Genomic DNA, 144179 nt, shown 5'->3' with positions numbered 1-144179 from the left:
AACCAACTAAGGATCTCCTTCAACCTGGCTAACTTTTCCTGGTCAACGCCGGCGATCTACCTGATTTGCTGCTGCATCCTCTCCATAGATGTCCTTCTGAGTGGTCCGGTGCTAGCTTTGGAAGATGGGAGGAGAGACGGTGGTCTTGCAATAGAGAAGAGGGAGAGGTGAGACGGTGGTTTTGGAATGGAGATGATGGAGAGGAGAGGAGGTGGTTTTGCAATGGAGAAGATCAGAAGTGGGAGAGGCGAGACGGTGGTTTTGGAATGGAGATGATGGAGAGGAGAGGAGGTGGTTTTGCAATGGAGAAGATCAGAAGAGGGAGAGGCGAGATGGTGGTTTTGGAATGGAGATGATGGAGAGGAGAGGAGGTGGTTTTGCAATGGAGAGGAGCGTGCGGCAGCGATTTAGGATTGGACGAGAGGGCCGGCGCGCTGTGACTGGATCAAAATCAAAATCAATTTACCCTTCAATTAAGAAAGCGACCCCACATTAACTAGTCTCTCTTTTATTCTGGGTCATAATTGACCATTATTTTCGCACATAAAATATATGTTATACGTTGAAAAAATAATATAATTTGAAAGTACATTCAGATACGAACCAAACGATACAAGTTTTGGTGACATGCATTCACATTTTGCTTGTCAAATACAGTACGTGGTCAAACTTTGACCCAAAATACGCAAAACAACAAAAAAATACTTCCAAGACCAGCGCCGCTCTTCCGCTCTTCTCCTCTTAAACCACCGCCGCTCCTCTCCTGTTCCAATCTAAATGCAGCGCCGCTCCTCTCCTCTTCCATTTCAAAACCACCGCCCTCCTCTCCTGTTCCAGTCCAAAACCAGCGTCGCTCCTCTCCCGTTCTAATCCAAAACCAGCGCTGCTCCTCTCCTCTTCCATTCAAAAACCACCGCCGGCGAGTGAAGGTGCTGTGGAGAAGTAGATCGATGGAGGAGTACAACCGATACGTGAGGATCGCAGACGGCGACCCTGTGAAGCTAGCTAGGATGTTGGAGATACAATATTGGTTTGACAACAAGGACCAACTAGCAGCGACGGCGACATCCATGGCCAAATATCTGCAACAGAGCGAAAAGGCAGCGATACTCCCGAAGGGAGTCGCGCCGGAGTACATAGAGCTGCTCCTCTGGGCCATGGAGCAAACAGATTCACCGAATTCGATTGTGAGGGAGCGGTGGTGGGAGTATCGATGCCAGATGGAGCATCCACTAGAGATTGAAGGATCGAGCATCTACAGGGTGCCGTTTGTGAGGGTGTCCTGCCAGAGCGAGCCGGTGGAGTCTTCGTCGACCGAACCCAACTGCAAGAGGAGAAAAGCAGTTGGCCCGACGACGCTTCCCCGCCATCGTCTCCCTCGCCGTTCACATCGTCTCACGGGGCGGCTGTCTGCCGCCGAGGAATAGGAGGGGGCTGCCCCCCAGCCCAATAGTCGGGCAGGTTGTGAATTGTCAGGAGGAGCTTAGGGTTGTCAGTATTTGCAGGTTGTGAATTGTGTTTTGTGTTGTGTATTTTGAGAGTACTTTCAGATATGAATGTCTTTTGAATTTCAGATTTGCAGTATTGAGCATATGAAGTATTTTATGAATTCTAGAGATCTATTTTTAGCACTTCAAAAAATGTAGTTTCATAGGAGTATAAAAGTGCAGACAATGTGATTCTCAGAGAAGAAACTGCAAGTTTCAGTTTCAGATAAGAAACTGCAAGTTCAGTTTCAGATAAGAAACTGCAACTTTCACAGGCAGAGCATTTATATTAACACGGCCTTTTCAAACAGGGTTAACATCATGTTGGAAGTTTTGTTCATGGTTGAAAATGGAACTACCAGCCAGTTAACATCATGCTGATCAACATTCATGCATAGCACATCTTCATATGATGCACAGTGAAAATGCCCACACAATGTCGAGTGTGCGAAACACAGAGAAAACGAGGGACGAAGTTTTGGCAAGTGTTGGACGTGGTTTTGGGCTGCCCCGTCTAGGCCTGCTCCCTCCTCCCCGCGACCGGCTCTACTGCCGCGCAGGCCTCACCGCCCCACCGTACTCCCATCGCTGGCCTAGCCATCCCTTTACTCACCCACACCTGCTGTTATTCACCGGCGATGGCAGACGAACCAGTAAACCCTCGTACAGTCGTACTCCCCTCCGCGTGGGAAACAACTGCCGAGTCTTCCCTGCCTCCGTGTCATTCCCTTCCTAGGCCTCGCCGTCGTCCATCGCCCTGGTGCTCTCGGCGCGGCCTGGTCAACGTGGTCAACGACCGACATGCATCTGAAGTGGACTGTACGTGGAGAGGCCGACAGCTGGGTCCACGGCCGCACGCAAGGAAATGCCTCCTTATTACGCGCAAAATAATGATTCCTCCACCTGACATCAGGGACCCACCGAAAGGGCCTCTATATTTCACGAAAAAAAGTTACCGCCGCTGACAGCTCGGACCCACCAGCTATATCTTCGCACGCAAGGAAGTGCCTCCTTATTACGCACACAAAAAATGAATACTCCCCCTGCTAGCTGGGACCCACCATGGTGGGAGGCTGACTTGTGGGCCTACTAAGTTGACTGGGACGGGGGCCTTTGTCAACTTTAGTCAATATGAACGATTCTAGCTCCAGTGACCGTATGATGTCCATCCAACGGCCGTAGTGCTTCTTCAACCTCTGGTCTTCTTGCTCCAGCCGCCCAAAGCAGCGCCGGTCGTGCCGCATGCTCCTGCCTCCCGTGGCCAGCTGTGCTGCCGCGGAGGCCTCACCGCCCCCTACTATTCCCACCGCTGGCCAGGCCCTGCGGCGACGGCAGCCTCACACCGCAGCCGAACCAGTGAACCCTCGTACTCCTCTCCGCGTGGGCTTCCACTGCCGCGTCTTCCCCGGCTCCGCGTCGTCCCCTTCCTAGGCCTCGCCGTCGTCCACCGCCGTGGTGCTCTCCGCGCGGCGTGGTCAACGTGGTCAAGGAACGACTTCCATCGGAAGAGTACTGTACGTGAAGAGGCTGACAGCTGGGTCCACGGCCACATCCCAGTTTTTTTGTGATTTGCCAAGTAAGTCGCTTTGTCAGGCCTATTGGGCTGCAAATCTTTCAAGATGAGGAGAGCTTTCATTTGGCTGGCCGAGAAAATGGCCCATCAGTAATGAGAAATGGGTTGTACATTTTTAAAACACATCAAACCGGCAATTAGTTTCAAATATCTTTTTTTTCATTTCAAGATTTTAAATTACATTAATTTTTATGCGTGGAGAATTTGTTGGATTTTATATTGATATACATTTATTTTTAAAATCAGTTTGAATGTGAGTCGAAATTTCGGGATTAAAAACAGTTCGGACCGCACCAAAATATGCAAAATTTCGTATAATTTTTTAACCGTGGCCACAATATGGGCTGTAATGCTAACAAAAAGAATATGGGCTCCAAAAAAAACCTTAATAATTAGCAAATGGGCTGTAAATTATTAGAAATAATGGCAGATGGGCTATATGCTGTTTTCCACAGATTTGAGGCTTTCCTAAAAAAAAGGTTGACGCACAAGCTGTGACTGTTGGATGGCCATCCAACGGCCGTCGTGCTTCTTCAATCTCTGCTCTTCCTACTCCAGCCGCTTAAACAAGCGCCGGCGGGACTACCTGCTCCCTCCTCCCCGCGGCTGGCTCTGCTGCCGCGCATGCCTCACCGCCCCACCGTACTCCCATCACTGTCCTAGCCATCCCTCTACTCACCCACACCTGCTATTATTCTCCGGCGACGGCAGACGAACCAGTAAACCCACATACAGTCGTACTCCCCTCCGCGTGGGAAACAACTTCCGAGTCTTCCCTGCCTCCGAGTCGTTCCCTTCCAAGGCCTCGCCGTCGTCCACCGCCCTGGTGCTCTCGGTGCGGCCTGGTCAACGTGGTCAACGACCGACATGCATCTGAAGTGGACTGTACGTGGAGAGGCCGACAGCTGGGTCCACGGCCGCACGCAAGGAAATGCCTCCTTATTACGCGCAAAATAATGATTCCTCCACCTGACATCAGGGACCCACCGAAAGGGCCTCTGTATTTCACAAAAAAAACGTTACCGCCGCTGACAGCTTGGACCCACCAGCTATATCTTCGCACACAAGGAAGTGCCTCCTTATTACGCACAAAAAAAATGAATACTCCCCCTGCTAGCTGGGACCCACCATGGTGGGAGGCTGACTTGTGGGCCTACAAAGTTGACTAGGACGGGGGACTTTGTCAACTTTAGTCAATATGAACGATTAGCTCCAGTGCCGTACGATGTCCATCCAACGGCCGTAGTGCTTCTTCAACCTCTGGTCTTCTTGCTCCAGCCGCCCAAACCAGCGCCGGTCGTGCCGCATGCTCCTGCCTCCCGTGGCCGGCTGTGCTACCGCGGAGGCCTCACCGCCCTCTACTATTCCCACCGCTGGCCAGGCCCTGCAGCGACGGCAGCCTCACACCGCAGCTGAACCAGTGAACCCTCGTACTCCTCTTCGCGCGGGCTTCCACTGCCACGTCTTCCCCGGCTCCCCGGCATCCCCTTCCTAGGCCTCGCCGTCGTCCACCGCCCTGGTGCTCTCACCGCGGCGTGGTCAACGTGGTCAAGGAACGACTTCCATCGGACGTGGACTGTACGTGGAGAGGCTGACAGCTGGGTCCACGGCCGCAGCAAGGAAGTGCCTCCTTATTACGCGGAAAATAATGATTCCTCCACCTAACAACTGGGACCCACCGGACGGGCCACTGTACTTCGCGAAAAAACGTTTCCCCCTGACTGTTGGGACGCACCAGCTACATCTTCGCATGCAAGGAAGTGCGTCCGGGCAAAAAAATGATTTGCCCCCCTGACTGCTGGGACCCACCAGCTACATCTTCGCAGGCAAGGAAGTGCGTGACAGTCGGGACCCACCTAGTCGAAGCGTACGTAGAATTGTCATTCTTGTCGCCAACGTGTACGTACATACTGGTCGATGTAGAGGCGCGCACGTGTCATAGTAGAGGCGTGCACGTAGCATGTACACATACGTACAGCGGCCAGTGTGCAAGAAAGAAAATACGGCCACGTACGTACATACGGGCAGGGTCTCAAACGCCTACTCGCGCATACGTATGGCCAGGGCTCGTGTACATGGCTGGGTCGGAACAGAGAAATAGCGTCGTCGTGTTCATGGAGAGCCAACCGGCTGGGTCAGAACGGAATGCGTCGTTGTGTTCATCGGGAGGGCTTGGACGGAACAGCCGATGGAAACGAGGCCTGGCGTACCGCAGAACGGAGGAAATGGCCTTGTGTTCGACCGGCCACGTTTGAAACGGGATCCTGTTCATCGGGAGGGGTCTGGCGTACCGCAAAACGGAGGAAACGGACCTCCTACGGTCGAAATGGGGGTCCTGTTGATCGGGAGGGGTGTGGTGTACCGCAAAACGGAGGAAACGGACTTGTGTTGGAGCACTACGGTCGAAACGGGGGTCCTGTTCATCGGGAGGGGTGTGGCGTACCGCAAAACGGGACTCGGCGGGGCACTGTTCATCTCCACCGTCGACCCCCTCCCGCCTCCACGGGCTACTGTTCATCCACCGTCGACATCCTCCAGCCTCCACCTGCGACTGTTCATCCACGGGCTCCTGTTCATCCAGCCTCCACCACGCGCTACTCTACCGGCTACTGTTCAACCAGCCCTCTCCACGGGCTCCTGTTCAACCACCCCTCCACGGGCTACTGTTCATCCAGCCCTCCACCGTCTACTGTTCATTCTGCCCTCCACGGGGTGGTCCTGTTCATCCTGCCCTCCACGGGGTCCTGTTCATCCAGCCCCAACCGGCTCGATCGATCGGGGTCCTGTTCATCCAGCCCCAACCGGCTCGATCGATCGGGGTCCTGTTCATCCAGAGGCAACACCACGGGGTCCTGTTCATCCACCCCCACCGGGAACTATTCATCCAACCCCCCCCAGCAACGCTCACTGTTCATCCAGAGGCAGCATCGATCGGCTTCAGTTAGCAGCAGTAGCGAAGGAATCGCTCGATCTGGTTCAGTTAATAGCCATTGATCGATCGCTCGGGTTCAGTAACGCGTAGCCTGCAGTGCAATCACTCGGGTTCAGTTAGAGCCCAATGCCTCGCTCGGGTTCAGTTAGAGCCAACGCCTCGCACACACACGCGTACATGTACGAGAGAAACGCGCATCGCTCGGCCCCCGACCTCCCACCGTAACCGGGAACTCCCTGAAATTTTCCTCGCCCTCGCTTGTACCACGGTTTTTTCCTTCATGGACGGCCCAAAGAATGTCATGCAGCTGCGTCTCCGGCCCGCCCAGGACGAAAAGCCCATTTTTTGTCATGATTTTTTGTCATAGAAGTAGGAGCCCACCACATCTATGATGATACCGGGTTTTGTCACAATTATCGTCATAGAAGTGTCATATGTATGACAGAAAAAAATTTCGTTCGGCCCAAAATGTCACGGATGTGTCTTTTTTTTGTAGTGTATGTTACTTGCCCGAGATTCGATCAACGATGTCTGAATACCTAGTTCAATCTCGTTACCGGCAAGTCTCTTTACTCGTTCCGTAATGCATCATCCTGTAACTAAATCATTAGTCACATTGCTTGCAAGGCTTATAGTGATGTGCATTACCGAGAGGGCCCAGAGATACCTCTCCGACAATCGGAGTGACAAATCCTAATCTCGATCTATGCCAACTCAACAAACACCATTGGAGACACCTGTAGAGCATCTTTATAATCACCCAGTTACGTTGTGACGTTTGATAGCACACTAAGTGTTCCTCCAGCATTCGGGAGTTGGATAATCTCATAGTCATAGGAACATGTATAAGTTATGAAGAAAGCAATAGGAACAAACTAAACAATAATCATGCTAAGCTAGCGGATGGGTCAAGTCAATCACATCATTCTCTAATGATGTGATCCCGTTAATCAAATGAAAACTCATGTCCATGGCTAGGAAACTTAACCATCTTTGATTAACGAGCTAGTCAAGTAGAGGCATACTAGTGACACTCATTTTGTCTATGTATTCACACATGTACTAAGTTTCCGGTTAATACAATTCTCGCATGAATAATAAACATTTATCATGATAAAAGGAAATATAAATAACAACTTTATTATTGCCTCTAGGGCATATTTCCTTCACTAAGAAGCGCATTCATCCCGGGGTCAAACACGCAGGCCAAGGCTCTGACAAGCGCATTCGCCACGAAAGCGAACACTCCTGCCCCAGTAATGACATGCCCATGGAGGCGATGATGCTCGAGGAGAGCAATGCCTCATTGGAGAAGGCAGTCGTTCTCATAGTGAAACTTATGGATGACTAGGAGAAGGCGACCGCTCTCATTGTTAAACTTACCGATCACAAGGAGAAGCTCTACATCGAGCGAGGCTTTCTGAAGGAGGAGCTCACCGGCTGGGCAAAGCTCGACGAGGAGAGAAAGGCACCACTGGAGGAGGCAGCCGTAGTCATCATCGAACTGATGGATGAGAAGGACAAGCTTGGGATCGAGCGGGACCTGCTGATGGATGAATCCGTGGGTGCTCTCAATAAACATCGTGACGACATGAAAGAGGCCATGGACGCAATGAAGAAGTTAGCGGAGCAGAGGCAAGAGGAGATGAGGTTCGTGGAGGAGATGAAAAAGGACATGGAGGAACTACTCACCGAGATCCCTAGGGCAAACTATGTACATAGCAAAGACCCCCATTGTTGTCCACGTTTACTGAATTTGTCCTAGCGTTAATAGTTAACTAAAAATTTTAGTTAACTGAATTTGTATCAGTGTTCAAATTTGAATGAATCATTCCAATTAAATGGGTTTGTCCACGTGGTAAAATTTAATTGAATCATTCCAGCTAAATGAATTTGTCCTGTTGTCCATAGTTAACTGAAATTTTTAGTTAACTAAATTCGTCTCAGTGTTCAAAGTTATCTCAATCTTTCGAGTCATCTGAATTTGTGATGTTGTCCAAAGTTAATTGAATCATTCGAGCTAACTGGATTTTTCAAGTTGTTATAAGTTAACTTAATCTTTATAGTTAACTGAATTTACCCCGGTGTTCAAAGTTATCTGAATCTTTCGAGTTATCTCAATGTGTCCTGCTGTTAAAAGTTACCTAAATCATTCCAGTTTAACTGAATTTCTCCTGGTGTTAAAAGTTAACTGAATCTTTCCAGTTAACCAGAATTCTACTTGTGTTAAAAGTTAACTAAATCGTTCTAGTTTAACTGTATTTGTAATGGTGTTCAAAGTTAACTAAATTTGTCATTGTGTTCAATTTAACTGAATAGCAATGAAACAAAAGCATGATTGATAACTTGTTCACTGCATATCATAGCATCTCAGACTCATACCAAAGCAACAAAAGCAACGTTGATAAGTTGCTAACTTATATGTTGAAATGTATACCTAATCAACATACCTAACTAAGCTTCACTTGTTCTGCAACTTCTTCAGTTCTTCAGAAGCTCCGAACGCAAGAAGAAAACAATGCCAAACCAATCACGCCAATTAACAGTACCTGCTCCGGACGAACGCCTAAATTAACAGTCATACCAAACCAGCGAAGTCCCTCTGCTTCTCCAGGCGCATGATGGTGGTGATGGAGGGGGCCACCGCCCGCGAAGCCCGCTCCTAGTTGATGGGAGCCAGCTCATCAAAGACAGCGTCCATTGGCACGAATGGATTCCGGTGAAGAAGCCCGGAGAGGATTCCATCGGCAACGGCGACGGCACCCTGAACTCCCTCCTTGTCGAGCGCCTCTCCCACCACCACACGGAGACGGTTCAGCTCCTCGGAGAGATAGGTGAAGAAGGAGACCAGGTCCGTAAGCCGCAGCTCGTAGAAGTCCATGGGGTGATCAAACACGTTTAGCACGATGGCCGGCATGGTGGCGCTGGCACGACGGTAAGCATGGCGAAGCTACAACACATGTGTGGTAACATGATCCAGCAAGCGGTCAAGGCGACCCTAGACCTCCTTGAAGGAAATATGCCTAGACGCAATAATAAAATTGTTATTTTATATTTCCTTATTCATGATAAAGGTTTATTATTCATTCTAGAATTTTATTGATGGAAACCTTAATACATGTGTGAGTACATAAACAAACAATGTGTCCCTAGTGAGCCTCTACTAGACTAGCTCGTTGATCAAAGATGGTTAACGTTTCCTAACCATTGACATGAGTTATCATTTGATAAAGGGATCACATAATTAGGAGAATGATGTGATGGACAAAACCCATCCGTTAGCTTAGCATAATGATCATTCAGTTTTATTGCTATTGCTTTCTTCATGTCAAATACATATTCCTTCGACTATGAGATTATGCAACTCCCGGATACTAGAGGAATGCCTTGTGTGCTATCAAACGTCACAATGTAACTGGGTGATTATATGCTCTACAGGTATCTCCCAAGGTGTTTGTTGAGTTGGCATAGATCGAATTAGGATTTGTCACTCCGAGTATCGGAGAGGTATCTCCGGGCCCTCCCGGTAATACACATCGTAAGCTTGCAAGCAAACGACTAAGGAGTTAGTCACAAGATGATGTATTATGAAACGAGTAAAGAGACTTGCTGGTAACGATATTGAACTATGTATGAAGATACCGACGATCGAATCTCGAGCAAGTAACATACCGATGGATAAAGGGAGTTACGTATGTTCTCATAACAGTTCGACCGATAAAGATGTTCGTAGAATATGTAGGAGCCAATATGGGCATCCAAGTTCCGCTATTGGTTATTGACCGGAGAGGTGTCTTGGTCATGTCTACATAGTTCTCAAACCCGTAGGGTCCGCACGCTTAACGTTCGTTGACGATATAATATTATATGAGTTATGTGATTTGGTGACTGAATGTTGTTCGGAGTCCCGGATGAGATCACGGACATGACGAGGAGTCTTGAAATGGTCGAGAGGTAAAGATTGATATATATAGGATTATGGTATTCGGACACCGGAAGTGTTTCGGATGTACTGGGTACTTATCGGGTCACCGGAAAGGAGTATCGGGCACCCCCGGCAAAGATATGGGCCTTATGGGCCAAGAGAGGGAACACACCAGCCCACAAGGGATTGGTGCACCCCTATAGTGGCTGGCCCTATGAGGAGGAGAAGGAAAGAGGGGAGGGAAAGGAAAGTGTGGAGTATATGACTCCCCCTTCCTTCCCTCTCCCCCCTCTTTCCTTTCCCCTTCTTCTTACAAGGAAAGGTGGGCGCAGGGCAAGGCAGTAGCCCTAGGGCTGCCGCCAGGTCTCTTGGCGCACCCTAGGGGCTGCCTCCTCCCCTCCCACATATATACATGGGTAGGGGGTGCCACACAAGGACACAACATTGTCTTATCCGTGTGCGGTGCCCCATCCATCGTTTACTCCCTCGGTCATATTTTCGTAGTGCTTAGGCGAAGCCCTGCGGAGATCACATCACCATCACTATCACCATGCCATCTTGCTTTTCTTGCTGTCTTGCTGGATCAAGAAGGCGGAGGACATCACCGAGCTGATCGTGTGCAGAACACGGAGGTGCCATAGGTTCGGTACTAGATCGGTTGGAGCCCATAGAAAGTTCGACTACATCAACCGCGTTGTGAAACGCTTCCGCTTACGGTCTACGAGGGTACGTAGACACACTCTCCCCCTTGTTGCCATGCATCTCCATGGATAGATCATTGTGTGTGCATAGAATTTTTTTTGTTTTCCATGCAACGATTCCCAACAGTGGCATCATGAGCCAGGTCTATGCGTAGATGATATGCACGAGTAGAAGACAAAGAGTTGTGGTCGGTGATAGTCATACTTGTTTGGGATCGTAGCATAAATTTAAAATTTTCTACGTATCACCAAGATCAATCTATGGAGTCATCTAGCAACGAGAGAGAGGGGAGTGCATCTACATACCCTTGTAGATCGCGCGCGGAAGCGTTCAAGAGAACGGGGTTGATGGAGTCGTACTCGTCATGATCCAAATCACCGATGATCCTAGCGCCGAACGGACGGCACCTCCGCGTTCAACACACGTACGGAGCGGGTACGTCTCCTCCTTATTGATCCAGCCAGGGGGGGGGAGAAGTTGATGGAGATCCAGCAGCACGACGGCGTGGTGGTGGAAGTAGCGGGATCCCGGCAGGGCTTCGCCAAGCGCAAGCGGGGAGGAAGAGGTGTCACGGGAGGGAGGGAGGCGCCAGGGCTTGGGTGCTGCTCCCATGCGCCTCCCCACTATATATAGGGGTGGAGGGGGCTGGTTCTTGCCCTCCAAGTCCATTGGGGCGTTGGCAAAGGTGGGGGAAAGAAATCCCATCATTTCCCTTCCCCACCGATTGTTATCCCCTTTTTTAGGGATCGTGATCTTATCCCTTCGGGATATGATCTTATTCCTTCTAAGGTGGGATCTTGGTGCGCCTTGACCAGGGGTGTGGGGCCTTGCCCCCACTACCCACGTTCATGTGGGCCCCCCCATGTAGGTGGGCCCCACTTCGGAACCTTCTAGAACCTTCCCGGTACAATACCGAGAAATCCCGAACATTTTCCGGTGGCCAAAATAGGACTTCCCATATATAAATCTTTACCTCCGGACCATTTCGGAACTCCTCGGGACGTCCGGGATCTCATTCGGGACTCCGAACAACTTTCGGTTAACCGCATACTAATATCTCTACAACTCTAGCGTCACCGAACCTTAAGTGTGTAGACCCTACGGGTTCGGGAGACATGCAGACATGACCGAGACGACTCTCCGGTCAATAACCAACAGCGGGATCTGGATACCCATGTTGGCTCCCACATGTTCCACGATGATCTCATCGGATGAACCACGATGTCGAGGATTCAATCAATCCCGTATACAATTCCCTTTGTCAATCGGTACGTTACTTGCGCGAGATTCGATCGTCGGTATCCCAATACCTTGTTCAATCTCGTTACCGGCAAGTCACTTTACTCATACCGTAATGCATGATCCCGTCACCAAACACTTGGTCACATTGCGCTCATTATGATGATGCATTACCGAGTGGGCCCAGAGATACCTCTTCGTCATACGGAGTGACAAATCCCAGTCTCGATTCGTGCCAACCCAACAGACACTTTTGGAGATACCCGTAGTGCACCTTTATAGCCACCCAGTTACGTTGTGACGTTTGGCACACCCAAAGCACTCCTATGGTATCCGAGAGTTGCACAATCTCATGGTCTAAGGAAATGATACTTGACATTTGGAAAAGCTCTAGCAAATGAACTACACGATCTTGTGCTATGCTTAGGATTGGGTCTTGTCCATCACATCATTCTCCTAATGATGTGATCCCGTTATCAATGACATCCAATGTCCATAGTCAGGAAACCATGACTATCTGTTGATCAACGAGCTAGTCAACTAGAGGCTCACTAGGGACATGTTGTGGTCTATGTATTCACACATGTATTACGATTTCCGGATAACACAATTATAGCATGAACAATAGACAATTATCATGAACAAGGAAATATAATAATAACCATTTTATTATTGCCTCTAGGGCATATTTCCAACAGTCTCCCACTTGCACTAGAGTCAATAATCTAGTTACATTGTGATGAATCGAACACCCATAGAGTTATGGTGTTGATCATGTTTTGCTCTAGGGAGAGGTTTAGTCAACGGATCTGCTACATTCAGGTCCGTATGTACTTTACAAATATCTATGTCTCCATTTTGAACATTTTCACGAATGGAGTTGAAGCGACGCTTGATATGCCTGGTCTTCCTGTGAAACCTGGGCTCCTTGGCAAGGGCAATAGCTCCAGTGTTGTCACAGAAGAGAGTCATCGGGCCCGACGCATTGGGAATAACTCCTAGGTCGGTAATGCACTCCTTCACCCAGATTGCTTCTTGTGCTGCCTCTGAGGCCGCCATGTATTCCGCTTCACATGTAGATCCCGCCACAACGCTTTGCTTGCAACTGCACCAGCTTACTGCCCCACCATTCAAAATATACACGTATCCGGTTTGTGACTTAGAGTCATCCAGATCTGTGTCGAAACTAGCATCGACGTAACCCTTTACGACGAGCTCTTCGTCACCTCCATAAACGAGAAACATATCCTTAGTCCTCTTCAGGTACTTCAGGATATTCTTGACCACTGTCTAGTGTTCCATGCCGGGATTACTTTGGTACCTTCCTACCAAACTTACGGCAAGGTTTACATCAGGTCTGGTACATAGCATGGCATACATAATAGACCCTATGGCAGAGGCATAGGGGACGACACTCATCTTTTCTCTATCTTCTGCCGTGGTCGGGCATTGAGCCATGCTCAATTGCACACCTTGCAATACAGGCAAGAACCCCTTCTTAGACTGATCCATATTGAACTTCTTCAATATCTTGTCAAGGTACGTACTTTGTGAAAGACCAATGAGGCGTCTTGATCTATCTCTATAGATCTTGATGCCTAATATATAAGCAGCTTCTCCAAGGTCCTTCATTGAAAAACACTTGTTCAAGTAGGCCTTTATGCTTCCCAAGAATTCTATATCATTTCCCATCAACAGTATGTCATCCACATATAATATGAGAAATGCTACAGAGCTCCCACTCACTTTCTTGTAAACACAGGCTTCTCCATAAGTCTGTGTAAACCCAAACGCTTTGATCATCTCATCAAATCGAATGTTGCAACTCCGAGATGCTTGCACCAGCCCATAGATGGAGCGCTGGAGCTTGCATACCTTGTTAGCATTCTTAGGTTCGACAAAACCTTCCGGCTGCATCATATACAATTCTTCCTTAAGAAAGCCGTTAAGGAATGTCGTTTTGACGTCCATTTGCCATATCTCATAATCATAGTATGCGGCAATTGCTAAAATGATTCGGACGGACTTCAGCTTCGCTACGGGTGAGAAAGTCTCATCGTAGTCAACCCCTTGAACTTGTCGATAACCCTTAGCGACAAGTCGAGCTTTATAGATGGTAACATTACCATCCGCGTCTGTCTTCTTCTTAAAGATCCATTTGTTTTCTATCGCTCGCCGATCATCGGGCAAGTCTGTCAAAGTCCACACTTTGTTTTCATACATGGATCCTATCTTGGATTGCATGGCTTCAAGACATTTGTCGGAATCTGGGCCTGCCATTGCTTCTTCATAGTTCGAAGGTTCACCGTTGTCTAACAACATGATTTCCAAGACAGGGTTGCCGTACCACTCTGGCGTGGAACGTGTCCTTGTGGACCTACGAAGTTCAGTAGGAGCTTGATCCGAAGTACCTTGATCATCATTATCATTAACTTCCTCTCTAGTCGGTGCAGGCACCACAGGAACATCTTCCTGAGCTGCACTACTTTCCGGTTCAAGAGGTAGTACTTCATCAAGTTCCACTTTCCTCCCACTTACTTCTTTTGAGAGAAACTCTTTCTCCAGAAAGGACCCGTTCTTGGCAACAAAGATCTTGCCTTCGGATCTGAGGTAGAAGGTATACCCAATGGTTTCCTTAGGGTATCCTATGAAGACGCATTTTTCCGACTTGGGTTCGAGCTTTTCAGGTTGAAGTTTCTTGACATAAGCATCGCATCCCCAAACTTTTAGAAACGATAGTTTAGGTTTCTTCCCAAACCATAATTCATACGGTGTCGTCTCAATGGATTTCGACGGAGCCCTATTTAAAGTGAATGCGGCAGTCTCTAAAGCATAGCCCCAAAATGAGAGCGGTAGATCGGTAAGAGACATCATAGATCGCACCATATCCAATAGAGTGCAATTACGACGTTCGGACACACCATTTCGCTGAGGTGTTCCAGGCGGCGTGAGTTGTGAAACTATTCCACATTTCCTTAAGTGTGTGCCAAATTCGTGACTCAAATATTCCCCTCCACGATCTGATCGTAAGAACTTTATTTTTCTGTCACGTTGATTCTCAACCTCACTCTGAAATTCCTTGAACTTTTCAAAGGTCTCAGACTTGTGTTTCATTAGGTAGACATGACCATATCTACTCAAGTCATCAGTGAGAGTGAGAACATAACGATAGCCACCGCGAGCCTCAACACTCATTGGACCGCAGACATCAGTGTATATGATTTCCAATAAGTTGGTTGCTCGCTCCATTGTTCCGGAGAACGGAGTCTTGGTCATCTTACCCATGAGGCATGGTTCGCACGTGTCAAATGATTCGTAATCAAGAGACTCCAAAAGTCCATCTGCATGGAGCTTCTTGATGCGTTTGACACCAATGTGACCAAGACGGCAGTGCCACAAGTATGTGGGACTATCATTATCAACCTTACATCTTTTGGTATTCACACTATGAATATGTGTAACACTATGTTCGAGATTCATTGAGAATAAACCATTAACCAGCGGGGCATGACCATAAAACATATCTCTCATATAAATAGAACAACCATTATTCTCGGATTTAAATGAGTAGCCATCTCGAATTAAACGAGATCCTGATACAATGTTCATGCTCAAAGCTGGCACTAAATAACAATTATTGAGGTTTAAAACTAATCCCGTAGGTAAATGTAGAGGTAGCGTGCCGACGGCGATCACATCGACCTTGGAACCATTCCCGACGCGCATCGTCACCTCGTCCTTTGCCAGTCTCCGTTTATTCCGCAGCTCCTGCTTTGAGTTACAAATATGAGCAACCGCACCAGTATCAAATATCCAGGAGCTACTACGAGTGCTGGTAAGGTACACAACAATAACATGTATATCACATATACCTTTGGTGTTGCCGGCCTTCTTGTCCGCCAAGTACTTGGGGCAGTTCCGCTTCCAGTGACCACTTCCCTTGCAATAAAAGCACTGAGTCTCAGGCTTGGGTCCATTCTTTGGCTTCTTCCCGACAACTGGCTTACCGGGCGCGGCAACTCCCTTGCCGTCCTTCTTGAAGTTCTTCTTACCCTTGCCTTTCTTGAACTTAGTGGTTTTATTCACCATCAACACTTGATGTTCCTTTTTGATCTCCACCTCCGCTGATTTCAGCATTGAATATACCTCAGGAATGGACTTTCCATCCCCTGCATATTGAAGTTCATCACAAAGCTCTTGTAGCTCGGTGGAAGCGACTGAAGGATTCTGTCAATGACCGTGTCATATGGGAGATTAACTCCCAGCTGAGTCAAGCGGTTGTGTAACCCAGACATTTTGAGTATGTGCTCACTGACAGAACTATTTTCCTCCATCTTACAACTGAAGAACTTGTCGGAGACTTCATATCTCTCGACCCGGGCATGAGTTTGGAAAACCATTTTCAGCTCTTCGAACATCTCATATGCTCCGTGTTGCTCAAAACGCTTTTGGAGCCCCGGTTCTAAGCTGTAAAGCATGCCGCACTGAACGAGGGAGTAATCATCAGCACGCTGCTGCCAAGCGTTCATAACGTCTTGGTTCTCTGGGATGGGTGCGTCACCTAGTGGTGCTTCTAGGACATAATCTTTCTTGGCAGCAATGAGGATGATCCTCAGGTTCCGGACCCAGTCCGTATAGTTCTTGCCATCATCTTTTAGTTTGGTTTTCTCTAGGAACGCGTTGAAGTTGAGTGCAACATTAGCATGGGCCATTTGATCTACAAGACATATTGTAAATATTTTAGACTAAGTTCATGATAATTAAGTTCATCTAATCAAATTATTCAATGAACTCCCACTCAGATAGACATCCCTCTAATCATCTAAGTGAAACATGATCCGAGTCAACTAGGCCGTGTCCGATCATCACGTGAGACGGACTAGTCAACATCGGTGAACATCTTCATGTTGATCGTATCTTCTATACGACTCATGTTCGACCTTTCGGTCTCTTGTGTTCCAAGGCCATGTCTGTACATGCTAGGCTCGTCAAGTCAACCTAAGTGTTTTGCATGTGTAAATATGTTTTACACCCGTTGTATGTGAACGTTAGAATCTATCACACCCGATCATCACGTGGTGCTTCGAAACAACGGACTTTCGCAACGGCGCACAGTTAGGGGGAACACTTTCTTGAAATTATTATAAGGGATCATGTTACTTACTACCGTCGTACTAAGCAAATAAGAAGCAAAATATGATAAACATCACATGCAATCAAATAGTGACATGATATGGCCAGTATCATATTGCTCCTTTGATCTCCATCTTCGGGGCGCCACGATCATCTTCTTCACCGGCATGACACCATGATCTCCATCATCATGATCTCCATCATCGTGTCTTCATGAAGTTGTCACGTCAACGATTACTTCTACTTCTATGGCTAACGTGTTTAGCAATAAAGTAAAGTAATTTACATGGCGTTATTCAATGACACGCAGGTCATACAAAAAATAAAGACAACTCCTATGGCTCCTGCCGGTTGTCATACTCATCGACATGCAAGTCGTGATTCCTATTACAAGAACATGATCAATCTCATACATCACATATATTTCATTCATCACATCCTTTTGGCCATATCACATCACAAGGCATATGCTGCAAAAACAAGTTAGACGTCCTCTAATTGTTGTTGCATGTTTTTACGTGGCTTCTATAGGTTTCTAGCAAGAATGTTTCTTACCTACGTAAAACCACAACGTGATATGCCAATTTCTATTTACCCTTCATAAGGACCCTTTTCATCGAATCTGATCCGACTAAAGTGGGAGAGACAGACACCCGCTAGCCACCTTATGCAACTAGTGCATGTCAGTCGGTGGAACCTGTCTCACGTAAGCGTACATGTAAGGTCGGTCCGGGCCGCTTCATCCCACGATGCCGCCGAAACAAGATAAGACTAGTAGTGGCAAGAAAATTGACAACATCTACGCCCACAACAAGTTTGCGTTCTACTCGTGCATAGAAACTACGCATAAACCTGGCTCATGATGCCACTGTTGTGGATCGTAGCAGAAATTTAAAATTTTCTATGTATCACCAAGATCAACCCATGGAGTCATCTAGCAACGAGATAGAGGGGAGTGCATCTACATACCCTTGTAGATCGCGCGCGGAAGCGTTCAAGAGAAGGGGTTGATGGAGTCGTACTCGTCATGATCCAAATCACCGATGATCCTAGCGCCGAACGGACGGCACCTCCGCGTTCAACACACGTACGGAGCGGGGACGTCTCCTCCTTCTTGATCCAGCAAGGGGGGAGGATAAGTTGATGGAGATCCAGCAGCACGACGGCGTGGTGGTGGAAGTAGCGGGATCCCGGTAGGGCTTCGCCAAGCGCAAGCGGGGAGGAAGAGGTGTCACGGGAGGGAGGGAGGCGCCAGGGCTTGGGTGCAGCTCCCATGCGCCTCCCCACTATATATAGGGGTGGAGGGGGCTGGTTTCTTGCCCTCCAAGTCCATTGGGGCGTTGGCAAAGGTGGGGGAAACAAATCCCATCATTTCCCTTCCCCACCGATTGTTATCCCCCTTTTTTAGGGATCTTGATCTTATCCCTTCGAGATATGATCTTATTCCTTCTAAAGTGGGATCTTGGTGCGCCTTGACCAGGGGTGTGGGGCCTTGCCCCCACTACCCACGTTCATGTGGGTCCCCCCATGCAGGTGGGCCCCACTTCGGAACCTTCTAGAACCTTCCCGGTACAATACCGAAAAATCCCGAACATTTTCCGGTGGCCAAAATAGGACTTCCCATATATAAATCTTTACCTCCGGACGATTCCGGAACTCCTTGTGACGTCCGGGATCTCATCCGGGACTCCGAACAACTTTCGGTTAACCGCATACTAATATCACTACAACTCTAGCGTCACCGAACCTTAAGTGTGTAGACCCTACGGGTTCGTGAGACATGCAGACATGACCGAGACGACTCTCCGGTCAATAACCAACAGCGGGATCTGGATACCCATGTTGGCTCCCACATGTTCCACGATGATCTCATCGGATGAACCATGATGTCGAGGATTCAATCAATCCCGTATACAATTCCCTTTGTCAATCGGTGCGTTACTTGCCCGAGATTCGATCGTCGGTATCCCAATACCTTGTTCAATCTCGTTACCGGCAAGTCACTTTACTCGTACCGTAATGCATGATCCCGTGACCAAACACTTGGTCACATTGAGCTCATTATGATGATGCATTACCGAGTGGGCCCAGAGATACCTCTCCGTCATACGGAGTGACAAATCCCAGTCTCGATTCGTGCCAACCCAACAGACACTTTTGGAGATTCCCGTAGTGCACCTTTATAGCCACCCAGTTACGTTGTGACGTTTGGCACACCCAAAGCACTCCTATGGTATCCGGGAGTTGCACAATCTCATGGTCTAAACAAATGATACTTGACATTTGGAAAAGCTCTAGCAAACGAACTACACGATCTTGTGCTATGCTTAGGATTGGGTCTTCTCCATCACATCATTCTCCTAATGATGTGATCCCGTTATCAATGACATCCAATGTCCATAGTCAGGAAACCATGACTATCTGTTGATCAACGAGCTAGTCAACTAGAGGCTCACTAGGGACATGTTGTGGTCTATGTATTCACACATGTATTACGATTTCCGGATAACACAATTATATCATGAACAATAGACAATTATCATGAACAAGGAAATATAATAATAACCATTTTATTATTGCCTCTAGGGCATATTTCCAACAATACTGCTTACCACCAATGTCTTATTTTGATTCGGTGGTATTGTGGGGTGAAGCGGCCCGGACCAACCTTACATGTCCACACACATGAGACCGGTTCCATCGACAGACATGCAACTAGTTTTGCATAAAGGTGGCTGGCAGGTGTCTGTTTCTCCTACTTTAGTTGAATTGAATTTGACTACGACCGGTCCTTGAAGAAAGTTAAAACAACAAACTTCACGAAACACGGTTGTGGTTTTATGCGTAGGTAAGAACGGTTCTTGCTAGAAGCCTGAGCCACATAAAAACTTGCAACAACAAAGTAGAGAACGTCTAACTTGTTTTTGCAGGGCATGTTGTGATGTGATATGGTCAAGACATGATGTGATAAACGTTATTGTATGAAATGACCATGTTTTGTAAGATATCTGACAACCGACAGGAGCCTTATGGTTGTCTCTTTATTGTATGAAATGCAAACGCCATGTAATTGCTTTACTTTACCACTATGCGTTAGTGATAGTTGTAGAAGCAACAGTTGGCGAGACGACCACGACGCAACAATGGAGATCAAGGGTTGGAGCCGGTGACAATGGAGATCATGACGATGCTTTGGAGATGGAGATCAAAAGCACACAATGTTGATGGCCATATCATGTCACATATTTTGATTGCATGTGATGTTTATCTTTTATGCATCTTATTTTGGTTAGTACGGCGGATGATCCCTTCACTAAATTTCAAGGTAAAAGTGTTCTCCTTGAGTATGCACCGTTGCTACAGTTTGTCGTGTTGAGACACCATGTGATGATCGGGTGTGGTAGACTCTACGTTCGCATACAATGGGTGCAAGACAGTTTTGCACATGCATAATACTTGGGTTAAACTTGACGAGCCTAGCATGTACAGACATGGCCTCGGAACACTGGAGACCGAAAGGTCGAACGTGCATCATATACTAGATATGATCAACATAGAGATGTTCACCAATGATGACTACCCCATCTCACGTGATGATCGGGCATGGGTTAGTTGATTTGGATCACGTATCACTTAGATGACTTGAGGGATGTCTATTTAAGTGGGAGTTCATTAGAAATTTGATTAATTGAACTTAATTTATCATGAACTTAGTCTTGATAGTTTTGCAAGTCTATGTTGTAGATCAATAGCTCATGTTTTAGCTCCCTTATTTTTTGATATGCTCCTAGAGAAAACTAAGTTGAAAGATGATAGTAGCAATGATGCAGACTGGGTCCGTGATTTGAGGATTATCCTCATTGCTGCATAGAAGAATTACGTCCTTGATGCACCGCTACATGACAGACCTATTGCAGGAGCAGATGCGGATGTTATGAACGTTTGGCAAGCTCGATATGATGACTACTTAATAGTTTAGTGCGCTATTCTTTATGGCTTAGAACCGGGACTTCGAAAATGTTTTGAACGCCACGGAGCATATGAGATGTTCCAAGAACTAAAAATTGGTATTTCAGACTCATGCCCGTCTCGAGAGGTATGAGCCTCTGACAAGTACTTTGCCTACAAGATAGAGGAGAATAGCTCAGCGAGTGAGCATGTGCTACTACAATCGCTTGAATCAAGTGGGAGTTAATCTTCCAGATAAGATAGTGATTGACAGAGTTCGCTAGTCACTATCACCAAGCTACTAGAACTTCGTGATGAACTATAATATGCAAGGGATGACAAAAACGATTCCTGAGCTCTTCCCGATGCTGAAGTCGGCAAAGGTAGAAAACAAAAAAAACATAAAGTGTTGATGGTTGACAAGACCACTAGTTTCAAGTAAAAGGGCAAGGGAAAGAAAGGGAACTTCAAGAATAATGGCAAACAAGTTGCCACTCCCATGAAGAAGCCGAAAGCTAGAACCAAGCCTGAAACTGAGTGCTTCTACTACAAAGGAAATGGTCACTGGAAGCGGAACTGCCCCAAATACTTGGCTGATAAGAAGGATGGCAAAGTGAACAAATGTATATATGATATACATGTTATTGATGTGTAATTTACTAGTGTTCATAGCAACCCCTGGGTATTTGATATAGGTTCAGTTGCTGAGATTAGTAACTCGAAACAGGAGTTGTAGAATGAATAGAGACTAGTTAAGAGCGAAGTGACGATGTGTGTTGGAGGTGATTCCAAGGTTGATACGATCACCATTGCACGCTCCCTCTACATTCGGGATTAGTGTTGAACCTAAAATAAATGTTATTTGGTGTTTGCGTTAAGAATGAATATGATTAGATCATGTTTATTGCAATATGGTTATTCATGTAAGTCGGAGAATAATTGTTGTTCTGTTTACATGAATAAAACCTTATGTGGTCATACACCCAAGGTGAATGGTTTATTGAATCTTGATCGTAGTGATACACATATTCATAATATTGATGCCAAAATATTCAAAGTTGATAATGATACTGCAACATACTTGTGGCACTACCGTTTAGGTCTTATTGGTGTAAAGCGCATGAAGAAACTCCATGCAGATGGACTTTTGGAATCACTTGATTATGAAACATTTGATACTTGCGAACCATGCCTCATGGGCAGCATGACTAAAACTCCGTTCCCCGGAACAATGGAGCGCGCCAATGAATTATTGGAAATAATACATACCGATGTATGCAGTCCGATGAGTGTTAAGGCACGTGGCGGGTATCGTTATGTTTTGACCTTCACAAATGATTTGAGTAGGTATGGGTATATCCACTTGATGAAACGCAAGTCTGAAACATTTGAAAAAGTTCAAAGAATTTCAGAGTGAAGTGGAGAATCATCGTAACAAGAAAATAAAATTTCTATGATCTGATAGCGGAAGTGAATATTTGAATTACGAGTTTGGCCTTCATTTAAAACAATGTGGAATTGTTTCACAACTCACGCCACTTGGAACACCACAACGTAATGGTGTGCCCGAACATCGTAACCGTACTTTATTAGATATGGTGTGATCTATGATGTCTCTTACCGATTTACCACTATTGTTTTTGGGTTATGCATTAGAGACAGCCGCATTCACGTTAAATAGGGCACCATGTAAATCCATTGAGAAGACACTGTATGAACTGTGGTTTGGCAAGAAACCTAAGCTAACATTTCTTAAAGTTTGGGGTTGCACTTATGTCAAAAGGCTTCAGCCTGATAAGCTCAAACCCAAATCGAAGATGTGCGTCTTCATAGGATACCCTTAGGAAACAATTCGGTACACCTTCTACCACAGATCCGAAGGCAAGATCTTTGTTTCTAAGAATGGATCCTTTCTAGAGAAGGAGTTTCTCTCGAAAGAAGTGGGTGGGAGGAAAATAGAACTTGATGAGGTAATTGTACCTTCTCTCGAATTGGAAAGTAGCACATCAGAGAAAATTGTTCCCGTGATGCCTACACCAACTAGAGAGGAAGCTAATGATGATGAGCATAAAACTTCAGATCAAGTTACTACTGAATTTCGTAGGTCAACCAGAACACGTTCCATACCAGAGTGGCACGGTAATCCTATCCTGGAAGTCATGTTACTAGACCAAGGCAAACCTACGAACAGTAAGAAGATATGATGAGCCCAGATTCCGGCAGATGGCTTGAGGCCGTGAAATCTGAGATAGGATCCATGTATGAGAACAAAGTGTGGACTTTGGTGGACTTGCCCGATGATCGGCAAGCCATTGAGAATAAATGGATCTTCAAGAAGAAGACAGACGATGATGGTAATGTCACCATCTACAAAGCTCGACTTGTCGCGAAAGGTTTTCGACAAGTTCAAGGGGTTGACTATGATGAGACTTTCTCACCCTTAGCGATTCTTATGTCTGTCCGAATCATGTTAGCAATTGCCACATTTTATGATTATGAAATCTGGAAAATGGATGTCAAAACTGCATTCCTTAATGGATATCTTAAAGAAGAGTTGTATACGATGCAATCAGAAGATTTTGTCAATCCTAAAGGTGCTAACAAAGAATGCAAGCTCCAGCGATCCATCTATGGACTGATGCAAGCATCTCGTAGTTGGAATATACGCTTTGATGAGGTGATCAAAGCATATGGTTTTATACAGACTTATGGTGAAGCCTGTATTCACAAGAAAGTGAGTGGGAGCTCTGTGGCATTTCTGATATTATATAAAGATGACATATTATTTATTAGAAATGATATAGACTATCTAGAAAGCATAAAAGGATCCTTGAATAAGAGTTTTTCAATGAAAGACCTTGGTGAAGATGCTTATATATTGGGCATCAAGATCTATAGAGATAGATCAGGACGCTTAATAGGAGTTTCACAAAGCACATACCTTGACAAAGTTTTGAAGAAGTTCAAAATGGATCGGTCAAAGAAAGGGTTCTTGCCTGTGTTACAAGGTGTTAAGTTGAGTAAGACTCAAAACCCGACCACGGCAAAAGATAGAGAGAGAATGAAAGTCATTCCCTATGCCTCAGCCATAGGTTCTATAACGTATGACATCCTGTACCAGACCTATTGTGTACCTTGCCATGAGTTTCGCAAGGGGGTACAATAGTGATCCACGAGTAGATCACTGCACATCGGTCAAAATTATCCTTAGGTACCTCAAGAGGACTAAGGAAATGTTTCTCGGTTATGGAGGTGACAATGAGTTCGTCATAAAGGGTTACGTCGATGCAAGCTTTGACACTGATCCGGATGACTCTGAGTCTCAATATGGATACATATTGAAAGTGGGAGCAATTAGCTAGAGTAGCTCCGTGCAGAGCATTATAGACATAGATATTTGCAAAATACATACATATCTGAATATGGCAGATCCGTTGACCAAACCTCTCACACAAGCAAAACATGATCACACCTTAGTACTCTTTGGGTGTTAATGACATGGCGATGTGAACTAGATTATTGACTCTAGTAAACCCTTTGGGTGTTGGTCACTGATACGTCTCCGTCGTATCTATAATTTTTTATTGTTTCATGCAAATATTATACAACTTTTACACACTTTTGGCAACTTTTTATATGATTTATTGGACTAACCTATTGATCCAGTGCCCAGTGCCAATTCTTGTTTTTTTTTCATTTTTTTGTATCGCAGAATATCAATATCAAACAAAGTCCAAATGCAATAAAATTTTACGGAGAATAATTTTTGAATATATGTGATTTTTGGGAGTTGGAATCACTGCAAACGGAGGCCCACAGAGCCCACAAGACACCAGGGCACGCCAGAGGCCCCTGGCACGTGGTGGTGGGTTGTGCCCTCCTCGAATGTCGGTTGGAGCTCTACTTCGGGGGCAAGGAAGCTTATATCTAGAAAAAATCGTGTTAAAATCTCAGCGCAATCGGAGTTACGGATCTCCCGGAATATAAGAAACGGTTTTCGGCCAAATCTGGAAGAGGCGAAACATAAGGGAACACAGAGGGAGATCCAATCTCGGAGGGGCTCCCGCCCCTCCACCGCCATGGAGGCCATGGACCAGAGGGGGAACTCTCCTCCCATCTAGGGGGAGGCCAATGAACAAGAAGAAGGAGGGGGGCTCTCCCCCTCGCTTCCGGTGGCGCCGGAGTGCCGCCGGGGCAACGATCGGGACGGCGATCAATCTCTACTTAAACATGGTGCTCAACTCCATATATTATTTCCCAATGATCTATGGTTATCGTATGATGTTTGAGTAGATCCGTTTTGTCTTGTGGGTTAATCGTGATCTTGGTTGGTATGATTGTATATTTTATTTATGGTGTTGTCCTACGGTGCCCTCCGTTCTCGCGCAAACATGAGGGGCCCCCGTTGTAGGGTGTTGCAATATGTTCATGGTTCGCTTATGGGGGGTTGCGAGAGTGACAGAAGCTTAAACCCGAGTAAGTGGGGTATGACGTTTGGGAATATAGAGGACTTGATACTTAATGCTATGGTTGGGTTTCACGACCTTAATGATCTTTAGTAGTTGCGGATGCTTGCTAGGGGTCCAATCATAAGTTCATATGATCCAAGTAGAGAAAGTATGTTAGCTCATGCCTCTCCCTCATATAAAATTACAAGAATGATTACCGGTACTTGTTATCAATTGCCTAGTGACAAATAACTTTCTTGTTGACACAAACCCTTTTTATAAACACCTAAATTTTATTATCTTGCAAAGTACTTCTAGTTTTATCCATGCAAAGTAGTTCTAGCATCACACCTACAAAATAGTTTCATACTTGATTTCGGTAAAGCAAACGTAAAGTGTGCGTAGAGTTGTATTGGTGGTCGATAGAACTAGAGGGAATATTTGTTCTGCCTTTAGCTCCTCGTTGGGTTCGACACTCTTATTTATCGAAGAAGGCTACAAATGATCCCCTATACTTGTGGGTTATCAAGACCTTTTTCTGGCGCCGTTGCCGGGGAGCAATGTTGTGGGGTGAATATTCTCGTGTGTGCTTGTTTGCTTTATCACTAAGTAGTTTTTATTTCCTGTTCTAAGTTGTTCTCTATCTTTAGTTATGGATATGGAACACGAACCAGCAAAAAAATTAGTGGTACTTGCTACACATGGAGATGGGGAACCTCCTAAAACCCTCGATTCTCGTTATGTGAAAAATATTATGCACTACTTTGATAATCCTGAGAAAACCCCATTCGACTTGATAATGGGAGTAACGTTGGATCAACGTGAATACTTTAGGGATTATCGCTTGACACAAATAGGGAAATTATTATGGGATCAAATTCATATATTGAAGTGGTATGCTTGGAATCTATGCTTGAGATATGATTATACTTGTTGCTCTAGGATGAACTGTCCACATCTTCCCTTTTCATGCAAATTTAATGATAATGAAACCGTAGCTTCTTATGCTAATGCTACATATGATTACTATGATGTGGAATGAATAGAAGAATTTGTTGCTTTCAAGGGTGCATATGAAATTGAATCTTTGTTTGAAAAGTTTGAAGATTTTGATGATTCAGTTTATAGACCTGAAAATCTTGCCATCCTTAAATATTGCTATGATAATTATAAATACAATTACAATATTTATTTATTTATTGAGAATAACTCCGCTGTCCAAGAAGAGAATAATATTTTGCAGGAGTCTATGGAAGAAGAAATTGATGAAACCGCGAGCTCATTGGATGAAAAAGATGATGAGGAGAGCGAAGAACAAACAGAGGAAGAGCGGATAAGCTACCCGTGCCCACCTTCTAATGAGAGTAACTCTTCAACTCATACATTATATAATGCCCCTTCGTTCTTACTGAAGGATGAATGCTATGATCCTGTTGATTCATTTGAAATATCCCTTTTCGATGAAATTGATGCTTGTTATGCTTGTGGCCAAGATGCCAATACGAATTATGCTTATGGAGATGAACTTGCTATTGTCCCTTATGTTAAACATGAAATTGTTGCTATTGCACCCACACATGATAGTCCTATTATCTTTTTGGATTATCCCAACTACACTATATCGAAGAAGTTTGCTCTTATTAAGGATTACATTGATGGGTTGCGTTCTACCACTACACATGATGATTTTGATGAATATAATATGCATGTGCTTGCTGCTCCTACTTGCAATATAGTATTGGCCTTTACTTGATGTTCATGAATTGTTCTAGTATGACATGCCGATGCATAGGAAGAGAGTTATACTTCATCATTGCATGATATATGTTGCTTTGTGCTCACTACTAAATGCCAAATCATTGTTAATTAAAATTGGCTTTGATATACCTTGGGATCCCGGTGGATTCATTACTTGAGCATTTTATGCCTAGCTTAATGGCTATAAAGAAAGCGCTGCCAGGGAGACAACCTGGAAGTTTTAGAGAGTCACTTATTTTTGGTGAGTGCTTTTATGAAGTTTAAAAACAAAAAATATAGAGGGGAACTTAAAACTTCACAAAAAGAAAAGCGAAAGTGAGAGAGACGAGCATTGTGAAAGTGGGGGACGTCCTTGAACTTTGTTCATGCCCATGGAAACTTCATGAATATTAATTGTAGAAACTTCTCCACAAAAATAATTATCCCCTTGTACAATTCCATTGTATTATAAAAATAATGTGCCAAGATTTGCCTTTAGGATGTTTAAATGGCTTGTTGGTTTGTGCGGTGCAAAACAGAAACTTTGGCTGTAGTGCATGATTTTACATTTTTTACTGGAACGTCAAACGGTTCTGAAACCTTTTGTACTGTCTTTCTATACAAATTTTTTATTTGTCGTAATTTTTTCAGAATTTTTAGAGTTACAGAAGTATGGTGGATGTTCGAATCTTTACAGACTGTCCTGTTTTCACAGATTGCTGTTGTAGCTTCATTATTTGCGTATGTTTGAATTCTTGTTGAAGCCTCCTTGACTTGGGTCCATAGAATTGTGATAGAATACAGTGGGTAATGTTTATTTATAATTATACAATAATGTTACAGCAGCACATGATGGGATTTCATTGCCATATTCACTAACCCCGCCACTAAAAGTTCGGTTAAGTTTTGTGTGGATGAAGTGTTCGAAGATCGAGGAGGTCTCGATGTGAGGAGATGGAGGAGAGGAAAGAGCTCAAGCTTAGGGATGCCCAAGACACCCCAAGTAAATATTCAAGGATACTCAAGCGTCTAAGCTTCGGGATGCCCCGGAAGGCATCCCATCTTTCTTCAACAAGTATCGGTATGTTTTCGGATTCGTTTTGTTCATGTGATATGTGCAAATCTTGGAGCGTCTTTTGTGTTTAGTTTTCACTTTTATTTTATGCACCATGCTGGTATGAGATAGTGCATGGTTGATATATATAATGCTCATTGCACTTCACTTATATCTTTTTAGTATGGCTTTGTAGAATGCTTCATGTGCTTCACTTATATCATTTGAAGTTTGGTTGCATGTTTCTCTTCACATAGAAAAACATTGTTTGAAGAATGCTCTTTTGCTTCACTTATATTTATTAGAGCATGGTCTTTTATAGAAAGAATTAAACTCTCATGCTTCACTCATATCTATTTAGAGAGTCAAAAGGAATTGGTCAATTGCATGGTTAGTCATAAAATCCTACATAAAATTTATGGATCACTGAATATGATATGTTCGATTTCTTGCAATAGTTTTGCGATATAGAGATGGAATATGTGGGAGGTACTAGTAAATGGTTGTGTTTAGTAAGAATATTGGTGTTAAGGTTTGTGATTCCCGAAGCATGCACGTATTGTTGGGGAACGTAGTATTTCAAAAAATTTACCTACGATCACGCAAGATCTATCTATGTGATGCATAGCAACGACCGGGAGAGTATGTCCACGTACCCCCGTAGACTGAAAGCGGAAGCGTTTTATCAACACGGTTGATGTAGTCATACGTCTTCACGATCCGACCGATCCTAGCACCGAACGTACGGCACCTCCGTGTTCAGCACACGTTCAGCTCGATGACATCCCTCGTACTCTTGATCCAGTTGAGGCCGAGGGAGAGTTCCATCAGCACGACGGCGTGGCGACGGTGATAATGAAGTTACCGGCGCAGGGCTTCGACTAAGCACTACAACGATATGACCGAGGTGTGTAACTATGGAGGGGGCACCGCACACGGCTAAGACAAATCTTGGAGTGCCTTTGGGGTGCCCCCTGCCCACGTATGTAAAGGAGGGAGGAAGAGGAGGCCGGCCCATGAGGGGGCGCACCAAGGGGGGAGTCCTACTTGGACTCCCTGTCCAAGTAGGATTCGGCCCCCCTTTCCTATTCCAAGTAGGAGAAGGAAGGGAAGGAGGAGGAGGGGAGAAGGAAGGAGGGGATCGCCACCCCCTCGTAGTCCAATTCGGACCAGCCCATGGGAGGGGCGCGCGGCCACCCCTTGAGGCCCTTCTCTCCTTTCCCGTATGGCCCATTAAGGCCCACTACTTCCCCCGACAAATTCCCATAACTCTCTGGTACTCTGAAAAATACCCGAATCACTCGGAGCCTTTCCGATGTCCGAATATAGCCTTCCAATATATCGATCTTTACGTCTCAACCATTTCGAGACTCCTCGTCATATCCTTGATCTCATCCGGGACTCCGAACAAACTTCGGTCATCAAATCACATAACTCACAATACAAATCGTCATCGAACGTTAAGCGTGCGGACCCTACGGGTTCGAGAACTATGTAGACATGACCGAGACACATCTCCGATCAATAACCAATAGCAGAACATGGATGCTCATATTGGCTCCTACATATTCTACAAAGATCTTTATTGGTCAAACCGCATAACAACATACGTTGTTCCCTTTGTCATCAGTATGTTACTTGCCCGAGATTCAATCATCGGTATCATCATACCTAGTTCAATCTCATTACCGGCAAGTCTCTTTACTCGTTCCGTAATGCATCATCCCGCAACTAACTCATTAGTCACATTGCTTGCAAGGCTCATAATGATGTGCATTACCGAGAGGGCCCAGAGATACCTCTCCGATACACGGATTGACAAATCCTAATCTCGGTCTATGCCAACCCAACAAACACCTTTGGAGAGACCTGTACAACATCTTTATAATCACCCAGTTACGTTGTGGCGTTTGATAGCACACAAGGTGTTCCTCCGGTATTAGGGAGTTGCATAATCTCATAGTCAGAGAAACATGTATAAGTCATGAAAACAATCATTATGCCAAGCTAACAGATGGGTCTTGTCCATCACATCATTCTCTAATGATGTGATCCTGTTCATCAAATGACAACACATGTCTATGGTCAGGAACATAACCATCTTTGACAAACAAGCTAGTCAAGTAGAGGCATACTAGGGACACTCTGTTTTTGTCTATGTATTCACACATGTACTAAGTTTCTGGTTAATACAATTCTATCATGAATAATAAACATTTATCATGATATAGGGAATTAAATAATAACTTTATTATTGCCTCTAGGGCATATTTCCTTCAGTCTCCCACTTGCACTAGAGTCAATAATCTAGTTCACATCGCCATGTGATTTAACATCAATAGTTCACATCGTCATGTGATTTAACACTCTATAGTTCACATCGCCATGCGGCCAATACCCAAAGGGTTTACTAGAGTCAATAATCTAGTTTACATCGCCATGTGATTAACACCCAAAGAGTACTAAGGTGTGATCATGTTTTGCTTGTGAGAGTAGTTTAGTCAACGGGTCTATCACATTCAGATCCATATGTATTTTGCAAATCTCTATGTCTACAATGCTCTGCACGGAGCTACTCTAGCTAATGCTCCTACTTTCAATATATATCCAGATCGAGACTCAGAGTAATCAAGATCGGTGGGAAAGCTTGCATCGACATAACTCTTTGACCAATGTCCAGTGATCTACTACTAGATCACTATTGTACTCCCTTGCCAAACTCAGGGCAGGGTATACAATAGGTCTGGTACACAACATGGCATACTTTGTAGAACCTATGGCTGAGGCATAGGGAATGACTTTCATTCTCTCTCTATCTTCTGCCGTGGTCGGGCTTTGAGTCTTACTCAACTTCACACCTTGCAACACAGGCAAGAACTCCTTCTTTGACTGTTCCATTTTGAACTACTTAAAAACCTTGTTAAGGTATGTACTCATTGAAAAAACTTATCAAGCGTCTTGATCTATCTCTATAGATCTTGATGCTCAATATGTAAGCAGCTTCACCGAGGTCTTTCTTTGAAAAACTCCTTTCAAACACTCCTTTATGCTTTCTAGAAAAATTCTACATCATTTCCGATCAATAATATGTCATACACATATACTTATCAGAAAAGCTGTAGAGCTCCCACTCACTTTCTTGTAAATACAGGCTTCACCGCAAGTTTGTATAAAACTATATGCTTTGATCAACTTATCAAAGCATATATTCCAGCTCCGAGATGCTTGCACCAGTCCATAGATGGATCGCTGGACCTTGCATATTTTGTTAGCACCTTTAGGATTGACAAAACCTGCTGGTTGCATCGTATACAACTCTTCTTTAATAAATCCATTAAGGAATGCAATTTTGTTTATCCATTTGCCAGATTTCATAAAATGCGGCAATTGCTAACATGATTCGGACAGACTTAAGCATCGCTACGAGTGAGAAAAACTTATCGTAGTCAACACCTTGAACTTGTCAAAAACCCTTCACGACAACTCGAGCTTTGTAGATAGTAAGACTACCATTAGCATTCGTCTTCCTCTTGAAGATCCATTTATTCTCAATGGCTTGCCGATCATCGGGCAATTCCACCAAAGTCCATACTTTGTTTTCATACATGGATCCTATCTCAGATATCATGGCATTAAACCATTTTACGATATCTGGGCTCATCATTGCTTCCTCATAGTTCATAGGTTTGTCATGGTCTAGTAACATGATTTCCAAAACAGGATTACCGTACCACTTTGGTGCGGAACGTATTCTGGTTGACCTACGAGGTTTGGTAGTGACTTGATCTGAAGTTTCATGATCATCATCATTAACTTCCTCACTAATCAGTGCAGGAATCAGTGGAACTGATTTCTGTGATGAACTACTTTCCAATTCGGAAGAAGGCACAATTACCTTATCAAGTTCTACTTTCCTCCCACTCACTTCTTTCAAGAGAAACTCCTTCTCTAGAAAGGATCCATTCTTAGCAACGAATATCTTGCCTTCGGATCTTTGATAGAAGGTGTACCCAACAGTTACTTTTGGGTATCCTATGAAGACGCACTTCTTCGATTTGGGTTTGAGCTTATCAGGATGAAAAATTTTCACATAGGCATCGCAACCCCAAACTTTAAGAAACGACAGCTTAGGTTTCTTGCTAAACCACAATTCATACGGTGTCGTCTCAAAACATTTAGATGGTGCCCTTTTTTAACGTGAATGCAACTGTCTGTAATGCATAACCCCAAAACGATAGTGGTAAATTGGTAAGAGACATCATAGATCGCACCATATCTAATAAAGTACGGTTATGACGTTTGGACACACCATTACACCATGGTGTTCCAGGTGGCGTGAGTTGCGAAACTATTCCACATTGTTTCAAATGAAGACCAAACTCGTAACTCAAATATTCATCTCCGCGATCAGATCGTAGAAACTATTTCTTGTTACGATGATTTTCCACTTCACTCTGAAATTCTTTGAACTTTTCAAATGTTTCATACTTATGTTTCATCAAGTAGATAAATCACCTGTGAAGGTCAAAAAATAACGATACCCGTCGCGAACCTCAACACTCATCGGACCGCATAGATCAGTATGTATTATTTCCAATAAGTCAGTTGCTCGCTCCATTGTTCCGGAGAACGGAGTCTTAGTTATCCTGCCCATGAGGCATGGTTCGCAAGCATCAAGTGATTCATAATCAAGTGATTCCAAAATCCCATTGGCATGGAGTTTCTTCATGAGCTTTACACCAATATGACCTAAACGGCAGTGCCATAAATAAGTTGCACTATCATTATTAACTTTGAATCTTTTGGCTTCAATATTATGAATATGTGTATCACTACGATCGAGATTCAATAAACCATTTATATTTGGTGTATGACCATAGAAGGTTTTACTCATTTAAATAGAACAACAATTATTCTTTGACTTAAATGAATAATCGTATTGCAATAAACATGATCCAATCATATTCATGCTCAACGCAAACACCAAATAACATTTATTTTAGGTTCAACACTAATCCCGAAGGTAAAGGGAGTGTGTGATGGTGATCTTATCAGCCTTGGAATTACTTCCAACACACATCATCACCTTGCCCTTAACTAGTCTCTATTTATTTTGCAACTCCCGTTTCGAGTTACTACTCTTAGCAACTGAACCAGTATCAAATACCGAGGGGTTGCTATAAACACTAGTAAAGTACACATCAATAACATGTATATCAAATATACCTTTGTTCACTTTGCCCTACTTCTTATCCGCCAAGTATCTAGGGCAGTTCCACTTCCAGTGACCATTTCCTTTGGAGTAGAAGCACTCAGTTTCAGGCTTGGGTCTAGCTTTGGGCTTCTTCACGGGAGTGACAACTTGTTTGTCATTCTTCTTGAAGCCCCCTTTCTATCCCTTTGCCCTTTTCTTGAAACTAGTGGTCTTATTAACCATCAACACTTGATGCTTTTCTTGATTTCTACCTTTGCCGATTTTAGCATCGCGAAGAGCTTGGGAATTTTTTTCGTTATCCCTTGCATATTATAGTTCATCACAAAGTTCTAGTAACTGGGTGATAGTGACTAGAGAACTTTATAAATTACTATCTTATCTGGAAGATTAACTCCCACTTGATTCAAGCAATTGTAGTACCCAGACAATCTGAGCACATGCTCACTGGTTGAGCTATTCTCCTCCATCTTGTAGGAAAAGTACTGTCAGAGGTCTCATACCTCTTGACACGGGCATGAGTATGTACCAATTTCAACTCTTGGAACATCTTATATGCTCCGTGGCGTTCAAAACATTTTCGAAGTCCCGGTTCTAAGCCGTAAAGCATGATGCACTAAACTATCAAGTAGTCATCGTACGGAGCTTGTCAAAACGTTCATAAGATCTGCATCTACTCCTGCAATAGTTCTGCCACCTAGCGGTGCATCAAGGACATAATTTTTCTGTGCAGCAATGAGGAAAATCCTCAGATCACGGGCCAAGTCCGCATCATTGCTACTATCATCTTTCAACTTATATTTCTCTAGGAACATATAAAAAAATAAACGGGGAGCTACATCGCGAGCTATTGATCTACAACATAGATATGCTAATACTACCAGGACTAAGTTCATGATAAATTAAAGTCCAATTAATCATATTAATTAAGAACTCCCACTTAGCTAGATAGACATCGCTCTAATCATCTAAGTGATCAGGTGATCCAAATCAACTAAACCATGTCCGATCATCACGTGAGATGGAGTAGTTTCCACTGGTGAACATCACTATGTTGATCATATCTACTATATGATTCACGCTCGACCTTTCGGTCTCAGTGTTCCGAGGCCATATCTGCATATGCTAGGCACGTCAAGTTTAACCCGAGTATTCTGCGTGTGCAAAACTGGCTTGCACCCATTGTATGTGAACATAGAGCTTATCACACCCGATCATCACGTGGTGTCTCAGCACAAAGAACTGTCACAACGGTGCATACTCAGGAAGAACACTTTATACCTTGAAATTTTAGTAAGGTATCATCTTATAAAGCTACCGTTGAACTAAGCAATATAAGATGTATAAAAGATAAACATCACATGCAATCAAAATATGTGACATGATATGGCCATCATCATCTTGCGCCATTGATCTCCATCTCCAAAGTACCGTCATGATCTCCATCGTCACCGGCATGACACCATGATCTCCATCATCTTGATCTCTATCAATGTGTCGTTACATGGTTGTCTCGCCAACTATTGCTTTTGCAACTATTGCTATCGCATTGCGATAAAGTAAAGCAATTATATGGCGCTTGCATCTTATGCAATAAAGAGACAACCATAAGGCTCCTGCCAGTTGCCGATAACTTTAACAAAACATGATCATCTCATACAAAAATTTATATATCATCACGTCTTGACCATATCACATCACACCAAGCCCTGCAAAAATAAGTTAGACGTCCTCTACTTTGTTGTTGCAGGTTTTACGTGGCTGCTACGGGCTTCTAGCAAGAACCATTCTTACCTACGCACCAAAACCACAACGATTTTTCGTCAAGTGTGCTGCTTTAACCTTCAACAAGGACTGGGCATAGTCAAACTCGATTCAACTAAAGTTGGAGAAATAGACACCCACTAGCCACCTGTGTGCGAAGCACGTCTGTAGAACCAGTCTCATGAACGCGGTCATGTAATATCGGTCTAGGCCGCTTCATCCAACAATACCGCCGAATCAAAGTATGACATGCTGGTAAGCAGTATGACTATTATCGACCACAACTCTTTGTGTTCTACTCGTGCATATAACATCTACACATAGACCTGGCTCGGATGCCACTGTTGGGGAACGTAGTATTTCAAAATTTACCTATGATCCCACAAGATCTATCTATGTGATGCATAGCAACGAGTGGGAGAGTGTGTCCATGTACCCTCGTAGACCGAAAGCGGAAGCGTTTTATCAACGCGGTTGATGTAGTCGTACGTCTTCACGATCTGACCGATCCTAGCACCGAACGTACGGCACCTCCGTGTTCAGCACATGTTCAGCTCGATGACGTCCCTCGTACTCTTGATCCAGTTGAGGCCGAGGGATAGTTCCATCAGCACGACGGTGTGGCGACGGTGATGATGAAGTTACCGGCGCAGGGCTTCGCCTAAGCCCTACGACGATATGACCGAGGTGTGTAACTGTGGAGGGGGCACCGCACACGGCTAAGACAAATCTTGGAGTGCCTTTGGGGTGCCCCCTGCCCACGTATATAAAAGAGGGAGGAACAGGAGGCCGGCCCTTGAGGGCGCGCACCAAGGGGGGGACTCCTACATGGACTCCCGGTCCAAGTAGGATTCGGCCCCCCTTTCCTATTCCAACTAGAAGGAAGGGAAGGAGGAAGAGGGGAGAAGGAAGGAGGGGGGCGCCGCCCCCTCCTAGTCCAATTCGGACCAGCCCATGGGGGGCGCGCGGCCACCCCTTGAGGCTCTTGTCTCCTTTCCCGTATGGCCCATTAAGGCCCACTACTTCCCCCGGTGAATTCTCGTAACTCTCTGGTACTTCGAAAAATACCCGAATCACTCGGAACCTTTCCGATGTCCGAATATAGCCTTCCAATATATCGATCTTTACCTCTCGACCATTTCCAGACTCCTAGTCATGTCCTTGATCTCATCCGGGACTCCGAACAAACTTCGGTCATCAAATCACATAACTCATAATACAAATCGTCATCGAACGTTAAGCGTGTGGACCCTACGGGTTCGAGAACTATGTAGACATGACCGAGACACATCTCCGATCAATAACCAATAGCGTAACCTTGATGCTCATATTGGCTCCTACATATTCTACGAAGATCTTTATCGGTCAAACCGCATAACAACATACGTTGTTCCCTTTGTCATCGGTATGTTACTTGCCCGAGATTCGATCGTCGGTATCATCATACCTAGTTCAATCTCATTACCAGCAAGTCTCTTTACTCGTTCCATAATGCATCATCCCGCAACTAACTCATTAGTCACATTGCTTGCGAGGCTCATAATGATGTGCATTACCGAGAGGGCCCATAGATACATCTTCGATACACGGAGTGACAAATCCTAATCTCGATCTATGCCAACCCAACAAACATCTTTGGAGACACCTGTAGAGCATCTTTATAATCACCCAGTTACGTTGTGGTGTTTGATAGCACACAAGGTGTTCCTCCGGTATTCGGGAGTTGCATAATCTCATAGTCAGAGGAACATGTATAAGTCATGAAGAAAGCAATAGCAATAAAATTAAATGATCATTATGCCAAGCTAACAGATGGGTCTTGTCCATCACATCATTCCCTAATGATGCGATCCTGTTCATCAAATGACAACGCATGTCTATGGTCAGAAACATAACCATCTTTGACAAACAAGCTAGTCAAGTAGAGGCATACTAGGGACACTCTGTTTTTGTCTATGTATTCACACATGTACTAAGTTTCCGGATAATACAATTCTAGCATGAATAATAAATATTTATCATGATATAAGGAAATAAATAATAACTTTATTATTGCCTCTAGGGCATATTTCCTTCACATTTTGTCTCTCGTTATGCTATGAAGTTGGAGCATGATTTATTATTGATTGTCTTCCTTATGAGTGGTGGTTGGGGACGAGCAATGGTCTTTTCCTACCAATCTACCCCCCTAGGGGCATGCGTAGTAGTACTTTGCTTCGAGGGCTAATAAACTTTTGCAATAAGTATATGAGTTCTTTATGAATAATGTGAGTCCATGGATTGTACACACTCTTACCTTTTCTACAATTTGCTAGCCTCTACGGTACCGTGCATTGTCCTTTCTTACCTTGAGACGTGGTGCAAACTTCGCCGGTGCATCCAAACTCCATGATATGATACGCTCTCTCACACATAAGCCTTATTATATCTTTCTCAAAACAACCACCATACCTACCTATTATGGCTTTTCCATGGCTATTCCGAGATATATTGCCATGCAACTTCCACCGCTTTCGTTTGATGACTTGAGCATTCATTGTCATATTGCTTTGCATGATCATATAGCTGACATAGTAGTTGTGGCTCAGCCACCGTTCATCATTTTTATACATGTTACGCTAGATCATTTCACATCCTGGTACATTGCCAGAGGCATTCATATAGAGTCATACTTTGTCATAGGTATCGAGTTGTAATTTTTATTTATTTTGAGATATAAGTAAATAGAAGTGTGATGATCATCATTATTTATTTTTAGAGCAGTGCCCCAGTGAGGAAAGGATGATGGAGACTATGATTCCCCCACAAGTCGGGATGAGACTCCGGACAATGAGAGAAAAAGAAAAGAGGAAAAGAAGAAAAAAAAGAGAAAGAAAAAAAGAAAGAAAAAGAAAAAAAGAAAAAGAAAAAGAAATTAATAAACAAAGAGAGAAGGGGCATTGTTAGTATCCTTTACCACACTTGTGCTTCAAAGTAGCACCATGTTTTTCTTATGGAGAGTCTCCTATGTTGTCACTTTCATATACTAGTGGGAATTTTTCATTATAGGATTAGATACACACCCACTTAGTTTTCATACTGAGCTTTCATACACTTATAGCTCTTAGTGCATTCATTGCATGGCAATCCCTACTCCTCGCATTGGTATCAATTGATGGGCATCTCCATAGCCTGTTGATTAGCCGCATTGATGTGAGACTTCCTTACCTTTTTGTCTTCTCTATATTTACCCCTACCATCATACTCTATTCCACCTGTAGTGCTATATCCATGGCTTGCGCTCATGTATTGTGTGAGGGTTGAAAAAGCTGAAGCGCGTTAAAAAGTATGAACCAATTGCTCGGCTTGTCATCGGGGTTGTGCATGATAAATACTTTGTGTTAAGAAGACAGAGCATGACAAGACTATATGATTTTGTAGGGATAGCTTTCTTTAGCGTTGTTATTTTGAAAGACATGATTGTTTGTTGGAATGCCTGAGTATTGATGTCTTTATGTCAAATTATAGACTATTGCTTTGAATCACTTATGTCTTAATATTCATGCCATGACTAGACATATGATCAAGTTTATGTTAGGTAGCATTCCACATCAAAAATTATCTTTTTTATCATTTACCTACTCGAGGACGAGCAGGAATTAAGCTTGGTGATATGCCTCCAACGTACACTACTGCAGGATGCTGCTAATGCGACACTACGATCAGAGACCCTTCAAGAAACCGTGTGCGATTCCATAATCGCAAACGGTGCTGTATGAAAACCATCAGAAATGTGTAAAATGTTTGCGATAACGAATGCATCAAACACGGTTCAGTTTTTAGTTGCGTGTGCGATGAAGGGCATACGGTTCAGTTCAATGAACTGTTTGCGATGAGGAGGAACAAAAGAAACGGGCAGCCAGATGGAGGCGTGTGCGATGCACAACATACGGTTCACTCGGATGAACTGTTTGTGATTAGGAAACACAAAAGAAACGGCCAGCCAGATCAAAGGTGTGTGTGATATACGGCATGCGGTTCACTCGGATGAACTGTTTGCGTTGAGACATGAGAATAGAAATGACTCAAATGAACAAGATGTGTGTGATACGACGCAAACAGGTCTGTAATCGGAGACGTGTGCGAAGACCGATAACAACACAGACGATTAGTGCTAACAAGCCGTGTGTGTTGTGAGCAAACGATTGCTGGTATACAATTGTGAGTGATTGATGAAAACATCACCGACGGGTTCCATTGTTTAGTCTATGTGCGATGTGATTTTCTTTGTCCGCACAACATCTACGCTCTGTCTACAGCATCAACATATATACTTAAAAAGGCAGCATTGTATAACCAAATTAAGCATACAATTACACAAGTGACTACACACATAACATTTCCACACACCAAAGAAAGCAATTACCTGCATACTAAAGTAGGAGAAACGAGGATCTAATCATCTACTTTTTGTTGCAATGACGCTTGCCATTGCTCTGCTTCCGGCTGGATCCCTGGCCCTTTTGGGGAAGGAGATACTTCCTCATGTCAACGATCCGCCTGTACATGCCGTAGCTCATGTACGCCTCCTTGGCTGCGTACACGACGTGAGCTTTGTCGAGTTTCTCCATCCAGGCTGAGTGCCAGGCACGCTTGTCCTTGTTGCATGAATCCTTCATGTCTCTGTAGTAGGGGTTGATGATGGCCTCGGCGAGGTGAACCAGTGAGTCCTTCTCATGCTCCTTGCTACCCGTGATCTTGTATTCGCCCTGGATGTCGACAAGATTCTGGGAGGCGATGCCCGAACTCTTGAGCGCCTTTACATCGTTGGTGATGTCCACCGTAGCGAACATGTAGTGGGGGTTGTTTACAAACCTGGCGAAACGCTCGCAAGGCCTTGTGGCTAGGCAGTAGTGGTAGACGGGGACGTGGTGGCGCACGCACATCTGGGTGACAACAACCTTGGGACGAGACCCGGCACGAGCACGGGAGTACTCGAGGTCGAACCCGACCACCTTGTACTTCTCCTTGGCAAGCAACAACTCCATGATGTGGATGGAGTGCTCCGCCCAGACTGGGTCGTTGGTGTACACCACCGAAAGGTCCATGAACCTTCTGTGGGTGTCCACCATGGCACGCATGGTGAACTGCTGCTCGTCGTCGGCAGCCGCTCGGAGCGCCATTGGAGCCGCGCAGGATACCCTCTAAGAATATCTTGTGGTGGGTGTGCTTCTTTCAATGGTGGGGCGCGATCGAAAGGTTGAAGAGACACAAGGGTAGGTTAAATGGCCGCTGTAATAAATGGGGGCCGGCCGGCCTGTAATCGTCACGTCTTGTCACGGCGTTCATAGCGGAGGATTCCAGAATCTATTGCATGCTTGACAACACCGCACCCAGGCGTGGGCTCGAAGAGCCTGTTCCCGCGCTACCGCGCAGTTCATCACGCAAGCTTCCCGCCCGGCTAGTTTGGCCACGCGTCGGCTAGAAGAGGGACAAATCATGGGCGTTTATTGGCAAAGAGCTTTGTAAAAACGAAGTGTGTGGAATGACTTCAGTCATAAGTTTACCCTCGGGTGATGAGGTCAAAGTTACACAGAAGGGTGATGTGGACACTCGAGTGCAATAATTAATTCTGCGCTCTATAGTGCACACGGTGGAAGAAACCAACTGTGTGCAATATTGTCGAAGATCGCAGTCGAGTTAGCTGTACAGATCATGTGCTGTGAGACCGACAAGGTAAATAGATTCGAGAATGGTTAATAAAATCTAAGACCATTGCAAATTAAGGTCAAAATAGTGCTAGCAATATACCAGTCTCATACGATGCCATTTCAACGATTGTACCACAAAAGCTCGAAATGTTACAAGGTTCAAATTCCAGAGTTATATGGCTCAAATTCGAAGATTACAAGGTTCAAACTGATATTAGAAATGAAATTCAGCTCATCAGGTGCAAACGCTCGCGCTGATACGCTGAACATGGATATCAGAGAGGTTCAAACTAATATCACCGCTTCTAAGTCTGGCTTCGAAACCTCACAATTTTTGCAAAGGGGCCAGCCACTGAGAAGTCAAGTATGGGGTTGACCCGATGACTTCCGATTACTCTGTTATCTGAAGTTCCAAAATGAAATTCAGCATTTTTGGAGCCTACTCCGTTCTGCTGCAGGCGCCGGCGCTGATCGACAGACCATTCATTTTTGCGAAATAAATGTAGGGCAAACCTCATTTCTTTCAGCACCCTTGCTCTGAGAACAAAGAACCTGGCGAATATAATCTCCGGTAAGGTCCCTCGGTAGGAGTTCAAAGTAATTTATGAGAGATGCAGATCTAGGCATTCAACGTGATTGTTATATTGTATCACATTATCCACCACTGGGCCTAATCTTGTCTGCAAAAGAAGAAAACGTGTTAGTGCCTACATGCAGCTTTGAACATCACTACATGACTAGCTATTTGGTTTGCAGGATTTGTAAAATGCACTAACATGCCATCTTCGACCTGACATGATTAACATGGGCATTTGATTGCATTCTAGAAAAATGTAGCCTTCTTCACAAGAGGTTGGAGTGGATGAAAAGTTCCCTAAGAAAACTAGTACAGATGAATCCAAAGGAGAAATGCTTATTGATTGTAACCATATGTATCAAGCAACCAATATGGGGGGCATGTATGTACTGAAATCCTCCAAAAGAACCTTCAAAAATCATAGTACATTGTCACTGTAAACTTGGAAAAAGGTGTCACAAATTGATATATAGCTTCTCCAGGCACAGAAAGCATCTCAGGAAACTGACAACTTTCTCCAGGTCGGGCCTGATAGATTCTAGTGCCAAGACCTTCACTGTGCGCAGTTTCGGGGTCAAGCTTGTCAGAATCATTTTCTGAATGACAGACGAACAAACATCTTCAAAATGAGAAATAATGTTAATTTGTAGAAGGAGAGGTAGAAGGAGGTTGTTGTACCTGAACGGGTGTGGATCCAATAACAAGTTCGGAGTAATTGTCAGACGAGTAGCCCACCACTGTCAATTTTGGCGCAGAAATGACATTGATTCTTGTTGGACCTTCTTGATCAACTACAAGTAATCTCTCAAGTGCAGGTGTGTACTGCATGACCATACCGTGGTCCACCTTTTGTGATGTCTTCCTGCCGCACCAGTAACACACATAAATAGTCCGAAGAGTCATGGAGGTGATGTGGAAGGTACTCAACCCATTGATCGCCTGAAGACGAAGGTACTCGAGTGCAGTACAGCCACGGAGCAGGCGCTCCGTGTCACCCTTTCAGAGGTAGACGGCGATGAGCTCGAGGTGCTTCAGTCATGGTAGAATAAGAGCGGGCGCGTCATTAAGGGGCGGGAAATGTTGAGCTAGGTAAGTCAACATATGCAGATAGTTGAAAAGAAAACTTACTTCGAACAAAGTCTGGATGGATGATTTTGTCGGGGAAGTTAGCATATATCTCATGACCAGGCCCTTCTATGTGCAGTGCAATTTTAGTGCCAGCTTTCAATACATAAAACTTTGCAATTTCATTCCAAAAGCCAGTGCCAAAATAGGAGTCACCATGTTCATCAAGTCTTACAGAAGCAACGATTGTAAATCCATGGTTTGTGCGCAGTATGACATTCGTGGAGCCTTGATGTATGTAAAGGGAAAAATTGTGCACTACATAATCTGTTGCATAGCGAGGGATGTCCTCAAGAAAATGGTAGGGTTGTTAAACAAAATATGGTAACATGCAAATATGGTCCCAAATTGAAAGAACTGTACATCAGTTGAAATCGAAGGACAAAAGTCTATAACTCAACAGATAGGGTAAACATGATGTCATGGAAATATGAGAGTAATCGAAAGAACAATACATCATTAATTTTCCTAATATAGAAAGAAGAGGGGAAAAAATCCCCTTTGACCTATATGGTGCATGTGGCACCTTTTATCCAAATGTAGCAATATTTGGAATATGTTCAGGAAAGTAGGCCATGCCAACCGATTTAGGGTGAGATTGAACATACCGCGCGCGTCCTCAAGTTATCTGGTATGATGAGATGGAATCTCTGGCGGCGGTCGCCAAGTCCTAAAGTATCGGCGCACTGTACATTCTATGAATGAAAGAAAACCCTCAAATCAGCTCGAATAAAAATGAATTCACGGTGATTTCCGCCGGGTGATTAAAGGAGGCATATGAACTGGGATAAGAGATGAGATAATATCTTGTTAAATTAGTTACCTTGTCATCCATGAGAAAGAACCCTCGGTACGGCAGATTCCCCAACCGAGCGGAGCTGGGTCGACCGCGAGCAGTGTCGAGAAAGTCGATGCGATAGGCGGCGGCAAGCGAAAGTGGCGAAATGCGGTGGGCTTTGCTGGCAGCCTGGCGGCGGCGGCAGGCGTCGAGCTAAGTGTTTACCGCCGCGATAGGCGGTGCCATGGCATAGACGCGGAGAAGCTTGTGCAGGTGTGAATGGGGAACGTACCAGAGGGGCCGAGGTGGGTGGCGGGCGGGGTGAGGGTTTTTGTGACGTGGGGATGCTGAGGGTTTTCGTTTTTCATTTTTAATTGGGTGGTGAGGGTTTTCTGTCCCATAAAGAATTTTGCGGCGACGGTTTGCTAGAGCGAACCATGTGTGATTGATGCAGCAGGCAAAATGATAGTCATTGCACATGGTTCCAATTTTGGGAACCGTGTGTGATTGACGTACTACCCCCGTCCTAGTTTATTGGTCCCCCGTTGTAATTTTTACCAAAATTTGGCGAAATATTTAACATACTCAGACATAGATAATAAGCGTACACGTACATAAGCATAGTTCAACCATAAGTACATAGTTCAACCGTCATTAAGTATACTCAAGCGTACATAGTTCGATCCATCCCACATCTCATCTCACATGTGGCCGGCACGATCCTGAAGCTTCTCCAGGTACTCGGCGTACGCGCCGTGCGCCACCCTGCGAGAATACTTCTGCTTGAAGGAGCCAACGGCCCGACCTCTTACATGCGCAAGAACACTTAGATACGCGTCATGAATCTTGTGGTTGCAAAATGGGCATCCATAGCCGTCGTTTCAGGTCCTAATACGCCTGTTATGCATTCCCGCATAAAGCTCCCTCAGGATTCGCCTCTTGTACTGAAACGTCTCCAACGTATCTATAATTTTTTTATTGTTCGATGCTATATTATATTCTATTTTGGACATTAATGGGCTTTATTATACACTTTTATATTATTTTTGGGACTAACCTATTAACTGGAGGCCCATCCCAGAATTGTTGTTTTTTGCCTATTTCAGAGTTTTGCAGAAAAAGAATATCAAACGGAGTCCAAACGGAATGAAACCTTCGGGAACGTGATTTTCGAAATGAACGTGATCTAGAGGACTTGGACCCTACGTCAAGACATCAACCAGGAAGGCACGAGGTAGGGGGCGCGCCTAGCCCCCTGGGCACGCCCTCCACCCTCGTGGGCCCCACGTTGCTCCACCGACGTACTTCTTCCTCCTATATATACCTACGTACCCCCAAACTACCAGATACGGAGCCAAAAACCTAATTCCACCGCCGCAACCTTCTGTACCCGTGAGATCCCATCTTTGGGCCTTTTCCGGAGTTCCGCCGGAGGGGGCATCTGTAACATCCCAAATTTTCAATTTGGAATGTTATACATTAGATCATCATGCACATCATATTTTATTGCATTTTGATTTGCGATCCTAGAAATTTCACGCAAGTCAAGGACCCATGGAGAGAGTTGGGGATTTCGTTATTTTCATATTTGGGTTTTCTCAAATTTTGAAAATAGGATCATTTGTTTTAATTATTTTTCTCTCCGAAAATATTTCATATCAAAATATATGAGAGGGGATAAAATGACTTCTCCACAAATAACTAAATATTGGAGGAAAAATATTAAAAACAAATATTTGATTTTATTTGGATTTTATTTGATTTTATTCGAATTAGGAAAAAATACGCGTTTTTCAAAATTGCATTTTAGGACCAAATAAATGTTCATCTTGTCCGGCTTATTTTTAGAAGACGGGGAAATTTTATTTCGGGATTGTTGGAGTCCGTTTAGTATTTCTTTTCTTACTTTTTCTGCACGTCCGATTTTTTTTTTAAATGTCAACCGCCTTACGGGCCGTGTCCGTTCCGGACACCTCATCCCGGCCGGCCTTTAAAGCCGCGGCCCAAGCCCCGCCTCAGCCCAAGTCGCCGCCGCCCCCGAAACCCTAGCCGCCGCCCGCGCCGCCCGACCCGCCAAGCGCCGGAGCCCCACCAACGTCCGCCGCCGCCCCGCGCCGCCCGCCACCCGCGCCGCCGCCCGACCCGTCGCCCGCCGGAGCCCCGCCGCCGACCCGCCACCCGCCAGAGCCCCGCCGCCTCTCGCCCGCCGCCGCCACCCGCCGGAGCCGCTCGCCACCGCCGCCGTCACGCGAACCGAGGTAGCCGCCGGTTTTTCTCGAAAAACCGTTCGGTTTTATTTCGAAACCGAGATGCATTTTTTTTATATTAGATCGGTTTATTTTTATTCCGGTTTAGTTAAATAGTGAACGCCCGTTCGTTCGTTTTAACGAACGGTTTTTGTTTTTTTACACACAGCGAACGTTCGATCGTTACACTGTTCGTCAGTTTTTCTTTTTCAAGGATTTTCCGTGATTATTCCTGATCGCGATTTCCGATCTATTTTTCGTTTTAGTATAACTTTTCGCTCGTTTATCAGAATCAGGCGATTCAAGCGCCTAGAGTTTTGCCTCAAATTCTCTTTCCGTTTAACCAACTCAAACAAGTTTTTGCTACTGTAAAATTTGACTTAGATCCAGATTAGTAAACGAATTGATTCTTTTTGCAAACCGGAGTTCTTTAACTTCGTTGCTTCGTTTGAATTGATTCTTTTTGCAAACCGGAGTTCTTTAACTTTCTAGTTAGATCTCTTATTTTGAGTTTTATTTCGTGCACCCTTGCTTGATTGCTTATGTATGTGTTGTTTGTTTGCGATAGAGTACCCGGAGTGCGAAGCGTGCTACTACGAGTCTCTAGGTTTCACAGATCATCAGCAAGGCAAGTAACACTTTGATCATACTTTTCATCACCCAGTTTTATTGCATTAGATCAATCCTCAAATAGTTGCATGATTAGGATCTGATTAATATGTGGGTTTTGGGAAGTAGATGAGGTAGTACCTATTGTCCTGTTTACTATCAAACCTTTGGGAGTTACTTCTACGTTTGCTTATATTGCTATGCTATGCTCGTAGACGTGGATTGGGTTTGAGTGAATTCTTCATGACAGATGTGAGATTATTAATTTATGGTTCAACTTAAGGTGGCTACTTTAATTTACATCTAGGTGGATTGAGGCACCTGGAGAAACCAGTGTTGCCTGTATTTTTGGATATCCCGGAGTACCCGTGTGATCATCCTATGGACCGCCACCCAGACTCAAAGGGATCATGAGATTATTCATGCTAGAAACTTCCGTGTGCAGCCACAAGCTATTATGGGCTCTAGCATAGTTGAGTAGGTTACATGACCTCTTGAAGAGGTGGGCTAGCAGATGTAGGGGAAAGTAGGTGTAACTGTCCACCCGGAGTAAAGAGTAGTGTTTCTGAAAGACTGTGTCTCGGTCATCCGTTTCTCAAACACCATGTAGTGCGAGAAATCAAGCGGAGGCGATCGAGTCTTGTGGGGAAAAGTGCACAAACCTCTGCAGACTGTACAAACTAATCATGATTAGCTGTGTCCCCGGTTATGGACATCTTGAGTATCTAGTTCTTGGATTATCATGTGAATCTCATCATCATGTTACTTAATTTAATTTGATTGGGTTAATCACGTTCTTAATTGGGATTGAGTTGGAGGTACCTTCTCAATGTTTAACAACCACCATGATAGTTAAATAAAATTTATTCCTTTGTGGTAGGGAAAATTTGGCTTTTCGCAAAACTGTAACCATAGAGCTTTCCACCAGCCAAATATGCATGTAGTGATAGCATTATTCTGTTCATTACTCTCTATGTGTTACTTTGCCAGCATATTCCATGTGCTGACCCGTTTGCAGGCTGCAACGTATCATGTTGCAGACTTTTCAGACAACGAGTAAGGAGCCTTAGGTCGTGGTCTTATACTCAGTGATGCCGTTGGAGTTGATGGACTCACTTTATCTTCCAAGCCTTCCGCTGTTATCGTATTTTAGATGGCCTTAAGCCATATTAATTGTATTGAGTTCTCTTGAACTATTCGATGTAATAAGTGTGTGATTGCTACTCTGTTATAAATCCTTCAAAGTACTGTGCGTATCAGCATTACCGATCCAGGGATGACACTGATGCACATAGACTAGACTGTTTGAGGTCTGGTCGCTACAGAGAAGGTATCAGAGCACACGCTGATTGTAGGACACAACCACTAAGCTAAAGCCCTAGATCACTACTCTCTTCTCATTTCTGACTCCTCTCCTTCTTCCACTCTTTTAGGATGGTGGATGCAAGGAACAAGTTCGCGCAACCAGATGAGGATACACCTTTCGGACGACACTTGAAGGAAGTTACTAAGTACCTGAACATCGGAATACCAAGCTTCACCGGAACCTACAACGCCACACTACAAGAAGCCGGAGCAGATATCATGGAGTCTTTGACTGAGCAATTTTTATAGTAGACCACCAAATTAGTAGTAGTATTCCACCATGTATATATTATAGTCCAAGCACTTTATAACGATAGTTAGATCGATTGTATGCCTTGTTTGAATTGATTGGAGTCATATGATTGTGTTTGTCTCATGTGCATATGGGTAGTGTTTTCCCTCTAGACCTCATTCTATTCTATTTTCTCATCTTTTCTAAACCATCAGATGCCTCCGAGACGCGACACCGGATTTGTTTTCCCACCGGAGATCACTCAGTTGATTCAGCAGCAGAATGCCCTGATGCAAGTGCTAGTTCAAAACCAAGGCAACAACAACAACAACAACAACAACAACAACCAACCACCACCACCACCTGTTGATCACTTAGCCCGATTTCTTAGGCTGAATCCGCCGGTGTTTTCCAGTAGCACCGAGCCGATTGTGGCAGATGATTGGCTCTACAAGGTTGGAAGGGAGCTGACCACTACAGGATGCACAGATGCGGAGAGAGTGCGTTTTGCCGCACATCAGCTTGATGGACCCGCAGCATCATGGTGGGAGAATTACACAGCCACTCACCCCATTGACACTGTCACATGGGACCAGTTTCAGCAAGCTTTCCGTACTGCCCATGTTTCGGCAGGAGCTATGGCCATGAAGAAGTGTGAGTTTTGCAACTTACGCCAAGGAGGACGTACCGTTGGCCAGTATGTGGAGGATTTTAGTAAGTTAGCACGTTATGCCCCAGATGACGTTGCTACGGATGCAGCTAAGCAGGAGAAGTTTCTGGAAGGACTGAATGATGAGCTGAGCATGCAGTTGATGGTGGCAACTTTTAACAACTACCAGGAGTTGGTAGATAGAGCTCTCATGATTGAAGGGAAGCAGCAGCAGATTGAGAGTCGTAAGAGGAAGTATGGACAAGGAAAGTACAGTACAGGAGCTCACCAGAAGCCTCGTTTTACCCCGAACTCGGGAGGACACCTTCAGCATAACCATGGAGGTCACAATCACAATGGAGGAAGTTCGCACAATCATAGTGGCCCTAAGAATGGCAATGGGAACGGAGGAAGCAACGGACAGAACCGTACCAACCCATCAACCCCAGCCAAGAGGGATCTAAGCCACGTTGCCTGTTTCAAGTGCCAGAAGACTGGACATTATGCCACTGATTGTCCAGAAGCAAATAATGGAAATGGCAATGGAAGCTCGGGGAAGAAGCCGAACCCTTTCAACAGGGGACAGGTGAACCACGTTAATGTGGAGGAGGTTGAAGCACAGCCTGATGCAGTAATAGGTAAGTTCTTGGTTAAGTCATTTACTGCAATCGTTCTTTTTGATACTGGTGCATCACATTCATACATATCAAGGGGATTTGTGGAAAAGTTTAAGTTGCCCACCAAAGTTCTTAGAACACCTATGTTAGTAACCTCGCCAGGAGCAGAGTATATGGCAAGCCAAGGATGTTTTCAGTTGCCATTGGCCATAGGTAGGCATGTTTTCCCCTCAGACCTAATTGTTTTGGAGTCACAAGGATTGGATGTGATTTTGGGAATGGATTGGCTATCGATGTATGGAGGAAACATCAATTGCGCCAGTAAGACGATTTTGCTTACTACCCCAGAAGGAAGAAGGATTAAGTATGTATCCCGACATGTGCCGAAGAGGACTCAAGTGAATTCCTTATCAGGAGTTGTACAGGAGGAGGTACCAGTGGTGAAGGAATTCCCTGACGTATTTCCAGAGGAGTTGCCAGGCATGGTACCGGATAGAGACATCGAGTTTTTGATTGAGCTTTTGCCAGGCACTGGGCCAATATCTAAGAGACCGTACAGGATGCCCGCTAAGGATTTGGAAGAAATTAAGAAGTAGATTAAGGAGTTACTGGATAAAGGATATATTCGCCCAAGTTCGTCACCTTGGGGATCACCCGTACTTCTAGTGGAGAAGAAAGATGGATCATTGAGGATGGTTGTTGATTATCGTGGATTGAATGAAGTAACAATCAAGAACAAGTACCCACTGCCGATGATCAATGATCTGTTTGACCGACTACAAGGAGCTAAAGTATTTTCCAAGATTGATTTGCGATCAGGATACCACCAGTTGAAGATTCGAGAGCAGGATATACCCAAGACAGCTTTTACCACAAGGTATGGGCTATATGAGTACACCGTTATGTCATTTGGCCTGACTAACGCACCTGCCTATTTCATGAACATGATGAACAAAGTGTTTATGGAGTTTTTGGATAAGTTCTTCGTAGTGTTCATTGATGATATTTTGGTCTATTCGAAGAAAGAAGAAGAGCATAAGGAGCATTTGCGTTTGGTACTTGGAAAGCTCAGAGAACATCAGTTATATGCCAAGTTCAGCAAGTGCGAGTTTTGGTTAAAGGAATTTGGATTCCTTGGAAATGTTATATCCGGAGAAGGAATAGCAGTAGATCCCACCAAGGTTAACACTGTGACAAATTGGGAAGCACCCACGACAGTTGGAGAAATCCGAAGTTTTCTTGGACTCGCAGGATATTACCGGAGATTCATCGAGAATTTCTCGAAGATTGCAAAGCCTATGACGGAGTTGTTGAAGAAGGACACCAAATTCATTTGGACTGAGGAATGTGAGGCTAGTTTCCAGGAATTGAAGGAACGTTTCGCCAGTGTTGATTCTGCCAGATCAACGCAAGGATTATGATATGAGATTGCATTATCACCCAGGGAAGGCTAACGTAGTAGCCAATGCGTTGAGCCGCAAGAGCCATGTCAACACGCTCATGACCGGAGAGTTACCCAAGAAGTTAGCAGAGGATCTTCGTGAACTATGTTTGGAAATAGTTCCAAGAGGTTTTGTAGCAGCATTGGAGATTCAGTCTATTTTGATGGATAAGATCAGAGAAGCTCAGAAAACAGACAAGGAAATTGCTGAGATAAAGGAAAGGATGAGTAAAGGAAAAGCCAAGGGATTTCGTGAGGATGAACACGATACCTTATGGTTTGAGGACCGCGTTTATGTGCCCAATGATCCGGAGATCAGGAAGTTGATTCTGCAAGAGGCCCATGATTCACCATATTCGATTAACCCAGGAAATACCAAGATGTATTTGGATTTGAAGGATACTTTCTGGTGGACCGGAATGAAGAAGGATATTGCGGAGTATGTAGCAGTTTGTGATGTATGTCAGAGAGTAAAGGCAGAGCATCAGAAGCCAGCAGGATTGCTACAACCATTGCCGATACCCGAATGGAAGTGGGATAAACTAGGCATGGATTTTATCACAGGATTGCCCAGGACTCGTTCAGGCTATGACTCGATATGGGTTGTAGTCGATCGTTAGACGAAGGTAGCTCATTTCATCCCAGTAAAGACCACTTATACAAGTGCTAAGTTGGCAAATATATACATGACCAGGATCGTATGTCTGCATGGAGTTCCGAGGACCATTGTATCAGATAGAGGAACCCAGTTTACTTCAAAGTTTTGGAATCAGTTGCATGAGACTTTGGGTACCAGGCTAGAGTTCAGTACAGCCTTTCATCCACAGACAAATGGACAGACCGAGAGAGTCAATCAGATTTTGGAGGACATGCTAAGAGCTTGTGCGCTAGATTATGGATCTAGTTGGGACGACAATTTGCCATATGCAGAGTTCTCTTACAACAACAGTTATCAATCCAGTTTGAAGATGGCCCCTTTCGAAGCTCTGTACGGAAGGAGGTGCAGGACAACGGTGTTGTGGGACGAAGTTGGAGACCGCCAGTTGTTTGGACCAGATTTGATTAAAGAGTCTGAACAGAAAGTGAAGTTGATTCGCGATAGACTCAGGGTAGCCCAGTCCAGGCAGAAGAGTTATGCGGATTCTAAACGCAAGGAGACAGTTTACGAAGTCAGAGACAGAGTTTATCTTCGAGTATCACCACTTCGAGGAGTAAAGCGCTTTGGAGTTAAGGGAAAGTTAGCGCCACGTTTTGTAGGACCATACAAAGTTTTGGAGCGTATAGGGGAAGTTGCTTACAAGTTGGAATTGCCCGAAGGATTGTCGGGAGTTCACGATGTGTTCCATGTTTCTCAGCTCAAGAAGTGCCATGCAGAGATGGCTGAGATACCACTGAGAGATACAGTGCCATTGGAAGCGATTCAGCTGGATAGTGACTTGACCTATGAGGAGAAACTAGTTAAGATTCTTGAGTATGCCAGCCGAGTCACCCCCAGCAAGGTTATCAAGTTTTGCAAATTTCAGTGGAGTCACCATATCGAGGATGAAGCCACCTGGGAGCGAGAGGAAGATCTATGGAAGGACCACTCTCACCTATTTTCTAGCCAACCAGAATCTCGAGGGCGCGATTCATCTTAAGGGGGGTAGGTTTGTAACATCCCAAATTTTCAATTTGGAATGTTATACATTAGATCATCATGCATATCATATTTTATTGCATTTTGATTTGCGATCCTAGAAATTTCACGCAACTCAAGGACCCACGGAGAGAGTTGGGGATTTCGTTATTTTCATATTTGGGTTTTCTCAAATTTTGAAAATAGGATCATTTGTTTTAATTATTTTTCTCTCCAAAAATATTTCATATAAAAATATATGAGAGGGGATAAAATGACTTCTCCACAAATAATGAAATATTGGAGGAAAAATATTAAAAACAAATATTTGATTTTATTTGGATTTTATTTGATTTTATTCGAATTAGGAAAAATACGCGTTTTTCAAAATTGCATTTTAGGCCCAAATAAATGTTCATGTTGTCCAGCTTATTTTTAGAGGACGGGGAAAATTTATTTCGGGATTTTGGAGTCCGTTTAGTATTTCTTTTCTTACTTTTTCTGCACGTCTGAATTTTTTTTAAAGTCAACCGCCTTACGGGCCGTGTCCGACCCGGACACCTCAGCCCGGCCGGCCTTTAAAGCCGCGGCCCGAGCCCCGCCTCAACCCAAGTCACCGCCGCCCCGAAACCCTAGCCGCTGCCGCCGCCCGGCGCCGCCGCTGCCCCGCGCCGCTCGCCGCCCGCGTCGCCCCGCCACCCGCCGGAGCCCCGCCGCCCGACCCGCCACCCGCCGTAGCCCCGCCGCCTCTCGCCCGACGCCGCCACCCGCCGAAGCCGCTCGCCGCCGCCGCTGTCATGCGAACCGAGGTAGCCGCTGGTTTTTCTCAAAAAACCGTTCGGTTTTATTTCGAAACCGAGATGCGTTTTTTTATATTAGATCGGTTTATTTTTTTTCCAGTTTAGTTAAATAGAGAACGCCCGTTCGTTCGTTCGTTTTAACAAACGGTTTTTGTTTTTTTACACACAGCAAACGTTCGATCGTTAGCCTGTTCGTCAGTTTTTCTTTTTCTCGGATTTTCCGCGATTATTCCTGATCGCTATTTCTGATGTGTTTTTCGTTTTAGTATAACTTTTTGCTCGTTTATCAGAATCAGGCGGTTCAAGCGTCTAGAGTTTCGTCTCAAAATTCTCTTTCCGTTAACCAACTCAAACAAGTTTTTGCTACTGTAAAATTTGACTTAAATCCAGATTAGTAAACGAAGCTTGTTTCTTTCGCCGTTTGACCTTCATTGCTTCGTTTGAATTGATTCTTTTTGCAAACCGGAGTTCTTAATTTAACTTCTGGTTAGATCTCTTACTTTGAGTTTTATTCCGTGCACCCTTGCTTGATTACTTATGTATGTATTGTTTGTTTGCGATAGAGTACCTGGAGTGTGAAGCGTGCTACTACGAGTCTCTAGGTTTCACGGATCATCAGCAAGGCAAGTAACACTTTGATCATACTTTTCATCACCCAGTTTTATTGCATTAGATCAATCCTCAAACAGTTGCATGATTAGGATCTGATTAATATGTGGGTTTTGGGAAGTAGATGAGGTAGTACCTATTGTCCTGTTTACTATCAAACCTTTGGGAGTTACTTCTACGTTTGCTTATATTGCTATGCTATGCTCGTAGACGTGGATTGGTTTTGAGTGAATTCTTCATGACAGATGTGAGATTATTAATTTATGGTTCAACTTAAGGTGGCTACTTTAATTTACATCTGGGTGGATTGAGGCACCTGGAGAAACCAGTGTTGCATGTATTTTTGTTTATCCCGGAGTACCCGTGTGATCATCATATGGACCGCCACCCAGACTCAAAGGGATCATGAGATTATTCATGCTAGAAACTTCCGTGTGCAGCCACAAGCTATTATGGGCTCTAGCATAGTTGAGTAGGTTACATGACCTCTTGAAGAGGTGGGCTAGCAGATGTAGGGGAAAGTAGGTGTAACTATCCACCCGGAGTAAAGAGTAGTGTTTCTGAAAGACTGTGTCTCGGTCATCCGTTTCTCAAACACCATGTAGTGCGAGAAATCAAGCGGAGGCGATCGAGTCTTGTGGGGAAAAGTGCACAAACCTCTGCAGAGTGTACAAACTAATCATGATTAGCCATGTCCCCGGTTATGGACATCTTGAGTATCTAGTTCTTGGATTAGCATGTGAATCTCATCATCATGTTACTTAATTTAATTTGATTGGGTTAATCACGTTCTTAATTGGGATTGAGTTGGAGGTACCTTCTCAATGTTTAACAACCACCATGATAGTTAAATAAAATTTATTCCTTTGTGGTAGGGAAAATTTGGCTTTTCGCAAAACTGTAACCATAGAGCTTTCCACCAGCCAAATATGCATGTAGTGATAGCATTATTCTGTTCATTACTCTCTATGTGTTACTTTGCCAGCATATTCCATGTGCTGACCCATTTTCGGGCTACAACGTATGATGCTGCAGACTTTTCAGACGACGAGTAAGGAGCCTTAGGTCGTGGTCTTATACTCAGTGATGCCGTTGGAGTAGATGGACTCACTTTATCTTCCAAGCCTTCCGCTGTTATCGTATTTTAGATGGCCTTAAGCCATATTTATTGTATTGAGTTCTCTTGAACTATTCGATGTAATAAGTGTGTGATTGCTACTCTGTTATAAATCCTTCAAAGTACTGTGCGTGTCAGCATTACCGATCCAGGTATGACAGTGATGCACAGAGACTAGACTGTTTGAGGTCTGGTCGCTACAGCATCGATCACGGAGGGCTTCTACATCAACACCATAGCCTCTCCGATGATGTGTGAGTAGTTTACCTAAGACCTTCGGGTCCATAGTTATTAGCTAGATGGCTTCTTCTCTCTTTTTGGATCTCAATACAATGTTCTCCCCCTCTCTTGTGGAGATCTATTCGATGTAATGTTCTTTTGCGGTGTGTTTGTTGAGACCGATGAATTGTGGGTTTATGATCAAGTTTATCTATGAACAATATTTGAATCTTCTCTGAATTCTTTTATGTATGATTGGTTATCTTTGCAGGTCTCTTCGAATTATCAGTTTGGTTTGGCCTACTAGATCGATCTTTCTTGCAATGGGAGAAGTGCTTAGCTTTGGGTTCAATCTTGCGGTGTCCTTTCCCAGTGACAGTAGGGGCAGCAAGGCACGTATTGTATTGTTGCCATCGAGGATAACAAGATGGGGCTTATATCATATTGCATGAGTTTATCCCTCTAGATCATGGCGTTACTCTGTTCTTATGAACTTAATACTCTAGATGCATGCTGGATAGCGGTCGATGTGTCGAGTAATAGTAGTAGATGCAGGCAGGAGTCGGTCTACTTGTCTTGGACGTGATGCCTATATACATGATCATACCTAGATATTCTCATAACTATGCTCAATTCTGTCAATTGCTCAACAGTAATTTGTTCACCTACCGTAATACTTATGCTCTCGAGAGAAGCCGCTAGTGAAACCTATGGCCCCCGGGTCTATCTTCCATCATATTAATCTTCCAACACTTAGCTATTTTTATTGCCTTTTATTTTACTTTGCATCTTTATCATAAAAATACCAAAAATATTATCTTATCATATCTATCAGATCTCACTCTCGTAAGTGACCGTGAAGGGATTGACAACCCCTTTATTGCGTTGGTTGCGAGGATTTATTTGTTTGTGTAGGTGCGAGGGACTCGTGCGTGGCCTCCTACTGGATTGATACCTTGGTTCTCAAAAACTGAGGGAAATACTTACGCTGCTTTACTGCATCACCCTTTCCTCTTCAAGGGAAAACCAACGTAGTGCTCAAGAGGTAGCAAGAAGGATTTCTGGCGCCGTTGCCGGGTAGTCTACGCAAAATTCAACATACCAAGTACCCATCACAATCCCTTATCTCCCGCATTACATTATTTGCCATTTGCCTCCCGTTTTCCTCTCCCCCACTTCACCCTTTCCGTTTTATTCGCCCTCTCTTTTCCGTTCGCCTCTTTTTCGCTTGCTTCTTGTTTGCTAGTGTGTTGGATTGCTTGCTTGTCACAATGGCTCAAGATAATACTAAATTGCGTGATTTTACCAATACCCACAACAATGATTCCTTAGCACTCCGATTGCTCCTCTTACCGATACTGAATCTTGTGAAATCAATACTGCTTTACTAAATCTTGTCATGAAAGATCAATTCGCCGGCCTTCCTAGTGAAGATGCCGCTACCCATATAAATAGCTTCATTGATTTGTGTGATATGCAAAATAAGAAAGATGTGGATAATGATATTGTTAAATTGAAGCTATTTCCTTTTTCTCTTAGAGATCGTGCTAAAGCTTGGTTTTCGTCTTTGCCTAAAAATAGTATTGATTCTTGGAATAAGTGCAAAGATGCTTTTATTTCTAAGTATTTTCCTCCCGCTAAGATCATCTCTCTTAGAAACGATATTATGAATTTTAAGCAACTTGATCACGAACATGTTGCACAATCTTGGGAGAGCATGAAATTAATGATACATAATTGCCCTACACATGGTTTGAATTTGTGGATGATTATACAAAATTTTTGTGCCGGATTGAATTTTGCTTCTAGAAATCTTTTAGATTCGGCCGCGGGAGGCACTTTTATGGAAATCACTTTAGGAGAAGCTACTAAACTCCTAGATAATATTATGGTTAATTATTCTCAATGGCACACTGAAAGATCTACTAATAAAAAGGTGCATGCGATAGAAGAAATTAATGTTTTGAGTGGAAAGATGGATGGACTTATGAAATTATTTGCTACTAAAAGTGTTTCTTCTGATCCTAAAGATATGCCTTTGTCTACTTTGATTGAGAATAATAATGAATCTATGGATGTGAATTTTGTTGGTAGGAATAATTTTGGTAACAACGCGTATAGAGGAAACTTTAATCCTAGGCCGTATCCTAGTGATTCCTCTAATAATTATGGTAATTCCTACAACAATTCTTATGGAAATTTTAATAAGATGCCCTCTGAATTTGAGACTAGTGTTAAATAATTTATGAATTCGCAAAAGAATTTCAATGCTTTGCTTGAACAAAAATTGCCTAAGATTGATGAATTGGCTAGGAACGTTGATAGAATTTCTCTTGATGTTGATTCTTTGAAACTTAGATCTATTCCACCTAAGCATGATATAAATGAGTCTCTCAAAGCCATGAGAATGTCCATTGATGAGTGCAAAGAAAGAACCGCTAGGATGCGTGCTAAGAAAGATTGCTTTGTGAAAGCGTGTTCTTCTAATTTCTATGAAGATAAAGATGAAGATCTAAAAGTTATTGATGTGTCCCCTATTAAATCTTTGTTTTGCAATATGAATCTTGATAATGATGGGACAGAATATGATCCACCTTTACCTAGAAGGGGTTCCAAAAATTCGGAGTTTTTAGATCTTGATGCAAAAATTGGTAAAAGTGGGATTGAAGGGATCAAAACTCTAGATATTAATGAACCCACTATTTTGGATTTCAAGGAATTTAGTTATGATAATTGCTCTTTGATAGATTGTATTTCCTTGTTGCAATCCGTGCTAAATTCTCCACATGCTTATAGTCAAGATAAAGCTTTTACTAAACATATCGTTGATGCTTTGATGCAATCCAATGAAGAAAAACTTGAGTTGGAAGTTTCTATCCCTAGAAAACTTTATGATGAGTGGGAACCTACTATTAAAATTAAAATTAAAGATCATGAATGCTATGCTTTGTGTGATTTGGGTGCTAGTGTTTCCGTGATCCCAAAAACTTTGTGCGATTTGCTAGGTTTCCGTGATTTTGATGATTGCTCTCTAAACTTGCACCTTGCGGATTCCACCATTAAGAAAACTATTTGAAGAATTAATGATGTTCTTATTATTGCAAATAGGAATTATGTACCCGTAGATTTTATTGTTCTTGATATAGATTGCAATCCTTCATGTCCTATTATTCTTGGTAGACCTTTCCTTAGAACGATTGGTGCAATTATTGATATGAAGGAAGGGAATATTAGATTCCAATTTCTGTTAAGGAAAGGCATGGAACACATCCCTAGAAAGAAAATAAAATTACCTTATTAATCTATTATGAGAGCGACTTATGGATTGCCTACCAAAGATGGCAATACCTAGATCTATCTTTGCTTTTATGCCTAGCTAGGGTTTATTTTTAGTTTTTTTTTGCTTTTTGCTTCTGTTGAGGAATAACTATTTGATCTAGCCTCTGGTTATATGTGGTTTTATGTTTTAAGTAGTGTCTGTGCCAAGTTAAACCTATATGATCTTCTTGGATGATAGTTATTTGATCTTGCTGAAAATTCCAGAAACTTTCTGTTCACGAAAATATTTGTTAAAAATCACCAGAATGTGATAAAATACTGATTCCAATTGCTGCTGATCAATAAACAAATTATATAGGTCTTACTATTTTGTCTGAATTTTTGGAGTTCCAGAAGTTTGCGTTAGTTACAGATTACTACAGACTGTTCTGTTTTTGATAGATTCTGTTTTTCGTGTGTTGTTTGCTTATTTTGATGAATCTATGGCTAGTAAAATAGTTTATAAACCATAGATAAGTTGGAATACAGTAGGTTTAAAACCAATATAAATAAAGAATGAGTTCATTACAGTACCTTGAAGTGGTGTTTTGTTTTCTTTCGCTAACGGAGCTCACGAGATTGTCTGTTAAGTTTTGTGTTGTGAAGTTCTCAAGTTTTGGGTTAAAGATTTTGATGGATTATGGAACAAGGAGTGGCAAGAGCCTAAGCTTGGGGATGCCCATGGAACCCCAAGATAATCTAAGGACACCTAAAAGCCAAAGCTTGGGGATGCCCCGGAAGGCATCCCCTCTTTCGTCTACTTCCATCGGTAACTTTACTTGGAGCTATATTTTTATTCACCACATGATATGTGTTTTGCTTGGAGCGTCTTGTATTATTTGAGTCTTTATTTGTTTGTTTGCCACAATCATCCTTTCTGTACACACCTTTTGAGAGAGTCACACTTGATTCGGAATTTGTTAGAATTCTCTATGTGCTTCACTTATATCTTTTGAGCTATATAGTTTTTGCTCTAGTGCTTCACTTATATCTTTTAGAGCACGGCGGTGGTTTTGTTTTATAGAAAGTATTATTCTCTCATGCTTCACTTATATTATTTTGAGAGTCTTAAACAACATGGTAATTTGCTTAAGTATTCAAGACTAGTAAAAAACTTTCTTATGAGTGTGCTGAATGCTAAGAGAAGTTTGATGCTTGATGATTGTTTTGAGATATGGAGGTAGTGATATTAAAGTTGTGCTAGTTGAGTAGTTGTGAATTTGAGAAATACTTGTGTTGAAGTTTGCAAGTCCCGTAGCATGCACGCATGGTAGACGTTATGTAACAAATTTCAAACATGAGGTATTCTTTGATTGTCCTGCTTATGAGTGGCGGTCGGGGAGGAGCGATGGTCTTTTCCTACCAATCTATCCCCCCAGGAGCATGCGCGTAGTGCTTGGTTTTTGATGACTTGTAGATTTTTGCAATAAGTATGTGAGTTCTTTACGACTAATGTTGAGTCCATGGATTATACGCACTCTTACCCTTCCATCATTGCTAGCCTCTTCGGTACCGTGCATTGCCCTTTCTCACATTGAGAGTTGGTGCAAACTCCGCCGGTGCATCCAAACCCCGTGATATGATACGCTCTTTCACACATAAACCTCCTTATATCCTCCTCAAAACAGCCACCATACCTACCTATTATGGCATTTCCACAGCCATTCCGAGATATGTTGCCATGCAACTTTCCACCGTTCCGTTTTATCATGGCACGTTCATCATTGTCATATTGCTTTGCATGATCATGTGGTTGACATCGTATTTGTGGCAAAGCCACCATTCATAATTTTTCATACATGTCACTCTTGATTCATTGCTATCCCGGTATACCGCCGGAGGCATTCATATAGAGTCATACTTTGTTCTAGTATCGAGTTGTAATCATTGAGTTGTAAATAAATAGAAGTGTGACGATCACCATTCATACAGCATTGTCCCAAAAAAAAGAGAAAGGCCAAATAAAAAAAGAGAAGGCCCCCAAAAAAGGGGACAATGCTACTATCCTTTTTCCACACTTGTGCTTCAAAGTAGCACCATGATCTTCATAATAGAGAGTCTCTTGTTTTGTCACTTTCATATACTAGTGGGAATTTTTCATTATAGAACTTGGCTTGTATATTCTAACAATGGGCTTCCTCAAATGCCCTAGGTCTTCGCGAGCAAGCAAGTTGGATGCACACCCACTTAGTTTCTTTTGTTGAGCTTTCATGCATTTATAGCTCTAATGCATCCGTTCCATGGCAATCCCTACTCCTTGCATTAACATCAATCGATGGGCATCTCCATAGCTCTTTGATTAGCCGCATTGATGTGAGACTTTCTCCTTTTTTGTCTTCTCCACATAACCCCCATCATTATATTCTATTCCACCCATAGTGCTATATCCATGGCTCACGCTCATGTATTGCGTGAAGGTTGAAAAATTTGGAGATTACTAAAGTGTGAAACAATTGCTTGGCTTGTCATCGGGGTTGTGCATGATGAGAGCATTCTTGTGTGACGAAAATGGAGCATGGCTAAACTATATGATTTTGTAGGGATGAACTTTATTTGGCCATGTTATTTTGAGAGGATATAATTGCTTAGTATGCTTGAAGTATTATTACTTTTATGTCAATGTTAAAGTTTTATCTTGAATCTTTCGAATCTGAATATTCATACCACAATTAAGAGAATTACATTGAAATTATGCCAAGTAGGATTCCACATCAAAAATTCTGTTTTTATCGTTTACCTACTCGAGGACGAGCAGGAATTAAGCTTGGGGATGCTTGATACGTCTCCAACGTATCTATAATTCTTGATTGTTCCATGCTATATTATATTCTGTTTTGGACATTAATGGGCTTTATTATACACTTTTATATTATTTTTGGGACTAACCTATTAACCGGAGGCCCAGCCCAGAATTGCTGTTTTTTTGCCTATTTCAGAGTTTCGCAGAAAAAGAATATCAAACGGAGTCCAAACGGAATGAAACCTTCGGGAACGTGATTTTCGGAACGAACGTGATCCAGAGGACTTGGACCCTACGCCAAGACATCAACCAGGAAGGCACGAGGTAGGGGGGCGCGCCTACCCCCCTGGGCGCGCCCTCCACCCTCGTGGGCCCCATGTTGCTCCACCGACGTAGTTCTTCCTCCTATATATACCTACGTACCCCTAAACTACCAGATATGGAGCCAAAAACCTAATTCCACCACCGCAACCTTCTGTACCCATGAGATCCCATCTTGGGGCCTTTTCCGGAGCTCCACCGGAGGGGGCATCGATCACGAAGGGCTTCTACATCAACACCATAGCCTCTCCGGTGATGTGTGAGTAGTTTACCTCAGACCTTCGGGTCCATAGTTATTAGCTAGATGGCTTCTTCTCTCTTTTTGGATCTCAATACAATGTTCTCCCCCTCTCTTGTGGAGATCTATTTGATGTAATCTTCTTTTGCGGTGTGTTTGTTGAGACCGATGAATTGTGGGTTTATGATCAAGTTTATCTATGAACAATATTTGAATCTTCTCTGAATTATTTTATGTATGATTGGTTATCTTTGCAAGTCTCTTCGAATTAGCAGTTTGGTTTGGCCTACTAGATTGATCTTTCTTGCAATGGGTGAAGTGCTTAGCTTTGGGTTCAATCTTGCGGTGTCCTTTCCCAGTGACAGTAGGGGCAGCAAGGCACGTATTGTATTGTTGCCATCGAGGATAACAAGATGGGGTTTATATCATATTGCATGAGTTTATCCCTCTACATCATGTCATCTTGCTTAAAGCGTTACTCTGTTCTTATGAACTTAATACTCTAGATGCATGCTGGATAGCGGTCGATGTGTGGAGTAATAGTAGTAGATGCACGCAGGAGTCGGTCTACTTGTCTTGGACGTGATGCCTATATACATGATCATACCTAGATATTCTCATAACTATGCTCAATTCTGTCAATTGCTCAACAGTAATTTGTTCACCTACCGTACTTATGCTCTCAAGAGAAGCCACTAGTGAAACCTATGGCCCCCGGGTCTATCTTCCATCATATTAATCTTCCAACACTTAGCTATTTTTATTGCCTTTTATTTTACTTTGCATCTTTATCATAAAAATACCAAAAATATTATCTTATCATATCTATCAGATCTCACTCTCGTAAGTGACCGTGAAGGGATTGACAACCCCTTTATTGCGTTGGTTGCGAGGATTTATTTGTTTGTGTAGGTGCAAGGGACTCGTGCGTGGCCTCCTACCGAATTGATACCTTGGTTCTCAAATACTGAGGGAAATACTTGCGCTGCTTTACTGCATCACCCTTTCCTCTTCAAGGGAAAACCAACGCAGTGCTCAAGAGGTAGCATGTACCTCCTCTGGGCATCTTCATCCTCGCTGTCTAGATCGTCAGACATCACCTATACATATAGTAAAAAAATGGCATCAAATCACTAATTACATGCCGCGAAGTAGGATTAGGAATTTATGGCTAGTTATTTATACCTATTCATAGATTATGGTTTGATTTTTAAGCACAATCATCTATGTACAGACCAGTCTTGAAGAAAATAATGGCACAAACATATGTAGGTCATTCAAAATCAATTGTCAAGTCCTGGCTAGGAATTATTAGCATGAACACTAACCCTAGTCGGATTACTTGCACAAAGCATTTGCAGGGATGAAACAACTAATCACTTATCACTTGTACCATTCAAACAATCAATACACTACACGGATCTAACGAAACTTACTCAGATTTCATGGATTGGGAGAACATAACCACAGGATTTCTATTCCAAAAAGGGGGAGGCAGGAGTAACCAAAGAAACCCTATGATCTATTTGACACATAAATGGGTATAGATGACTAACGAGCTGTCCTCGTCGTCGGAGTCGTTGCCGGAGTGGTCGTCGGAGTCGGTGTGGAACTCCGCCTCTGGCTGTGGAAGCTCGACGCCGTCGATGACGTCAGGGTGCAGCGAACTCGCCGGCGGTGACGGCAACCTCTGTCTCCATCTCCACGCCGTGCTCCGGTGCTTTAGCAGCCCCGACGTCGCCACTCCCTCCGATGGGGCGCTTCGGTGGCGTCCTCATACACTGACGGCTTTGAGGACTGAGAGCGGCGTCGAGGTTGCAAGCGGAGAGAGAGGATTGTGTGTGCGTAGCGGGGATGGGGGTGCGGCCGCTCGGGCGCACCATTAATATGGAGTAGTGGGAGTTGTGGGAGAGAGGCGAGCTGCGGTCAAACCGAAGGCTCGCCTCCCGGTGAGCCTGCGCACCAGACTGCTGGCATGCCTACCAAAGTTTCACATAGCTACTCGCACGCCTCCCGATGACACTACACAGCGAGCACGCCTCTGTCAATTCACACACCAGCACGCACGCCTCCCCGTCTGGCTGCGCGGCGGACTGCTCGCACGCCACACAGGTCGTGCGGCGGCACATATATTGTTTTTCTATTTGGATGATTAATGCTGCCGCTTTATTGCTTAACCGAAGCATGGCACATATCGATTGTTGGTCTAACGCTCATGGTTCGAATAAATAATCCGTTTGGGATATTGTTTCCCAATTATTAATAATCTCCCGTCTGTAATTAGATAAAGATTACATCAAAACTGGTCTCAAATTTGACAAAAAAAGTACAATGCCACTTTGTATTGGTGTCCATATGATAACATGATAAGTTTCATGAACTTCAAATAAGTTTTGGATATACTAGAATTTAAAAATCAAGATTCTCAATGTTTGAAATTTGTTGCACGGGGAGTAAACATGCACCCAGTGAGACACATGTGTTTTTGCAATCCATTTAGGTGCACTGTCACGTGTGCATGTAGCTCAAATTTGATTTTTACACATTATACCCATAGAAAGTCAATCAATTTACTAAAACGTCTTAATGATCTCTGCGAATTTTTTGAAATTAAAACGTCCCTCCTTTGGTAACATGTATGTTCACCGCAGGAAAATTAATTTAACATGCATCGTAGTTGCTGTGGATTCGCGGTGTGTGTGGGTGTGTGCGTCTGGGGGTGGTGGGTGGCTCGCAGTACACTACGAGTTGTGAGCCACCGTGTGGGTTGGTCATTTTTTTAGGCAGGCTGGTGCCACATCAGAGTCGTCAAATCGTTATTTAAAACATTACACAACCCTTTCATACATAAATGTTTTGGCCACATGCAGTTGATGGTTGTCCTACACGACACTCGATACTCGCGCATGACGCTTTCTGTGGGCCCGCGAGGTCGTCGTCCATCACTTTGACGAACAGCTGGCAGTGAGGTTAATTTGACCAGCAAGGTATAATCTTTTTTGTTTGTCTTATGGTGGTATATAGTACGTGTCGAAGAGGTGGGAGGGGACTAGCATATATACTACACGTATGCGTCCGTGAATAAGTACACCTCACTCAGTGTCGGGACTTTTTGGTTACCGAGGCACGTGCCACATCAAAATTGTGAAATTGGTTATTCAAACATCACACAACACCTTTTTAGGCCAAATGCATATATATCCTAGCTAGGACACTCACGTGTGACGCTTCCATCTGTGGGCCTACGAGGCCATCGTCGATGCATGCATGCATCACTTTGGCCTACCTCGGGAGAGGTTAATTAATTTCACCATCGATGAGGATTCTTTTGAGTTGTACATATATTATGGCAGGAGCATATAGTATGCGGTGAAGAGGGGGGAAGGGGACCATCATATGTAGTACGCTTGATATAAACCTCGCTCTCTGTGGGTGCATGGTTTATGGTTTTTGAGGCATGTGGCACATCAAAGTTGTGCATTTTGGGTATTCAACATATATATGTTTGCCCACATGCAAAGCGGTGGTGGTTGTCCTCTCGCACCCACATAAGCGGTTATCAGTGATATCGATGCTTTCCATCTGTGGGCCCGCTTGGTCCATCACTTCTTTTTGCCTGACAACGAGAGAGGTTAATTTGACTTAGGAGGGGATTATTATTTTTGCTCTGGGCTGACATGCATGATACACTTTGAGCACACACATATGCATGAATCCCTCCCATCGAATCGAAGTGGCTAGTACAACGACAATGATACGTCCATTTTGCATCATGCTTTTATATCGATATTTATTGCATTATGGGCTGTTATTACACGTTATGTCACAATACTTATGCCTATTCTCTCTTATTTACAAGGTTTACATGAAGAGGGAGAATGCCGGCAGCTGGAATTCTGGGCTGGAAAAGGAGCAAATATTAGAGACCTATTCTGCGCAGCTCCAAAAGTCCTGAAACTTCATGGGAGTTATTTTTGGAATTAATAAAAAATACCGGTGAAAGAATCCACCAGAGCGGGCCCACACCCTGGCCACGAGGGTGGGGGGCGCGCCCTACCCCTTGGGCGCGCCCCCTGCCTCATGGGCCCCTTGGCAGGCCTCCGGTGCCCATCTTCTGCTATATGAAGTCTCTCGTCCGAGAAAAAATCATAAGCAAGCTTTCGGGAAGAAACTCCGCCGCCACGAGGCGGAACCTTGGCGGAACCAATCTAGGGCTCTGGCAGAGCTGTTCTGCCGGGGAAACTTCCCTCCGGGAGGGGGAAATCATCGCCATCATCATCACCAACGATCCTCTCATCGGGAGGTGGTCAATCTCCATCAACATCTTCACCAACACCATCTCCTCTCAAACCCTAGTTCATCTCTTGAATCCAATCTTTGTCCCAAAGCCTCAGATTGGTACCTGTGGGTTGCTAGTAGTGTTGATTACTCCTTGTAGTTGATGCTAGTTGGTTTATTTGGTGAAAGATCATATGTTCAGATCCTTTATGCATATTAATACCCCTATGATTATGAACATGAATACGATTTGTGAGTAGTTACGTTTGTTCCTGAGGACATGGGAGAAGTCTTGCTATAAGTAGTCATGTTAATTTGGTATTCGTTCGATATTTTGATAAGATGTATGTTGTCTTTCCTCTAGTGGTGTTATGTGAACGTCGACTACATGACACTTCACCATTGTTTGGGCCTACAGGAAGGCATTGGGAAGTAATAAGTAGATGATGAGTTGCTAGAGTGACAGAAGCTTAAACCCTAGTTTATGAGTTGCTTCGTAAGGGGCTGATTTGGATCCATATGTTTGATGCTATGGTTAGGTTTACCTTAATACTTCTTTCGTAGTTGCGGATGCTTGCAACAGGGGTTAATCATAAGTGGCATGCTTGTCCAAGAAAGGACAACACCCAAGCACCGGTCCACCCACATACCAAATTATCAAAGTAATGAACGTGAATCATATGGGCGTGATGAAAACTAGCTTGACGATAATTCCCATGTGTCCTCGGGAGCGCTTTTCTCTATATAAGAGTTTGTCCAGGCTTGTCCTTTTCTACAAAAAGGATTGGGCCATCTTGCTGCACCTTGTTTACTTTCATTACTTGTTACCCGTTACAAATTACCTTATCATAAAACTATCTGCTACCGATAATTTCAGTGCTTGCAGAGAATACCTTACTGAAAACCGCTTGTCATTTCCTTCTGCTCCTCGTTGGGTTTGACACTCTTACTTATCGAAAGGACTATGATAGATCCCCTACACTTGTGGGTCATCAAGACCCTTTTCTGGCGCCGTTGCCGGGGAGTGAAGCGCCTTTGGTAGGTGGAATTTGGTAAGGAAAAATTTATATAGTGTACTGAAATTTACTGTCACTTGTTACTATGGAACATAATCCTTAGAGTTGCTCCTCAACCTACTGAACCTACTGAAAATGTTAGTTTGAAATTCCTTCGGGTATGATAGAGAAACTGCTAGCTAATCCTTTTATAGGAGATGGAACATTACATCCCGATTTGCACCTAATCTATGTGGATGAAGCTTGTGGATTATTTAAGCTTGTAGGTATGCCCAAGGATGTTATCAATAAGAAGATCTTCCCTTTATCTTTGAAGGGAGACGCATTGACATGGTATAGGCTCTGTGATGATATGGGATCATGGAACTACCAACGATTGAAATTGGAATTTCATCAACAGTTTTATCCTATGCATCTTGTTCATCGTGATCGTAATTATATATATAAATTTTGGCCTCGCAAAGGAGAAAGCATCGCTCAAGCTTGGGGGAGGCTTAAGTCAATGTTATATTCTTGCCCCTATCATGAGCTCTCAAGAGAAATGATTATTCAAAAATTTTATGCTCGGCTTTCTCTCAATAATCGCTCCATGCTCGATACTTCTTGTACTGGATCTATTATGATGAAGACTATTGAATTCAAATGGGATTTATTGGAACGAATTAATTGCAACTCCGAAGATTGGGATCTCGACGAAGGTAAGGAGTCAGGTATTACACCTAAGTTTGATTGTGTTAAATCTTTTAAGGATACCGATGTTTTCCGTGAATTTAGCACTAAATATGGACTTGACTCTGAGATAGTAGCTTCTTTCTGTGAATCCTTTGGTACTCATGTTGATCTCCCTAAGGAGAAGTGGTTTAAATATAATCCTCCCATTGAAGTAAAGTAGTTGCACCAATTAAAGTTGAAGAAAAGACTATCACTTATGATGATCCTGTTGTTCCTGCTGCTTATATTGAGAAGCCACCTTTCCCTGTTAGAATAAATGATCATGCTAATGCTTCAACTGTAGTCAACAAAAGTAATATTAGGACACACAAACCCCTGAGCAAGTTAAAATTGAACCTAAAATTGCTATGGTTCAAGATCTCTTGGCTGATAATATTGATGGGCATGTTATTTACTTCTGTGATGAGACTGCTAGAATTGCTAAACCTGGTGCTAAAGATAAACATAGACCTGTGGTAGGCATGCCTGTTATTTCTGTTAAAATAGGAGATCATTGTTATCATGGCTTCTGTGTTATGGGTGCTAGTGCTAGTGCAATACCTCATTCTTTATACGAAGAAATTATGCATGATATTGCACCTGCTGAGATAGAAGATATCGATGTTACCATTAAGCTTGCCAATAGAGATACTATTTCACCGATTGGGATTGTCAGAGATGTTGAAGTCTTGTGTGGGAAGGTTAAATATCCTGCTGATTTTCTTGTTCTTGGTTCCCCACAAGATAGCTTTTGTCCCATTATATTTGGTAGACCCTTCTTGAACACTGTTAATGCTAGGATAGACTGTGAAAAGGATGTTGTTACTATTGGTTTGGGTGATATGTCTCATGAGTTTAATTTTGCTAAATTTAGTAGACAACCCTGTGATGAGGAATTGCCTAGTAAAGATGAAATTATTGGTCTTGCTTCTATTGCCGTGCCTCCTAGTGATCCTTTAGAACAATATTTGCTGGACCATGAAAATGATACGTTTATGAATGAAAGAAGGGAAATAGATGAAGTATTCTTTAAACAGGGACCTATTCTGAAACACAACTTCCCTATTGAAATCCTAGGGGATCCTCCTCCACCCAAAGGTGATCCCGTGTTTGAGCTTAAACCATTACCTGATACTCTTAAATATGCTTATCTTGATGAAAAGAAGATATATCCTATTATTATTAGTGCTAACCTTTCAGAGCATGAAGAAGAGAAATTATTGAAAACTCTGAAGAAGCACCGTGCTGCTATTGGATATACTCTTGATGATCTTAAGGGCATTAGTCCCACTCTATGTCAACACAAAATAAGTTTGGAGAAAGACGCCAAACCAGTTATTGATCACCAACGATGGCTAAATCCTAAGATGAAAGAAGTGGTAAGAAAGGAAATATTAAAGCTCCTTGAAGCAGGTATAATTTATCCCGTTGCTGATAGTCAGTGGGTAAGTCCTGTCCATTGTGTCCCTAAGAAGGGAGGTATTACTGTCGTTCCTAATGATAAAGATGAATTGATTTCGCAAAGAATTATTACATGTTATAGGATGGTGATTGATTTCCGCAAATTAAATAAAGCTACTAAAAAGATCATTACCCTTTGCCATTCATTGATCAAATGCTAGAAAGATTATCCAAACATACACATTTTTGCTTTCTAGATGGTTACTCTGGTTTCTCTCAAATACCTGAGTCAGCTGATGATCAAGAAAAGACCACTTTTACTTGCCCCTTCGGTACCTTTGCTTATAAACGTATGCCTTTTGGTTTATGTAATGCACCTTCTACCTTTCAAACATGCATGATGGCTATATTCTCCGACTTTTGTGAAAAGATTTGTGACGTTTTCATGGATGATTTCTCTGTTTATGGATCCTCTTTTGATGATTGCTTGAGCAACCTTGATAGAGTTTTGCAGAGATGTGATGGAAATAACCTTGTCTTGAATTGGGAGAAGTGCCACTTTATAGTTAATGAAGGTATTGTCTTGGGGCATAAAATTTCTGGAAGAGGTATTGAAGTTGATAAAGCTAAAGTTGATGCTATTGAAAAGATGTCGTGTCCCAAGGACATTAAAGGTATAAGAAGTTTTCTTGGTCATGCAGGTTTTTATAGGAGGTTCATTAAGGACTTCTCAAAAATTTCCCGGCCTCTGACTAACCTATTACAAAAAGATATACCTTTTGTCTTTGATGATGATTGTGTGGAAGCATTTGAAATACTTAAGAAAGCATTGATTTCTGCACCTATTGTTCAGCCACCTGATTGGAATTTACACTTTGAAATTATGTGTTATGCTAGTGATTATGCTGTAGGTGCAGTTCTAGGACAAAGAGTTGATAAGAAATTAAATGTCATTCAATATGCTAGTAAAACTCTAGACAATGCCCAGAGAAATTATGCTACTACTGAAAAGGAATTCTTAGCAGTTGTATTTGCTTGTGATATGTTCGGACCTTATAATGTTGATTCTAAAGTAACTATTCACACTGATCATGCTGCTATTAAATGTCTTATGGAAAAGAAAGATGCTAAACCTATACTTATTAGATGGGTTCTCCTCCTACAAGAATTTGATTTGCATATTATTGATAGAAAGGGAGCTGAGAACCCCGTTGCAGACAACTTGTCTAGGTTAGTGAATGTTCTGGATGACCCACTACCTATTGATGATAGCTTTCCTAATGAGCAATTAAATGTCATAAATGCTTCTCGTACTACTCCATGGTATGCTGATTATGCTAATTACATTGTTGCTAAATTTATACCACCTAGTTTCACATACTAGCAAAAGAAAAAGTTTTTCTATGATTTAAGACATTACTTCTGGGATGACCCACACCTTTATAAAGAAGGAGTAGACGGTGTTATTAGACGTTGTATACCTGAGCATGAATAGGAACAGATCCTACGCAAGTGTCACTCCGAAGCTTATGGAGGACACCACGCTGGAGATAGAACTGCACATAAGGTATTGCAATCCGGTTTTTGTTGGCCTACTCTCTTTAAAGATGCCCGTAAGTTTGTCTTGTCTTGTGATGAATATCAAAGAATTCGTAATATTAGTAGACGTCAAGAAATGCCTATTAATTATTCACTCGTTATTGAACCATTTGATGTTTGGGGCTTTGATTACATGGGACCGTTTCCTTCCTCTAATGGGTATACACATATTTTAGTTGTTGTTGATTACGTCACTAAGTGGGTAGAAGCTATTCCAACTAGTAGTGCTGATCATAACACCTCTATTAAGATGCTTAAAGAAGTTATTTTTCCGAGGTTTGGAGTCCCTAGATATTTAATGACTGATGGTGGTTCTCATTTTATTCATGGTGCCATTCATAAAATGCTTGCTAAGTACGATGTTAATCATAGAATAGCATCTCCATATCACCCACAGTCTAGTGGTCAAGTAGAATTGAGTAATAAAGAGCTCAAATAAATTTTGCAAAAGACTGTTAACAAATCTAGAAAGAATTGGTCCAAGAAACTTGATGATGCATTATGGGCCTATAGAACTGCATATAAAAATCCTATGGGTATGTCTCCGTATAAAATGGTGTATCGAAAAGCATGCCACTTGCCTCTCAAATTAGAACATAAGGCATATTGGGCCATTAAAGAGCTCAATTATGATTTCAAACTTGCCGATGAGAAGAGGCCATTTGACATTAGCTCACTTGATGAATGGAGAACCCAAGCCTATGAGAATACCAAACTATTTAAAGAAAAAGTTAAAAGATGGCATGACAAAACGATACAAAAGCGTGAGTTTAATATAGGTGATTATGTGTTGCTATTCAACTCTCGTTTAAGATTTTTTGCAGGAAAACTCCTCTCTAAATGGGAAGGTCCTTACGTCATCGAGGAGGTCTATCATTCCGGTGCCATAAAAATCAACAACTTCGAAGGCACAAATCCGAAGGTGGTGAACGGTCAAAGAATCAAACATTATATCTCAGGTAATCCCATAAATGTTGAAACTAATATTATTGAAACCGTAACCCCGGAGGAATACATAAGGGACACTTTGCAGAACATTTCAGACTCCGAAAAGGAATAGGTATGTGGTACGGTAAGTAAACCGACTCCAAAACAGTTCTAATGGCATTTTTTCTCCGTTTTGGAATATTTAGAAAAATAGGGAAATAAGAAGTAGTCCGGGAAGGACACGAGGCATCCACGAGGGTGGAGGGCGCGCCCTACCCCCCTAGGCGCGCCCCCTGCCTTGTGGGCACCTCGTGTGCTCTCCGGACTCCGTTTTCTTGCACATTACTCCTTTTGGTCGGTAAAAATTCATTATATAATCTCCCGAAGGTTTTGACCCTCGTATCAAGCAAGTATCCTCTGTTTTTGTTTCGAGTTGTTTCTGTAGTAGGTTTGGAGCAAGATGTCATCTCAGGATTCTAACGGAGAGAGCTATATCTCACATCTCGTTGCTGACCCAAAGACCTATGGGGATCTATCTCCTTGTGGTCGAACTACAGATGATGAGGACGATGCTCATTCGATGAGGATCAATGATTCAAGTTCGTAGGAGGAGGATGTCCCTTTACCTCAACCGGGGGATATGCACGTGAAGTTCAAGAAGTCTAGTCTTCCTAAGAGGGCTAAACTGTCTAACAACCGATCTATTCCTTCTCGTTTTCGGCAGAAAAGCAAAGGAGATTTATGTGACAAGATCTTGAAGCTGGAATCGGAGGTCGGTGATTTAAAGGAGGAAATTGCCCTTCTCGAGTACAATATGAAAAAGCCGAAGGCACAATTATCTTCATCATCACCATCTTCTCCACCTCCAAAGAAGGAGACATAATCACATGGGTATGGGCACTCCCCTTGGCAACTGCCAAGCTTGGGGGAGGTGCCCCAGTATCGTATCACCATCACACTCATATCTTTACCGTTTTTCTTAGTTCGATCCTTATGGTAATATCTTGATCTAGTAGAATAAAGTTTTAGTGTGATTTAGTTTTAAGTTTTGCTTCTTGATCCTTCTATGTAATTGAGTCCGTGAGCTATATATAATAAAGATTAGTGTTGAGTCAAGGGCTTGATTATCTTGCTATGATCGTGAGGGAATTGAAGAAAAAGAAAGAATGAAAAGAAGTAAAGAGATCATATTGATCTTATGGAGAGTAATGACTTCACATATAAAGAGTATGATGATTAAAAGTTGTTGAGAGTTGACAAACTTAGTTTTGGTCATCGTTGCAATTAATAGGAAGTAATAAAGAAAGAGAGGTTTTCACATATAAATATACTATCTTGGACATCTTTTCGGATTGTGAGCACTCATTAAAGTATGGCATGCTAAAGAGTTGATGTTGGACAAGGAAGACAACATAATGGTTTATGTTTTCTTATATCTGAAATGAAGTATATTGTCATGGATCATCCAACATGTTGAGCTTGCCTTCCCCTCTCATGCTAGCCAAATTCATTGCACCAAGTAGAGATACTACTTGTGCTTCCAAATACCCTTAAAACCAGTTTTGCCATGAGAGTCCACCATATCTACATATGGATTGAGTAAGATCCTTCAAGTAAGTTGTCGTCGTTGCATGCAATAAAAATTGCTCTCTAAATATGTATGACTTATTAGTGTGGAGAAAATAAGCTTTATACGATCTTGTGATGTGGAAGAAATAAAAGCGATGGACTGCATAATAAAGGTCCACATCACAAGTGGCAATATAAAGTGAGGTTCTTTTGCATTAAGATTTGGTGCATCCAACCATAAAGGAACATGACAACCTCTGCTTCCCTCTGCGAAGGGCCTATCTTTTACTTTTTGTCTTATTCCTTATGCAAGAGTCATGGTGATCTTCAGCTCTCCTTTTTATATTTTATCCTTTGGCAAGCACATTGTGCTGGAAAGATCCGGATATATATATATATATATATATATATATATATATATATATATATACACACACACACACACATATATATATCCAGTTGGATGTAAGTTAGCATGAATTATTATTGTTGACATTACCCTTGAGGTAAAAGGTTGGGAGGCAACACTATAAGCCCCTATCTTTCTCTGTGTCCGATTAAAACTCCATACCCGTAAGTATTGCGTGAGTGTTAGCAATTGTGAAAGACTAAATGATAGTTGAGTATGTGGACTTGCTGAAAAGCTCTTATATTGGCTCTTTCCGATGTTATGATAAATTGCAATTGCTTCAATGACTGAGATTATAGTTTGTTGGTTCTCAATGAAGTTTTTGATTCATACTTGACATTGTGATTAGATTATTACTTGAGCATAAGAAATAATATGACAATATCCATATATGTTGCTGTTATAAGAATGATCATGATGCCCTCATGTCCGTATTTTATTTTATCGACACCTCTATCTCTAAACATGTGGACATAATTATAGTTATCAGCTTCCGCTTGAGGACAAGCGAGGCCTAAGCTTGGGGGAGTTGACACGTCCATTTTACATCATGCTTTTATATTGATATTTATTGCATTATGGGATGTTATTAAACGTTATGTCACAATACTTATGCCTATTCTCTCTTATTTTACAAGGTTTACATGAAGAGGGAGAATGCCAGCAGTTGTAATTCTGGGCTGGAAAAGGAGCAAATATTAGAGACCTATTCTGCACAGCTCCAAAAGTCCTGAAACTTCATGGAAGTTATTTTTGGAATTAATAAAAATACTGGCGAAAGAATCCACCAGAGGGGGCCCACACCCTGGCCACAAGGGTGGGGGAGCGCCCAACCCCCCTGGGCGCGCCCCCTACCGCGTGGGCCCCATGGCAAGCCTCCGGTGCCCATCTTCTGCTATATGAAGTCTTTCGTCCGAGAAAAAAATCATAAGCAAGCTTTCGGGAAGAAACTCCGCCGCCACGAAGCGGAACCTTGGCGGAACCAATCTAGGGCTCCGGCAGAGCTGTTCTGCCGGGGAAACTTCCCTCCGGGAGGTGGAAATCGTCGCCATCGTCATCACCAACGATCCTCTCATCGGGAGGGGGTCAATCTCCATCAACATCTTCACCAGCACCATCTCCTCTCAAACCCTAGTTCATCTCTTGTATCCAATCTTTGTCCCAAAGCCTCAGATCGGTATCTGTGGGTTGCTAGTAGTGTTGATTACTCCTTGTAGTTGATGCTAGTTGGTTTATTTGGTGAAAGATCGTATGTTCAGATCCTTTATGCATATTAATACCCCTCTGATTATGAACATGAATATGATTTGTGAGTAGTTACGTTTGTTCCTGAGGACATGGGAGAAGTCTTGCTATAAGTAGTCATGTGGATTTGGCATTCGTTCGATATTTTGATGAGATGTATGTTGTCTTTCCTCTAGTGGTGTTAAGTGAATGTCGACTACATGACACTTCACCATTGTTTGGGCCTAGAGGAAGGCACTGGGAAGTAATAAGTAGATGATGGGTTGCTAGAGTGACAGAAGCTTAAACCCTAGTTTATGAGTTGCTTCGTAAGGGGCTGATTTGGATCCATATGTTTCATGCTATGGTTAGGTTTACCTTAATACTTCTTTCGTAGTTGCGGATGCTTGCAACAGGGGTTAATCATAAGTGGCATGCTTGTCCAAGAAAGGACAGCACCCAAGCACCGGTCCACCACATACCAAATTATCAAAGTAACGAACGCGAATCATATGAGCGTGATGAAAACTAGCTTGACGATAATTCCCATGTGTCCTCGGGAGCGCTTTTCTCTATATAAGAGTTTGTCCAGGCTTGTCCTTTGCTACAAAAAGGATTGGGCCATCTTGCTGCACCTTGTTTACTTTCATTACTTATTACCCGTTACAACTTACCTTATCATAAAACTATCTGTTACCGATAATTTCAGTGCTTGCAGAGAATACCTTACTGAAAACCGCTTGTCATTTCCTTCTGCTCCTCGTTGGGTTCGACACTCTTACTTATCGAAAGGACTACGATAGATCCCCTACACTTGTGGGTCATCAGACACCATCATGAACCGATCTCGCTCTGTGTGGGAAGCTAGTGTACGATTTTTGACACACGTGCCAAATCAATGTTGTGTACTCAAACATGCACGCACACATCACCTCCATACATATACATGTAGTGGTTGCCTTCGAACGATACACTCCCTCGCGTGGTTATCGGTGACAAGCCTATATATTCGTGGGCCCGCGTGGACATCCATGATCACCTTGACCAACAAACAAGATAGGTTATCGTGGCGGATTCTTCATTTGGTTAGTGTTATCGCAGTATAGGTCATGGTGAGATTCAGACCTAATTAAGTTTGAGCGCATATACTATGCATGCATGCATATGTGAATCCCCGTCGTAGGCTTGAAGTGTGGTGTAACATACATATGCATCGTCAACCTAACCCTCACTCAGTGTGAGGATTTCTAGTTTGAAATCATGGTGACACATCAAAGTTAACTACAAAAAAAAGACCATCCGTGACATTTTGGGCCGAACGAATTTTTTTTCTGTTATACTTATGACACTTCTATGACGATAACTGTGACAAAACCCGGTATTATGATAGATGTGGTGGGGTCCTACTTCTATGACAAAAAATCATGACAGAAAATGGGCTTTTCATCCTGGGCGGGCCGGAGACGCAGCTGCATGACATTCTTTGGGTCGTCCATGACGGAAAAAACCATGGTAGAAGCGAGGGCGAGGAATATATCGGGGTATTCCCGGTTACGGTGGGTGGTCGGGGCCGAGCGATGCGCGTTTATCTCGTACACGCACGCGCGTGCGTGCGAGTCATTGGGCTCTAACTGAACCCGAGCGATTGCACTGCAGGCTACGCATTACTGAACCCAAGCGATTGATCGATGGCTGTTAACTGAACCCGATCGAGCGATTCCTTCGCTACTGTTGCTAACTGAAGCCGATCGATGCTTCCTCTGGATGAACAGTGAGCATTGCTGGGGGGTTTGGATGAACAGTTCCCGGTGGGGGTGGATGAAGAGGACCCCGTGGTGTTGCCTCTGGATGAACAGGACCCCGATCGATCGAGCCGGTTGGGGCTGGATGAACAGGACCCCGTGGAGGGCTGGATGAACAGGACCACCCCGTGGAGGGCAGGATGAACAATAGATGGTGGAGGGCTGGATGAACAGTAGCCCGTGGAGGGGTGGTTGAACAGGAGCCTGTGGAGAGGGCTGGTTGAACAGTAGCCGGTGGAGTAGCGCGCGGTGGAGGCTGGATGAACAGGAGTCCGTGGATGAACAGTCGCAGGTGGAGGCTGGAGGAGGTCGACGGTGGATGAACAGTAGCCCGTGGAGGCTGGAGGGGGTCGGTGGTGGAGATGAACAATATCCCATGGAGTCCCGTTTTGCGGTACGCCACACCCCTCCCGATGAACAGGACCCCCGTTTCGACCGTAACGCTCCAACACAAGTCTATTTCCTCCGTTTTGCGGTACGCCACACCCCTCCCGATCAACAGGACCCCCGTTTCGACCGTAGGAGGTACGTTTCCTCCGTTTTGCGGTACGCCAGACCCCTCCCGATGAATAGGATCCCTTTTCGAACATGGCCGATCGAGCACAAGGCCGTTTCCTCCGTTCTGCGGTACGCCAGGCCTTGTTTCCATCGGCTGTTCCATCCAAGCCCTCCCGATGAACACGACGACGCATTTCGTTCCGACCCAGCCGGTTGGCTCCATGAACACGACGACAACGCAGTTTCTCCGTTTTGACCTAGCCATGTACACGAGCCCTGGCCGTACGTATACGCGAGTAGGCGTTCGAGACCCTGCCCGTATGTACGTACGTGGTCGTATTTTCTTTCTTGCACACTGGTCGCTATACGTACATGTACATGGTACGTGCGCGCCTCTACTATGACACGTGCGCGCCTCTACATCGACCAGTATGTACGTACACGTTGGCGACCAGAATGACAACGCTACGTACGCTTCGACCAAGTGGGTCCCGACTGTCAGACACTTCCTTGCGTGCGGAGATGTAGCTGGTGGGTCCCAGTAGTCAGGGGGCGGATCTTTTTTTTGCCTGGATGCACTTCCTTGCGTGCGAAGATGTCGCTGGTGAGTTCCAGCAGTCAGGGGGAAATGTTTTTTCACGAAATACGGTGGCTCGTCCGGTGGGTCCCCGATGTCAGGTGGAGGAATAATTATTTTAAGCGTAATAAGGAGGCACTTCCTTGCTGCGGCCGTGGACCCAGCTGTCGGCCTCTCCACGTATAGTCCACGTCCGATGGAAGCCGTTCCTTGACCACGTTGACCACACCGCGCCGAGAGCACCAGGGCGGTGGACGACGGCGAGGCCTAGGAAGGGGACGACGCGGAGCCGGGGAAGACGCGGCAGTGGATGCCCACGCGTAGAGGAGTACGAGGGTTCACTGGTTCGCTGCGGTGTGAGGCTGCCGTTCCCACAGAATAACAGCGGGTGTGGGTGAGTAGAGGGATGGCCTGGCCAGCAGTGGGAATTGTATGGGGCGGTGAGGCCTCCGCGGCAGCACAGCCGGCCACGGGAGGCAGGAGCATGCGGCACGACCGGCGCTGCTTTGGGCGGCTGGAGCAACAAGACCAGAGGTTGAAGAAGCACTACGGTCGTTGGATGGACATCGTACGGTCACTGGAGCTAGAATCGTTCATATTGACTAAGTTGACAAAGCACTCCGTCCCCGTCAACTTAGTAGGCCCACAAATCAGCCTCCCACCAAGGTGGGTCCCAACTAGCAAGGGGAGTATTCATTTTTTTGTGCGTAATAAGGAGGCACTTCCTTGCGTGCGAAGACATAGCTGGTGCGTCCGAGCTGTCAGCGGTGGGAACGTTTTTTTCATGAAATACAGAGGCCCTTTCACTGGGTCCCAGCTGTCAAGTGGAGGACTAATTATTTTGCACATAATAAGGAGGCTTTTCCTTGCGTGCGGCCGTGGACCCAACTTTCAGCCTCTCCACGTACAGTCCACTTCAGATGCATGTCGGTCGTTGACCACGTTGACTAGGCCGCGCCGAGAGCACCAGGGCGATGGACGACGGCGAGGCCTAGGAAGGGAACGACACGGAGGCAGGGAAGACTCGGCAGTTGTTTCTGACGCGGAGGGGAGTATGACTGTACGAGGGTTTACTGGTTCGTCTGCCGTCGCCGGAGAATAACAGCAGGTGTGGGTGAGTAGAGGGATGGCTTGGCCAGCGATGGGAGTACGGTGGGGCGGTGAGGCCTGCCCGGCAGCACAGTCGGCCGCGGGGAGGAGAGAGTAGGCAGTCTCACCGGTGCTTGTTTGAGCGGCTGGAGCAGGAAGAGCAGAGATTGAAGAAGCACGACGGCCGTTAGATGGACATCCAAAAGTCACTGCTTGTGCGTCAACCTTTTTTTAGGAAAACCTCAAGTCTGTGGAAAACATCATATAGCCCGTCTGCCATTATTTCTAATAATTTACAGCCCATATTCTAATTCTTAAGGTTTTTTGGAGCCCATATTCTTTTTGTTAGCATTACAACCCATATTGCGGCCACGGTTAAAAAATTATACGAAATTTTGCATATTTCGGTGCGGTCCGAACTATTTTTAATCCCGGAATTCGAGTCACATTCAAACTGATTTTAAAAATAAATGTATATCAATATAAAATCCAACAAATTGTCCACGCATAAAAATCAATGCAATTTAAAATCTCGAAATGAAAAAAAGAAATTTGAAACTAATTGCCTGTTTGATGTGTTTTAAAAATGCACAACCCATTTCTCATTACTGATAGGCCATTTTCTCGGCCAGCCGAATGAAGCTCTCCTCGTCTTGAAAGATTTGCAGCCCAACAGGCCTGACAAAGTGACTTACTTGGCAAATCACAAAAAAAGGGCGGTGGCCGTGGACCCAGTTGTCAGCCTCTCCACGTAAAGTAATCTTCCGATGAAAGTCGGTCGTTGACCACATTGACCACGCTGCGCCGAGAGCACCAAGGCGGTGGACGATGGCGAGGCCTAGGAAGGGGATGACGCGGAGCCGTGGAAGACGTGGCAGTGGATGCCCACGCGGAGAGGAGTACGAGGGTTCACTGGTTCGGCTGCGGTGTGAGGCTACCGTCGCCGCAGAATAACAGGGGGTGTGGGTGAGTGGAGGGATGGCCTGGCCAGTGGTGGGAGTAGTATGGGGGTGGTGAGGCCTCCCGACAGCACAGCCGGCCACGGGAGGTAGGAGCAGGCGGCACGACCGGCGCTGCTTTGGGTGGCTGGAGCAAGAAGACCAGAGGTTGAAGAAGCACTATGGCCGTTGGATGGACATCGTACTGTCACTGGAGCTAGAATCGTTCATATTGACTAAGTTGACAAAGACCTCTGTCCCCGTCAACTTAGTAGGCCCACAAGTCAGCCACCCACTATGGTGGGTCCCAGCTAGAAGGGGGGTATTCTTTTTTTTGTGCGTCATAAGGAGGCACTTCCTTGCGTGCGAAGATATAGCTGGTGGGTTCGACCTGTCAGCGGGGGGAACGTTTTTTTCGCGGAATAGAGAAGCTCTTCGCGTGGGTCCTAGCTGACAGGTGGAGGAATCATTATTTTGCGCGTAATAAGGAGGCATTTCCTTGCATGCGGCCGTTGACCCAGCTGTCAGCCTCTCCATGTACAGTCCACTTCCGATGGATGTCGTTCATTGACCGTTGACCAGGCCGCACCGAGAGTACCAGGGCGGTGGACGACGGCGAGGCCTAGGAAGGGAACGACACGGAGCCAGGGAAGACTCGGCAGTTGTTTCCCACACGGAGGACTACGAGGGTTTACTAGTTCGCCTGCCGTCCCCGGAGAATAACAGCAGGTGTGGGTGAGTAGAGGGATGGCTAGGCCAGTGATGGGAGTACGGTGGGGCGGTGAGGCCTGCGCGGCAGCATAGCCGGCCGCGGGAGGAGGGTGTAGGCAGTCCCGCCGGCACTTGTTTGAGCAGCTGGAGCAGGAAAAGCAGAGATTGAATAAGCACGACAACCATTGGATGGACATCCAACAGTCACTGCTCTCGTGTGCATTATTTCTAATAATGTACAGCCCATTTGCTAATTCTTAAGAATTTTTTTGGAGCCCATCTTCTTTTTGTTAGCATTACACCGCATATTGTGGCCACAGTTAAAAAGTATACGATTTTTTGCATATTTCGGTGCGGTCAACTATTTTTAATCCCAAAATATCGATTCACATTCAAACTATTTTGAAAAATAATTTATATAAATATAAAATCCAAATAATTGTCCACGCATAAAAATCAATGGAATTTAAAATCTTGCAATGAAAAAAATTTGAAACTAATTCCCGGTTTGATGTGTTTTAAAAATGTACAGCCCATTTCTGGGCAAACCGAATGAAACTCTCCTCGTCTTGAAAGACTTGCAGCCCAGCAGGGCTGATAAAGCAAGTAGGCCTCGTTTGGGTATTTCTTTAAAAAATAGAACTAGGCTAGCCATTTTCAGCAAGAAAAAAACACAACTGGGCTCATGATGTGGTAAACATAAATAAAACCCTGGCTAGACGGGCCACAGCCCCCGCACAGCCCCGTTGTTACCCTGATCCATCGCTAAAACTAGTATAAATAACAACTGCTTGTTCCTAAAAAACCTGCGCGACCTGCTGGGTCCCTGGTGTCAGCCGCTCGTAGTGTAATTCTATCGTTTATTGACTACGTTGACAATGGCGTGAGCCCCAGATGTCCAACCATTAGGAGGAACCATATTTTTGGGCTTGTAATATAGAGGCACTTGCTTGCGTACTGCCACGACGCTGGTGGGTCCCTACTGTCATCCTCTCCACATACAGTCATCTCCTTGTTCCTCTCAGTTGTTGACGACGTTGACAACGCAAGAGGGTGGCGCATCGCGCACGGCAAGCGAACCAAGGCCGCAAGGCGGAGGACGACGGCGAGGCCTCGGACGGAACGAACAGGAGCCGTGGAAGATGCGTCGGTCCAGTGGCGGGCGGAGGGGGGTACGAGTGTTGACTGGTTCGGGTGCGGGTGCGTGTTGGGGCTGACGTCGCCGGAGAATAACAGGACATGTGGGGAATAGAGGGAGGGACTGGCCAACGTTGGAGGGTACGTACGGTAAGGTGGCGGAGGCGCAGCCAGCCATGGGAGGCGGGAGCAGGCGGAGCCAACAGGGTGGTTTGGTTTGGGTGGCTGGAGGAAGAAGAAGACAAGAGATAGAAGATACACGACAGATGTTGGATGTCAATCCAACGGCTGGTAGGCAGAATCGTTTGTTGACTGGCTAGTAAGTGGACACCACCTTGGATAGGCTATTTCCTCGTGGGTCCCAAATGTCAGAATCCAAATCTGTCACGGTCATGCAGCCTTTCCTATGAAAATTTACAGCCCATTTGATGTGCTAGTTCGAAATAAGTTTGTGGGTGCTGGTGGGGGCTAATCACTTGGCTTCTGTAATGCACAGTGAGCTCAAGCAGCCAGCGAGAGTGATGTTATTTCCCTTGGTTGGGATTTGTTAGTTGTTACAATATTTCACTCTAAACTAAACGACTGGCAAGCCATTTGCCTTGCTTCAAAGAAAATATGACAGTCACAGCCGAGTTGGAAAGGGCAAGAACATCTAACTCCAGCTTACAAACTGTAAAAAAGCACGAGGGTTAATTGTTCATCACGTTTACAAAAAAACCAAGGTTGAAAAGGGCAACAACATCTAACTCCAGCACTGTTTTCGGCAGCCACAGTCAAATGGATCGGTCAGGTCCATAGAATGAACATCCTGGATCGTAAAATTTACTGGATTATGACCACAATATGTTGTAATTAGAAGCCCGGCACATTCAGAAGCTCTTTTGCCCACCTAAAACTCCTTTTTTGCTCTTCCACATACCCATCCGTCAAAACCATGCTGCTGATAAACTTAATCCTGATGGACAATAGTAACCTTGCATTCAGCAGGAAGAATGTGACAAATCTAGTGTTTGCACAGTTGGCTACATATCGTTCTAGCGTTATTGTCTTCAATCGAATCTCATGAGAAGTGAGAAAATCCCGATGTTACGAATCCACCGATTGGTTATAACTTTCTTACCCCGTCCAATGTGCGTGAAATTATCACCTTTATATACAACTTCTCCAGACATGGAAAGCATTGCAGCAAGCCAATAATCTTGTTCAGATCCAAACTATTCATTTGGATATATAAGATCTTGACAGAATCCAGCACCATTGATAGGCCATCCATGGAGAAACTCTTCATTGATCATAGAACATAATATTAGTACAAAATGTGTACTCCAAGATGACATATAACTTATGCGCAGAAATTTCAAATGCAGCTTATGGTTACAAGTGTAGATGATAATGTAAAGTACCTGAAGAACTGTAGAGCGAAACACCATATTGAAATGAGCACAGAGATCATGTATTACACCCAAGGTCTCCAGTTTAGGCGCAGAGAGGACGGTTATTTGCAACGGTGAATAACTAGAATCAAGGATCAACCTTTGCAGTGAAGGGGCATCTTGGATGATGAGCTGCCTTCCGTCAAAACAAATTCCAATTCTTACAAGGTTAGGCGACTTCATTTGGAGACAACCGATTCTAACTGTGAAAACAAGCACCAAGCACTCAAGGGCAGGGCAACTGGAGTGGATGATGCTGTGCAATGAGGCCTCTGATATGCGAACCCGCACAAGTGAAAGTTTCTTGAGAAATGGGAGTCGAAGGTTTTGTAGTGACCAGACCTCAAATAGTCTGTGCTGCTGTGCACCAGTGTCATCCCTGGATCAGTAATGCTGACACGCACAGTACAAATGGAGGATTTATAACAGAGTAGCAATCACACACTTATTACATCGAATATCTCAAAAGAGAATAAGTATGATAAATATGGCTTAGGGCCATCTAAATACGATAACAGCGCAAGACTTGGAAGATAAGTGAGTCCATCAACTCCAACGACATCACTGAGTATAAGACCTCGACCTAAGGCACCTTACTCATCGTCTGAAAAGTCTGCAACATGAAACGTTGCAGCCCGAAAACGGGTCAGCACATGGAATATGCTCGCAATATAACACATAGAGAATAATGAACATAATAATGCTATACTACATGCATATATGGCTGCTGGAAAGCTCTATGGTACAGTTTTGCGAAAAGCCAATTTTTCCCTACTGAAAAGGAATAAGTTATGTTTAACTATCATGGTGGTTGTTAAACATTGAGAAGGTACCTCCAACTCAATCCCAATTAAGTGTCATCATTAACCCAACAAAATTAATTAAAGTAACATGGTGATGAGATTCACATGATAATCCAGGTACTAGATACTCAAGTTGTCCATAACCGGGGACACGGCTAACCATGATTAGTTTGTACACTCTGCAGAGGTTTGTGCACTTTTCCCCACAAGACTCGATCGCCTCCGCTTGATTCTCGCACTGCATGATGTTTGAGAAACGGATGACCGAGACACAGTCTTTCAGAAACAATCACCCTTTACTCCGGATGGACAGTTACACCTACTTTCCCCTACATCTGCTAGCCCACCTCTTCAAGAGATCATGTAACCTACTCAACTATGCTAGAGCCCATAATAGCTTGTGGCTGCACACGGAAGTTTCTAGCATGAATAATCTTATGATCCCTTTGAGCCTGGGTGGCGGTCCATAGGATGATCACACGGGTACCCCGGGATATCCAAAAATACAGGCAGCACTGGGTTCCCCAGTTGCCTCAATCCACCCAGATGTGAGTTTTAGTTGCCACCTTAAGTAAACCATTATTAACAATCTCACATCTGTCATGAATATCTCTCAAACCCAATCCACGTCTACGAGCATAGCATGGCAATATAATAGCAAACGTAGAAGTAACTCCCAAGGGTTTGATAAATAACATAGGTAATAGGTACTACCTCAACTACATCCCAATACCCACAGTTTAATTAGATCCTAACCATGCAATGTTTGAGGATTGATCTAGTGCAAATAAAACAGGGTATGGAAAAGTATGATCAAAGTGTTACTTGCCTTGCTGAAGATCCGCGAAACCTAGAGATTCGAAGTAACAAGCGGCGCACTCCGGGTACTCTATCGCAAACAAACAAGCAAACAATAAGTACTCATCTAATGCATAGGTAAAACTCGAATGAAAGATCCAACCAGAAAGTTCAACTTAAGAACTCCGGTTTGCAAAAAGAATCAACTCGAACGAAGCAACGAAAGTCAAACGGCGAAAGAAACAAGCTTCGTTTACTAATCTGGATCTAGGTCAAATTTTACAGTAGCAAAAACTTGTTTGAGTAGGTTAAACGGAAAGAGAATTTCGAGACGAAACTCTAGGCGCCTGAATCGCCTGATTCCGATAAACGAGCGAAAAGTTAAACGAAAACGAAGATCTGATCTGAAATCGGGATCTGGAATAATCGCGGAAAAATCCGACGGAAAAGAAAACTGACGAACGGTTAAACGAACGAACGTACGTTAATAGTGAAAATCCGACAAACACGTTCATTAAAACAAACGGATCGGTGAACGTTCACTAAATACTAAAACCGAAGAAAAATAAACCGATCTAGGGTTTAGAAAAAAACTAACGGTTTTTTTTAGAAAAACCGGCAAGCGGCGGCGGCGGCTCGGTACCTCGTCGGGACGGGCTCCGGCGGGGGTCGGAGAGGGCGACGGGGTGGCGGGGCTCGGGCGGTGGCTCGGGGCGGTGAGGAGCGGGCTCGGGGTGAGGGAGGGGCGGCGGCGGCGGGTATATAAAAGAGGGGGGAGGGGCTGCTTGGAGGAGGGGCAAGGCGACGGCAATGGCGTGTCCGAGCCGGACACCGGCGGCGGCGCAGGTGTGCGCGCGAGGGAGACGGCGCGGGATGGGCCGGTCGGCTCGGCTGGGCCTCGGCCCGGTCGGGCGCGATGTTTTTTTTAAATATATTCCGCCGAAAACAAAAAAAATCGCAGAAAAATAAATAAAAATCCAAAAATGATAAAAACAAATTATCCTCGTCTAACTAAAATAGTTAGAACAAGGTGAACATTTTTTTTGACACAAAAATGCAGTATTGAAAACGTGCAATTTTTTTAATGCAATTAAAATTGCAAATAAAATCCAATATATGATTTTAATATTTTTCCTCCAATATTTCAATTGTTTTGGAGAAGTCATATTTTCTCCTCTCATTTATTTTAATGTGAAATATTTTTCCGAAGAGAAAATAACTAAAACCAAAATCCTCGTTTTATTATTTGATGAAAATCAAATATGATAAATCAGGAAAATCCCCAACTCTCTCCGAGGGTCCTTGAGTTGCTTAGGATTTATCGAGGATTTGCCAAAATGCAATAAAATATGCTATGCAATGATGATCTATGTATAACATTCCAAATTGAAAATTTGGGATGTTACAAACCTAGCCCCCTTAAGATGAATCTCGCCCTCGAGATTCGGGTTGGCTAGAAAATAGGTGAGAGTGGTCCTTCCGTAGATCTTCCTCTCGCTCCCAGGTGGCTTCATCTTCCGTGTGGTGACTCCACTGGACTTTGCAAAACTTGATAACCTTACTGCGGGTGACTCGGCTGGTATACTCAAGAATCTTAACTGGTTTCTCCTCATAGGTCAAATCACCTTCCAGCCGAATCGCTTCCAGTGGCACTGTATCTCTCAGTGGTATCTCAGCCATCTCTGCGTTGCACTTCTTCAACTGTGAAACGTGAAATACGTCGTGAACTCCTAACAATCCTTTGGGTAATTCCAGCTTGTAGGCAACTTCTCCCATACGTTCCAAAACTCTGTATGGTCCGATAAAACGGGGCGCTAGCTTTCCCTTTACTCCAAAGCGCTTCACTCCTCGAAGTGGTGATACTCGAAGATAAACTCTGTCTCCGACTTCGTGAACTGTCTCCTTTCGTTTAGAATCAGCATAACTCTTCTGCCTGGACTGGGCTACCTTGAGCCTATCGCGAATCAACCTCACTTTCTGTTCAGACTCCTTAATCAAATCTGGTCCAAACAACTGACGGTCTCCTACTTCGTCCCATAACAACGGTGTTCTACACCTCCTTCCGTTCAAAGCTTCGAAAGGGGCCATCTTCAAACTGGTTTGATAACTGTTGTTGTAAGAAAACTCTGCATACGGCAAATTGTCGTCCCAACTAGATCCATAATCTAGTGCACAAGCTCTCAGCACGTCTTCCAAAATCTGATTGACTCTTTCGATCTGTCCATCTGTCTGTGGGTGAAAGGTTGTACTAAATTCTAGCCTGGTTCCCAATGTTTCATGTAACTGCTTCCAAAACTTCGAGGTAAACTGGGTTCCTCTGTCTAATACAATGGTCCTCGGAACTCCATGCAAACATACGATCCTGGTCATGTATATCATCGCCAACTTAGCACTGGTGTAAGTGGTCTTCACTGGAATGAAATGAGCTACTTTCGTCAAACGGTCGACTACAACCCATATTGAGTCATAGCCTAAATGAGTCCTGGGCAATCCCGTGATAAAATCCATGCCTATTTTATCCCACTTCCACTCGGGTATTGGCAATGGTTGTAGTAATCCTGCTGGCTTCTGATGTTCTGCCTTCACTCTCTGACATACATCACAAACTGCTACATACTCCGGAATATCCTTCTTCATTCCGGTCCACCAGAAAGTGTCCTTCAAATCCAAATACATCTTGGTATTTCCTGGGTGAATCGAATATGGTGAATCATGGGCCTCTTGCAAAATCAACTTCCTGATCTCCGGATCATTTGGCACGTAAACGCGGTCCTCAAACCATAAGGTATCGTGCTCATCCTCACGAAATCCCTTGGCTTTTCCTTTGCTCATCTTTTCCTTTATCTCGTCAATCTCCTTGTCTGTCTTCTGAGATTCTCTGATCTTTTCCATCAAGGTAGACTGAATCTTCAATGTCGCTAAATAGCCTCTTGGGACTATCTCCAAACATAGCTCGCGAAGGTCCTCGGCTAACTCCTGGGGTAACTCTCCTGTCATGAGGGTGTTGACATGGCTCTTGCGGCTCAACGCATCTGCTACTACGTTAGCCTTCCCTGGGTGATAATGCAATCTCATATCATAATCCTTAATGAGCTCCAACCATCTCCTCTGTATGAGATTTAACTCCTTCTGCGTGAAAATATACTTCAAACTCTTGTGATCCGTGTACACCTCACAATGGTTTCCGATGAGAAAATGTCTCCATGTCTTCAACGCATGCACTACGGCTGCTAATTCCAAATCATGCGTGGCATAATTCTTCTCATGGGGTTTAAGTTGTCGTGAAGCATATGACACAACTCTTCCTTCCTGCATAAGCACTGCTCCAAGTCCTCGACGAGAAGCATCACAATAAACTTCATAATCGTTGTGTTGGTCTGGCAGAATCAACACTGGTGATGTAACCAATCGTTTCTTCAATTCTTGGAAACTAGCTTCACATTCCTCAGTCCAATTGAATTTGGTGTCCTTCTTTAATAGCTCAGTCATGGGTTTTGCAATCTTTGAGAAATTCTCAATAAACCTCCGGTAGTATCCTGCAAGTCCAAGAAAACTCCGGATCTCTCCAACTGACGTGGGTGATTCCCAACTTGTTACCGTGTCAACTTTGGCGGGGTCTACTGCTATTCCTTCTCCAGAAATAACATGTCCGAGGAATCCAACTTCCTTCAGCCAAACTTCACATTTGCTGAACTTGGTGTATAACTGATGTTCTCTGAGCTTCTCAAGTACCAAACGCAAATGCTCCTTATGCTCTTCCTCATTCTTGGAAAAGACTAAAATACCGTCTATGAACACCACGACGAACTTATCCAAGAACTCCATAAACACTTTGTTCATCAGGTTCATGAAATAGGCAGGTGCGTTAGTCAGACCAAATGACATAACGGTATACTCATACAGCCCATATCTGGTGGTAAAAGCCATCTTAGGTATATCCTGCTCTCGAATCTTTAAATGATGGTATCCTGATCGTAGATCGATCTTGGAAAATACTTTAGCTCCTTGTAAGCGGTCAAACAAATCATTGATCATCGGTAGTGGGTACTTGTTTTTGATGGTCACTTCATTCAATCCACGGTAATCAACAACCATCCTCAACGATCCATCTTTCTTCTCCACTAGAAGTACTGGTGATCCCCAAGGTGACGAACTTGGGAGAATATAGCCTTTATCCAATAACTCCTTAATCTGCTTCTTAATTTCCTCCAAATCTTTTGCGGGCATCCTGTACGGTCTCTTAGATATTGGCCCGATGCCTGGCAAAAGTTCAATCAAGAACTCAATGTCTCTATCTGGTGGCATGCCTGGCAACTCTTCTGGAAATACATCCGGGTAATCCTTCACCACTGGTACCTCCTCCTGTACAACTCCTGATAAGGAATTCACTTGAGTCCTCTTTGGCACATGCCGGGATACATACTTGATCCTTCTTCCTTCTGGGGTGGTAAGCAAAATCGACTTCCTGGCGCAATCGATGTTTCCTCCATACATCGATAGCCAATCCATTCCCAAAATCACATCCAAACCTTGCGACTCCAAAATTATTAGGTCTGAGGGGAAAACATGCCTACCTATGGCCAATGGCATCTGAAAACATCCTTGGCTTGCCATATACTCTGCTCCTGGCGAGGTTACTAACATAGGTGTTCTGAGAACTTTGGTGGGCAACTTAAACTTATCCACAAATCCCCTTGATATGTATGAATGCGATGCACCAGTATCAAAAAGAACGATTGCAGTAAATGACTTAACCAAAAACTTACCTATTACTGCATCAGGCTGTGCTTCAACCTCTTCCACGCTCACGTGGTTCATATGTCCTTTATTGAAAGGGTTCGGCTTCTTCCCAGAGCTTCCATTGCCATTACCATTCTGGACTTCAGGACAATCATTTGCATAGTGTCCAGTCTTCTGGCACTTGAAACAAGTAACGTGACTTAGATCCCTCTTGGCTGGGGTAGATGGGTTATTACGGTTCTGTCCGTTGCTTCCTCCATTCCCATTACCATTCTTGGAGCCATTATGGTTGTGCGTACTACCTCCTCCGTGGGTATGCTGAAACTGTCCTCCCGGTTTCGGGGCAAAACGTGGCTTCTGCTGAGCTCCAGAATTGTACTTCCCTTGTCCATACTTCCTCTTAGGGTTTTCAATCTGCTGCTGCTCCCCTTCAATCATGAGAGCTCTATCTACCAACTCCTGGTAGTTGTTGAAGGTTGCTACCATTAGCTGCATGCTCAGTTCATCATTCAGTCCTTCCAAAAACTTCTCCTGCTTGGCTGCATCTGTAGCAACGTCATCTGGTGCATAACGTGCTAACTTACTGAAATCCTCCACATACTGTCCTACGGTGCGTCCTCCTTGGCGTAGGTTGCGAAACTCACGCTTCTTCATAGCCATAGCTCCTGCTGAAACCTGAACTGTGCGGAAAGCTTGCTGAAACTGGTCCCATGTGACAGTGTCAATAGGGTGTGTGGCTGTGTAGTTCTCCCACCATGATGTTGCGGGTCCATCAAGCTGATGTGCGGCAAAACGCACTCTTTCCGCATCTGTGCATCCTGCAGTGGCCAACTCCCTTCCAACTTTGCGGAGCCAATCATCTGCAACAATCGGCTCGGTGCTGCTGGAAAACACCGGCGGGTTTAGCCTCAAGAAACGGGCTAAGTGATCAACAGGTGGAGGTGGTGGGTTGTTGTTGTTGTTGTTGTTGTTGCCTTGGTTCTGTACCAACACTTGCATCAGGGCATTCTGTTGCTGAATCAACTGGGTGATCTCGGGTGGGAAAACAAATCCGGTGTCACATCTCGGAGGCATCTGATGGGTTAGAAAAGATGAGAGTTAAGAATAGAATGAGGTCTAGAGGGAAAACACTACCCATATGCTCATGAGTCAAATACAATCAATATCACTCAATCAATTCAAACAAGGCATACAATCGATCTAACTAGCGTTACAAAGTGCTTGAACTATACTATTAAATGGGGGAAAACTACTACTGATATGGTGGTCTACTAGAAATTTTGATCAGTTGAAGACTCCATGATATCTGCTCCAGCTTCATCAACAAAGTCATCTTCACTGGGGTCCGAGTCGGTGTCGTCGATGATGATGTAGTTATCCGGGCAAGCGCATTCGTCATCTTCTGCTTTTGGCACTGGATTTCCCATGAATACTCCAATCTTCTTCTCCAGGTCGTCATTCTTCCCTACTAGTGCGACGATTTCCTCCAAATAATCCTCGCGTGTAGCCTTGAGTTCTTCCTCCAGCTCCTTGATTTTCGTCAATGCCTTCTTCAGATCTTCCTTGTCTGAGCACATCTGGTTCTCCTGGCGACGAATGTGTTGGTTTTGCTCCTGGATGAAAGCTGCAATTGATCCATCCTTCCAGGTTCTGATCATCTCCCATTGCTCGTCTCGGCGTCCACAAATCTGATAAATAGTATCCTTAAGCTCCCTGTGGTAGACTTCTCCAATGCGTCCCATAGCGATGTGGGCAGCCATGCTCTTCCCTAAACTCCAGGTTGGTGCTTCAAAAACCAATTTTATTGGCTCAGTAACTGGCACAAACGTCCTTCCTGGAACTTGAACTTGAATCTTCCAGCTCCCCTCTTCAGGTAATGTGGCGTTGTAGGTTCCGGTGATGCTTGGTATTCCTATGTTCAAGTACTTAGTGACTTCCTTCAAGTGTCGTCCAAAAGGCGTGTCTTCATCTGGTTGCATGAACTTGCTCCTTGCATCCGACATTCCTAAAAGAGTAGAAAGTGGAGAGGGGTCAGAAATGAGAAGAGAGAAGTGTTCTAGGGCTTAAGCTTAGTGGTCGTGTCCTACAGTCAGCGTGTGCTCTGATACCACCTTTGTAGCGACCAGACCTCAAATAGTCTATGCTGCTGTGCACCAGTGTCATCCCTGGATCAGTAATGCTGACACGCACAGTACAAATGGAGGATTTATAACAGAGTAGCAATCACACACTTATTACATCGAATATCTCAAAAGAGAATAAGTATGATAAATATGGCTTAGGGCCATCTAAATACGATCACAGCGGAAGACTTGGAAGATAAGTGAGTCCATCAACTCCAACGGCATCACTGAGTATAAGACCACGACCTAAGGCACCTTACTCGTCGTCTGAAAAGTCTGCAACATGAAACGTTGCAGCCCGAAAACGGGCCAGCACATGGAATATGCTGGCAATATAACACATAGAGAATAATGAACATAATAATGCTATACTACATGCATATATGGCTGCTGGAAAGCTCTATGGTACAGTTTTGCGAAAAGCCAATTTTTCCCTACTGAAAAGGAATAAGTTATGTTTAACTATCATGGTGGTTGTTAAACATTGAGAAGGTACCTCCAACTCAATCCCAATTAAGTGTCATCATTAACCCAACAAAATTAATTAAAGTAACATGGTGATGAGATTCACATGATAATCCAGGTACTAGATACTCAAGTTGTCCATAACCGGGGACACGGCTAACCATGATTAGTTTGTACACTCTGCAGAGGTTTGTGCACTTTTCCCCACAAGACTCGATCGCCTCCGCTTGATTCTCGCACTGCATGATGTTTGAGAAACGGATGACCGAGACACAGCCTTTCAGAAACAATCACCCTTTACTCCGGATGGACAGTTACACCTACTTTCCCCTACATCTACTAGCCCACCTCTTCAAGAGATCATGTAACCTACTCAACTATGCTAGAGCCCATAATAGCTTGTGGCTGCACACGGAAGTTTCTAGCATGAATAATCTTATGATCCCTTTGAGCCTGGGTGGCGGTCCATAGGATGATCACACGGGTACCCCGGGATATCCAAAAATACACGCAGCACTGGGTTCCCCAGGTGCCTCAATCCACCCAGATGTGATTTTTAGTTGCCACCTTAAGTAAACCATTATTAACAATCTCGCATCTGTCATGAATATCTCTCAAACCCAATCCACGTCGACGAGCATAGCATGGCAATATAATAGCAAACGTAGAAGTAACTCCCAAGGGTTTGATAAATAACACAGGTAATAGGTACTACCTCAACTACATCCCAATACCCACAGTTTAATTAGATCCTAACCATGCAATGTTTGAGGATTGATCTAGTGCAAATAAAACAGGGTATGGAAAAGTATGATCAAAGTGTTACTTGCCTTGCTGATGATCCGCGAAACCTAGAGATTCGAAGTAACAAGCGGCGCACTCCGGGTACTCTATCGCAAACAAACAAGCAAACAATAAGTACTCATCTAATGCACAGGTAAAACTCGAATGAAAGATCCAACCAGAAAGTTCAACTTAAGAACTCCGGTTTGCAAAAAGAATCAACTCGAACGAAGCAACGAAAGTCAAACGGCGAAAGAAACAAGCTTCGTTTACTAATCTGGATCTAGGTCAAATTTTACAGTAGCAAAAACTTGTTTGAGTAGGTTAAACCGAAAGACAATTTCGAGACGAAACTCTAGGCGCTTGAATCGCCTGATTCCGATAAACGAGCGAAAAGTTAAACGAAAACGAAGATCTGATCTGAAATCTGGATATGGAATAATCGCGGAAAAATCCGACGGAAAAGAAAACTGACGAACGGTTAAACGATCGAACGTTCGTTAACAGCGAAAATCCGACGAACACATTCATTAAAACGAACGGATCGGTGAACGTTCACTAAATAATAAAACCGAAGAAAAATAAACTATCTAGGGTTTAGAAAAAAACGAACGGTTTTTTTAGAAAAACCGGCAAGCGGCGGCGGCGGCGGCTCGGTACCTCGTCGGGACGGGCTCCGGCGGGGCGGCTTGGGCACCGGCGGAGGTCGGCGAGGGCGACGGGGTGGCGGGGTTCGGGCGGCGGCTCGGGGCGGCGAAGGGCGGGCTCGGGGTGAGGGAGGGGCGGCGGCGGCGGGTATATAAGAGAGGGGGGAGGGGCTGCTTGGAGGAGGGGGCAAGGCGCCGGCGATGGCGTGTCCGAGCCAGACACCGGCGGCGGCGCAGGCGTGCGCGCGAGGGAGACGACGCGGGATGGGCCGGCCGGCTGGGCTGGGCCTCGGCCCGGTCGAGCGCGATGTTTTTTTTAAATATATTCCGCCGAAAATAAAAAAAATCGCAGAAAAATAAATAAAAATCCAAAACTGATAAAACAAAATTTCCCCGTCTAATTAAAATAGTTAGAACAAGGTGAACATTGTTTTTGACACAAAAATGCAGTTTTGAAAACGTGCAATTTTTTTAATGCAATTAAAATTGCAAATAAAATCCAATATATGATTTTAATATTTTTCCTCCAATATTTCAATTGTTTTGGAGAAGTCATATTTTCTCCTCTCATTTATTTTAATGTGAAATATTTTTCCGGAGAGAAAATAATTAAAACCAAAATCCTCGTTTTATTATTTCATGAAAATCAAATATGATAAATCGGGAAAATCCTCAACTCTCTCCGAGGGTCCTTGAGTTGCTTAGGATTTATCGAGGATTTGCCAAAATGCAATAAAATATGCTATGCAATGATGATCTATGTATAATATTCCAAATTGAAAATTTGGGATGTTACAGGTTTAGTACCAGATTGTCTGGTAGGTCGCACAGCGCAAAGGTGGCGGTGTGGAGAGAGGAGGAAAACGGTGAGATGGACATCGGTGCTGAGGGCACAGGTAGATGGTGTTCGGTATCTGGTAGGTGCTTGGTGCTTGTTCTGTGAATTCCGGGGATTTCAGCCAGGCGTCCACCGTGTAGGGCATGGTATGCTTGCTCAGGTAGCATGACGGGATGCAGAGGCTTTAAACGGAGCCCTGGTGGGAGGAGATGATGGCTCTGGGGATTACAAAATCATTGAAGAGAGATAGCTGATGACAGTCGAGATTAAGGGGGACGGCACGCCATAGAGGGCGCCACCGAATTGAGATGACTTGGGTGCGGCAGCAATCCTTGGTAGGGAGAAGCGAGATGATCTCCCCAAGGACGGCGTCCGGGAGATCGCTGATGCGGTCCACCCGAGATTCTACAGGTTCCTGGGATCCGGTGGGGGTGGAGTCGCCGCTTCTCCTCACGCTGCCGGGTGCGGGATCTACAACAGGCGTCGCCACTGGCGGGAGCCTCATCTTCTTGGCGCTGGGGTCAGCCGACTCCATTTTCCTCGAGGGCGTCACGTCGCGCTCACGTATTTGAGCAAAGTAACGAATGACGAGCCTAGTTGTAGTGCGAGTGAAGAAGAAGGGTAGCTGGGGTTTTTCTGTAGTAGTGAGGAAGAAGGGGAGCTGGGGTTTTCTGTAGGAGTGAGGTGAGGTTTTGGGGATACGAGTGGAGCGAGCTGACGTGAGGTGGGTGGGAGTGAGGAGGAAGAAGAACACCCAGGGTTTTTTGGGGTGGCGGTGTGCTGGGTGTGGGTAGCGCCTCTCATTCAGTAAATATATGGACTTTTGAATTGATTTTACTATTTACTAAGGTGGATGGGCTATTTTGTCGTGGGCCTAGAGAAATAATTACTACTAGTACAGTGCAGACACTCTACAGCTACCCAGAAAAACAATTACTACTAGTACAGTGGATACAATACCGCTTCTGGCTCCTCCTAGGTCATCGAAACGTCTCCCTCTACTGAATGTCGTTATACTTTTGTTCACGGACCTGCGGGCCATGCAGCGCGGGCCCAAATGCCACACCAAATTAGAATGCAGTATGCAGGCGGAGGGTCACCCCGGTCCTAGCGCGGCAATAACGAGCCGTCGTATCACAAAACCCCACCTCCCCGTGGTCTAGGTTTGATGGACGAAGCAACCATCATTTCACTCTTCGTTGAATACCCTTCTCCCTCACCGTCTTCAAGAAAGGCAACACTCGCATCTGCCACTGTTCTTCTCTCCCAACAAAGGGAAGGTAAGCGAATCCGTGATGTTGGTATATTTTCGTTCAGAGAAAAAAAAGAACTTTTGCAAAGCAGTAACCGATCCTCACTCTCTTTTTTGTTTCATTGTCATTGCGACTATGTTTTCCTTTCAGTGGTCTCCTAGTATTCGTTAGTTTCATGATGGACCAAGGAGAACCAGGCAAAGATCTGCCGATATTGGAGCAGACGCGGGAGGCTGATCCCCATGAGACAAAGAGCTCCAAGAAGATGGAGGCAGCCACTGAGCCGACCCCAGATACGCTCACGGCCACTACTGAGATGGTCAACACCCCGTTTGAGGTTACAGCCCCCGTGGCACTGCAGGAGCAATTTTCCCCCTTCGAGGATGTGCCCCCCCCCCCTGCTGAGCTGCCCAAGGTGATTTTCTTCTTTGTCGATCTCGATTGTGGTTTTTCATCTAAGTATGTGGTGATGAATAATGCAAAATTTTATTAGCTTCGATGCCATGCTATACATAGTGGTTTAAATAACTTGTGTTTCTTATACTGGAAAGTAATTCAAAATTTGTTCCTGTTTCAATTAGAGCCCCTATGCAGACAAGGATTGTGTGGTTGTACATGTCACTCGCTATGAGGCGGATGACCTGAATATATGCACTGGGAAAACAGAGTTTTTAGGTTGTTGGATCCTGGAAGCTATTTGCGCTTATACCAATGAAGAGTTGTATTCCAGCCTCACTGTTGTCAGGCGTGTTGTCCAGGGTGTACTGAAGCACAAGAAGTTCAAAGCTACTCCTTCGTTTGTGAGGCATACTGTTCTTGTCAAGCTTATGCAGGAAGATGACTTGGCATGCCTCCACAAACAAGTTTATGGGTGGCAAGGCCACAATGTTGTCTTCATGAAGGTTCATAGGATTGAGCTGCTGCCGGACGTTCTCGATGATGTTCATGGCAAGGTCCATCTTGTGTCCATCCCAAATTAGATCGAGGCATGAAATAATTGCCCCAGCTAGTGTTTAATAGTAGTTTGGATTCTGTCTAATTATCCGAACCTTGCCTGTTATCGAGCCCTCTGGGCTAGTACTCTGTTCGAATCCGTCTATGGGAACTGCTGCTACTTTTGTGTGCCCGTGAATCATCATAATTGTTGCCGAAACAGATGCGTCCTCACTAGTTTGATCATACGAGCAGTGTGTGTTTTGATGAAATAGAGTACTCGTTTGAGAATTGTGCGCCGACATATACATAAGTACTTGTAAACACTGTTGGTGCTACCCCAGTTGTAAGAAGTTGTGCAAAACACGGCACATTGGCTCAGCTCGCTTCAACACTAGGCTATCGATCAGCTAACAATCAACAATCTGATGTCTGACATATAAGCAACTATGTATCTTCTTACAGTGGTTCATGCAGTTAACTGAGGCCACAATGTAAATTCCAAACGTTCACACGCTAGTCCAGCGTTCATGTGGAACACTCACATTAAACTCGGCTTCATAAAAAACTTGAAAAACATAAGTTAAGCAATTTTATACATCTCAATGATTCTTAGAACATAACAAACATATACTAGTTCACAGCAAAAGACAAAGTTGTGAGAAGGTTTACAAATCAGGAAAAAACAAGCAAGGCTTCTCTGAGCAAAGGGCCTCCCAGCAGGCTTAAATTTCCTGGAGTTCACTCTGGTTTTTCCTTGTTGCCACCATCCAGGGTTAGATTCTCTCATTCCAGAACAACCAATTATAATTGTGTTCTCAGCTAGAATGCTGAACTGAACCATGTAGTGTACTGACCAGCTGAAATTCTTGTGCATTCCACTAAATTTAAGCACCGCTATTTGCAGAAATAAGCAGACCACAATGCCTCTTGTCCGCGCACCTGTCCAAAAAACCGTCGTGCAGCCGTGCCAGCTAGTCCTCGGTCCATGGATGAACTGGTAGAAAGTGCATTCCGGACTAGGATGCAGTTGTTTTCGCTCATCCCTACACTGCAATCAGGAAGTAAAACATACGAATCAACTTCTTTTATATTGCGTTGGTCATTCTACCTAGTAACTACCAATGTAGGAATACCTGGAAGACAGGTTGTTAGACGACGGCAACGAGGGATAGCCATCTCATTTTGCGCAGTTCTACTAAAACTGAGGTGTGTGCTTTTGATTGCATGGATAGAAACGATACGGAGACAGACATCCCGAAACGATATGGAGACAGACATCCCTGTTTGCGCAAATACGAAATACGGTTATTTAAATAGTGACAGATATTTGCAGTGGCGTATGATTAACAGCAGCATCTATTGTGTTATAATTGGCACTAGATTTACAGAATGAAAGTGTCCTTAAGTAAGTAGCATCACATCACATCAACACTGCCACTAGATTAACATACAGAACAATGGCATTAGTATTACTGTCATGAGAGTAGCACATGGTCAGTAAATGTGCAATCAAATTTGTGCAGTTCCACTGGGATGAAGCAATGTTAGCGGTGTGAGATTTAAGTGTAACTGCAAAAACACAATTCATGGGAAATAAAGCAAGACGGAAGCACTTCATAAAATGGTGGTGGCATTGCTTCAATTTATCGACGACACTAGACCATTACTTCTAGTGACATTAGGTGGAATTGCTTAATGCTTCATGTGATTTTACATTAACGGTAGCGATATGGGCGTAGGGACAGCAGAGGCATAAAGTGGTGAGGCAGATGTGGTTGCCGAGAGCGGCAAACACTCAGGCAACATGTCTGCACTTGTCCAATTTTTTATCTCCTCGGCGACATTTTCCTATGTGAGCACAGGAAATCTAGACCTGCTCATTCTCATTTGCGTTGTCCACCAACACCCATCACTTTCTTTCCCCCACCCTTCACCATCCACCAAACTTTCTTCGTCTTTTCAACCAATAGACCGGTTGGGTAGCCAGCATCTACTACTTTCCCCCATTTCCTCTTAGAACCAAGTCCTAGATTCATGCTACAGCTTTCCCACTTTCTTCCCTGTTTGAACCAACTCTTAGAGTCAACTGTATGAACTAGCTTTACCTCTAATAATAGTAAAAGTCTAGGTGGCTTTGGAACAGTGGACAGAAGTAGAAAAAGATCCACACGAAGCCAAGTGGGGAGCTGGGCAGTAGAGCAAGGTAGGTTTCGAAGGAATATATACTTGAGGGTCGTCGGCATGTGGCAAAGACGGCGTCGAGAGGCCGCATCTTGGCCACAATATCGCAGGGAGGAAGAAGGGGTCGGAGGCCCTCCGGAGCCGGCGCTCTCTCGGAGAGAACGGCACGGCCTCCGATCGGGACGCGCGGGCAGCCGTTGGTCTCCTCCCTCGCCGCCGACAACAGCGTGAACGGTGCACCTACACCCCTGCCCCGGTCGAGGTTGTCCGGCCGGATTTTTGACCAGCCGTGAGCTGAGAGAGAGTGTGGCCACCTATGTCTTGCTTAGATCTGGAGAGCATGATAGAGTGAACGAGAGGAACCCTAGTAAAGCAAGCGCTAAGGCTCCTTCTTATATATATAGTGGAGTGATTTTGTTGTACCAGCTTCAAAAAAAATGCACTCCTACGTGTACCCGCGAGTGGGTGTGAGAGAACTAGTGCGTGCGTGCACCGCTTCTCTTCGTGAGAGTACAATATACTATGCCCAAAGAACGTTCGCCACAAGAGTAATAGTATAAGTGTGTGACGTGTGAGCTAAAATAAAATGTGCGCGACGTCTTTTGTTTTTTAGAAGTTCTGAGGGTAGGGTGTGAAGAGCACATATGTGTGTGACGTCTACCTGCAGATAAGCGGTGGGTGCGAGAGGACTCGGGAGGGTGCGTGTGCGTGAGAGAGAGGGGGGCACGTATCAATGCAATGCATGTGTCCGTAAATCATTATCCGACAAACGTTCGCCACAAGCCTTTTCCTGACGAACGCCGTAAGAACCGTTAGATCGGCATCCGACAGTGTCAGTTTTGCCATGTCATTTAATAGAACAGCCACTCCTCCTACACACAAATTATCCACGTGAGTGTTAGCAACTGCCGTATGCTCCCTCCGTTCCAAAATGCAGTGCATATAGCTTTATTGAAAATTCAAACCTCGCGAACTTTTACCGAGTTTTCGTGTACCAAATTGCACATGTAGAATACCCTGTATATATCATTTCATTCATCTTCGAGAGGTAACTATAAAGATGGGGGTGGAGTCTACAAAGAAAGACCATCGTATCACCTGCAGCAATTTCAACCATCCTTTCGTGTGGACGAATATCATAGGAACTCTATATGATATGATTTTTATAGGATTTTTTCCTTTAGAGCCAATTGGTTCATAGGAATAGATTCATATACTCCACATTTCAAAGGAAATAAACATGATATCATTTCTATAGCTTTAGACCAACTTGGTTCATATGAATGGATTCCTATACTCCCATAATTTCAAAGGAAAATAAACATTAGCGTATATTCAATAGAAAAGTTCTTATGATATGAACCAAATTACATCTATTTTTTAATCCCTCCACATAGGAATTGAGATACATGTCATCTCTAGATTCAATAGAAAAGTTCCTATGATGTCAACCAAATGACATCTCTTTTCCAATCCCTACTCATAGGAATTGAGATACACCAAGTCATCTCTTTCCCTACAACTTCCATGTATACATCTTCTATTACTAAATAGCTAGTACAACCCACTAGTAGCTTTTTTCCAAGACATGCAACTATGGCACAAGAACTATATAGTGTGCGAAGAACTTGAAAGATGGTCGCCGGATGAAGCTAATCCGACAGTGCAGAGATGGAAAATCCGAGCACTACTGGCCGTTGGATATCATCAACATTCCACCAGATCTGCCACATGTACAATTTAGGAGACTCCATTGTTGAACTTAAGCATAATGCACAAACCTCAAAACACAAGCACTTCTCCTTTGTTCTAGAATCTTCCGTATCATAATTGGTTCTTTTTCTAAATGAATTGCCATTATTTGTTTTTTACTTTATGCTTTACAATGCACAACCCCATGAATCTTAACATTTTTATAAAACATTGATTTTGAATGAGATGAACTACAAGAACTAAACGAACATCTACATCAGGCATATATGACTCAAAGCTTACATGCTATAGTGTGTATTTATTCATAATTTGGTTTCGAAATCTCATGCGTTCAATGCATGTGTACCTTACTAGTTTTGAGTAGAGTAGCAAATTTCATGCGGCCCCGGGTATATCAAAATGCAGGGCCCATGCATCATTGCCTTTTGGTCGAACCTACGTCCACAATTTTTTGTATGTACTATATCTCCACTGGTCCCCGAACCCAAAATGCTGCCTCGTTCCCCTAAAACCAAGCGGCCCACACATATTTAAGGCGTCGACTCGAACTCAATCCCTCTCCCGTTTACTACGACGTGGCCCCGCACGCCCTAGTAGTACTCCTACAAACCCTACCGCCGCACGCATCATTGGTTTTCTTCAAGAGGACGAGGGAGAAGCCGATTTGTAGTGGAGGCGCTTTAAAAAATGATCTGCAGTGGAGACCCCTACCCTAGGGTGCCCTAGGTAGCTGCCGCACGCATCATTGGTTTTCTCTTTTCTTTATGCTCTTGCACCCTAGAGTGAAATGATGGTTGCTTCGTCCGTCCAGCTTAATGCGGGAAAGGTGGGGCTTTGTGATTTGACCCCTCATCGCTCATTTTCTACTACTGCGGCGCTACAACCGGGGTGCCTCCAATTCCAATCACTGCTCCGAACTGTAATTTGGTGCATCGCACGCGGAACAAGACGGTGGATGAGCCACATGTCGGCCAGAGGGGTCCTGTTAAGTGTGTCGCCATTTCGTGTGCGGACTGACCCTGCTTGAGTCGCTACGCCAACACGACAGGTGCCTATCACTTGGTTTTGCTCCTTGGTGAATCCCGACTATATTGATCTAAAAAGATACGTACTGAACTACCCTCTCTGTCTCGTTTTTTTAGATGTCTCGGTTTATAGGGCGTGCACGTAGTTCTAGGTCATCCATTTGACTAACTAAATCTGAGTTACTATGTCACAAAAAGTATATCATTGGATTATTAAGAGGATGTAGTTTCTAAACATATATTGTTCATCACATATATAGCTAGCCAGTTAACTTCTCAACCTAGAACGACGTGCATGCCATGTAAACCGATACGGAGGAAGTATAGTAGTAAAAATGAGATGATTTTACCGAGCGATCGGCGGGGGAGCATGGCCTGTCATGCGGTCCCACGTGTCATGATGTACCAAGGCGATGCGTGTGTCCCTCTTGAGGCAGAAGCAATACTACATGGTTTGAGATGATGGCGAACTGAAGTGTAAAATAATGGTTGCTTCGTCCGTGTGGGAAGGTGCAGCATTGTGATTTGACGTCTCATTGCTCATTACTACTACTACTGGGGCGGTACGACTGGGGTGCGTCCCCCCTGCTGTTCTGCACTGTTATTTGGTGCTTGACACGTCGACCCGGTTGATATATGTCCCACATGTCGGCGACAGGAAGTACAGAATTCATGAAAGCGAGCGTCGACGGAGGAGAACAAGACACGGCTTGGGTTTTTGTTGCTTCGCGCAATCCATTGATACAAATCCGGACTAAAAAAGGCGAGGGTGGGTCTTTTCCCGCGTGGCAGGCGGGGGAGTTTGGCATAGTCTGTTCGAGGCAAGGAGGCAGGAAGGGAAACAAGCAAATAAAGGTTGAGCGACTTAGTTTTGGGAAATCTGATTTTACAGAGTACGTACCCACTAGGGTTTATAGGGCTCATCTAAAAAACATTCGTTTTTCCATTTTATAAGTCTCAATTCTACTACTAGTAGTATTACCATCACATGTTGGATTTCGGGGTGCGTTAGATCACCCCATGCAAGCAGTGTCAAGAGAAAACTCACCAATGTATGTAGAAGTTCATGGAAATTTAGTGGTCATTCATGCATTCGTTCTAATTAATGCCTCGGTAAACATAACTTCTTGAGAAAAACGAGCGTACTAATTACTTGTGCAAACTAGGAGTACGAAATTAATTCGACCACTCACTGTCTACCTTGGTTGGAGAGATTTTGAAATTGAGCCATAAACTGGAAAGGAGGGAGTAGTAACTTTTGTCTCGATTACTATTTGTGGCCTTGTATAGATGCAAAATGTATTTTTTTATAGTGGCCTTGTATAAGTAAATGGAGAGAGTACTAAAGGACATATATATTCTAAACAATATGATAATCTCTCTAACCAAGGTAGTAGGGACGAGAAGTAAACGGAGGGAGTAGTAAAATTTTCTCCTCGTCCTACGAGCCACCGCGTGCGTGGGCGAGGGAGCAGGCGTAAGGCGTAGTAAGCAAGCTTCACCTCATCCTGCGAGCCACCGCCCCCGTGGGCGGGGGAGACGGCGTACTAAGCAAGCTTCTCCTCATTCTGCGAGTTGACGGGACACATCAAAAGTACTCCAGTGTATAGAGCCTTGCCTCTAAGGTAGGTCCCACATGGTTTGCCTCTTTTTTAACATAACGCGTCAAGTCGCAATTTGTTTGTTCACCTGTGGTAGAAGATCCTCCCTCCATCTAGTGGACAACCAGTACACGTGTCAAGTTACCACGTGGGCTGCATTTTCATACAGAAATGAGCTCCACCGTGTACCCGCGTGGGTGTGGTTGGGAAAGAGACGGGAGTACATGCGCCGTGCGTGCACCTCTTCTCTTCGTGCACGTCCCCCACCTACGTGGGTGTGTGTGAGAGGGACTATAGAGATACAAACTTAGACATAATGCGCCGTCCATCCCCATGCCTCCGCCCAGTCCGACCACCAGTCACCACCACGCCCCACTCCTCCTCACCTTATCTCTCATCTTTCTCCCTCCATTTTTATATACAAGGCCACTATCAAAATTACAATTTGCAGATATACAAGGCCACTAACACTAATCGATCCAATATTAATGGTGTTTGCCTCGAAGTACTACTAGCAAAGGAGGACATTAATTATCCCTTGCATGCATGCGGGAGTGTGAGCTTTGGCTTGATGTGCATGAACGAGAAGAATACACATTAATTTACACGGCAAACAAGGAAACAAGGTGGCTTGCAACATTGAGTTAGAAGACATTAATTTTTGCCTTGGTACCTGTAATATGGGTTTGTGGCCTTGTATACCAAAATGAAGTCCGATAAAATTCTCGAGATACCATTTATCCAATAAAATTCTTGAGCAATCATTAGTTTTTACAAAATGGGATTACTCCTGCATGGGTCAATCACAACAGGTGTTTTGTAAAAAATGCATCTTGATGTTCTGTGCAATGCACGGGCATCTTGCTAGTCCATGAAAACAACACATGGCAAAATTCCACGACGAACGAGGGATTTGAATCTGTTGGGAGGGGCTATTTGGATCTTGCCCGGGGTAGCCAAAATATTGGCGACCCTTTTGTCCGCCGGTGCCTTTGCCACCGATGAACGAGGAATGGCTCGGGTTCTCATGCATCGTCCAGCGCGCACGTTGGAGATGAGCTCGCAGGAGTTGTGTTCTTGTTGTCCCACCACGCCGCCCGAGCCGCCCGCAGACCGACCAGCGACCCTCAAATTACACCATCCAACTGTAGTCGCACACATTATGACAGCAAGTCAACCAACCGGACGAAATTCACGCAAACACGGCGATATTCATACAAACATGACGGATTTCATTACATTCAAATGAACTACACGGTGCTAGTTCTAGACAACACATGTATATAATACCTGGCCTAAATGGTCGCCCGCCGATCGATTTGTGTTCCTCATGTGCGGCAGCACAATCACCGGACTGCCGAGAGCCCCGGAGGTATATGCGGGGTCGACGAAGGTCCTCGCAACAAGTGGATCCAGCAAGACACCTGCTGTTTACGCCGGCGTCGCCTCCGTGGTGGCCTTCATGGGACCCAAGCGGCGGCGGCCTCCCATGTTCTACTCTCCTCGATGATGGCGGCGGACGTGGAGGCGCTGGGCACCGACTCATCGCTCTCCGCGCACCCGGCTTCTATCGCTGCTTGAATGGCGCAGCCGCTGGCATGGGAGTCTCGGCCACAGAAACGGGAGACGCAGTACGAGGCGGCGGCGTGGGCGGCAGCAACGACGCCCATGCGCTGCTCCTCGTCGAGTTGGCCTGGAGCGGCGAGTTGCTGAACCGCGTGCCGGCTTGGGGCGGCAACTGGCTCCGTCGGGTGAGGGGAGGGAGGTGGATTAGCGAGCTGCATAGCTCGTATCCGGCGGGCTCGGCGGGCCACCCAGCCGGCTTGGATGCAGAATAACTACTCTTCGTAAGCCATTGTAAGAGTGGACAAAATGGTGAAGAAGGAGATAGGGGAGCGGCGGAGGTGTGCGATTCTTGGCCGGCGTTTGGCCTCGTTTAAATAGGACATTAAATAGACGGCGGACGGGAGGAGCTCGGCCGGCGTTGCGTTTAATGTCGGCCCGGTCATGAACGGACGTGTGTCCAGAGTGGGTTTCTCGGCTTCCACACGGGCGGGTTTCATGGAGGCGTTTGAATGCGGCAAGGAGGCGTGTTCAGCCGGGCATCCAGCGAGTGGCGCCCTCGACTTTGACGTAGGACAGCACGCCGTTCTTCCACTGACGTGTGGGCTCTTTGGGTACATGGCCTGCATGTCAGTGACCCAACGCAGGCAGCGCACAACAGAGGAACCTTTGGTGGGCCAGGGCGGTCAGAAGCGGGCATTTCATAAACCGATGATTGTTCATTGAGTGTGACGTCATCCTTTTCATGTAGATAAGCCTACTATGTTGATAGCCTGTTTGATACATTGTGATTCATAAAGACCGCTACAAACATCAATGTTCTGCTTATCACAGATAAGATTGATTAATACCCATAACAATCCATGTCCTTAACAAAGGGTGCATGCACGTATAGGTTGAGTGTGTGTCTTGCGTCGTGTGCTGTGTGCATGCAGGCGTGTGAGTGTTGCGTGCGTGCAAGGGTACGTTTCAGTGTTGCATGCATGTGTGCGTACGTGCGTGTGTTCGTGAGTGCATGTGTACGCGTTAGTGTTGCACGCCTGCATGCGTGCGTTTGTTCGTTATGTGTACGTGTCAGTGTTGCACGCCTGCATGCGTGCGTGTCTTGCGTGTGTGCATGTGTACGTGCGGGGTGAGGCTACACGTCAGTCGACTGACTTTTTCATCTCTGGTCAATAGATTTTCCAGCCGTTGGATACGAAATCAAGGGCCTGCAGTTTATCATCAAACTCCACCCCCTGAGCCGCCAGCCACCACCGGCCGAACCGCCGGCCCGCGCCGCCTGCGGCTGGCCCGCGCCGCCACGCCGCCCCGCCCGCCCCGAAACCACTCCTCACCGCCAGTCTGCCGTTGCACCGGCCATCCCTCTAGGCCCCCCAGCGCCGAGCTTTTTCTCCGGCGATCCCCACCCCACCGCCCAATCAACGCGGCCCCCACCGCCGGCGACTGCCAACCAAAGGTCTCACGACTTCGAGTACCCACCGTCCACTAATTTATTACCATTTCTGTCCTTCATATACGCACTGACGGGTGGGCCCTATGGTAATATGCGCTGCTGAATGTGGACCGTTTGACTGGTCAATTGATCGTGTCATCAACAAATTACGGAGCTGTATGGTGAGCCAATGACCGTATGATCACCCTAAAATGTATTTTATTAACATGGTACAGACTCAAACTACCATTTCTTTCTTTCATATACGGGCTGACAGGTGGGCCCCACGGTTACGCGCCCCGATGGTGCAACGCTAGTTGCGCCACATGGAAGGTTTGACTGGTCAATTGATTGTGTCATCAACAAAATACAGAGTTGTACTGGTGAGCCAGTGACCGTATAATCATGACATGTGTTTTTTTAACACGGTACAGACGCAAGGGCTCATATATACGCGCAAGCACTCACCGCTATAAGCGCACACACGCAGACCCTACCCCTATGAGCACCTTCGAGAGAGTGGGTCGGCATATGATCTTGAGATTTTACGAAGTCACCATAGGTGCCTCGTAGTCGAGTGGAACGTCTCCTCCCACTGAACGCACATTGCCGAAAAATACTGAAATTAACCCAGGATAAATGCGAGCACCGGGACTTTAACCCTGGTGGGCTCGAGAAACCATTGTCCTCCTAACCATCCAACCACATGTTGGTTAGCACGACAAAATGTATGTGGTGACCGTGATGAGCTTATTCTGAAGTTCAGTGACCATATCGTGCTTTCGCTTCAAATACAATGACCGTAAGTGTCGTCAACAAAATACGGAGCACGCATCAAATACAAAGTCCGTCAGTGTTATCAAGAAAATACGGAGACCTATCGTGAGCTAGATACCGTATGATCACCATGAGAATGTATACGGTGACCGTAATGAGCATATTCTGAACTCTAGTGACCGTATAGTGCTTTAGCTTGAAATACAGTGACCGTCATGCGTGAATGTATCGTGGGCATGCATACTTTTAGAGGGCCGAGAGATAGTTTTGTGCGTACGTGAAAGTGGTGTAGAAAGAGGGGATGTCCGATGGAGACAAGGAGAGATATGCCCTTCGTTTCTCTTTCCCGTGACTAATATTTTAGGAGAATATATAAACATTCACAATGCAGAACAAATATTTTTGGATGCACCATGCAATTAACTTTCATGTATAACATTGTACTATTGTATATGCTTATTTTCATAGTGGCCGATTGCGTGTGTGGTGTGGTGTTGGAAATATGCCCTAGAGGCAATAATAAATGGTTATTATTATATTTATTTGTTCATGGTAATTGTCTATTATTCATGCTATAATTGTATTGTCCGGAAATCGTAATACATGTGTGAATACATAGACCACAACCTGTCCCTAGTAAGCCTCTAGTTGACTAGCTCGTTGATCAACTGATAGTCATGGTTTCCTGACTATGGACATTGGATGTCATTGATAACGGCATCACATCATTAGGAGAATGATGTGATGGACAAGACCCAAATCCTAAGCATAGCATAAAAGATCGTGTAGTTTCATTTGCTAGAGCTTTTCCAATGTCAAGTATCTTTTCCTTAGACCATGAGATCGTGCAATTCCCGGATACCGTAGGAGTTCTTTGGGTGTGCCAAACGTCACAACGTAACTGGGTGACTATAAAGGTGCATTACGGGTATCTCCGAAAGTGTTTGTTGGGTTGGCACGGATCGAGACTGGGATTTGTCACTCCGTGTGACGGAGAGGTATCTCTGGGCCCACTCGGTAATGCATCATCATAATGAGCTCAATGTGACTAAGGCGTTAGTCACGGGATCATGCATTGCGGTACGAGTAAAGAGACTTGCCGGTAACGAGATTGAACAAGGTATTGGGATACCGACGATCGAATCTCGGGCAAGTAACATACCGATTGACAAAGGGAATTGCATACGGATTGATTGAATCCTCGACACCGTGGTTCATCCGATGATATCATCGTGGAACATGTGGGAGCCAACATGGGTATCCAGATCCCGCTGTTGGTTATTGACCGAAGAGGCGTCTCGGTCATGTCTGCATGTCTCCCGAACCCGTAGGGTCTACACACTTAAGGTCCGGTGACGCTAGGGTTGTAGAGATATATGTATGCGGAAACCCGAAAGTTGTTCGGAGTCCCAGATGAGATCCCGGACGTCACGAGAGGTTCCGGAATGGTCCGGAGGTAAAGATTTATATATGGGAAGTCTTATTTTGGTCGCCGGAAAGGTTTCGCACTTTATCGGTATTGTACCGGGAGTGCCGAAAGGGGTCCGGGGGTCCACCAAGGGGGTCCACCAGCCCCGGGGGGCCACATGGGCTGTAAGGGGTGCGCCTTGGCCTATATGGGCCAAGGGCACCAGCCCCAAGAGGCCCATGCGCAAGAGATAAGAAAAAAGGGAGAGTCCTAAAGGGGGAAGGCACCTCCGAGGTGCCTTGGGGGGAAGGACTCCCCCCTGGCCGCACCCTTCCTTGGGGGAAGGGGCAAGGCTGCACCCCCCTCTCTCCCTTGGCCCTATATATAGTGGGGGGAAGGGAGGGCAGCAACATCTAAGCCTTGGGCGCCTCCCTCCTCCCCTGCAACACCTCTCTCTCTCTTGCAGAAGCTCGGCGAAGCCCTGCCGGAGACCCGCTACATCCATCACCACGCCGTCGTGCTGTTGGATCTCCATCAACCTCTCCTCCCCCCTTGCTGGATCAAGAAGGAGGATACGTCGCTGCACCGTACGTGTGTTGAACGCGGAGGTGCCGTACGTTCGGCACTCGGTCATCGGTGATTTGGATCACGGCGAGTACGACTCCGTCATCCACGTTCATTGGAACGCTTCCGCTCGCGATCTACAAGGGTATGTAGATCCACTCCTTTCCCCTCGTTGCTAGTAGACTCCATAGATGCATCTTGGTGAGCGTAGGAAAATTTTAAATTATGCTACGATTCCCAACAGTGGCATCATGAGCCAGGTCTATGCGTAGTTACTATGCACGAGTAGAACACAAAGTAGTTGTGGGCGTTGAGTTTGCCAATTCTTCTTGCCGCTACTAGTCTTTTCTTGTTTCGGCGGCATTGTAGGATGAAGCGGCCCGGACCGACCTTACACGTACTCTTACGTGAGACAGGTTCCACCGACTGACATGCACTAGATGCATAAGGTGGCTAGCGGGTGTCTGTCTCTCCTACTTTAGTCGGAACAGATTCGATGAAAAGGGTCCTTATGAAGGGTCAATAGAAATTGGCAAATCACGTTGTGGTCATACGTAGGTAAGAAACGTTCTTGCTAGAAACCTACAAACCACGTAAAAACTTGCAACAACAATTAGAGGACGTCTAACTTGTTTTTGCAGCAAGTGCTATGTGATGTGATATGGCCAGAAGATGTGATGAATGATATATGTGATGTATGAGATTGATCATTTTCTTGTAATAGGAATCACGACTTGCATGTCGATGAGTATGACAACCGGCAGGACCCATAGGAGATGTCTTTATTATTTTGTATGACCTGCGTGTCATTGAATAACGCCATGTAAATTACTTTACTTTGTTGCTAAACGCGTTAGCCATAGAAGTAGAAGTAATCGTTGGCGTGACAACTTCATGAAGACACAATGATGGAGATCATGGTGTCATGCCGGTGACAAAGATGATCATGGTGCCCCAAAGATGGAGATCAAAGGAGCATATTGATATTGGCCATATCATGTCACTATTTGATTGCATGTGATGTTTATCATGTTTTTGCATCTTATTTGCTTAGAACGACGGTAGCAAGTAGGATGATCCCTTATAATAATTTCAAGAAAGTGTTCACCCTAACTGTGCACCGTTGCGAAGGTTCGTCGTTTCGAAGCACCACGTGATGATCGGGTGTGATAGATTCTTACGTTCGAATACAACGGGTGTTGACGAGCCTAGCATGTACAGACATGGCCTCAGAACACACGCAATACACTTAGGTTGACTTGACGAGCCTAGCATGTACAGACATGGCCTCGGAACACGGAGGACCGAAAGGTCGAGCATGAGTCGTATAGAAGATACGATCAACATGGAGATGTTCACCGATCTTGACTAGTCCGTCTCACGTGATGATCGGACAAGGCCTAGTTGAACTCGGATCATGTTTCACTTAGATGACTAGAGGGATGTCTATCTGAGTGGGAGTTCATAATCAGATGAACTTCATTATCATGAACATAGTCAAAAAGGTATTTGCAAATTATGTCATAGCTTGCGCTTTAGTTCTACTGATTAAGATATGTTCCTAGAGAAAATTTAGTTGAAAGTTGGTAGTAGCAATTATGCGGACTGGGTCCGTAAACTGAGGATTGTCCTCATTACTACACAGAAGGCTTATGTCCTTAATGCACCGCTCGGTGTGCTGAACCTCAGCGTCGTCTGTAGATGTTACGAAACATCTGACATACACGTTTTGATGACTACGTGATAGTTCGGTGCGGTTTAGAATTGTTGCACCAAAGACGTTTTTGAAACGTCGCAGAACTTGTGAGATGTTCCGAAGACTGAAATTGGGATTTCAGACTAGTGCCCACGTCAAGAGGTATGAGACCTCTGACAAGTTTCTTAAGCCTGCAAACTAAGGGAGAAAAGCTCAATCGTTGAGCGTGTGCTCAGATTGTCTGAGTGCCACAATCGCTTGAATCGAGTGGGAGTTAATCTCCCAGATGAGATAGTGATAGTTCTCCATAGTCACTGCCACCAAGCTAGTAGAGCTTCGTGATGAACTATAACATATCAAGGATAATTATGATGATCCTTGAGCTATTCGCAATGTTTGACACCGCGAGAGTAGAAATCAAGAAGGAGCATCAATTGTTGATGGTTAGTAAAACCACTAGTTTAAGAAGGGCAAGGGCAAAAGGGATACTTCATGAAACGGCAAGTCGTTTGCTGCTCTAGTGAAGAATCCCAAGGTTGTACCCAAACCCGAGACTAAGTGCTTCTGTAATGAGAGGAACGGTCACTAAAGCAGTACTACCCTAGATACTTGGTAGATGAGAAGGCAGGCAAGGTCGACAAAGTATATTGGATATACGTTATATGAATGTGTACTTTACTAGTACTCCTAGCAGCACCAGGGTATTAGATACAGGTTCGGTTGCTAAGTGTTAGTAACTCGAAATAAAAGCTGCGGAATAAATGGAGACTAGCTAAAGGTGAGATGACAATATGTGTTGGAAGTGTTTCCAAGGTTGATGTGATCAAGCATCGCATGCTCCCTCTACCATCGAGATTTGGTGGTTCCGCTGAACATGATTGGATTATGTTTACCGCAAAACGGTTATTCATTTAAGGAGAATAATGGTTACTCTGTTTATTTGAATAATACCTTCAATGGTCTTGCACCTAAAATGAATCTCGATCGTGGTGATACAGATGTTCATGCCAAAAGATATAAGATAGTAATGATAGTACCACATACTTCTGGCACTGCCACTTGAGTCATATTGGTGTAGAACGCATGAAGAAGCTCCATGTAGGTGGATCTTTGGACTCACTCATTTTTGAAAAGATTGAGACATGCGAACCATGTCTATTGGTATATATGCATGAAGAAACTCCATACAGATGGATCGTTTGGACTCACTTGATTTTGAATCACTTGAGACATGCAAATCATACCACATGGGCAAGATGACTGAAAGGCCTCGTTTTCAGTAAGATGGAACAAGAGAGCAACTTATTGGAAGTAATACATTTTGATGTATGCAGTCCAATGAGTGCTGAGGCATGCAGTGGATATCGTTGTGTTCTTACTTCACAGATGATTTGAGTAGATGCTGAGTGTATTTACTTGATGAAACACAAGTCTGAATTATTGAAATGTTCAAGTAATGTCAGAGTGAAGTTGAAGATCATCGTGACAAGAGGATAAAATGTCTGTGATATGATCATAGAGATGAGTATCTGAGTTACGAGTTTGGCACACAATTGAGACATTGTGGAAAGTGTTTCACAATTAATACCGCCTGGAACACCATAGTGTGATGGTGTGTCCGAACATCATAACTGCACCCTATTGGATATGGTGCATACCATGATGTTTCTTATCAAATTACCACTATCGTTTATGGGTTAGGCATTAGAGACAACCGCATTCACTTTAAAAGGGGCACCACGCAATTCCGTTGAGACGACACCGTTTATAGAAACCTAAGTTGTCGTTTCTTAAAAGTTTGGGGCTGCGATGCTTATGTGAAAAAGTTTCAGGTGATAAGCTCGAACCCAAAGCGGATAAATGCATCTTCATAGAATACCCAAAAACAGTTGGGTATACCTCCTATTTCAGATCTGGAAGCAAAAGTAATTGCTTCTAGAAACGAGTCCTTTCTTGAGGAAAAGTTTCTCTCGAAAGAATTGAGTGGGAGGATGGTGGAGACTTGATAAGGTTATTGAACCGTCGCTTCAACTAGTGTGTAGCAGGGCACAGGAAGTTGTTCCTGTGGCACCTACACCAATTGAAGTGGAAGCTTATGATAGTGATCATGAAACTTCGGATCAAGTCACTACCAAACCTCGTAGGACGACGAGGATGCCCACTACTTCAGAGTAATGCGTGATCCTGTCTTGGAGGTCATGTTGCTAGACAACAATGAACCTACGAGCTATGGAGAAGCGATGGTGGGCCCATATTCCGATGAATGGCTCGAGGCCATGAAATCCGAGATAGAATCCATATATCAGAACAAAGCATGGACTTTGGTGAGCTTGCCCGATGATCGGCAAGCCATTGAGATAAATGGATCTTTAAGAAGAAGACGGACATGGACGGTAATGTTACCGTCTATGAAGCTCGACTTGTGGCAAAGAGTATTTTCACAAGTTCAAGGAGTTGACTACGATGAGTTTTTCTCATCCGTAGCGATGCTTAGGTCCGTCGGAATCATGTTAGCATTAGCTACATTTATGAAATCTGGCAGATGGATGTCAAAACAAGTTTCCTTACCAGTTTTCGTAAGGAAAGGTTGTATGTGATACAATCAGAAAGGTTTTGTCGATCCTAAGGATGCTAAAAGGTATGCTAGCTCCAGCGATCCTTCCATGGATTAGAGCAAGCATCTCGGAGTCAGAATATACGCTTTGATGGGGTGATCAAAGTTTTTGGGTTTATACAAAGTTTGTTAGAAACTTGTATTTACAATAAAGTGAGTGGGAGCGCTACAACATTTCTGATAAGTATATGTGAATGACATATTGATGATCCGAAATGATGTAAAATTTCTGGAAAGCATAAAGGGTTGTTTGAAAGGAGTTTTTCAAAGGAAGACCTGGATAAAGCTACTTACATATTGGGCATCAAGATCCATAGAGATAGATCAAGACGCCTGATGATACTTTCAAAAGACAGCACACCTTGACATGATTTTGAAAGAGTTCAAAATATATCGGCAAATAAGGAGTTCTTGGTTGTGTTACAAGGTGTGAGTATTGAGTGAGACTCAAGACCTGACCACAGCAGAAGATAGAGAAAGGACGAAGGTCGTCCCCTATGCTTTAGACATAGGCTCTATAGTATGCTATGCTGTGTACCGCACATGTAGTGTGCCTTGCCATGAGTTGGTCAAGAGGGTACAATGGTGATCCGGGAAAGGATCTCATGACAGCGGTTGAACATATCCTTAGCACCTAGTGGATTAAGGAATTTTCTCGATTATGGAGGTGGAAAGGAGTTCGTCGTAAAGGGTTACGTCGATGCGAACTTTGACACTAATCCGGATGACTCTGAGTAGTAAACCGGATTCGTATAGTAGAGCAATTATTTGAAATGGCTCCAAATAGCGCGTGGTAGCATCCACAAGATGACATAGATATTCGTAAAGCACACGGTTCTGAAAGGTTCAGACCCGTTGACTAATAACCTCTCTCACAAGCATAACATGACCAAACCAGAACACATTGAGTGATAATCACATAATGATGTGAACTAGATTGATGACTCTAGTAAACTCTTTAGATGTTGGTCACATGGTGATGTGACCAGTGAGTGTTAATCACATGGTGATGTGAACTAGATTATTGACTCTAGTGCAAGTGGGAGACTGTTGGAAATATGCCCTAGAGGCAATAATAAATGGTTATTATTATATTTCTTTGTTCATGGTAATTGTCTATTATTCATGCTATAATTGTATTGTCCGGAAATCGTAATACATGTGCGAATACATAGACCACAACCTGTCCCTAGTAAGCCTCTAGTTGACTAGCTCGTTGATCAACTGATAGTCATGGTTTCCTGACTATGGACATTGGATGTCATTGATAACGGGATCACATCATTAGGAGAATGATGTGATGGACAAGACCCAATCCTAAGCATAGCATAAAAGATCGTGTAGTTTCGTTTGCTAGAGCTTTTCCAATGTCAAGTATCTTTTCCTTAGACCATGAGATCGTGCAACTCCCGGATACCGTAGGAGTGCTTTGGGTGTGCCAAACGTCACAACGTAACTGGGTGACTATAAAGGTGCATTACGGGTATCTCCGAAAGTGTCTGTTGGGTTGGCACGGATCGAGACTGGGATTTGTCACTCCGTGTGACGGAGAGGTATCTCTGGGCCCAGTCGGTAATGCATCATCATAATGAGCTCAATGTGACTAAGGCGTTAGTCACGGGATCATGCATTGCGGTACGAGTAAGGAGACTTGCCGGTAACGAGATTGAACAAGGTATTGGGATACCGACGATCGAATCTCGGGCAAGTAACATACCGATTGACAAAGGGAATTGCATACGGATTGATTGAATCCTCGACACCGTGGTTCATCCGATGATATCATCGTGGAACATGTGGGAGCCAACATGGGTATCCAGATCCCGCTGTTGGTTATTGACCGGAGAGGCGTCTCGGTCATGTCTGCATGTCTCCCGAACCCGTAGGGTCTACACACTTAAGGTCCGGTGACACTAGGGTTGTAGAGATATATGTATGCGGAAACCCGAAAGTTGTTCGGAGTCCCAGATGAGATCCCGGACGTCACGAGAAGTTCCGGAATGGTCCGGAGGTAAAGATTTATATATGGGAAGTCTTATTTTGGTCGCCGGAAAGGTTTCGCACTTTATCGGTATTGTACCGGGAGTGCCGAAAGGGGTCCTGGGGTCCACCAAGGGGGTCCACCAGCCCCGGGGGGGCCACATGGGCTGTAAGGGGTGCGCCTTGGCCTATATGGGCCAAGGGCACCAGCCCCAAGAGGCCCATGCGCAAGAGATAAGAAAAAAGGGAGAGTCCTAAAGGGGGAAGGCACCTCCGAGGTGCCTTGGGGGGAAGGACTCCCCCCTGGCCGCACCCTTCCTTGGAGGAAGGGGCAAGGCTGCGCCCCCCCTCTCTCCCTTGGCCCTATATATAGTGGGGGGAAGGGAGGGCAGCAACATCTAAGCCTTGGGCGCCTCCCTCCTCCCCTGCAACACCTCTCTCTCTCTTGCAGAAGCTCGGCGAAGCCCTGCCGGAGACCCGCTACATCCATCACCACGCCGTCGTGCTGTTGGATCTCCATCAACCTCTCCTCCCCCCTTGCTGGATCAAGAAGGAGGAGACGTCGCTGCACCGTACGTGTGTTGAACGCGGAGGTGCCGTACGTTCGGCACTCGGTCATCGGTGATTTGGATCACGGCGAGTACGACTCCGTCATCCACGTTCATTGGAACGCTTCCGCTCGCGATCTACAAGGGTATGTAGATCCACTCCTTTCCCCTCGTTGCTAGTAGACTCCATAGATGCATCTTGGTGAGCGTAGGAAAATTTTAAATTATGCTACGATTCCCAACATGTGGTGGGCACATCATTTCTAGTTGTGGTGGGTCAACATGAGGACTCATGGGTCGGTTCCATGCTGCGCCACATAGGTTGGATCAAGACGCGTTATACGAAGACCCATGTGGAGGACTCGGCGTACAACATGAAGCTAGCTACCAGAGTCGCGGAGGACTCTATCCCCGCTGGTGATAAGCCGACTATATATGATTTGTAACCCTAGGCCTCCAGTATGTTATAGAAGCTTGGGGGCTAGTTCGTCGATAGTATACACACACACACAATGCCTGGTATTCACGTGTACTTTGTACACACCCCTATCACTAATATATAGTACTAGGAGTAGGCTTTTTCCTCAACTGCAAGGGTCCGAACTAGGGTAAAACTTTGCCTCGTATTACCATCCAGAGAGGCCTAAAGATAATGTGTGTGCGGGAGACACGTAGGCACATATATGTGCGTATAGAGGGCTAGTAGAGACCGTGCGTGTGTATATATGCATGTGAGATAAATAGTGTTTTCCAACTGAGATTAATGAAAAGAGTGGTACATAGTAGTCAGAAAGAGAGAGAGATACAGAGAGAGCATGTGCATGAGAATCCCCGACACCCCGAGAGAGATTGTGAGCATGAGTGAAAGAGAAATGCCGATGCATATAAAGTGTGTGCACTTATGCGGCAGATAGAGAGATATATAGCGCGTTTGTGAGAACGAGCCGAGGCATAGTGCATCTACGTGTAAAGGGCGGTTCTACGCATTAAATTAAAATATAAATGGCATTATTATTTCTGGATGAGATCATGAATTTTGCAAATTGCGTATGGACAAAAATCGGTCTATCAGACACCCATACTCTATAGAATTCTAGCATGTGCATGTGTTTATTTCATATTATCGATCCATAGGGTGAGAGCGGTTTGAAATACAGGCAATGGATGCTTTTGCAATTCATATATAAACATTAATTAGTGCACTCCATGTTGTTACTTTGAAGCACTTTATACATTTGTCACTTGCATGGATACATTCAAAATTGCTAGCTACGAAATAGAATACATGTCGAATTCAACATAAACGGGGTTTCGAAGATTCGAATTCATAGGAAGTGCATTCATCTATTTGAACCCGAGATAATGGCATTTGTAAATCAGATGTAAAAGGGGCATCAATCTTTGTTGTGCGTTTGAACATGCTATATATATTCATACGCATGTCTAACTTTTTTTTTTGCAACCAAGGAGATTATATCTGGAACCATGCATGAACTGAGGTAAGTTGCATTTTTTTAATATATACTCGTGTACAATGTATATTCAAATGTACCACCTCCATTCCAAAATAATCGTAGCTTTAGGATTTTCAAGAGTAAAGATTTGTGAAGTTTGACAAATCCTGAATATTCAATTCAAGAGAACCGAAAACGTTAATGCTTCTCTCCCAAATATTGAATGAAGCGCCAAATAGGCCTCTGGTCACCCGAAACTGCGCGAGACTAATGTTTGGTGGTAGGAAATTACTGTCCCGACTCTGACCCGTGTAGCCTATCGGCCCGATGTCCAAAGGTCTAAACCGGGGTAGGTTTGTAACTCCACCAAGACGCCAGTCTCAACCACCTCCGAGAAGCATTCATACGCCATGGGCGCCTAAACACCCATGCGCTCAGCCGAAATCTATCCCGCCCACATTTGGGACACCTGAGATTACTGTCCTACCCCCAACCCGCAATATGTCCAAAATTTTAGATGGGGGCAAAGTTTGTAACTTTCCCCAAATTTCAAACAAGCGCATCCCAAACCGAAACATTGTTCCCCCTTAGTTCCCCGCCAGGCGGCTGCTTGACGCAGGGGAACGTCGTATTGTGGGTGAACACGTGCCTGCCGTACCTATGAGCTGGCCTCTTAAAGGTGCCTCCAGATGCGGCGTAGCCGGGGAGAGCATCATCAAGAAGTTTCTTGATATTTGTGTAGTCTATCTTGGAGTCACGGCCCGGGTCGAAATACGTGGCTATGGAATATTTCGGGCTTAAGAGGATGAGTGTGCAATGTGTGTCACTGCACAGAACACGGAATGTTAGAAAAAAAAGAACGATCGAAATCTAAGAAATCATATGTTACGGGGCGGTTAGGGGATGACTTACTCGGGAAAGTAAGGCACGAGGAAGTTATCCTTATCTGGGTTTGCCAGAATGACGCCTTCGAGGTGTGAACTCACGACTTGCCGGTCCCCAGCGCTGCCCAAGATCTTGGCACACATGTAGAAGGGGTCGACTATCACAATGTCCGGGGTCTTGTCTCTAATGATCCGCATCTCCATACTCAGCGAAAACAGCCGAACGAAGGTGTAGTGCAGCGGATGAAGGTTAAACATAGCAAAGATGTCATCAAACCGCAGGACAATCGTACCCCCGACGGCGCTATCCACAAAGCCCTTGCCCTCTGGCACCTTGGCCATGAAAACCGGGTATGCCACATCATTCTCTTTGAGACGCAGCTTCTCCAAAGAAAGAACACTGTCATGCAGACTCCGCATAGCACCGGTTGCAACATTGAGCATATTTGTCGGTAGCATCGCCCTACCCGCCACATGCACCCTCCTCGAGATATCCTTATGTGAAGGTGGCCCGTCCTGAGCACGGATCGTACTCGGTGCCGGCTGGCTCGCACTGGCGCCCTTGTTAGTCTTTCGTTTCCGTCCCTTCTTCCTGATCTGCTGTAATGGGATCGAGTTCTGCTCACAGACCGCCTTCATGAGCGTGTTGGGGCTGATAATATTTCGCACCTCAGCTATCTGAGGCTCGGTGAAGGTGGCAGCTGGAGGCGTCTCCTGAGAACTAAACGCCAGATGACGCCTGTTGCAATTGGGTTTCTCCGTCGTACCAGCTAGATCGCGGTCGTCTTTTTCAGGGTTGGGTTCTTGAGAAGGAGGCCCGCAGAACTCGTCACCGTACCCATGTTCGGCAAAGTACTTATCGACGTTGGAAAATGTACCGTCGCCGTTGTCGTCATCGTCCGGGTCCTGTGCCATATGCATGTCCGGATCCTGTGCCATAGGGATGTCCGGCATGTCCGGTAGCGTTGCGGCGTTCTTGCCATGGCTTGGCGCTGGCACGACTGCGGTCTTGTCTGTGGGGTGGTGTCCCCCGCCCCCAAACGAATCTGGCTCTTCAGCCAAAGCAGGGGCCAGCTTACACAGGCGCTGAGGGTCATCACATCATCTTCGTCGGCCCCAGCGGGTCGAATCGGAGGTAATAACTCATCGCAGCCTGGCAGCACCCGAACCAGTTCAACCCTATACAAGGTGGGTGGCATCGGATTACCGTGGAACACGCGGTTGCCCGGTTGAACAATTCTGCCCTTGGCGACATCGACCAACTCGCTGCCCACGAAGTGCAGGAGAGTGCAAGGAACGTCGGCCGCGCCCTGCGAAAACATGTAGGGCGTCAGGGATGCCCAGTCAAAGGCAAGGAGATGAAGTCATCGGCCGAGAGGCTTAGTTGCCGTGATGCCGTCGAGCTCGGCTAATGTCGAGGCACCGCCAACGGCGGGCATGCAACTGACGGAGGGGCCGCTTGCTGGCGAGGTGCCGGCCGGCGTACACCCGGGTGCATTAAGCTCCAATGCCCATGTCGGCGCCGGAGACACGAATACCGCCTCCGCCGGAGACACCAATGGCGCTGTCTGCGTGTTGTGCGAGTTGCTGGCCGTGAAGCTGGGAACCGGGGGAGGCCGCTGTTGGCCGCCCGCAATCCACGTCGTCAGCCCCTGAATCAAGGTAGGCACAATGGCGGTGAGCGTCGTTCCCAGTTGTTTTTGCACTTGCTCTTGGACAATCTCCGGAATCCGCGCCACTTGTGCCTTGAGTTCTTGAACCTCGCGCGACTAGGTTTCTGAGCTGGTCTTTTTCTCCTTTCGCCCACCAGCGGTATAGTATGATGACCATTTTGTGGACAAGCCTTTGCCGGCCACACGACTAGCTGACGACGGCTTACTGAGCTTATCCTTGTTTTTCATTACGTTCAACGCCCTATATAAAGGGGTGTCAAAAGGGGAGCTCTGAGACGACCCCGCGCTACTGCTTTCAGCCTCCTGCGGAAGGAATGTGAACCATTTAGAAATTTGGCTTCATTAATTAGAATGCAACCATATGGAGCTAATTACGCGGGGGTGTATTCCTTACCAGAACAAGCTCAAGCACCCTGGTCTTCGGATCCGTGGTAAGCTCCTTTGTTACCGGGTCCTCCTTGTACCGGCCCTGACAAAGTTCCTGGTCTGCTTGTCACGGAATTTCTCGAAGCGGGACGGTAGGCCTTGCTCGGCAGGCTCCGCGTCCTCCTTGTCCCATATAGGCTCCGCCACTCTGTAACCGCCGGGACCGAGTTGGTGGACCCCTAAGTTCAACTGCCGCATTTCTTTCCCCCACTGACTTGATTCGGAGGTTGCGTTGCTCTCGCACTTGATCTTGAACTCCTTGTAGTCATCTTCGCTCATCAAAGGATATTTCGCCTTGATCTTCTCATAACTATCACCTTTTTCAATCATTGCCTTCACCGTGCTTCTCCATGTAGACAGGGCCGTGCTCATCCTCGTGAGGGCGGCACTGTTCACATTATTCCCTGAGAGGCGTGTGTTTGCAAACTCAGCGGGGAACTTGTATCGTTCGTGCAGCTTCGTGAAGAGGAGGCTGCGCAAATTCCCTCGGTCCTTATGCCTTAGGTTCTCGGTGTTGATCGAGACGGTGCTCCGAAGGATGCACCCGAGCTGAACCGAGTACCCCTTGACTACTTGTTTGGGCGCCGTTGGATGCCCGTCGGAGTTCACTTCAGTAAATTCCTCCTTGACGGTGCCAAGCATGCTCGGGCGCCGGTACTTCCGTTGCCTCTTCGGTTGGCTGCCATCTGTGTGTGCGCCGCCATCATCAGTGGTGGCATCCTCGGTGGCACCATCAGTGGTGTCATCCCCGACGCCACTAGGGGTTGTGTAGTCAGGATCGGTGTCTTCCATGGCGTCGTCCTCATAGCGGTGAGGTTCTTCCTCGAGCTCCTGGGACAGCTCCCAGAATTGCTTGCCGCCCGAACCGCCGGCCTCATCATTGTGGGCCATGTTTTGCTCTAAATAGGAAAAAAGTTTGGTCAAAAAGTTGGTTATTGTCAAGGAATAAGATCTCTAAGTTGACCAAATAACCTAATTCTCAAGGAATGTCGCCAAAAAGTTGGTTATTGTCAAGGAACAATTGAGAGATGTTTGTGATATTGCCTAGGTGTTTTGGGATAGAACCTGTTAGTGTGTTGTTGCTAAGGTCCAAGTCCACGTTCTCAAGGTCTAAGATAATTTAATCAGGGCAGTGGCAGTTGATTTGTGCACAAGCTAAGCTAGCTAAGACAGTAGCTTCCTTGCAACCCACAAAAAACAAAGGAAAAGGGGTGAAAAGGGGGAGATGGTTAGCTTTGATGAGCAGGCAGCATCTTCCTAACCCCCTTCTTCTTGTCTCCTCTCACTATCTCTCTCACACACATGGCAAGCAAGGGTGTCTGAGTGTGTGAAAAAATACTAAACAAATCCAACCACTAATGTGTGCCACAGCAGAGCACAGATCTCCATCTAGCTAGTAGGAGTAGCTTTCCAAGGCCTGTTTCGGTTGAGAATCGGGCACCTTCTAGGTCAAGAAAATTGGGCATGACCTTTGCTAATTTTCTTGACCTAGGAGTGCCCCAATCTCAACCGAAACGGAAATTAATCAACATTTCAGGAGAAAGGGGTAACGAAGTGATGGGGCAAATGTGCCAGGCACCACAATGTGATCATAGAAACAAAGAAGCACCACAATGTGCCTCTGTTTGTATGTGTGTGCTGTCTAGATGCCAGCCACAGATCACAGAAAAATCTGGGGTCACCAAGCTGGCTAACAAACTCCCAAAGTCCACTAGCATATCCAAGATCTAATTCTATTACACACAACATAGCAATTTAAGAGAATTAGAATAAGGATAGTAGGAAATGAAAAAGAATTATGCTCAAAGAACAATGGTAACAGCAAAATATTGAAACCTTTGGTAAGCATTATCTTACAAAAAAACAAGATATGCAGTACTATACAATATCCATAACCAGAAAACAAGACATGCATAGGCTATATTTGAAATAAGATATTCTGCCAATCTTAGTTAACTGAAACTATCTACAATTCATGTGTTCAAAAATTCAGTTACATTCAGCTGTTGCTGCAAGTAGCCATTGAAATGGACATAAACCTAATCACGGTCACATCAAACAGCCATGAGCTATTTTGATTTTAGTGTCTACGAATTTCAAAAAAATTAAGGGATGTATCATGAGACTCCAAAGAAATATCATGGATCGCAAATAAGTCCGCAAAAATTGAGTAATCTCTGCAGTATGCTACCCAGGACAAACCATAGAAGTCAAAGAGAGTGCTATCGAGGATGCTATCGAATGATTGTGATCTGACATGCATGCACGATCGGAGGTACTAAGAAGGCCCACTGTTCTGCTGATGAGGCTCTCGTACTAAAGGTTAGGAGATAATGCAATGATGTTTGCCTTGGCAAGTTTACATGGAGAAATTCACACAGTTCATCAACTAATTGCATATTTGTGTTGATATGACTGACCTCCATGTTAACTGCAGCAAAAGCAGAGGACGTGCTCCCTTACCTGAATGACCGTTGTGTTTATCTAGTTGGTTAGTTCTTGCCCCCACATCAGCTCTATAATTTGAATGGAACCCTTCACTATGTATTGCCTATCTAATATGTGTATGCATTTAAATGTAGGAATGATGGGTTTCGGCAAAACTACAGTGGGGAAGATAATAGCTGAAGTACTAGGCTATTCATTCTTTGACAGGTTTGAACTTCTCTCTGACAACTGCAGCAACTGCTGAAAGCCAACCAAGATCTTCTTTGAACTAACTTTTGAGTGATCACAGCTTAGTTAACTGAAACTATCCTCACTTTGCTTGAGCACTGCAAAATACCTTTCCTATGCAGCAAGAGATTAGTAGAAGTGTGTTGTTTTCTTGCACCAAATCTGTCCTATACAGGTTGTAGTCTTACATTCAGACACACATGTGTGAATCGGTTCAGATATCATCAATATTCAGCAACATCAATTCATGACACATTTTTCACGGACATTCATTCGCAGTTGCAACAGATCATGCACAGCAACCAACAATCTTCCATGACAAAAGATTATTCACCTCGGTATAGATCATGTAGCATATACATTGAGACTGGAAAAGAAAACAATCAGAGATGGGGGACAGGGAGAGGGAGGGCGGACGCCGGCAGCCGGAGGGGCGGGAAGGGGATGAGCATACCTGCGCTGGACGCCGGTGGGTAGGGCTGGAGCTCGCCCCGGTTCTGCTCGATGATGGAGTTCGTCCGATCCTGCAGAGAGAAGGGAAGGTGGAGGAGTCCGTCAAACGGAGCCATAAAGAGATGTGGGGCGGCGGGAATGGAGGGAGGAGGGAGGTCGAGGTGGACGCCGGCGGGTCAGGAGGGATTTACCTGGCCGCCGCTCGATTTGGCGCGTGGAAGATGAGGTGGGGCGGCGGGTAGACGGGCACCTTGGCGTGCAGGCGCTCGTAGTCAAAGAGGAAGACGGCGGTGGTCCTCCTGGGTGCCTCGGTTGGTCGTGGGGAGTCCGGCGGCCACGTGCTTCGCGGGTCGGCGCGGGGGAGCTGCAGTGGTGGGGGGCGCGGGGGCGGCGGCGCGGGGGAGCTGCAGTGGTGGGGGCGCGGGGGGCGGGGGCGGCGGGGGTGGAGTCCGGAGGGGGTCGGGGCGGTGGCGTCGTGGGTCAGGTGAGCGCGCCGGTGCACTGGCGAGGGAGAGGGACGAAGGGGATCTGGCGAGGGAGAGGGAGGAATTAGCTAGGGGGAAACTTACTAATGGCGCACCCCGAAGCGGTGCGCCATTAGAATGTTTTTTTAGATAGCAATGGCGCACCCACGATCGGTGCGCCATTAGTAATCTTTTTTTATATAGCAATGGCGCACCAGCCAGAGGTGCGCCATTAGTAATCTTTTTTTTATATAGCAATGGCGCACCAGCCAGAGGTGCGCCATATGTAATTTTTTTTATTTTTTGTTGCATCTAATACTTTTTTAGAAAATGAATATGAATATGAAAGAGTAATAATTTTTTATAAAAACAGTAATAATTTTTTCAAAAATATCATCAAATTTGTTATTTGAAAATATTTATGAATATGAAAAAATCTCATCAAATTTATTATTTGAAAATATCATCAAATTTGTTATTTGAAAATATAATCAAATTTGTTTTTTTTTGCAATTTTAGTTGCATTCATTTGTGACGGTGGAGCGGGCCAGGGAGGGTGCGGGGGAGGGTGCGGGGGGTCGGCGGCGGCGGTGGAGCGGGCTGGGGAGGGTGCGGTGGGTCGTCGGCGGCAGTGGAGCAGGGGAGGGTGCGGTGGGTCGTCGGCGGCGGTGGAGCGGGGGAGGGTGCGGGGGGTCGGCGGCGGCGGCCGGTGGAGCGGGGTAGAGGGTGCGGGGGGTGCTCGGCGGCGAGGGGGACCGGATCTGGCGAGGTGGATAGCGATCGAGATGGAGGGGGCTCGAGATCGAGTGTCCATGAAATTTAAAAATATTCATGAGTTCAAAAAGTGCCCATGAAATACAATCGAGAAATGAAGGCTACAATTTAAATACAATCGATCTTAGCTAGCTATCTGTTCACAATCTTCTTGCCCTTATTTTTCGTAAATGGAGTTCTTCGCTTGAACGGACGTCCTTTAGGTAGGGTGGTACTGCTTCTTCTTGTGGTGTATGCTGATACTTCAACGTCATCGTCATGTTCCATCTTCGGGTCGCCGTACTTGTCGAAGTCTTGCTCATTGGCGACTCCATCCATTATGATGATCTTCCTTTTACCTCTCCTCACGACAACACGACTGGGCTTTGACCGGTCGGTAATGAAGAAGCATTGGTCCACTTGGGAAGCCAGTACCCATGGCTCATTTTTCGCGGTGACGTTCGCGCCTGCGGTCTTGGATTTGGCTTCGGGTATAACCATGGTGAAATACCGGTCTTCTTTTATGACGCTCTTGGCCCATCTGACACGGAACATCGGGACCTTCTCTCCAGCGTAGCTCAGCTCCCAGATCTCCTCGATCCTTCTGTAGTATCTGTCCTTGTCGTTACCGGTGTAGGATTCCATCGTTACCCCGGAGTTCTGATAACCATCGCTCTTCATGTCCTTGTCCTCGGTGTAGAATGTGTAGTCGTTGAAATCGTGCGGCTCATACGTCATCAGGTTGTGCTCGGCTCCCTGTGACAAGGCGAATATGAGTTGTTCTTCCGCGGAAGAATCGTCATGTAAAGGGTACGACATAAGCTTCTGCTTGAACCAACGCGTGAAACATGAGTTGTGCTCTTTGATTATATCTCCGTCCGTCCTCTGTTGGCCTCGTTCATTGTACGTCTTCTCAATAAAGGTTTTGTGCTCTACCACCCAAGGATCGACCACGTCTATGTGTTGTAGCGCGACTAGGTTTGCTCTTTCAAAGTCGGCGAGTCGACCCTCGAAGTCGACATGCATTTCGCGGCAACCCTCACGGTGACCCCATCCAGCGAGCCTGCCGAGGTGCCTGTTGACGGGCAGACCAACGGGGTTCTCTATGCCTAGATAATTCGTGCAGTAGGAGATGCACTCTTCGGTCAGAAAGACCCTGGCTATGCTTCCCTCTGGACGTGACATGTTGTGAACGTATCCTTTGATGACACCATTCATCCTTTCGAACGGCATCATGCTGTGCAGGAACGTCGGCCCGAGTTGGATGATATCCTCCATGATATGGACCAGCAGATGCACCATAACGTCGAAGAATGCGGGCGGGAAGTACATCTCAAGCTCGCATAGTATCACCACGATCTCTTCCTGTAGCCTTCTGAGTTGCCTCACGCCAACCGACTTCCGAGAGATGACGTCGAAAAAGTTGCATAGGCCAAATAGCGTTTCACGGACGTGCGCGTCCATGATCCCAGGGATTGCAACTGGAAGTATCTGCGTCATCAGCACGTGACAGTCGTGAGACTTCATCTCGCTGAACTTCTGCTTCGCTGAGTCTAGGTATCTGCTTATCTTCCCCGCGTAACCGTAAGGAAGTTTTACTCCTACGAGGCAGGTGAAAAACTGATCGATCTCCTCCTGACTTAGAGTGAAGCACGCGGGAGGGAAGTCATTTCCGGTCTTCTTGGCCTTTTTGCCTTTGTGACGACTTTCCGTGTCCTGCTTCGCCTCATCAGCATCATCATTAGCGTGAAGCTCCTCCCTGATGCCCATTGATTTCAAGTCTGCCCTTGCTTTCGGCCCATCTTTGGTCCTCTCTGGCATGTTGAGCAGGGTACCAAGCAGACTCTCGCACATGTTCTTCGTGATATGCATGACATCAAGGCTGTGAGGCACACGGTGGATCTTCCAGTACGGCAAGTCCCAGAAAACAGACCTCATTTTCCATACCTTCCGCAGCGGCTCTGGCGCCTTTTGCTTCTTTCCGGCAGTGGGCAATCTTTCCAATTTTTCAATAGCTCGTCTATTTCCTCGCCGCTCCTCGTACGCGGGCGTCTTCGGGGTTCGGTTTCACCATCGAACAGATCCTTGCGTTTCCTCCACGGGTCATCGTCGCGAAGCCACCTTCGATGTCCCATGAACACGGTTTTCGAAGACCCAGGATCTCTATCTAGCTGGCGATACGTTGTGTCATCCATGCACCTGATGCATCCAGAAAATCCGTGGACCACCTGCCCCGCGAGATATCCGTAACCGAGATAGTCGTGCACCGTCGTGAGCAGTGCGGCTCTCATAGGGAAATATTCTTTCTCTGCGGCGTCCCACGTATTGGCTGGCGTTTCACACAGCATGTCTAGCTCCTCTTTCAGCAGCACCAGATACAGATTGATGTTGTTCCCTGGTTGTTTCGGCCCTTCAATTAGCATACTCATGTGAATGTACTTCCTCTTCATGCACAACCAGGGGGGAAGGTTGTACATCCACACAAACACAGGCCAGGTGCTATGTGTGCTTCTCTGGCTGCCAAACGGATTGACTCCATCGGTGCTCGCGCCCAGCACGATGTTCCTTGGATCCTTCCCAAATTCTGGGTGTTCGAAGTTCAACGCTTGCCACTGGCTCCCATCCTTAGGGTGACTCAGCATCTTGTCTTTTTTATTTATCTCCGGATCATTTGCGTCATCTTCTCGCTTCTTCTCCTCCCTATCCGCGTGCCAATGCAGGAGCTTTGCTACCATAGGGTCCATGAAATACCGCTGCACACGAGGAGTGATCGGAAAGTACCACACCACTTTTCGAGGAGCTTTCTTCCTCTTCTTGTATCGAGTGACGCCGCACACCGAACATATGGTAGAGTCCGCGTTCTCGTCCCGATAAATGATGCAATTGTTCATTCACACATGGTATTTCACGTGCGGTAAATCCAGAGGACACACGATTTTCTTCGCCTCCTCGAAACTGGTCGGGCACTTGTTCCCCTTGGGAAGACGTTCGTGCCAGAATGACATGTTCTCGTCGAAGCATGCGTCGGTCATTTTGTGTTTTACCTTCATCTCCAGAGCCATGAGCGTTACTTTCAGGCGGCTATCCTCGGGCCTGCATCCTTCATACAATGGAGTAACCGCGTCTATCTCCAGTTGATCCAGCTTGGCTTTCTCTCGGGCGGCAGCTCTTGCGTTATCCGTCTGCTTGAGAAGCAGCTCTTGAATATGAGGGTCCTGCACCCAGCCCATCGATGGTCCATCGTCGTCTGCTCCGCCGGCATCTTCATCTTCATGATCATGCCCTTCGTCTGCTCCCGCATCTTCCTCATCATCAAGTTCGGCATCTTCTACATGATGACTGTGTACAGCATCACCGTCGTGATCATGTCCTGGAGATTCTTCGTCTTCTCGCCCGCCCGAGCCGTGGTAGTTGTCTTGCTGCCCTTCCTCATTTCTTGCCCAGCCCCCATGGACGACTTCATAGTCATCTTCATCACCTTGCCACCGATAGCCATATTGGAAATATGCCCTAGAGGCAATAATAAAATGGTTATTATTATATTTCCTTGTTCATGATAATTGTCTATTGTTCATGCTATAATTGTGTTATCCGGGAATCGTAATACATGTGTGAATACATAGACCACAACATGTCCCTAGTGAGCCTCTAGTTGACTAGCTCGTTGATCGACAGATAGTCATGGTTTCTTGACTATGGACATTGGATGTCATTGATAACGGGATCACATCATTAGGAGAATGATGTGATGGACAAGACCCAATTCTAAGCATAGCACAAGATCGTCTAGTTCATTTGCTAGAGCTTTTCCAAATGTCAAGTATCATTTCCTTAGACCATGAGATTGTGCAACTCCCGGATACCATAGGAGTGCTTTGGGTGTGCCAAACGTCACAACGTAACTGGGTGGCTATAAAGGTGCACTACGGGTATCTCCGAAAGTGTCTGTTGGGTTGGCACGAATCGAGACTGGGATTTGTCACTCCGTATGACGGAGAGGTATCTCTGGGCCCACTCGGTAATGCATCATCATAATGAGCTCAATGTGACCAAGTGTTTGGTCACGGGATCATGCATTACGGTACGAGTAAAGTGACTTGCCGGTAACGAGATTGAACAAGGTATTGGGATACCGACGATCGAATCTCGGGCAAGTAACGTACCGATTGACAAAGGGAATTGTATACGGGATTGATTAAATCCACGACATCGTGGTTCATCCGATGAGATCATCATGGAATATGTGGGAGCCAACATGGGTATCCAGATCCCGCTGTTGGTTATTGACCGGAGAGTCATCTCGGTCATGTCTGCATGTCTCCCGAACCCGTAGGGTCTACACACTTAAGGTTCCGTGACGCTAGGGTTGTAGAGATATTAGTATACGGAAATCCAAAAGTTGTTCGGAGTCCCGTATGAGATCCCGGACGTCACAAGGAGTTCCGGAATGGTCCAGAGGTGAAGAATTGTATATAGGAAGTCCAGTTTCGGCCACCGGGAAAGTTTCGGGGGTCACCGGTATTGTACCGGGACCACCGGAAGGGTCCCGGGGGGTCCACCGGGTGGGGCCACCTATCCCGGAGGGCCCATGGGCTGAAGTGGGAGGGGAACCAGCCCCTGGTGGGCTGGTGCGCCCCCCTTGGGCCTCCCCCTGCTCCTAGGGTTGGAAACCCTAGGGGTGGGGGGCGCCCCACTTGGCTTGGGGGGCAAGCCACCCCCTTGGCCGCCGCCCCCCTATGGAGATTGGATCTCCTAGGGCCGGCGCCCCCCCAGGGCCCTATATAAAGAAGGGGGGAGGTAGGGCAGCCGCACCCAAGCCCCTGGCACCTCCCTCTCCCTCCCGTGACACCTCTCCCTCTCGCTGAGCTTGGCGAAGCCCTGCCGAGATCCCCGCTGCTTCCACCACCACGCCGTCGTGCTGCTGGATCTCCATCAACCTCTCCCTCCCCCTTGCTGGATCAAGAAGGAGGAGACGTCTTCCCCAACCGTACGTGTGTTGAACACGGAGGTGCCGTCCGTTCGGCACTCGGTCATCGGTGATTTGGATCACGACGAGTATGACTCCATCAACCCCGTTCACTTCAATGCTTCCGCTCGCGATCTATAAGGGTATGTAGATGCACTCTTTTCCCTCTCGTTGCTAGAAGACTCCATAGATTGTTCTTGGTGATGCGTAGAAAATTTTTAATTTCTGCAATGATCTCCAACAGTGGCATCATGATCTAGGTCTATGCGTAGTTTCTATGCAGGAGTAGAACACAAACTTGTTGTGGGCGTAGATGTTGTAAATTTCCTTGCCACTACTAGTCTTATCTTGTTTCGGCGGCATCGTGGGATGAAGCGGCCCGGACCGACCTTACACGTACGCTTACGTGAGATAGGTTCCACCGACTGACATGCACTAGTTGCATAAGGTGGCTAGCGGGTGTCTGTCTCTCCCACTTTAGTCGAATCGGATTCGATGAAAAGTGTCCTTATGAAGGGTAAATAGAAGTTGGCATATCACGTTGTGGTTTTACGTAGGTAAGAAACATTCTTGCTAGAAACCTATAGAAGCCACGTAAAAACATGCAACAACAATTAGAGGACATCTAACTTGTTTTTGCAGCATATGCCTTGTGATGTGATATGGCCAAAAGGATGTGATGAATGAAATATATGTGATGTATGAGATTGATCATGTTCTTGTAATAGGAATCACGACTTGCATGTCGATGAGTATGACAACCGGCAGGAGCCATAGGAGTTGTCTTTATTTTTGTATGACCTGCGTGTCATTGAATAACGCCATGTAAATTACTTTACTTTATTGCTAAACACGTTAGCAATAGAAGTAGAAGTAATCGTTGGCGTGACAACTTCATGAAGACACGATGATGGAGATCATGGTGTCATGCCGGTGACGAATATCTTCATGGCGCCCCGAAGATGGAGATCAAAGGAGCAATATGATACTGGCCATATCATGTCACTATTTGATTGCATGTGATGTTTATCATGTTTTACATCTTATTTGCTTAGAACGACGGTAGCTTAAATAATATGATCCCTCGTAATAATTTCAAGAAAATGTTCCCCCTAACTGTGCACCGTTGCGAAGGTTCGTTGTTTCGAAGCACCACGTGATGATCGGGTGTGATAGATTCTAACGTTCGAATACAACGGGTGTAAGCCAGATTTGCACACGCAATACACTTAGGTCGACTTGACGAGCCTAGCATGTACAGACATGGCCTCGGAACACGGAAGACCGAAAGGTCGAGCATGAGTCGTATAGAAGATACGATCAACATGAAGATGTTCACCGATGTTGACTAGTCCGTCTCACGTGATGATCGGACATGGCCTAGTTGACTCGGATCATGTTTCACTTAGATGACTAGAGGGATGTCTATCTGAGTGGGAGTTCATTGAATAATTTGATTAGATGAACTTAATTATCATGAACTTAGTCTAAAATCTTTACAATATGTCTTGTAGATCAAATAGCCCACGCTAATGTTGCCCTCAACTTCAACGCGTTCCTAGAGAAAACCAAGCTGAAAGATGATGGCAGCAACTATACGGACTGGGTCCGGAACCTGAGGATCATCCTCATAGCTGCCAAGAAAGATTATGTCCTAGAAGCACCGCTAGGTGACGCACCCATCCCAGAGGACCAAGACGTTATGAACGCTTGGCAGCAGCGTGCTGATGATTACTCCCTCGTTCAGTGCGGCATGCTTTACAGCTTAGAACCGGGGCTCCAAAAGCGTTTTGAGCAACACGGAGCATATGAGATGTTCGAAGAGCTGAAAATGGTTTTCCAAGCTCATGCCCGGGTCGAGAGATATGAAGTCTCCGACAAGTTCTTCAGTTGTAAGATGGAGGAAAATAGTTCTGTCAGTGAGCACATACTCAAAATGTCTGGGTTACACAACCGCTTGACTCAGCTAGAAGTTAATCTCCCAGATGACGCGGTCATTGACAGAATCCTTCAGTCGCTTCCACCGAGCTACAAGAGCTTTGTGATGAACTTCAATATGCAGGGGATGGAAAAGACCATTCCTGAGGTATATTCAATGCTGAAATCAGCGGAGGTGGAGATCAAAAAGGAACATCAAGTGTTGATGGTGAATAAAACCACTAAGTTCAAGAAAGGCAAGGGTAAGAAGAACTTCAAGAAGGACGACAAGGGAGTTGCCGCGCCCGGTAAGCCAGTTGCCGGGAAGAAGCCAAAGAATGGACCCAAGCCTGAGACTGAGTGCTTTTATTGCAAGGGAAGTGGTCACTGGAAGCGGAACTGCCCCAAGTACTTAGCGAACAAGAAGGCCGGCAACACCAAAGGTATATGTGATATACATGTTATTGATGTGTACCTTACCAGCACTCGTAGTAGCTCCTGGGTATTTGATACCGGTGCGGTTGCTCATATTTGTAACTCAAAGCAGGAGCTGCGGAATAAACGGAGACTGGCAAAGGACGAGGTGACGATGCGCGTCGGGAATGGTTCCAAGGTCGATGTGATCGCCGTCGGCACACTACCTCTACATTTACCTACGGGGTTAGTTTTAAACCTCAATAATTGTTATTTAGTGCCAGCTTTGAGCATGAACATTGTATCAGGATCTCGTTTAATTTGAGATGGCTACTCATTTAAATCTGAGAATAATGGTTGTTCTTTTTATATGAGAGATATGTTTTATGGTCATGCCCCGCTGGTTAATGGTTTATTCTTAATGAATCTCGAACGTAGTGTTACACATATTCATAGTGTGAGTACCAAAAGATGTAAAGTTGATAATGATAGTCCCACATACTTGTGGCACTGCCATCTTGGTCACATTGGTGTCAAGCGCATGAAGAAGCTCCATGCTGATGGACTTTTAGAGTCTCTTGATTACGAATCATTTGACACGTGCGAACCATGCCTCATGGGTAAGATGACCAAGACTCCGTTCTCCGGAACAATGGAGCGAGCAACCAACTTATTGGAAATCATACATACTGATGTGTGCGGTCCAATGAGTGTTGAGGCTCGCGGTGGCTATCGTTATGTTCTCACTCTCACTGATGACTTGAGTAGATATGGGTATGTCTACCTAATGAAACACAAGTCTGAGACCTTTGAAAAGTTCAAGGAATTTCAGAGTGAGGTTGAGAATCAACGTGACAGGAAAATAAAATTCTTCCGATCAGATCATGGAGGGGAATATTTGAGTCACGAATTTGGCACACACTTAAGGAAATGTGGAATAGTTTCACAACTCACGCCGCCTGGAAAACGTCAGTGAAATGGTGTGTCCGAACATCGTAATCGCACTCTATTGGATATGGTGCGATCTATGATGTCTCTTACCGATCTACCGCTCTCATTTTGGGGCTATGCTTTAGAGACTGCCGCATTCACTTTAAATAGGGCTCCGTCGAAATCCGTTGAGACGACACCGTATGAATTATGGTTTGGGAAGAAACCTAAGCTGTCGTTTCTAAAAGTTTGGGGATGCAATGCTTATGTCAAGAAACTTCAACCTGAAAAGCTCGAACCCAAGTCGGAAAAATGCGTCTTCATAGGATACCCTAAGGAAACCATTGGGTATACCTTCTACCTCAGATCCGAAGGCAAGATCTTTGTTGCCAAGAACGGGTCCTTTCTGGAGAAAGAGTTTCTCTCGAAAGAAGTAAGTGGGAGGAAAGTGGAACTTGATGAAGTACTACCTCTTGAACCGGAAAGTAGCACAGCTCAGGAAGATGTTCCTGTGGTGCCAGCATTGACTAGAGAGGAAGCTAATGCTGATGATCAAGGTACTTCGGATCAAGTTACTACTGAACTTCGTAGGTCCACGAGGACACGTTCCACACCAGAGTGGTATGGCAACCCTGTCCTGGAAATCATGTTGTTAGACAACGGTGAACCTTCAAACTATGAAGAAGCAATGGCGGGCCCAGATTCCGACAAATGGCTAGAAGCCATGAAATCCGAGATAGGATCCATGCATGAAAACGAAGTATGGACTTTGACTGACTTGCCCGATGATCGGCGAGCCATAGAAAATAAATGGATCTTTAGGAAGAAGACAGACGCGGATGGTAATGTGACCATCTATAAGGCTCAACTTGTCGCTAAGGGTTATCGACAAGTTCAAGGGGTTGACTACGATGAGACTTTCTCACCCGTAGCGAAGCTGAAGTCCGTCCGAATCATGTTAGCAATTGCCGCATTCTATGATTATGAGATATGGCAAATGGACGTCAAAACGGCATTCCTTAACGGCTTTCTTAAGGAAGAATTGTATATGATGCAGCCGGAAGGTTTTGTCGATCCTAAGAATGCTAACAAGGTATGCAAGCTCCAGCGCTCCATCTATGGGCTGGTGCAAGCATCTCGGAGATGGAACATTCGATTTGATGAGATGATCAAAGCGTTTGGGTTTACACCGACTTATGGAGAAGCCTGTGTTTACAAGAAAGTGAGTGGGAGCTCTGTAGCATTTCTCATATTATATGCGGATGACATACTATTGATGGGAAATGATATAGAATTCTTGGGAAGCATAAAGGCCTACTTGAACAAGTGTTTTTCAATGAAGGACCTCGGAGAAGCTACTTATATATTAGGCATCAAGATCTATAGAGATAGATCAAGACGCCTCATTGGTCTTTCACAAAGTACGTACCTTGACAAGATATTGAAGAAGTTCAATATGGATCAGTCCAAGAAGGGGTTCTTGCCTGTATTGCAAGGTGTGCAATTGAGCACGGCTCAATGCCCGACCACGGCAGAAGATAGAGAAAAGATGAGTGTCGTCCCCTATGCCTCGGCCATAGGGTCTATTATGTATGCCATGTTGTGTACCAGACCTGATGTAAACCTTGCCGTAAGTTTGGTAGGAAGGTACAAAAGTAATCCCGGCATGGAACACTGGACAGCGGTCAAGAATATCCTGAAGTACCTGAAGAGGACTAAGGATATGTTTCTCGTTTATGGAGGTGGCGAAGAGCTCGTCGTAAAGGGTTACGTCGATGCTAGCTTCGACACAGATCTGGATGACTCTAAGTCACAAACCGGATACGTGTATATTTTGAATGGTGGGGCAGTAAGCTGGTGCAGTTGCAAGCAAAGCATTGTGGCGGGATCTACATGTGAAGCGGAATTCATGGCGGCCTCAGAGGCAGCAGAAGAAGCAATCTAGGTGAAGGAGTTCATTACCGACCTAGGAGTTATTCCCAATGCGTCGGGCCCGATGACTCTCTTCTGTGACAACACTGGAGCTATTTCCCTTGCCAAGGAGCCCAGGTTTCACAGGAAGACCAGGCATATCAAGCGTCGCTTCAACTCCATTCGTGAAAATGTTCAAAATGGAGACATAGATATTTGTAAAGTACATACGGACCTGAATGTAGCAGATACATTGACTAAACCTCTCCCTAGAGCAAAACATGATCAACACCAGAACTCTATGGGTGTTCGATTCATCACAATGTAACTAGATTATTGACTCTAGTGCAAGTGGGAGACTGTTGGAAATATGCCCTAGAGGAATAATAAAATGGTTATTATTATATTTCCTTGTTCATGATAATTGTCTATTGTTCATGCTATAATTGTGTTATCCGTAAATCATAATACATGTGTGAATACATAGACCACTACATGTCCCTAGTGAGCCTCTAGTTGACTAGCTCGTTGATCGACAGATAGTCATGGTTTCCTGACTATGGACATTGGATGTCATTGATAACGGGATCACATCATTAGGAGAATGATGTGATGGACAAGACCCAATCCTAAGCATAGCACAAGATCGTGTAGTTCGTTTGCTAGAGCTTTTCCAAATGTCAAGTATCATTTCCTTAGACCATGAGATTGTGCAACTCCCGGATACCATAGGAGTGCTTTGGGTGTGCCAAACGTCTCAACGTAACTGGGTGGCTATAAAGGTGCACTACGGGTATCTCCGAAAGTGTCTGTTGGGCTGGCACGAATCGAGACTGGGATTTGTCACTCCGTATGACGGAGAGGTATCTCTGGGCCCACTCGGTAATGCATCATCATAATGAGCTCAATGTGACCAAGTGTTTGGTCACGGGATCATGCATTACAGTACGAGTAAAGTGACTTGCCAGTAACGAGATTGAACAAGGTATTGGGATACCGATGATCGAATCTCGGGCAAGTAACGTACCGATTGACAAAGGGAATTGTATACGGGATTGATTGAATCCTCGACATCGTGGTTCATCCGATGAGATCATCGTGGAACATGTGGGAGCCAACATGGGTATCCAGATCCCGCTGTTGGTTATTGACCGGAGAGTCGTCTCGGTCATGTCTGCATGTCTCCCGAACCCGTAGGGTCTACACACTTAAGGTTCCGTGACGCTAGGGTTGTAGAGATATTAGTATGCGGAAATCCGAAAGTTGTTCGGAGTCCCGGATGAGATCCCGGACGTCACGAGGAGTTCCGGAATGGTCCGGAGGTGAAGAATTGTATATAGGAAGTCCAGTTTCGGCCAACCGGAAAGTTTCGGGGGTCACCGGTATTGTACCGGGACCACCGGAAGGGTCCCGGGGGGTCCACCGGGTGGGGCCACCTATCCCGGAGGGCCCCATGGGCTGAAGTGGGAGGGGAACCAGCCCCTGGTGGGCTGGTGCGCCCCCCTTGGGCCTCCCCCTGCGCCTAGGGTTGGAAACCCTAGGGGTGGGGGCGCCCCACTTGGCTTGGGGGGCAAGCCACCCCCTTGGCCGCCACCCCCATGGAGATCCCCTGGCGCCTCCCTCTCCCTCCCGTGACACCTCTCCCTCTCGCTGAGCTTGGCGAAGCCCTGCCGAGATCCCCGCTGCTTCCACCACCATGCCGTCGTGCTGCTGGATCTCCATCAACCTCTCCCTCCCCCTTGCTGGATCAAGAAGGAGGAGACGTCTTCCCCAACCGTACGTGTGTTTTACGCGGAGGTGCCGTCCGTTCGGCGCTCGGTCATCGGTGATTTGGATCACGACGAGTACGACTCCATCAACCCCGTTCACTTGAACGCTTCCGCTCGCGATCTACAAGGGTTTGTAGATGCACTCTTTTCCCTCTCGTTGCTAGAAGACTCCATAGATTGTTCTTGGTGATGCATAGAAATTTTTTAATTTCTGCAACGATCTCCAACAAGCCATCCATGAAACCACGCAAGAGCAGGTGGTCCCGCACCTGCCCGGAATCCGTGTCCGCAATAAGGCTCTTCAGCTTGCATCTTCGACAGGGACATCTTATCTCCGTCTCGTTCTTTTCAAGCATCTCAGCCTTCGCGGAGCTCAAAAACCTATTCACGATGCCTTCGGTCATCGTGCGGACCATGGTCGCCTGCGGGGTAGAGCAAAACGATATTTTAGAACCAAGAAAAAATTTGGCATGACTTTCCCTAAAAATAGGACCAAAAAGAATGCATAGTGCCAAAATTCTCGCCGAAACGGAAATGAATCAACATTCCGGCAAAATATTGGCAACTTTCGCATTTCAAATACCGGTACCTGCAAACACAAACATATATGAAACACCACAAACATATGCAACACCACAAACATACATAGATCTAGCTAGGCCATAAAAAGTGCATGGGCACGTTGTTGGAGGGAGAACAACATAAAGATAGCTTCCCCTTACTTACCTATCAAAAAAAGGTAATTTAACCACTTAATTTGGATGAATTTATGGTGCAAATGAGGTGAGGAGGAGGAGGCAACCGATACAAGCTTGGAGGAGGAGATGGAGAGAATGAAGTGGGGAAAGTGAGTGGGTAGGTGTGGCTGTCCAAAATATCTAGCTGGTCCCAGGTTACTAATGGCGCACCACCTACAAATGCGCCATTAGTAACCCTGGTTACTAATGGCGCACCTGCTGGTGGTGCGCCATTAGTAGTTTTGCAAAAAAAAAATAGTAGTGGCGCACTATGAGGCTGGTGCGCCATTACTAGTTAGAACTAGTAATGGCGCACTGTGCCTTGGTGCGCCATTAGTATGTTTGGAAAAAAAAATTGTTACTAGTGGCGCACCGTGTGTCTGGTGCGCCATTAGTGTCTTCCACACTAATGGCGCACCAGCACATGGTGCGCCACTGCTATATAGTAGTGGCGCACCACATGTCTGGTGCGCCATTAGTGGCCATTTCATCTATAGCCCTTTTCCTAGTAGTGTGACATGCCTTCCTATTTTTGGTACACACGACATCTATGTGTTAACCTTGTTCTTACATGAAACTACCTCTCTTCTGTATCCTGCATCAATCACTTACGATGAGTCACCTTTATTCGTTGCATATTGCAAATTATTTCTAGCCTGTTGCCATGTATTGCTTCTAATTTGGTCAAATACATTTGTTAGGGCACCCTTTTAATTTGGAAGAGTGATATTGGTTTCATCTTTCATATGGTTCTTAGCTTGCATTGACTCTAACAAGTTCAAGCACCTTGTGCTTAGTTTACACTTTATACATCATACATGTCAATATGTCACGCCGTCCTGTTTTTCATACATATTCCATCCTCCTATCATGTGGCTGCCTTACATGAAAGTAGTGTTCATCAGTATCATGCATCAATGAGTTCTGAAGAGCAAATTTTATTCCTTTTTCTTGTGGGTTTGACTTGACACGGCAAAATCAAGAAAGAGGAAGGAAAAGAGTAAGGAAGGCGATGATGGTGGTCCTCTACAGCAACGTAAACGGAGCATCTGTACCGATTCTCCTTGTACTAATAGTGCATTACAAGGTCCAAGTCTCCGCTCCCTTACTCCACCATCCAAGGTGCTTGCTCTAACTTGGCAGTGTGATATCTGGTTGCATGTTGCATATGGTGTCTAGCTTGTATTGCTCCTAATTAGTGTAAACTGCATCTGCTTAGCTTACACATGATACATGTGAATATGACACGCTTTCTTGTTTTTGGTACATACTATATCTGTCTATCACACCATGTTCTTACATGAAACTACTATTCTTGTGTATCCTGCATCAGTCACTTATGATGGAACACCTTTAAGTTGGCAGTGTGATATTGGCTTGCGTCTTGAATATGATTTCTAGCATGTATTGCTTCTAGTTTGATGAACGCCACCTATGACGAGACCGTTTTAACTTGGCAGAGTGATATTGATTGCACCTTTCATATGGTGTCTAGTTTGTTGTGCTTCTAATTTGTTGAAGTGCCTTCTGGTTAGTTACCACATCATAGGTGTGAATATGTCAAGCCGTCCATTTTTTCGTACATATTCCATCCTCGTATCATGACTTTGCCTTTCATCAGAGTAGTGTTCGTCAGTATCATGCATCAATGAGTTCTGAAGAGCAAAGTTTATTCCTTTTTCTTGTGGGTTTGACTTGACAAGGTAAAATCAAGAAAGCTGAAGGAAATTGGCAAGGCATTGGATGATGGTGGTCCTTCCGAGCAACTGAAACGGAGGTTCTCTACACATTCTACTCCGCCATCCTCCCAACAAGATTTGCAAGACAACGCAAGGCTAGACAGTCAACGTAGTTGTGTAGATGATGAGCACATCTCCCCTACTCCACCATCACAGGTGCTTGCTCTAACTTGGTACTATTATATGTGGTTGCATGTTGCGTATGATGTCTAGCTTGTATTGCTTCTAACTTTGTTGAATTGCATCTGCTTACTTTACACATAATGCCTGTGAATATGACACATGTTCCTGTTTCTAGAACATACGTGTACATGATGAGCACATCTCCCCTACTCCACCATCACAGGTGCTTGCTCTAACTTGGAACTGTTATATGTGGTTGCGTTTTCCGTATGATGCCTAGTTTGTATTGCTTCTAATTATGTTGAATTTCATCCGCGTAGCTTACAACTTATACCTGCAACGATCACTTACCCATAAGACACATTTAACTTGGGACTGTGATGTAGGTTGCATCTTGCATTGTCTTCTAGCTTGTACTGCTTCTAATTTCTTGAAATAACACTTACGACGAGACACTTTTTACCTGATAGAGTGATATTGGTTGCATGTTCATATGGTGCCTAGCTTTCATTTCTTCTAATTTTGTTGAAATGCCTTCCACTTACTGTTTTTTCATACATATTCCATCCTCCTATCGCACGTGTGAATATGAAACGCTGTCTTTTTTTATATATATTCCATCCTCCTATCCTGCGTTTGCCTTACATCAAAGTAGTGTTCGTCTGTATCATGCATCAACCAGTTATGCAGAGCTAATTTTATTCATCTTCTTGTGGTTTTGACTTCATAAGGAAATATCAGAAAATAGAAAGGAAAAGAGTAAGTTAGGGGATGTTGGTGGTCCTCCGCGCCAACGCAAACAGAGACTCTCTAGATTTGCCACTTCTACTGCTAATGAAGTTGAAGTCCCAAGTCTACATGATGACTTCATCTCCCGTACTCCACCATCACAGGTGTTTGCTCTAAGTTGACAGTGTGATAATTGGTTTCATGTTGCATATGTTGTCTAGCCTGTATTTCTTCTATTTTGATTAAATTGCACCTGCTGAGTTCATACGTTATACATGTGCATATGACATGGCGTTCTGTGTCTAGAATACACTGCATCTATCTATCTTACCATGTTCTTGCATCAAAGTACTGCTGTTGTGTATCCGGCATCAGTCACTCATGATTGGACACTTTTAACATGGCAGTTTGATAGTGGTTGCATCTCGCATTGATTTCTATGTTGTACTGCTTCTAATTTTTTGAAATGCCACTTATGACAAGACACTTCTAACTTGGCAGAGTAATATTGGTTGCATCTTTCATATGGTGTCTAGCTTGCATTACTTCTATTTTCTTGAAAATCCTTCTGCTTAGTTTACACATCGTAGCTGTGAATATGTCATGCCGTCCTGTTTTTCTTACATATTCCATCCTCATACAGTTGTCTTATATCAAAGTATTGCTTGTCTGTATCATGCATCAATGAGTTCTGAAGAGCGATTTTATTCTTTTGTGTTGTGGGTACGGCTTGACATGGCAAAGTCAAAAAAGAGCAAGGAAAATAATATAGTAGGGAGTGGTGTTACTCGTCGGGTGAAACGGAAAAGGATCTGCCGTCCAGATTCTGCTGGTACTTATAGTGCAGTAGAAGGTCCAAGTCCACCGGCTAAATCTACAAGCACAGTATCACCTACTCCACCAGCTGCAGCATCCGCTTCAACTGTACCAGCATCTCAATGAGTTACTCGTTCGTTTGCTCCGGAACTGGCCTGTTCCCAAGCTGCCTTCACCCCTAACACTACTTTCGAAGCACTTCTGACACAACATGACTTGGCAAGATCAGATGAACCTCATGAGCATCAACACCAAGACGGTACCTGACCGAGTCAAGTTGTAGTTGCTTGCTCCTTTATATGTACTCTCACAGTTTGATGTACACTAACACTTTCCATGTTCGTTGTGGAACTAGCACCACGACGCAAGCGGAAACAGACATCAGGGATAATGCTTGACAGATTAACAAAATCTAAAGGAGGAAGAATGGAGATCCATTTTGAGGCAGGTTTAAAAAGGCCACGTGATGCTACAGAGTCAGCCAAGTTAGTATCAGAGGCAGCCATTGCCGTTAGGTGTCATGCACATATCCTCCCAACGTGGATCTAATACAGGAATGAGAAAGACAATACCCAGTTTAACACCTTCCTTGACCATTTATCCGTAAGTAATGTTATTCATCGCAATTAGTAATATTGTCTTGCTCTGTCCCATACTTTCTAGCTTCCTCCTAATAACACTCACATTCTTTTTTCAACAGATGAGGTTCAAGTTGGATCCGAAAGATGATGCAACTAAACAAGCATGCACTCATGTTTTTCAGTCTGCTCTGCGATAGTATCGGTACCGCCTTAGAAAATCTCACTTTGAAGGCAAGGCTAACAATGAAATCGCCCAAACATCTCCTGTGGAATATATTACAGATGAAGACTGGACAGCCCTCGTTTAACGCTGGTCTGATCCAAAGTATCAAGTAGGCTATATGTATTTGATCAGACCACATATTGAACTTGTATTTATGTATGTGCCTTACAAGTGTATCTTCTTCTAGGCTAACTGTTTGAATAACAAGACCAACCGTTCTAAAGTGAAATTCCAGCAGACAACAGGATCTCGTAGCTATATTGCACACTGCGAGGCTCTTGTAAATAGCTGCTACTTTATTGAAGATTTAATATTAAAATCAAATAAGATTTCATTCGGAGTTTTTATCGCTATTTTATTTGAATTAGGAAAAATATGCGTTTTTCAAAATTGCATTAGAGGCCCAAATAAATGTTCACCTTGTCCTCTATAATTTTAGAGAACGGGGAAATTTTCTTTTAGGATTTTTGGAGTCCGTTTAGTATTTCTTTTCTTCGTTTTTCTGCATGGAATTATTATTTAAAAAAAGTCAACCGACCTACCGGGCCGTGTCCGACCTGGACACTGCGCCCGGGCGGCCTTTATAAGCCGAAGGCCCGAGCCCCCGTAGCCCAAGCCGCCGCCCGCACCAAACCTTAACACTAGCGCCACCCGCCGCCGCAGCCTCCGCCGTGTGTTGCTGCTGCTACCGCCGCTGCACGCTGTCGCCCGCCGCCGAGCCGCCGCCCTGCCGCCCGAACCGCTCGCCGCCGCCGGATGCCGCCTCGCTGGAGTTGCCCGCCGCCATCACGCGTACCGAGGTAGCCGCCGGTTTTCGTTAGAAAACCGTTTGGTTTTTTAGAACGCTCGGTTATTTTTTTAGATCGGTTTTATTTTTTCCCGGTTTAGTTATTTAGCGAACACTTGTTCGTACGTTCGTTTTAACGAACGGTTTTCACCCGTTAACTGCAGACAGCGAACGTTCGTTCGTTAGCCTGTTCGTTAGTTTTTTTTCTTTTTCCAGGGTTTTTCCGCGATTTTTTTCGATCGCGATTTCTGCCTTAATCTTCGTTCTAGTATAACTTTTCGCTCGTTTATCAGAATGAGGAGATTCAACCGCCTAGTTCTTCGTCTCGAAGCCCTCTTTCTGTTTAACCAACTTGAACAAGATTTTGCTACTGTAAAATTTGACTTTAGTCCATATTAGTAAACATATCTTGTTTCTTTCACAGTTTGAGTTTCGTTGCTTCATTTGGTTTGATTCTTTTTGCAAACCGGAGTTCTTAAGATGAACTTTCTGTTCAGATCTCTTATTTGAGTTTTACCCGTGCTTCTAGTTGTGTGCTTATTGTATGCTTGTTTGTTTGCAATAGAGTACCCGGAGTGTGAAGCGTGCTACTACGAGTCTCTAGGTTTCGCGGATCATCAGCAAGGCAAGTAACACTTTGATCATACCTCTTTACTACCCAGTTTTATTGCATTAGATCAATCCTCAAACAATTGCATGATTAGGATCTGTTTAAATTGTGGGTTTTGGGAAGTAGATGAGGTAGTACCTATTTACCTGTTTATTATCAAACCTATGGGAGTTACTTCTACGTTGCTTATATTGCTATGCTATGCTCGTAGACGTGGATTGGGTTTGAGTGTATCCATGACAGATGTGAGTTTGTTAATTAATGGTTCAACTTAAGGTGGCAACTTTAATACACATCTAGGTGGATTGCTTGTGGGCCCCTGGAGAATCCAGTGTTGTCCTAGGATATCCCGGAGGACCCGTGTGATCATCCTACGGCCCGCCACCCCGGCTCAAAGGGATCATAAGATTATTCATGCTAGAAACTTCCGTGTGTAGCCACAAGCCAATATGGGCTCTGGCATAGTTGAGTAAGTTGCGTGAAGCTCTTGAAGAGGTAGACTAGCAGATGTAGTGGGTTGTAGGTGGTACTGTCTATCCAGAGTAGAGAGTTAATGCTTCAGAAAGACTGTTTCTCGAATCTCCGACCATGGATGTATTCGAGTCTTGTGGGGAAAAGTACGCAAACCTCTGCAGAGTGTATAAACTAATCATGGTTGGCCGTGTCCCTGGTTATGGACATCTTGAGTACCTAGTTCTTGGATTATCATGTTGATCTCATCACCCTTATTATAATTTGATTGGGTTTAATGATGATGCTTAATTGGGATTAAGTTGGAGGAACCTTCTCAATGTTTAACAACCATCATGATAGTTAATAAAAATATATTCCTTTGTTGTAGGGAAAAAATGGCTTTTCGCAAAACATAATAACCATACAGCGTCCACCAGCCATATATGCATATAGTGTTAGCAATTATTCTGTTCATTACTCTCTTGTGTTACATTGCCAGCATATTCCATGTGCTGACCCGTTTCGGGCTGCAATGTTCATGTTGCAGACTTTTCAAACGACGAGTAAGGAGCCTTAGGTCGTTGTCTTTCACTCAGTTATGCCGTTGGAGTTGATGGACTCAGTTTATCTTCCAAGCCTTCCGTTGTTATCGTTTTTAGATGGCCTTAAGCCATATTTATTGTAATAAGTTCTATTTTGAGACATTCGATGTAATAAGTGTGTGATTGCTACTCTGTTATAAATCCTCAAGTACTGTGTGTGTCAGCATTACCGATCCAGGGATGACACTGATGTACTGAGATCAGACTGTTTGAGGTCTGGTCGCTACAAGATGGTATCAGAGCACACACTGACTGTAGGACACGACCACTAAGCTAAAACCCTAGATCACTACTCTCTTCTCATTTCTGACTCCACTCCATTTTCTACTCTTTAGGATGGCGGACTCGAGGAACAAGTTTGCACAACCGGATGAAAATACACCTTTTGGACGACACTTGAAGGAAGTTACTAGATACCTGAACATCGGAATACCAAGCTTCACCGGGACTTACAATGCCACTTTACCAGAAGAGGAGTGCTGGATGATTCAAGTTCAAGTTTCAGGAAGGACGTTCACACCAGTTACTGAGCCCATAGAGTTTTCCTTTGATGCACCCACCTGGAGTCTAGGAAAGAGCATGGCAGCCCACATCACCATGGGACGCATTGGAGAAGTGTACCACAAGGATCTCAAGGATACTATTTACCAGATTTGTGGGCGCCGAGATGAGCAATGGGAGATGGTCAGCACCAGGAAGGATAGATCCATTGCATCTTTCATTCAAGAGTTAAACCAGCACATTCGTCGCCAGGAGAACTAGATGTGCACAGGCATGATAGCTCTGAAGAAGGCAATGACTTGGATCACGGAGCTGGAG

The sequence above is a fragment of the Aegilops tauschii genome, chromosome 6 (genome assembly GCF_002575655.3).
Source record: "Aegilops tauschii subsp. strangulata cultivar AL8/78 chromosome 6, Aet v6.0, whole genome shotgun sequence".
NCBI lineage: Eukaryota > Viridiplantae > Streptophyta > Magnoliopsida > Poales > Poaceae > Aegilops > Aegilops tauschii.
The sequence above is the reverse complement of the archived record's forward strand: the minus strand, read 5'-3'. Positions refer to the sequence as shown.